At 43.9% G+C, this 129,956-nt stretch overlaps 2 protein-coding genes and 3 long non-coding RNA genes across 8 annotated transcripts; 2 read left to right on the plus strand and 3 right to left on the minus strand.

Annotated features, from left to right (window-relative positions):
* The first annotated feature begins 3,812 nt into the window (after nucleotides 1-3,812).
* Nucleotides 3,813-5,319, plus strand: LOC308472196. Its single transcript, XR_013983326.1, has 2 exons — nucleotides 3,813-3,951; nucleotides 4,213-5,319. It is a non-coding gene; the product is annotated as an uncharacterized lncRNA (long non-coding RNA).
* An 801-nt stretch (nucleotides 5,320-6,120) lies between these two features.
* CARD19 (caspase recruitment domain family member 19) lies at nucleotides 6,121-40,291 on the minus strand. Of its 4 annotated transcripts, none has more exons than XM_080996851.1 (6): nucleotides 39,999-40,291; nucleotides 24,516-24,658; nucleotides 20,391-20,544; nucleotides 11,578-11,637; nucleotides 9,436-9,507; nucleotides 7,107-7,485 (listed from the first exon to the last, which is right to left on the minus strand). In XM_080996851.1, the coding sequence occupies exons 1-6, from the start codon at nucleotides 40,012-40,014 to the stop codon at nucleotides 7,370-7,372; spliced, it is 561 nt and encodes a 186-aa protein (XP_080852977.1). In that variant the 5' UTR covers nucleotides 40,015-40,291; the 3' UTR covers nucleotides 7,107-7,369. The 4 variants fall into 4 exon arrangements, with proteins under 4 accessions (XP_080852979.1, XP_080852977.1, XP_080852978.1 ...); XM_080996852.1 differs by lacking the exon at nucleotides 39,999-40,291 and adding an exon at nucleotides 33,094-33,809; XM_080996854.1 differs by lacking the exons at nucleotides 24,516-24,658; nucleotides 39,999-40,291 and adding exons at nucleotides 21,493-21,609; nucleotides 23,421-24,068.
* An 8,894-nt stretch (nucleotides 40,292-49,185) lies between these two features.
* On the minus strand, nucleotides 49,186-104,191 carry SUSD3 (sushi domain containing 3). Its single transcript, XM_080996844.1, has 5 exons — nucleotides 101,377-104,191; nucleotides 76,340-76,528; nucleotides 68,470-68,617; nucleotides 64,654-64,815; nucleotides 49,186-49,583 (listed from the first exon to the last, which is right to left on the minus strand). The coding sequence occupies exons 1-5, from the start codon at nucleotides 101,462-101,464 to the stop codon at nucleotides 49,367-49,369; spliced, it is 804 nt and encodes a 267-aa protein (XP_080852970.1). The 5' UTR covers nucleotides 101,465-104,191; the 3' UTR covers nucleotides 49,186-49,366.
* LOC308472219 lies at nucleotides 51,845-53,482 on the minus strand. Its single transcript, XR_013983362.1, has 2 exons — nucleotides 53,374-53,482; nucleotides 51,845-53,068 (listed from the first exon to the last, which is right to left on the minus strand). It is a non-coding gene; the product is annotated as an uncharacterized lncRNA (long non-coding RNA).
* Nucleotides 104,192-109,219: 5,028 nt separating the features above from the next.
* Nucleotides 109,220-111,225, plus strand: LOC308470310. Its single transcript, XR_013982359.1, has 2 exons — nucleotides 109,220-109,623; nucleotides 110,576-111,225. It is a non-coding gene; the product is annotated as an uncharacterized lncRNA (long non-coding RNA).
* The last annotated feature ends 18,731 nt before the right edge of the window (nucleotides 111,226-129,956 follow it).

Here is a 129,956-nt window from a genome sequence, read left to right on the forward strand (position 1 = left end):
AGATGTGGTGAGATCCTGTCTTGAAAGAAACAGGAAGCCTCAGCTGGCATAAAAGGTAAAGGTAAAAGGACCCCTGACCATTAGGTCCCGTCGCAGATGACTCTGGGGCTACGACACTCATCTCGCTCTATAGGCCGAGGGAGCCAGCATACAGCTTCCGGGTCATGTGGCCAGCATGACTAAGCTGCTTCTGGCGAACCAGAGCAGCGCACGGAAACGCCGTTTACCTTCCCGCCGGAGCGGTACCTATTTATCTACTTGCACTTTGACGTGCTTTCGAACTGCTAGGTTGGCAGGAGCAGAGACCGAGCAAAGGGAGTTCACCCCGTTGCAGGGATTCGAACCGCTGACCTTCTGATCGGCAAGCCCTAGGCACTGTGGTTTTACACACAGCGCCAAACTCCCTAAAGGTATTACAGACCATGGAGAATACGCAAGAACCCATCTGTAAGGCTGATGTTTACCTAAGATGACTGGGTCTTCACCCATCCTTGTTCTCAATGAAATGTTGGGAGGGTGTCCAGTCCCCTCTGATGCTTGCTCCAATGCCTCTTACTCGCCTCCACTTCTTCCATTCAGCACATATGTGCTTCCAACCCCTGAGTTTGTTATCCTGCCACAATTCAACCACCTCCACCTTTGCCTGTCCCCCCCCCCCCCTTTTATTCCCTTCAAACTGACTAGGCTTTATTGTCATTCCAACAGTGGAGAATTATGGCTTGCATCCATTCTTTCAGATCTCTAGCTTAAACCCGACTCCCCAAACCCAAGCCCTAGTAAACTTTAAATAAATACATAAATAAAGTAGTCAGCCCTGCTATCCAGCCTGCTATCCAGCAATGCTAATAAATACAACATACTAAAAAGCAGATTCCAAAGAGAGATTATTTTCAAGATTGAATTGAGACATTTTTATTTTGCTTTTAACACAAATGTTCTTAAAGCCACACAACCATGTTCAGTCAACATTGCTTTTTTAAAAAAAGAAAGAAGCATTTTATAGTGCACATTACACAAACTTGGTTTTTGTTTTCTTTCGCTCATACTGGCCATACACTTAAGAATGTCATTATCAGAAATAAGTAAAAATTCCAAAGTGTCAAATGCTTTGATTATTATTATTATTTTGAAATTTGTGCACACAGAGACCAAAAAACCTGTATAAGTGCTATTTATATCTAAGGTTTCTTGTTTTTTAAAAAATAAACATAACCCTGGGATTCATTTTAAGAAATGGAATCTGAGCCCCAAATCAAGTCAAATACTGTAGGAGCTGCAGCAGATACCTGAGAGAATCCGAATCTGAGAGTGAAGATACTCATAACAGTGAGGCGTCCCTGAAAACTACATCACTGCATTCACTTAATTTATACTCAGTCCTCCTTAGGGTCCAGCTCAGGGGTGGATGGGGGAGAGGCTCTGCAAATTCCAAGCAGATGAGCCTGTGATGTCACACAATAATAGAATTTTAGTGTTAAAAGGGATCCTGAAGGTCATCTAGCCCAACCCGCTGCAATGCAGGAATCTCAACTAGATCATACGTGATCACCTTTGCCAAGAACACTCCCCAATCCCTATATTAAACATGAACAAATAATAGGTACCAGAAGGTTCACATGGTACTTTAATAATAAATAAAAAGTGAATAGCCTAGTTGGAGAAAATAAGAGGATCGAATATAAAGGCTGTGCCAGCATTTGATTTGCTGGCATGCACACCTATCATTTCGCTGCAAAGACATCCTTGCAGAGCAACTGGAGTACTTGCTGTGAATTCTGTTTTTATGTTATGGCTATCTTCACCACTAGCATATTTATTGATAGCAAAGACATGTTTACATCAGCGTAGTGCCCTTATTCAACCTGAATTGGTGCAAATCCAACTGCAGGCCTGCCATTTAAACATTATTCCCTTTGCGTGTTCATCGTGCCAAACCATCTATTCATATGAGCTTCTCCAAGTCAGCATATACAACCAATATGTGCTGAGAATGTGAGTTGTAACAGCCCTTTGGGGAAGTTCAGCCAGGGCTGGTCTGAAAACGCCTTAGGCCAACAATGAAGAGTGTATACATGAGTAACATTCAGTTGAGTAACATTTTCCACGCCCACTTCCAATGCACTTAAAGAGAAGCTTTAGAACAATGTGGCAAATAGGAGTGGAGAAATAAGCAGGTAAATAAATACTGCATGGTGAAGGGATGGTGTGAAGCTTCCTTAGATTTTTAAAACCCGCCACCTTAACACACCAATTTGGTTGTGTGAATTCATCTTCTAAAGCTCTTTACTGTCCTCTAAAGGATTTTGGTTAGAAGTTGTTCTTCTCCTTTGGAAGCAAGTCAGTCGGGAAAACAATAGCCCATCTCTAAAGCATTGTGAGGCACTTTGATTGTTACATTAATAATAACACACAACATTTTGAACAGAGCACCACTCGCGGTCAAATCACGACAGTAATCTAAAATTTAACCAGGGACAATGCGATAAACAAAATGAGTTGGTTTGGACCCTGCCTTCCTCCTGCTTGAATGCACATAAACACACGTCAGTGGCAGTGCTCCTCCAGCAGCAACATGCAAGACACGGAAATTGTGCCAAGAACACAGAGCTGGCAAGCATTGCTGAGCAGCTATTCTACGGAGTTTTGTCTCTGAAAGCAAAGGGTAGCTATATTCCAGGAGTACAAACTACAAACTGAGCAGAATAGAAACCTTGATGCTATAGGCAAGAAAGCCCTCCTAGGGTGGCCACTTGCTCAACGTTAAAAAAAAAAAAAAGCATCACCAAACAAGGCAGATTTGCATAAAACTGAAGAGGGTTGGGTTTTTCTTCCCTAGCAATGGATGGAATAAATTAAGAAAGCATTTGCCAAAATCAGTATTAGTCCGTAGTTATGACAAAACTACACAATCAGTACGTTTTAAGGTTGTCACTGACATCAGTGAGGCTCGATCTTGTCGTCTGGGCAACCCAGGAGCTCCATACCTCCTGCCCAGGCTTGCACCCAGGAGATGTCACTTCTAAGCTGCAATTGCAGTGGTTTGACTTCATGCACAGAGGCACACTCCACTGTCTCGAGACAGACAGATGCCAACAACAACAAGCTTTTATGGAGCACAGTTCACTGCATCAGATGCAAATGTTATCCTGAGTTACAGGAATATATAATTGGGGCTGGTGGGGGGAAGACTTGAGGAAATGAAATCCAGAAAGTATGGACCTTTCTGCTAGGTATCATTTCACCTAAAGATTGAACCATGCATTTTGGCATCTTACTTGCAAGTAGGCTACAGAAACAACATGTTAAGTGAACCTCTGTCTGTCACAATGCATAAAGGACCCAGGCATTTCTATGTACATATACAACATCAAAATACTTTATTCCCTGTCCCTGCAAGTAATGAGAAAGAGAGAGAGAAATCCAGAATTCTACCTGCTCTTTAACTCTTCTCGGTATTGCTCAGAGAGAGAAAATGCAATTTCTCTTTCTAGATGCTTCTAGCATAATGGCGTGAGTTGTTTACTTTGGAGCCGGTTGATATATTGGCCACATAGCCAGTGTGACACTTTAAAACTACTTTCAATCCTCGCTGGAGCCATAGCTTAACTTTCAAACCTGATTTATTTGTCTTTAACTTTGATACTAAAAGTAAACTTTGAAGCCGCTCGAGATTTCTAAAAATTCTGAGGTACACACTGCCCTGTCACAGCCTCCATTACAGCATGTTCTGAAACATAAGTAATACCCTTTTTCTAAATAAATCCCCTGACTTAACTCCTAAGGTTCCACTGGTGGAAGAGTCCTATAAGCAGCCGTCTGCTTACAGAATAATCCTATTAATTGAATGGGGTGTAGTTTTCACTGATCTTCCTTTTTAACTGCAGCTCTTTTGTCTCTCAAATCTTCTGGGTCTCTTGGGAGCGACATGAGAAACGGAACAGGGAAGTTACCGTATTTTTTGCTCTATAAGACTCACTTTTTCCCTCCTAAAAAGTAAGGGGAAATGTGTGTGCGTCTTATGGAACGAATGCAGGCTGCGCAGCTATCCCAGAAGCCAGAACAGCAAGAGGGATTACTGCTTTCACTGCGCAGCAATCCCTCTTGCTGTTCTGGCTTCTGAGATTCAGAATATTTTTTTTCTTGTTTTCCTCCTCCAAAAACTAGGTGCGTCTTGTGGTCTGGTGCGTCTTATAGAGCAAAAAATACGGTAAGTGAAAAATGCCATTCTGCCCCAGAAGCCTCCACAAGACCCCAGTTTCCCCGTGACTGCAAGAAGCTCTTTAGTTACCAGATGGTCAAAATCTTTATTTTCAAAAGGTTAAGTGGAAAATATCCTTTCCACACTAGGAATTAGATACTCCTATCTCAAAACTGTCGATTCTCTTTAAAATGACTAGCGGCTAAGCACTTGACTCCTACTGCTGTGTAGAATATAAGTGGCTGACACCTCGATTTAATAGACATTATTTTGTAACTAAGACTCATTTATTTAATTGGAAAATCCAGGTAGCAATCAGAAACACAGCTCAGTTGACAGGTCTAATGCTTACTTTATAACATGGGGAGTATAGGGAGATAATTTTTTAGAACTCTTCCATACAGATTGCCTAAATCCTAAGCAGTAATTGAACTGATGTTTCATTTTAAATTATATTTGCTAACATTAAATTCAAGTGCCTCTCTGTTGGCATATCTGAAATCTCTGTGTTCTTTTCAATCCACACAGGAAATCCTAGAACAGGCATAGGCAAACTCGGCCCTCCAGATGTTTTGGGACTACAACTCCCATCATTCCTAGCTAACAGGACCAGTGGTCAGGGATGATGGGAGTTGTTGTCCCAAAACATCTGGAGGGCCAAGTTGGCCTATGCCTTTCCTAGAACATAAATCTGATGAAAGGAACATGTCTAACTAGAATTCCCCAGCACAGACACAACGGTGCTTCTCTTAGCCAAGCTAAGAACAAGACTGAATTAACAATCTAGTGTTTCTATACTGGCCTCTCTTGCTGTGTATGCAAAAAGCTGTGTGTAGTTTATTGCAAAGTAATTCACATACAGGTTGTGGTGCTCCTTCTCCCTCTCGTGGTGATTCTAGGAAATGCCTATAGATGAAGCTGCTGCTGCTGGGTGTGGTCTCAGCTGTTTTTGCTCAGTCTCTTTAGGTGGCGGTGACACCTTAAATCTGATATATCTGTAAGGCAAACCCTGAAAAGAGGCTACAGCTATAGCCATAAAGTCAAGTGCCTGTTCAAGTTATACAACAGTGAAGATATCTCAAATGAAATAAAACAACACAAGTGAGGCTAAATTTCAAAAAGCAAACAAACCCATCCATCCATCATAACCTTGATGATGTCATTTTAACTTTAAGGTCTGCCGAACAATAGTGAAAATTGGTAAGTAAAAAGTTTTTTTGCACCTATGAATGGTGTTCTGATTTAATTTATACAAACAGAATGAAAAGCCTAATCCCACAGCACCAGAGCTTCCTATGGTCATTCTCCAACTTCCCACATTTTATGGCCTCAATAATTACATTAATGAGTCTCAGACTCATCAGCTTCCCTTGCATACCCATGAGGAAACCAGAAGCTTCCACTTTCATTCAAAACGATGGTTTATTGAAACAGGGAAACTTCAAAGTGTTGCTTATGAAATTAGGCTGTACTGTATGCTTAAACCATAGTAAAGATTAGCCAGTTTGTGTCAGAGGAAAAGGGTTGGGGGGGGGGGGAAGCACCCACATGCCTAAACATGTTCACATTGTGTCACAATCCGGCCCTTAGCAAAGGGGGGAAAAATGAGGTGTCTACAATTCTATTATTGTGGCACATTAAAGAAAAAAATGAATTTATTAAGGCACAAGGTATCATAGACTAGAATCCATTTCATCCAATCATGAAGTGGGTTCTAGTCCCAAAAAAGCTTAAGCCATAAATAAACCTGTTAACGTGCCACAATACCTCTTACTGCTTTTGTTTCAACAGACTAAGGTAACTACCCTTCTGGAAGTTGAACGAAAACAGTCCTTAGAAACCTACACAAAGAAGGTGGAACCTTGCAGGGAATCATTTAGGGAGGATGAGAGAATATTTGCATGTACGTATACACACACACGTTTCAGACCACAAGTTATGCTTTAATAATCTTTCTATTTCTGGCCAGCTCACTGGTTTTATATGAGTTTTCACAAACAATGAAATGGTGCTATAGAATAGGTACACATTCCAGAGCCACCAATTAATTTGGGTCCCACTCAGCTTCAAAAAAGCATGGGGGGTGGCTTTGGTTTAGGGTTGTGGTGGTTGTTGATGATGTTGTTTTGGTCTTACTAGTAACACTGTTATAGGTATCATGAGGTACAAAAACAAAAGCTCTTAAAATGCGCAATCCACCCTCCTCAAACCTTGAACATCTGCAGGTCAGGATTTTTGACCCTGCTAAATTTCTTCCCCCTCCCCTCCTACCTTAAACAGGGCACCTGGAATCTGGCCTAGGATAGGCAGTAAATATTGCACAGATGGACTAGCAAACAAAGAGACAGGCGTTTGTTTTTTGAATTCTTGCATACGAAGTACAGAAAGAACATGCAGTCTACCATTTAAAACGAAGAAGAAGAAGAAGAAGAAGAAGAAGAAGAAGACAACCTCTATATCTTAAAAAGGTTTGGGGTTAATTTGTTTCAAGTGTTGCTCTAAAGTTAGCATTTTTTTTTAAAGTTCCCTTGTCTGAAGCCACCTGAGTTTACTATTTGCACAGAGGATCTCCCACCATTGCTAATGGATTAACTGATACACCAAGCACGATGTCTTCTGAGGAAACTTTAACCAGCAGTAACAGAAAGTTTACACTGATATTCAGTGAAATCCTTGTTTGTTCTCTGTGAAATAGGGAAATGCAGAGGCCTTCTATGTGGATTTCATAGCTCTCTGGATAAAGACCGCCCGCCCCCCGCCAGCAGGTATTAGGGTTCAAACACTGAGCAAAAGCTCTCTGTCCATCTTGGAGAGGGAATCACTTTTTGGTAGGCCTCTAGACCAGAACAGAATACAAATACACAACATGGGAGGACTTTTAAGACTTTGCAATGACTTAGGGCACATGTTTAAAAGCTTGCATTAAAAATTATTATTTTTTTAAATTCAAGTGATAAATAGTTTAAGCTTGTACAAAAATAAAAACATCCACTCCCACAAGTAAAAGGCATATATAGCTGACCCTTTGAAAGCCCTTGGAAGCAGCAAATATACACTGCTGAAGCCACAGGTTAGTTATATCTTTGGTATAAGAAAATAGCATGTCTTTTGACAATGTAGCCCTTCCGCCGGCAGGAAAATTTCATGCTAGACTGGTGAGCCAGTTTATGCTTATTTGTTTCTTGGTGCGTCTTCCATGTACAACATACAAATATTCCTAACGTGTCTTCCTATGATGATTGGAGAAAACCCCAGTATCTTCTTGGCTCCTCCTAGGACTTTTGAATCTAGAATGAAACATGAACACGGGTAGGGGATGGAAATGAGAAAAAAGGTGAAGTGAGTCAGATTTGCAGCCATAATGGGTTTTGTTTCCACAAATGATATTTGACACACACACAAAAAAAACTTGCCGGAATTTTGGCCAAGGAGAATTGCTCTATTCTATGACTTGCAAATTATGTCACAGAAGAAATTGTGATTTGTAAAAAGAAGAGCTCTTCACCTAATTTTGAGTGACTGATTATTTTTGTCATGAATAAAATATTCATTCAAATCACTGCTTCTGCTGAAGTCTACAATTAGCTATAAATCAACTCTGCAGCTTTGACAACCAAATTGTAGGGATAATAAAAAGTTTTCCAAATGTTTTATATCAGCCTGATGATTTTGTACTATGGAATATCTTTCCCACTGGTCTTGCCTCGTTTTCCATATTACCAAACTCATACAGAAAGCTTCCCAAGACTAGCAATATAGGATTAAGGAATCACTGCAAAAAAAAAAAGTCAAAATAATAAGTGGGTCACAGGGTTAAACAAAAAAGAAACACTTCTGTTTACAAGGCCACACACGGTAGAGCAGAGGCAGAAAGAAATGGATTGGAAATTGCTGGTTGATCTCTGTGTAATCTGAAGTAGATCAACAAGGGTTTCTGTGACTCCCATCCACCCAACAATAGACAAAAACTAACACACACACTCACCTCCCAAGATTCGGTTGCTGAAAAATAATAAGGGGGGGGACCAGGACCGGGGCTTTTGCATGAAAGAACTTACTCAGCTACTAGAGGAGCTCAATTCTATCTAGCACTGATCACCAATGTAGTGATCCTTAGGATATGTCCACTTGGTTGAACCACTACTTAGCATCATTTCTGCTTCAGTTTATTAACTCTCATCCATTCCCTCACTGACTGGTCCAAGACCTGCACAGCCTCAACTTATTCAGCTGTTACAGAGGGGTAGAGCTGAGTGTCATCACCTGTGACACCCTCCCCCAAATAGCTTTCATGTAGGTGTTACATAGCATTAGGGACAAGATGGCACAGCAGCACAACTTTTGGGGGCATGGAAGACAATCACTGAATGTAACTATCTGAAAATAATCCGAGAGTTAGGATCAGAGCCAATGCAAATCAGCTTTTAAATACGTTTGTAAATCACCTTGAGATTCAGGTAAAAGGAAATCCACTAAATGTATGCATGCATGCATGTATGTATGTACAGTGAAAGATTAAATAAGAAGAACAGGGCCTCTCTCTCAATAATGATCAGTCATCAGGGAAAGCAAGGCCGATTCAGTCCCCATAACCAAATCTGAATCCAGACTGGAATGGATCAAGATAATTGGTTTCATTCCAGAATACTTGCAACAGTTGTGCCACAAACCTCTTGATCACTTCCCCAGCCCCGCAAAGGGTGGGGGTACTTGTTCTGGCAAACCTGTGTGAGTCCTAGATGGACTTTTTCAGAAATTGTCACCTCTTTCAAAATGTCCAGGGCCACAAAGATGTGTTGACCACATCCTGGATCCCTCCCAGCCATACCCCCTCAGCAAGCCAGGATGGGTAAGTGTCATCTGTTGGCTGTGTTGCTGTAGGCACCTTGTAGACACCATCAGGCTACATCAACTGAAACTGATCCCATGACACCACACTGGAGACTGCAGTGAATGACACATGTAGTGTCAAGGCATATGACAAGAGTCATATGTTCCTCACCCAGTTTATATTTCTGACTTCCAGGCAGCTTATGAAGAACTTGTCAGTCTTGCCAAAATGTGTAGCCATGATTTATATAGCTGGGGCCCCACACATCAGCCTTTTCTGGTGTGTTCTTTCATGATCCTGATGCAAGAACACTTCCAAAACATGTTTTATGCCAAGATAAACAGGCTAACAAGACAACTACTAAACCTTTCCTCTCAGAAAGAAAAAAACCCCAAGAGTATTTTACCTGAGTTACAGCAATACATATAGAAGGCTAATCCTGCAGCAATGCTGAAGCAGGCAAGGAAGAATGTAGGACCTAGAGAATTAAAAACCAACAGAGGAGGATTAAAATTATGTGTTCAAATTAATGTTCATCAGTTATCATTGTTGTTACTGTGACTACAGTGATTCAAATGTAACTGGCACAATTATGTTTGCTTTGGGCTTCATCTACTATAATATATAATCATCATTTCCTGCAGCAATTATTTTTTATTACAATTATTATTACCATTGTGAAGGCTTCTATTGCTTGTAGCCCACTTATTTTTCTTTTTAGAAAAATTAATCCTTATTAAAAACTTGCAGGGCAAGAGAAGAAATTTTAGGGTGGCATTTAATAGTGTCCTTGTATAAATGGAGAAGAATTCCACCTGAAAATTGGAATTTCCCCTTCCTCTTCTCCTGTGCATATCCCAAAAGTGCTCTGAAGGGTTGTGAGGAACCTCTGGAGAACAACTGGTGAGATGCAGTGAGAGGAGAGGAAGGAGAAATTCTGCCTGCTCATGCAACAATGGATATAACCCAGAAATTTTAATATCTTCTAGCCTTTAAAATTAAATCAGGCTTGTCATTAGCTACTTATGTGAATATAATAATTAAAACATTATTCAAGCAACCAAATGATTCCTACAGAAATACCACAGGACTTCTCTATGACAACCAGAGGATAACTCAGTCAGTAGAGCACGAGATGCTTAATCTCAGAGTAATGTGTTCGAGCCCCACATTGGGCAAAATATATCTGCATTGAAGGGGGATGGACTTGATGATCCTTGTGGTCCCTTCCAACTCTACCATCCTGTGTTTCTGTATTTAGTTGTTTCTCCCTTCTCCCCTCCTTAGCCTTCCTTCTACCCTTAACTATGTGAGTTTTGTGTGCATCTACTATAAGGCAGTTAAACGCCTGCTCTAGCAGTAGAACAAAAAGGGCTTCTTCTCTCTTCCTAGCCTAATAACCCCATATATGTTATTTGGGTCCAAATGAGCAGTCCCAGCGTTGCCCTCCACATGCTCAAAGGCACCCTTTGCACAGAAACTACGTGCGTGCACCTTTCATTTCCCAGGGTCCTGGGTCATGCATACCTGAGCCATCAGACATATGGGTGTGCACATGTAGGCTCTGTGAAAACAGCATCTCTGAATGTGTAGAGGTCAAGGCAGGGTCCATGGGTGCAGCGCTGATTGTACCCAAAATTTTACTTTTTAAAAAAGGAGGTTTTAGAACAGAAGAGCCAAGAGTGTGCAGGTGATCACTGCACTCTGTATTTCCACGATGCAACGTTAACTGCAACTGCATGCCTGGTCCCGCCCTGCCTTCTGGCTTTAAATGTGCACAATGAGGGACAAAGGGAGGGAGCAAGAGCATTAAGAGGGTGGAACAGCTCAGCTGAGTGGAGCAGGCATCTTAAATATTATTTCCACTGCACAGATCTGCAAACTCAGAAGCTCCACAAAACAAACCCAGCAGCCGTACCAAGAAAAATCATGGGCGTGGGTTAACATTAATACAGAGTCGCCACTTAAAGGTAGAAACTTACTGAAGCCTATGCAAATGTTTAAAAATGCCAACACAAATGTGACGTAAAAGGCTGTGCCCCACTGTAGTTAGTACTTTAGAGATCAGGGACACAGTTTTCCTGTGCATGCCCCAGTGAGATAAATGGGGTCAACCAGCTCTTGAACAACAACTATTAATTGCAGTGGTGTCTAGATTGTTTCCTAAACACATCCCTAGAAAACTTTGGATTTTATATTACATAAAATGGGAAGGGGTTATGAGTTTTTCTTGGATTTTGTCTTACGTATTTTGTATTTTTATGTTGTGAACTGCCCTGTGATCTTCGGATAAAGGACAGCAAGCCAATTTAATTAATAACAATAATCATCATCAGTTTGAACAACCCAGAAATTACTACTGGGGGAAAAAATCTTGATTATACATGTATATCTTTCATTTATTAAAGCCAAAGCACATGCCCAGAGCAAACACACTTAGAATTACTATCATGAAATTCAATTGCAACATATATTTATATATATTTTCCTTGTTAACCTTACTGTCCAATATTGATTTAGCCAACAATACTTTACACGCATTATTTACCCCTGTCATTTAGAATACATTTCTCCTTCTCAGGGTTTATCCCTGTGGAATCTGAGGTTTCTAGAAACAAAAGCAACACACCAAAGAGTTAGTGTAATATTCAGCGCAACACACGTCTGAAGCACGTCATGCACAGTGGGAGGAAAGCAAGGACCAGTTTTCAAAGTACCGCATTTACTCGAGCCTAATGCGCCATCAGATATAATGCGCACCTCAATTTTCAGAACCTTGAAACAAAACAAAGTATTTGCTGGCAAATGTCAATGTGCCATTGGATCTAATGTGCGCCTTAATTTTCGCAACGTATTTTGGCCAACAAAGATGAGCATTAGATTCGAGTAAATATGGTAATACAATAACGCAACATAAAATGGCTGCTAATTCCCCCATCCCAACTTTATGTGATGTTAGTGTTCAAATTATGACAAGAGTGGGGGTGACCTTAATGTAAAATTACCAGATTTTTTTCAATGAATCCGGGGACACTATTCTACTTTCTACTAAATAGATGGATTTTGTCAGGGGACTGATTTGTAAATCCGGGGACTGTCCCTGGGAAACGGGGACATCTGGTAACCTTACCTTAATGACACCCGCAACCCATGCTCTCCCCGATTCCCTCCAGTTTTAGCCAAATAATGCTGTTCTCGAAGAAGCAGCTAAGGAGTGGTTGTAAAAGGCGCCCATGGGTCCTGCCCCCCTCTAACTCACTTGAAACTGAGCAACCCATTCTACCCCGTGGGAGCCCACTGCACACAGGGTTGTCTACCAAGGGACTCCTGCGCAGCTGACATAGCACCCCTCTGTGTGGCAGAGGAACACTGAAGACAGAGGAGTATTCTAAGGGGACACTCCATACACATCAGGCTCAGGGTAGGCTTCACCACTGGGTTTGTGATCCAAAAGTGCATCTAGATCACAACCAATATACCCCCTGTGGTTGTGCATTCTCGGGAAAGCTCAATAATGTCGGCTACTATTGATCTTCTCATTGGGTAACCCGTGATGAATCACAGGGGTCTCCTAACACCACTGGCATAATTAGGGCCATTGACATATGAACAAATGGCAGTGGTAAAATACGTTGGCTTAAACATTTATATAGTTTGATCTGCAAGTGTAGGGCCAAAGGCAACCAGTTTATCATCTTTGTGCGTTTCATATATAAAGTTGGCAAACAAACAACATTTAAAAGTGGGGTGGTAGAGAACTTTCGTGATAGGCCAAGTATTAAACCACCTATCTATTTTCTTTCCATGCTAAATAAGTTTTAATTACAGGCAATGCCATTGTTTAAGCCAACAATTGTTGTCTTCCAAGTTAACTCAAATCTTTGTGCTCTTTACAGTCAATTGACACCTTGTGGTATTTTCCAAGGACTTTTTCTCCTTAGTTGCACCTGCAGATCAACCTTCATGTTGCTCTCAGTAGAAGCACTGGAGTGCTGTGCACCAGCCTGCCACGTGGATCCCACCCTGCCAATTTCTGAAAAACGCTTTCAAGCACACTTTTCAGCCAACATCAGGAACATCTGGTGAAGCAGGTTGCTTGGCACGACAAAGATTAATTTAGCTGCAATAACGCGAGCGCTGATTTTCATTCCACTTTCACCCAGCTCATGTGCAATGCAGACATCTCAAAAGCTTATGTGCACATCAAGTCTAGAAGATGCATAGCGGGATAAATGCCTGTGTTCAGAAGAATCTTGAGCAAACCTGTGTTTTTCGTTTTCTCTCAAACTGTTAAGCATTTTCCTGGCACCATTTAATCACACACTGGTTTGAATGTAGCTGGAACGTGCAATTTGTGCATCTCTCAAACATTTGTTTAAACACCAGTCACTTTCCCCATAAACTCTTCTTCCCTCCTACTTCTTTTTCCATGCATTTTACCAGACCCAAGTAGGCCAGGTAAGCATGAGTCTGGAACGCTAAAATACTAGGAAGGCTAAAATGCAGTTATGAGTGTGCATGCAGGAATAGTATTAGAGGGGAAATGGTGGGAAGGGATCCAGTGTTCCTCAAACTTGGGTCTCCAGTTCTTGTTGGACTACAACTCCCATCATCCCTGACCACTGGTCTTGCTAGCTAGGGCTGATGGGAGCTGTAGTCTAACAACAGCTGGAGACCCAAGTTTGAGGAACACTGGACTTTTGTCCCCTTCAAACCTGAAGGCATTTTGCAACTGGGATGAAGTCCTCTGGGGTATCATTACACACAGCTGCAGTGTAGCATATTGCTTGCTGGAAAGCATCATGCAAAAGGTTTATTTGACACAAGTGGAAAATGGCCTAGAACTCAAGTTTGGAATGAAGCTACTTCACCTTTAAATATAGCCAAAAGTATCTGTTGTGACTGATCTTTTCACTTTCTTACTTGAACATGCTGCCCCTCAGCTACAGATGGACTCAATTAATGTTTGCGTTCTCACAAAGGCTAAAGGTTGCCAGTACTACATGGTTTCTGAAAGTCAGAAAAGCAGAGTTCTGGAAAATATGCTGGCTTTTGAAGACAGTTAACTTCTGGCTAGTTCAGCAATGTGTAATTGGCACAAAGGCTATCGCTGAAGAAATATGTCCATTACCTGTCAACCATGGTCTTCAATTTGCAAACTGGGTTGCTAATGTATTGAGTCAAAGATTCAGATTAGCTGACACCATCTAGTCCGTGATATATTTCTAATATGGGCCCTTGGTGCTAAATACATTGTCAGCTCCTGAATTAATCTTTCCCATGACACAAAGAAATATATTAAGTGAACATAACTAGGTATTTTATAGCCACCGGGGCCAAAGCCAATGGCTGATTTCTTCCCATGATACTGCGGTTCAATTTCATGCACAGTGCAATCCTATGTATGTCCACATAGAAGGAAGTTTCACTCAGGTCTGTGAGACTTGGCGCTTATCCACATTTTCCTTTCATCCACACTTTCCAGGTGCTTTAAAGAAAAGCCCTTACTCCCAAGTAAATGTGCGTAGGTCTTCACCTTAACTGCCCAATCCTATGCAGGTTGACTTGGAACTAAGTTCCACTCAGCTCAATGAGGTTTGTTCCCAGGTAACTGTGGATACGATTGCAGACTTATAGCACCATCACAGTATGAGGTGCTTTATCAGAGGGGTGGCCAGCCTTTAACTCTCCAGATGTTGTTGGACTACAACTCCCATCATCCCTTTCCATTGGCCATGCTGGTTGGGAATGATGGGAGTTGGAGTCCAACAACATCTGGAGGGCTGCAGTGTAAACAGAGTTGCAAAAATGGGAAAAGCCAGTCTCCACAAGAAAGGCATCATAATTCTGGCATGACTTTCCAGAATTCCTTTGTTCTCCATGTCTGGTGTCAATGGCTAAGGAGCTGGGCTGGCACAGGGGGAGACCAGCTTCAACTTTCTATTCAGAGATGCCTCTTCTGTTAAATTCTTAGGCATAGACCTAAGACTTAAAATGAAGGGGACAAAGTATGTTTGGAAAATGAAGGTACTGTGCAGATATGCATATAAAAGGCAGCCAAGAGTGGCTACAGCTCCCTGTTAACGCCTACACCTAACATCACAAACCTGAATTTGCTGCCGCGTAATGTGTAGAATGGCCCTGGGCTCACTGGATAGCCTTGGGCAAGTCTCCCTCTCTCCCTCTCTCTCCCTCTCCCTTTCTCTCAATCTTGCCTGCCTTACTGTTGTTGTTGCTGATCTGAATTCCTTGGAGAAAGGACAGAATACAAATATGATTATTAAATCCAGCTCTGAACATATTCAGCATGTCTCAGTGCAGGAGAAAGAAAGAGCAGTCCCAGAATGTTGTTATTTTCTTGCCGTCTATACAAGTGTTATGTGCTCTTCTGGACAACAGAAAATTATTTCCATGTAACCCAGTACACAGGGACATAATATAGCAAGGATTGGTTCCTATCCACCCCCACTGCCTTTCTGGTAGAGCAACCTGGTACAGTGGTACCTCAGGTTACATACGCTTCAGGTTACATACGCTTCAGGTTACCTTAACCCAGAAATATTACCTCGGGTTAAGAACTTTGCTTCAGGATGAGAACAGAAATCATGCTCCGGCGGCGCAGCAGCAGGAGGAGGCCCCATTAGCTAAAGTGGTGATTCAGGTTAAGAACTAATTAAGGTTAAGAACAGACCTCCAGAACGAATTAAGTTCTTTTTTTAAAAAAATAATTTTTATTAACCGGCCAATCAAATCAAATTAAATCACATCACATAAATTCCGAATTACAAAGCCGAATTTTAAATTTTGTTGAGGGGACCCATATTTCAAGATCCGAAGGGGGATTCTGATCATCTTCTTGCTACTGCGTTAATGTCCAATTCAGTCCAAATCAGTCCAAACAGAGTTCATAATTCTATCCAGTCTTATCTTGCTGTTTCCACATCACATCTTGTTCATATATTTTCTCTTTTTTGTTTATGATCTCTTCTGATAGTCTCCTTAAGCCGATAAACACCAATAATAATCCTGTGTGAATTTTCCGTTCTTCCAATCCTCAAATCGAGATGGTTTCCATATAACATCGCCTTCATAGATAACATCGCTCTTTCCATCATTAATTACAGAACTGTCGATCTTAAGTCCCTCTGAGGAGTTTCATCCACAATATAAAAATAGCTCTATTTCTCTATTTCTCCTCTCAGACTTAAGTCCTCCAACAGAACTTCCCAATATGGCGACGGCATTTTGAACTGTGTCATTCCAAAGCCCTTATACATGCCACGCTCTTCTTAAAACATGCTTTGGTTCGAAAGTTTATCTCCACACAGCCAATATCCACAGCTGAAGTCCTTAAATCGACATTCCTGACTTGTGAGGGGGGGGGGATTCTTGTTTAATCACATAAAAGAAAGAAAGGAAAGTTTTTTTTCCCCTCCCCCATCAGCCCCTTTGCCATACTGAGTCTTGGCGTATCTTCTCCTATGCTTGTTCCTCCGACTCGTCTTGTTTTATCAGAGATCTCTTCTGTTAGCAGTCTTTGCTCCCCCTCCTTCCTCGAAATATGTGCATTCCTTCATCCAAATTGTTTCTTTTGAAGTTCTTGCAGCTAGTGGCGCGAATCAGAGATGGCGTCCAGGAGTGCCGAAATCCCACAGAAGGGCTTTGTGCCTAGTGCCCCCACCCCCACAAATTCGGGGGTGGTATAGGGCACAGCAGGCAAGGATTAAGTTCTTAACCCGAGGTACCACTGTACTACTAACCTTGATGCCATTTTAGCTAAAGAGGTATTCCAGGAACTAAGTCTATTTGATTCATGTTTTGTCTTAATCACCACAGGAGAGGGGAGTTGGTACAATGTAGTTTGTGGCTGCACAAGAGGAAAGGACACCAACTGGATGGTAGATACTAGCTTCATTCAGATCTAACACTAAACCATGGCTTAGCATTGTGAGAACAAATCTCCACAAACCTTGGGATCACATATTCCTCCCACTCCAATGGTACAGCTTGAGGAGATTAGAAGTTTCTACTTCCATTTTGGATTACCTAGTTTATGGTTCTATTTATGGACATGCTAAACTGTGGTGAATCTTAACTATGGTTAGATGAAAACTATGGTTTGAAGTTAGTTTGCTTCAACAAGCCATCACTACATTTCACCATAGTTTGGATGACAAAGCAAGCTGAAGTGAAAATTTCCGAATTTCTCCTTACAGCTATGGAGAGAATGAGAAAGGAGGGGGAGCACGCAAGGCAAAGGTTTATTCTTTTGATGCTAACCCATGGTTTAGTGCTGAGTCCAAATAAGACCATGATAGTGCTTCTTCACTTTGCCTGCACCATTTTGTGAATTTATTTATTTTTTAAAGGCATTCTTTAGAGCAGGTGTTGGGAAAGATGGAGGGCACAAGGGAAAGGGAACGACAGATTACGAGATGGTTGGATGGTGTTCTCGAAGCTACCAACATGAGTTTGACCGAACTGCAGGAGGCAGTGGAAGACAGGAGTGCCTGGCGTGCTCTGGTCCATGGGGTCACGAAGAGCCGGACACGACTAAACGACTAAACACAACAGAAAATCTGTGGGTCTCCAGATGCTGCCTGACTATCCCTCCCACCTTACCTGGTCACTGACTGTGGTGGTTGGGGCTAATAGAATACACTTGGGTGGGGGCTCAGTAAATCAAGACCTCCAGGTATAGGGCAGTATATAAATTGAATAAATAATGGTAATGATAATGATGACACCCCCTGCCCCTTTCTTTTATGCCTGCTGAAGGCCCTCTGCCCCATTTTGTATTATGATTAACTTGGCCCTGCCCTATTCCTTTTCCCAGAATGCCTCTGGGCCCCACATGGAAGAGGACAGGGCTGTTGTAGGCCTTGGCTTTGCTTTCCAGCAGGCTGGCAACCCCAACTACCCTAAAAAGGAGGGGAGGGTGCTTCCTGGTCACTGCATGGCAGCAGAGTGTCCTTGGAGGTTGGGTGTTCTTTCACAAATTGTCAGCATGCCTCCAGTACACATAGGAACGCCGCCACAGGGGTCTACAGGGGCTTCAGCTCTTTGCCCTCCACAGTAATCTGCATTGAAGCAAAGGTACCACAAAATGGGGACTTTTTAAAATGCAGCTGCAGGGACGGGAGCCTCTAACTGGATCAGGACCACAAGGGGAAACAAAGGGTTGCAGCCTTCCCACCCCTGCATGCTAGGATCCTAGCATGAGACAGAGACACAAAGAGGCAGAGACACAGAGGTTGTAGGCAGACAGTTAAGAACAGAACCCTGTCGGGTCCCATCAAAAGCCTGTCTAGTCCGGCCTGCTGTTCTCACAGTGGCCCACCAGGTTCTTCTGGGAAGCTGGCAAGCAGGTTCCACACTTCTCATTCATGATTCCCAGGAACTGGCATTCAGCGGTAGACTGCTTCTAACACTGGGGGTATAAGATAGGCAAACGTATCCTCCATGACTTTGCCTAATCTTCCTTTAGAGCCATTCAAATTAGTGGCTGTCACTACATCTTGTAAGAGTAAGTTAACTACGTGCTGCAACTTCCTTTCGTCTGTCTTGAATCTTTCAGCACTGGATGCCCCCAGTTCTAGGATTAGAAAAGAGAGAGAGAAACACCTCTCTATCCACTTTCTCCACAATGTGAATAATCTTGTAGACCTCGATTACAATATTTTTCGCTCTATAGGACGCACCCGACCATAGGATGCACCTTGTTTTAGAGGGGGAGAACAAGAAAAACAATTTCTCCCCCTCTCTGCGCAGCGCCCCTTCAGCGAAGCGGCAGGAAAAACGGAGCCCCTTCCATTTCTCCTCCCGCTTGGCTGAAGGGGTGCTGTGCAGCTCTCCTTCTCCCACATTGCCTTCGCCTTCAGTGAAGGCAACCCGAAGCCTCCGGAGCGCGGCAGGAGTTCCCGCTGCGCTCCGGAGGCTTTGGGTTCCTTTCGCTGAAGCCAGGAGAGCAGGACTCTCCTGGCTTCAGCGAAAGGAGAGGCGAAAGGAGCAGCCTTCCCGCAGCTCTCCGAGCTTGTGGGGCTGGTGGTGGGGGAAGCTCAGCTTTCCCCCACCGCCAGCCCCAAAGAGCAGGTCGGGGCTGGCGGGGGAAGCCTGGGTTCTCCCCCCCCCCCCAGCCCCAGGGACCACACATTCGCTCCATAAGACGCAGACATTTCCCCTTAGATTTTAAGAGGAAAAAAGTCTGTCTTATGGAGCAAAAAATACGGTATATGTGGCTCCCCCCGCCCCTCGCTCACTCACCTTTTCTCTAAACTTAACTAAATCTGTTATCTTTCCTCCTAGGGGAGTTGCTCCAGCCTCTTGGTCATTTTCTGCACCTTTTTTCCTCACTGTGGTTTTGTTTGAGGAGTTGATGTCCCCACAAAACAGTTTTGCAGGTTTCCAAATGCCCCCCCCCCCCCCCGAAGAATCATAGGGCAGTTTCAGCAATGCGGTATGCCTAGCATTAACAACACACATACACAACTGCAGAACACTCTGAAAATGCCAAAACTGTCTAGGCCAAAAAGGACTAAATAGATTCCAGGCCAGTCTAGATATAGCTGAGGTAAGTATGTCTCTAGCTGGCCTGTAACCGTTTATCTTATTTGTCTAGAGTTGAACAGAGCACTTTCCTTGCTTAACATTCTGTCAGTTTAGAAACAAGGGTGATGCAGGATTATGTATTTAAATGTAACTGGCTATTACTAATGACTCTCAAAGTTGAAGAACTGATTGTAACTGGCTACCAAACTGGGTAAAAACAGAAATCCCCCTGAAAGTTATTGGGAAATGATGTCATCCTCAGTTGATTATATGACTGGCTGATTATTTACGTAGCTACATTTGCCTTTAAAATAAATATTAACAGAAAACAAAAGCCTGGACCTTGGAGATATCCCTTGTGGAAGAAATGTTGGCCACTGCAGTTTTGAGCTGACTACATAGAAAAACAACCTGGACTCAAAATAATCTCACATTGATCCTGTGCAAAAGTGGGAGAAAGACCCTGGATAGAATAAAAACACTCCAAGCCAGGCCCTGGATCGCTTTTCCTGGGCAACAACACCACTTTAGTCCGGAGTCCAGCCTTTGCAGCTCATAAAGGGAACACAAAATATCAGAAAAGTTTGCAAAGCTGCCAGATTTATTCTTCATATATAAAACAAAGATTCAAAATTGCCAGATTGGTGTGCAAGTACAACTGCAGCAGCTATAAATAAGCATTTGTCTGCCACATATAATCTGGTCAATTTTTAAGTATTTCTAAGAAACAGCACACAGAAAGTTCCATTTAGTCCCTGAAGAGGCAGCATTGTAACAGGGCACCCAAAGAAATCTGCTAGCACTCCGACTTACTTAGAATTCTTCTGCTTGGCAAGTTGTCATACAGCTGTTCAGCATTGATCTGCAAAGCACGGTAAAATTCTTGACAGGGTTTGTCGCCTTCCTTCTGCAAGTGGGCTAGAAGGTTTGACAGCCGACTATGAAGAGAAGCTTTGGGATTTCGGAACTGCAGGGAGGGTGGGAACGCATTTATTAGCAAGGATGTAAAAACCAAACAAACACCAATGTTAAAGCAACCTCTGCCTCCCTTCGATGGTACGTGAAAGAATACAAATGTAGCTTTATATTTTTGTTTAAACATTCTTTATAGCAGAGCGTAAGATTCTATCACGAATGTTTATGGTGCTTCTACGTCACGAGAGTTAGCTATTCCAAAGGAGAATAAATAACAGACTTTCTCCATTGTACACAGTAGGACAAACAAGCAGCGGTGTCCATCTTTCTACTATTTGCAGAAGATCTAAAAGGCTATATGTTCAGCACTAAAGTGAAATCACATATAAATATTTTAGATATTCTTTTAATCTTATCGGTCTTTGTTGTATATGGCTTGTGCATATAAATAATATACAAATAAGCTTTAGAAGAGGATCAGAGGTCAGATGGACAGAGAAGGAACGGTGAAGACCATCTCCCCAGCCTGACCCTTCCGGAGAAGAAGACAGTTCAGAATTACAACAGGGGTTTGAGGGAGATCACAGCTCAGAGGAAGATGAGGGGGAAAGTTGGGAAATAATGGGAGAGGAGGCGGTGGCAGAGCCAGAGCAGCTGGCTGACACGTTATCACTAGAAAGCATTCCAGACCCACCATCTCCTAGAATTGGCAAGCCTTAAAAATAGGAGAGCAAAGGGCTCTTAGTGCTAACCGTAGAAGGGATGGCGCATAAGGAAGTGGGAGAGAAGGGGAGGGGAGATTTACGCCATTATTCTAAGAGGCTGCCTTTCTAAGCCTCTGTCTGTGAACATGGAATAAAAAGCAATTGGCAAGAACTTCCTTGTCTTATCCGTTAGAGGCAACCTCCCATGGGGGTTGGATCTTCTGACACTTGACATCAGACAAATTCATGAAGGGTAAGACTACCCATGGCTACTAAGCCTGAGGGGTATGCCTTACCTGTACTGCTGGACGCAATAATGCTTCTGAATACCAGTTGCTGGGAAACGCAGGAGGGGAGAACGTTGCTGTGTTCATGTCTTGCTTGTGGGCTTCCCACAGGCACTTGGTTCACCACTGTGAAAACAGGACACTGGACAAGACTGATCTAGCAGGGCTCTTATGTTCTTTTTTTATGTTCTTACCAATTCCAGTTCCTAGCATGTCAACAGCTGCCTATGAAGAGCCCTACTGGATTAAATCAAGGGCCGCATCTCATTTCCACAATGACTAGTCAGATAGTGCCAAGATTGGTATTCAGAAGTATTCTGCAACTGAGCACAGAGTCTGCATAAGGATGTTCCATGGATGTATACTGATCTATGGCACAGTTCAGCCATTTCCTTAATTCCAGTTTGTGTACAAGAACTTTTTGGTGATCTTGGTCAATGCCACATGCTACACCTTTCTGCCTCTTTAACAAAAATTCCCAGATATACAGAGATTGGCCTAACCGGCCACAAATTGGACCTGCTCAGAAATAAGAATCTAAGATCGCAGGGTCATCAGTCATAAGCATTCGCATTAGGCAGTGGGAAAAAGATTTATCTGTCTTTACAGCGGCACACTTTTTCTTAGGAATCCAATAGTTATTTCATTAGTGTGAAAATGAGTACTTGTCTGTGAATGCAAAAAGAGATAATTGAATCTGGTGAGACAGACAAAATTCTGTTCCTAACGGGATGTTTGGATTGCAAATAGAGGACTACACTGCCTCATGAATATGAATGAACACATGGAAATGTTTACCGTAATTTCAGAAGAAGAGTTCAAACGCTGTGGGTGTACGATCACAGCATTTTGAGACCTGGGGCTTGTTTACATAAACGTTTATGGTTTGTCTTGACAAAACAACTTTAGCTTAAGGTATTATAATAGGGATCTAGGAAGTGGGTGCCATTTTCCACCTTCTGCATAAAATTCCCTACCTATTTACGGATGTCACTGGGCTTCATCACTCCTTGGACTGCAGATTGCAGCTACTCGTTAACTCTCTCCTCAAACAAGAGACAAGCATTACAACACAGAGCCCTCTTGAGATCTTCCCTCATTCAGATTTTAATTCAAACCAAAGAAGAACTCACATTTCTCTCCTTAACCCCCACCCGACCCTCTGTTCCACTTCCACTCATGGGAGGAAGGAACCACAACAGCCTGTGAAGTGCCAAGAATGCAATAATTTTTTCTGGAGCAGTGGAGAAATGATATTTCCAAGTTCTTCTGGAACTTGGCTTAGCAGTCAAGTGCCAGCGAGCAGGGAGGAGAGGGAGATCTCCTCACCAACAGAGCTGGAGCCACAGCAGCTGCTGCTGCTGCCACCACCCCCATAAAGAAAGTGGAAGAAAGGAGGCTAGAAGGTAGCTGGCGCAGCAATTGGACCTTATTGCAACTGATGGGATCCAGTTTAGCGCAGATATGCTTAGAATTAGCCAAGCTATTTGCCAAATAGGAGGCGCTTGGAACCGTTCATCTTATTCTAAGAAAATCTGTGAAGAACCAGAGGAGAAAGGAGTTTGCTCATCCCTCTCTCCTCATTTGCCACTGCATTTTGCCAAGGAGCTGATCTCGGAAGGATTCTCTATTTTAAAAAACCTAAATTATTGCAGCTATTTTTATACCACTTAATCACTTAAGTGTCTAAGTGGTATTGTAAGACCTTGCTGCTGGAACTGGTTTTAAACAACCAGAATTAAACAGATGTGAGTTTTTCTCTGCTCAGGTATACGTACGTGTGTGTGTGTGTGTGTGTGTGTGTGTGTCTGTCTGTGTGTTTGTGTATGCATGCACATGAGAGGGAGTGCTATGCAATTATCTGCATAGGTGCACTCACTGGCCATCAGGGTTGGTGTTCCTATGCTATAAAAGGGTATAATCCTATACACACTTACTTGGGAGTAAGCCTTTAACTGGACTCCCCTTTGATTGGTTTCTACAGATGATAAAGAAGGGGTGCTTGCATTCAGAATTCTCTTCAATGGCTTTACTGATTAAGAAGAGCTGCCATTCCCCAACTTCCCTGGCAAGAGAGACTGAGTGTTAAATCACTCTGAGAGTTCATAGAATCATAGAGTCAGAAGGGATCCCGAGGGTCATCTAGTCCAACCCCCTGCAATGCAGGAATCTCAACACGCGATCCCCCATCCAATTTGAAACCATACTGAACTCTGTTTAGCTTCAAAAATGTGCTAGCAGTTGTAGTTCTGTGAAGGGAACGGTGGTCATCTAACAATTCTCAGAAACAAACTACAGTTCCCAAGATTCTTTGAGGGAAATTGTGGCCGTACGATACTGCTTTAAATGTATAGTACAGTCGTCTGGGAAGTGTTTTCTGTGTGATTATTCAAGCGTACACTTCACATGTGGAGTCTAAACTTGGCTCATTTTCTTATCTGCTTGAATTCATCAGGTCCACAGTTTTGGTGTGGTTTGTGTTAAGAGGAACATTGAAGAGCGGGGAAGGGCTGATATCATGTGCGGAGAGGATTTTAATGAAGCTCAATTGCTGTATACCTTAGCTGAACAAATACCGTATTTTTTGCTCTGTAAGACTCACTTTTTACCTCCTAAAAAGTAAGGGGAAATGTGTGTGCGTCTTATGGAGCGAATGCAGGCTGCACAGCTATCCCAGAAGCCAGAACAGCAAGAGGGATTGCTGCTTTCACTGCGGAGCGATCCCTTTTGCTGTTCTGGCTTCTGGGATTCAGAATATTTTTTTTCTTGTTTTCCTCCTCCAAAAACTAGGTGCGTCTTATGGTCTGGTGCGTCTTATAGAGCGAAAAATATGGTAGTTTTTCCTCCGGTTCCCATTGTCAGTCCTATTAGAGAAGGCCCCAGAGCTGCCTTTGGCTCTCCTGGGTGCCACCACCCCTAGTCTCAATGAGGTACCAGAAGTTTTGCATTTAAAAAACCAGCAATCCTAATCCCGGGTCAAATGAGCTACAGCAATAGCAAAGAATCACTGCAGGTGGGATTCCTTCAATTACCTTTTCTGCTTCTTTATTGGTAAGAATTTGAGGGTAAACTCTGTTCAGCTGAAGGATAATTTTGTCAACCAGCTGCTCGCTCAGCCTGCCGTTGCTCGTTAGGAATGCCATGTCCTGCCGTAAACGATCACAGTAAGTCGGATCTACAAAAGAGAAGCAACACATTTAAAAACAGGCCCCTGGTATCACAAAGCGCAACTGGATGGAAGCGCCATATAATTCACATCAGCTACCAAATGTTTCACACCAGGACATGACTTTGTGTGCACTGTCAAGCTTCAGGAACATCCTGGGAGCGCCATAAATGCTCTCAGGAACCATTAAGAGCAGCTGACATTCATGAAAGATGAATAATACAAATACTGAGCATTCATAGGGTGTATTTCACATACAATGCAATATTTACACGTTGCGGTGTACAAGATCTCAGATAAAACCAACAAGCCACGAGGTCTCATCAGTGGCAGCCCACCAAGACCGTGTGTGTGTGTGTGTGTGTGTGTGTGTGTGTGTGTGTAGCGAGGCATTTCCAAGTGGTTTAAATTTCAACATAGCAGCCCTCCCACTGCACTGCAAGCTACTCTCCCATCCTGCTTGTGGTCTTATGCGTTCCTTCACGCTCCTGAACTCTACGTGTGAACTCACCTCTTCCTTTTCTTTTCAGAGCCAACCAGGGTCAGCATCACAGTTGCAGTTTTGCAACCATGATCAGAAGTGAGTTTGCAGGGGGCTGAGCCAGGCATCCCCAAACCTGGCCCTCCAGATGTTTGGGGACTACAATTCCAATCACTCCCGACCACTGGTCCTGTTAGCTAGGGATGATGGGAGTTGTAGTCTCAAAACATCTGGAGGGCCAAGTTTGGGGGTGCCCGGGCTGAGCTAATGGTTAGAAAACAAAGCTGCATACAAGTCTTGTTACCTTTGAAAATGAAAAGATACAGAGGAACACAGAGAGGGAGAGGGAAGACACAGACAAGCTCAGCGGAGAAATAACAGAACAGAGTTGGGGAGCTCCTGATCTCCTATAGATGCTTAGGAGACTGGGCAATATCACATCTGAACAGGCCTCAGTAAAAAATGCATTTTTTAAAAGTTGGAATGCTCAATTTTTATATCTGCCTTCAAATCCTAGCCACTAAAAGGGAAACTGTGCAGTCTAACCTGACCTCAGAACAATTTCAATTGCTGTATTTTTATTGCTGCATAGCCAAGCATGGGATTTGTTTGCTAATCAGTGCTTCGAAATCCAGAGATTCTGCTATAAAAACAGCGGGATGGCCTTAAAAGAGGATGATTTTGCTGTTCAGCTTTAAGCCTTTCATTGCCTTCAGATTCTGTCCTCTCTTTTTAAATAATGTGATATTCCCCCAAAAATATTCATAAAAACCTCCCATGATTATTGTAATAAGCAAAGGCTTTTTGAGAGCCTGAGTCATTCCCATTAAAATGAAAAAAAGAAAAGCTTTCTACTGGCATTGCACAACTTTTGCAATTTCATAAGTATCAACTGGATTTCCAGCAGAGTGTTACCATTCATCCCATAAAATTAATGTTTCAAATGGCAAGCAAAGCATCTTTTTCCACATTGTCTCAATGCACCTCAATAAAATCCATGTGCTTCATTATACTGTTTGCTAAAATTCTTTTCCAGTTGAGATGTTATATAGTCTTCTTTTGTTTCAAGATGCGATGAGAAAGGAAGATTGAAGAGGGCAGAAGTCGAGTCAAGAGCTACGTTTTGAAAGATGTACTGAGAATACATGGATGGGGATAAGGAGAAACCGAAGACAAACACAGAGATGGTGACAACACAGCATATCAATGATTAGGGTTGTTTCACATAGGACAACATTTCCCACAACTATATTCTGTCCCCAGAGGTGAAATTAGCAGTGGCTTGCAAATTAGTCATCTCCTTCCTATGCTGTCCCCTCACCCCTCACCCATTTTGAAACCTAGGACTCAGCTACATTATTCAAAAAACAGTGTTTTGAATGCGTTATAAACAGAAGCTGTAGAGCACAAAACTTTTCTATGTGTTTTTACATAGTTTTTTTTTCTTTTCTTATCTTATAACAATTTATAGTCCCACCCCTAGACTGTACACTTCTGGAGGCAGGGAACAGCCTTTTTTCCTTCCGTATGTCAAAGTGTACAGCACCATTTCAGAAAACCAAGAACACCTGGTTCTCCCCGTCAGAAACTTCCTAACATGATGATTGAAATGTCTTTGAAAGAGGCTTCACATGACATGACACAATTGTCCTTCCATATGAACTCCTCACAGTATACGTCAAGAAAATTAGACATCAAATTCATATAATTTCCCTGCATTGGGCATCCAGTGAGGTTTTAAAAATGAAACTCCTGCCATATCACAAACTTCTTTTGACGCCACCCTAAGTTCCCTAAGACATTTGCTGCGCTGCTTAAGAAATCAAAGCCAAGGTACTCTTGTCTGGAGTTCTCTAGTTCCAAGGTTTACCTGTTAGAATGTCCCAGTGAACAAGGTAGAACTTGTGTCTAAGGCTACATACATACCACAAAGTTAAAACACATTTAATGCACATTCCCTCTTTCAAAGAATCCTGGGAACTGTAGTTTGTTAAGGGTGCTGGCTACACTGCCATTCTTGGGATTCTTTTTTTGGTGGGGGAAGCAGGGAGGAATGTGCTTTAAATATGTGGTGTGTGTGTAGTCTAAGTACTGTGAATGAACAGGAAGCAAGGCGAGCTCAGGGTGGCTTCCCTCCCTTGGCTCTCTCCAATGTCTTCTGCTACAAGTCCCATATGCAACAACATACAAGAGCATATTAGCAGCGAAGAGAGTTTACTTACATCAGTTAAGCCTCTCTCTTTTTAAAATATGTTTCAGTAAACTGGAATTCTGCCTACAACTGCAGCTCTTTAAATTATGCCTCCAAACAACTGTTATTATCTGCTTTGTGCTGACCCATACAAATCTTGTATTTTATGCAGCACACATAATTATGCAATGTAAGCTTCTCTGGGATTTTAGGCAAGGCTCCTTTTTATTTTCTTCAATCAACGGCAAATGCAAGGCAGCATTATGTAAAGGGCAAGTCCCCCTCTCCACTACGCTACCTTTCTATAAGTTCCGTCTGATCAAAATCCTTACATGCAATTAAAATGTGTTAACCTTAACCTTGAAGCATAACGATAAATGTATGGTAGGGGTAACTAGCCTTTTCAGGCCAGTGGACACATACAGAATCCTGAAAAAGTGCTGTGAGCACTTGCTCTGTCCACCATTACTGATCTTCCCACTGCAAACTTCCAAGGAACTCTACCTTCCAAAGTACAGAATTTGGATGTTTCGACTAAACACACCCCAGTCCCATCAAGTGTGCTCCTGGACCTTTCACGGTTCCTTCAGAAATAGCTCTGAGGGTGTCAATTACTGCCATTAAAATCAAGTTTTGTCACTGACTTTATCTGAAGACATCACAACACACAAGACAAATTGCAAACAATGGCTTGCCTAACACTTGGAAGATTTCTAATCAGTCTCTTATTATTTAGGAGAGCACAGAATGCAGAATCTCAAATTGTAAATAGGCCTCCCATTGTACTGTTTTTGTCTATTGTATGTGCCAACAGCTAAATAAAAATGTGTTGTTGTTAAAAATCATTGTAGATCAACTATTTCATTTTTCTTTCTTTGACAACTGCTCTATCACCATTAACAAAATGAGTTTTTGAAAATATCCAGCCCGTAATCTTTTAATCCGGCCCTAGCTTTATTCCCTCATGAAGCTGTAACCATAGAAGATCACAGACTCTGAAATCGCTAGATGCTGAAATGAATTCAGCCTTATCTTGGACTCCACCGTGGAAACAGATATGCAAGGTAGACTGGACGTATTTCAATGAAACTTGATTGACTGTTGTTGTTTTTTTAAGGCACTGGTATTTATTTATCAGAGAAAAAGAAAACAGCCTATAAAAATGATGTGGAAAGAAATCCAAGGCAGGAAGAAATCTCAGTGTTTCATTGCACTGGAGAGACGTATACAGTCCAGTACTTTCCATGCTTGAGGAATGTTTACAGAATTGCTAGCTACAGACCTGAGTTTTGTCCTGCAGCAGCCTTACCAATTGTCAATGTTCAATGCTTTGTTCACTTGTCTTATTCTCCCGTCTGCTGCAGGCTCCAGGGAGTAAAATGCCAGCAATGAGCCCAGGGAATGCCGAGGTCACTAGTGCTGTACAATGACCTGTCACACCATAAGTCACAGTAACTATGGCTTCCCAGGACTGAATGAACATGCACCCTCCCAGGGAAGAGCTTGCATCCACTTTGTTCCTAAACTCCACAAAGCCAAGGTCTGGCTTAGAGTGTTGCCTGAACACAGTACAGTGGTACCTCGGGTTAGGAATGTAATTCATTCTGGAGGTCCGTTCTTAACCTGAAACTGTTCTTAACCTGAAGCACCACTTTAGCTAATGGGGCCTCCTGCTGCCACCGTGCTGCCGGAGCACGATTTCTGTTTTCTTCCTGAAGCCAAGTTCTTAACCCGAGGTACTATTTCTGGGTTAGCAGAGTCTGTAACCTGAAGCGTATGTAACCCGAGGTACCACTGTATCATGGTTAAACTCATTACTCCTTAACCACAATCTGTAGCCAAGTTTTGTTCTTGGTTAAAGAGGACAGAGCACCAGAGGACATACCAAGTGAAACCTTGGCTTAGCTTCTATGGGTGCTAAGAGGACCCAGAGAAGAGCAAAGTTGGCACCAGGAGGTTCATGTTAAGCCATGGTTTGCCTTAGTGCTACATGCAAACATTGCCCGTGTTGTCATCACCTTGGAGCTCTTAAAGATACACACTCTGGTGGAATCTACATACATATAAAGAAAACGCTGTGGAAATGGCTTTCTTAAAAAATGCTTTGAAAAATACATTGAATTTGGCTTAGCTCACTGTCGCCATCTAGTGTCACATTTGTATATTGCACTTTACAACACATTTAAAATATTTTATTTGCAGTTTTGTATAGCTGAGTCCACTGTTTCCAAGGCTTGCACTCTCCACCCTTAATGCTTAGCACTTTCCTTGGTCAATTATGGCAAACTGGAGGTATACATTGCATGTATATTACCATGAACACATTTATGTTTGGCATGTGTAAACATGGCATAGTTATATTTGGCATGTGTTAACATTACACTAAATAACTGCAGTATTGCCACACACAATTTTTAAAAAAATATATGCAAAGAGCTCATTCAACATTTAATCCAAAGCCTATCCCAAAACAAACCACATCCCCACAGTTTACATCGTCAAAGCAATTCAGCAATACTGAAAACAATAATGCAACTATTTTAGTACACCAAACAACAAGCAATGCTAACAAAGCAAAATGCTCATCATTTTGGCCTTCAGGCAGATCATAAAATGAGAGAAGATTACTCTTCCCACAAAGCAGGCAATTATAGCACTAACAATGATTGCTGAATGACCAGGTCATTATGATAACTGCAGATGGTTTAAAGCTTTCTCCCCACTTCCATTCATTCTGTTCTTGGAAAGAATCAAACAAATCCATAGTTTGGTGCAGATTCTGCAAACAGACTGAGGATTTTATTGCTGCTGGCAGCCAAACATAAAGAGGAGATCATTTTATGAAAGTAAGATGTTACAAAGCCATTAAAAATCAGGAGGTTTTCCAGATATAGATTTGGAGAGCACTCTTTTTTTGTTTTTGTTTTGCCTCATTTATGTCCTGTCTGCATATTTTTTGGGTGTTCTCTCAGATATCCAGACACTGGAGGCAAGCAGTGGGGAATGGCTATCTCTATCTTGCCTGACTTAGGAACTGGTTTCCATTCAAGATGCTGGTATCAACTTTTAAAGCATCTTGTTTGGTTGGAGTGTTGCCTGCTTTTTTGGTCGTGTGTGTGTGTGTGTGTGTGTTGGTAGGGGGGATCTGAGCATCACCAGCTTTCCTTCTGTGAAACTTTTTCTGTGGTGTCCACAACAGTTTCTCAGGTTTCCAAATATGCCCCCAAATCCAAAAAGGTTGAAGACCCTGAAGGGTAAGTGTTCAGGGAGTAAACACCTGAGGGAATTCATAGAGGTGCAAACTAGCTTCCCAACTTTCATTGGCTCCTTGGCTTCCCAACTCAGGGGTTGGTGGGGTTGTGAGGGAGCTAAATAGCAGACATCTGTCCTTGAAGATACAGTTCAAATGCTCCACAATTGCTTCGCATCAGGGAACAGCCGGGAGATGCTGATAAGTTTCAGTCTCCAATGATCTAAGCTGGATTTGAAGTGATGCCTTCTAAGTGAAAGGTCAAACAACCAGCCATGTGAAACACGCAGGCATTAGCTCAAGAAAATAGTGTATCTGAAGGTCAGCATTTAGAAATAAAGACTATACAGGGTAGCAGAACCAGCAAACCATTTCTGTATAGGCCAAAAGCACTGCCTCTGATCACTGCAATCTTACGTCTGCTTAACTTTTGTCTCACCTTCACACAAGAGCTAAAATAAATGTTTCCATCTCAAGCATCCGCATGTTCAGATTCTTCTAGCATGAGCAACTTGAATATCACAGCTATTTTTGGAAAAGTAGTTTCTACAGGCTATTATACTAACCTGGCTCGCAGTAAAAGCTGCTGTTTAATATGTATATAACAGGTTACGTGTGTTACTGTCTCAAACCTTTTACTTACACAACCAAATTATCTTCTTGTGTTTATTTACAGGATCAATTCCGCCAAAGCTTCCTGTAGCTGTTTTGTGTGTATGTTTTTGTACATCTGCGCGACAAGTGACTAGCAAGTCAAATATTATTGTTGTTATTAATGGAAATTCTGATGCTTTAACCAGTGGCATCACTCTAGTTGCATGATGACCAATGGCTATGTAAGCAGCATTGCAAAAAGTAATGAATATGCAGCATCATTATGTGCAGAGCCTACTCCTGATTTAAATGCCGCCACCCCACCCCCCATTTACCGTATTTTTCTGTGTATGAGACTAGGTTTTTTCCCTTTAAAACAATGTCAAGAATACACGGAGTCCCCCAAAATAGGGGACGTCTTATACACAGGGGTGTCTTATAGCTGGAAAAATATTATAATATGTAAATAATTATATAATGCAATTATTCATTGGGCATCTTGAGACCAAGCAACATACTGCTCAACAGATGATACCTCAGTAGTAGGGTAGGGGAAAACCGGTGGCACTCTAAATGTCGAATGACTTTAAAAGAGAATTAGACAAATTCACGGAGGAGAAGACTATTAATGGCAACTAGTCATGATGGCTATACTCTGCAGCCACAGTTCAAGGCAGCAATGCTTCTGAACACCAGCTGGCAGAAGCCCCAGGAGGGGAGAGTGCTCTTGTATTCAAATGCATTTTGTTGGTTTCCCACAGTACAGTGGTACCTCGGGTTACATATGCTTCAGGTTACAGACGCTTCAGGTTACAGACTCTGCTAACCCAGAAATAGTACCTCGGGTTAAGAACTTTGCTTCAGGATGAGAACAGAAATCGTGCGGCGGTGGCGCAGTGGCAGTGGGAGCCCCCTTAGCTAAAGTGGTACCTCAGGTTAAGAACAGTTTCAGGTTAAGAATGGACCTCCAGAACGAATTAAATTCTTAACCGGAGGTACCACTGTACTCTGGTTGGCCACTGTGGGATGCTGGCCTAGATCACTAGATTCACTGATCCAGCAGGCTCTTATTAGGTTCTTATATTATTAAAGTTTTTAAATTAGTATTTACTTGCTTGCCCAGTGTACTACACAGAGGCTGCCTCTGTTAACGGGGCTGACTCAGGCGGAGAAGCTGACTCACTTGGCATCAATTACTTCCATCTTTTGAAACTTCAGCTCTGAAAAAGTGCCCTGCCTTGCCCATTGTGTTATGCTGTTAGCAAGAGAACTCGACGTTTTTAAAGCGGGTGACAATCAAGTAATTCTAAAAAACACAAAGCTTGTAAACAGCAGCCGCGAGCAAACCAATGTCTAAAAGCAACCGTAACTGTGCAGTCCCATTAAGATCGACGCGGCTGGTAACAGGGTGTAGGACTGCAGACTTAAGACAACAAACAGAAATGCGTGGTTAAACCACTTCCTTCCACGGGAGAGGCATCTCCCAACATACTGAAGGCTGTCTTTCAAAGGGAGGGTGCAAAATTGTGCAGGGCACGTACTTCCGTCCCCTTGCAAGGCAGTCGTGTGCTGATCTCCGCAGAGCTTACTTCTGAGTAAACAGGTCTAAGATCGGGCTGCTTAAACGCACCCTCGGAGAGAAACGCCTCGAGCGAGCATGCACTGCACGTCTGCAACCTCGCGCACGCTTCCTCGGAAATAAAACGCGAGCCAGCACCCACGGACAAGATGCACCATGGTAAGAGGAGACCTCGGCTCCGGTGCATGCAAAAGCGGGGCGAGTGTCTCCTCTAGCAGCGCCTGCGGCTTCCTTTGCACACACCCACCCGCCCTCCAAGGTGTCCTTGCCGCCCTGCTCTGTGCGCCCCCTGCAGCCGGGACTTGGCGGCGGCTCGCCGTCCTCTCCCTCCTCCGAGGGGCGTACGAACCTGGCATAATGGCGTCCAGCGGGAAGGAAGGCCGGCCCGGCGAGGTTGGGAAGGTTCCTCGAGCTGCCGCCGCCGCTGCCAGTCCCGCCCCTGCGAGCTCTGCTGGGCGCGTCTTGCGCCTTCCTCTCAGGCAGGCAAGCAAGCAGGCAGGAGGCCTTCCGGACGCGCCGCTCCGCTTGCAGGCCGGCCTCGGCCACGCGGCGCTCAGGCAAAGTTGCCAGAAGGGCCGCCGCAGGAGGAGCCGCCGCCCGGCAGACAAGGGGGGCAAGAAAGCGGCTTCTCTCTCACAGCTCCTCGACGGAAGAGTCGCCCGCTTTCCCTTCTCACTTGTCTGGGCAGGAGGAAAAAGAGCTGCCCCTCCATTCCCGTTCGCAGCGAGGAGCAAGGAGTTGCACACGCTGCTGCTATCCCAAGTGCTCTTGTTGGGGCCCGGGGCTTCCTTTCTCCCAAGCGCCACGTTTTCTTTGGGAGTTCATCATGGTGCGGAGCAAAAGGGCAAGCGGTGTGGTAAACGTAAAAAAAAAAACGAGCCTGCGCTGGATTCAGGCACACAGGGCGCCAAGCAGAGGGGGCGCAAAAATGAGATAATAATAATAATTTATTGTTTATACCCTGCCGATTTGGCTGGGTTTCCCCAGTCACTCTGGGCAGCTCCCAACAGAATATTAAAAACAAGATAAAAGATCAAACATTAAAAACTTCCCTAAACTGAGCTGCCTTCAGATGTCTCCTAAAAGTCAGCTATTTGTTTATCTGGCCCTCTGCCTGGTTCCCTGTAACTTGGCTTCTCGCAGTGAGGGAACCGACAGAAGGCCCTCGGAGCTGGACCTCGGTGTCCGGGTAGAACAATGGGGGTGGAGACGCTCCTTCAGGTGAGAAGATCCATACCTGAGAAAATCCCATTTGGGAACTCCAGATTTTGGCCTCACACAGGGACCATAATACGAAATATGACCAAAGTCTGTCCCTGTATGAGCTACCGAGAAAGCCGCCTATTACCCTGTTTTTGATAAACTACCAAGAAATGTGTACAGTAAGTCCCCAACGTAGGCACATTGTGCACATTCAGCTTTATGCACATGGCAAAACAAAATAAAAAATGAGCAGGCGTCCAGGGAAAAAAGACTTCAGCAATCCCACCCACTTTAGGCATGATCCCCAGAACGTAACCCCTTCCCATGGAAGTTGTGGGCTTACTGTATTGAGTTTTTGCTTGGGGGTGGATGCTGAAGTTAGGCCTGAGCCTAAGGGTGCTTCTGGGCTGTCCCTACTTTCAGGTGGGATTGTACTGGCAAATCTAAGTTGTGTGATCAAAGTTGATTTCGAGCTCTTGTGCATCGAACCCACTTCCTCGAAAGATCAAACTTTTTGCAGTAAGCAAAGTAAGGGAGAAATGCGCTGGAAAGTATGGGATAGTGCGTGCCTGCTTGCTTTTGGCACATCAATAAATGTTTCCTTAAAAATAAAAACATAAACATGTTAGAGAAGAATCTGATAACATGTTGTGGTCTCCCAGTCTGGATAAATCAAGTGCCTCCTTCCAGAAGCAGCATCCATCTACACTTCCTAGATCGGGGCTGGCAACCTAAGGCCCGTGGGCCGGATGCGGCCCAATCACCTTCTCAATCTGGCCCACGGACAGTCTGGGAATCAGCGTGTTTTTACATGAGTATTATGTGTCCTTTTATTTAAGATGCATCTCTGGGTTATTTGTGAGGCCTGCCTGGTGTTTTTTACATGAGTAGAATGTGTGCTTTTATTTAAAATGCATCTTTGGGTTATTTGTGGGGCATAGGAATTCGTTCATTATTATTTTTCAAAATATAGTCCGGCCCACTACATGGTCTGAGGGACAATGGACAGCCCACAGCTGAAAAAGGTTGCTGACCCCTGTCCTAGATAGCTGGACCCGAGCATAAAACCTCTTGTTACATTCAGTTTAGGTTACATTCTTTCAGGATATGTCCCGCGGTGACCCGGAAGTAATGGAATGGGTTACTTCTAGGTTTCGCCGCATGTGCAGATGCTCAAAATGACATCATGTGTAGAAACGGCGAATTGCGATCCACGCAGATGCGGGTTGCGTTCTGCTCATGTTGCAAATGGGGCTCCGGAATGGATCCCGTTCGCAACCAGAGGTACCACTGTAATGCTGTTAAAATGAATTGGGGGCAGAACTGCACATGCCATACCAGTCCCAACTGCCACAGCCACTACACAAAACCTATGCTCACATGCAAGCACAAGGGGGGGGGGCTCCAGAGGTGTTACACCCACCCAAAAACACTGAAACAAATCATCTTTGACTCCCAAGTGAAGTGGTTCAGAGCCCAATTCCCCCCAGTTTATCAGATTATCCCCATAATTGGGTAAACCTGAATTTACAGGGGGAAAGCATGAAGACTGGTGTTTGAAGGTAACATCATCTGGATTACTCAAACTAAATAGGAATGCAAACGCTGTAGGTCCCATTGAAAGCAGAAGTTATAAATGGCCAGTGTGTGGGGTTCAACCTCAAAGAATTTGCACCATCTGCTAGCAGTGACCTTTCTTATATAGGGGGACCTCATGTGTGGGCTATGTCCAAAGTTGCTCTAAGTGCACTTTCATAGAAGAAAACTGGAAATCATGTGACTGCGTTTCCCAATGGCGTATGAGGATTTATTTAAATGTCATGCCTATGGCAGGGATTATAATCTCTACATAGGCATCCACACACATATAGGCTGTCACAAAGTGAGCCACTTCAGTGCAATGGATGGAGTATTTGATTTGTCATTATAAGTCTCCTATGTACAGTGCTTTTTTTCTTAAAAAATGTTTAGGGGGTACTCATTTTCCTACTTATCTTGAAATACTGCTCCTCAATGAGGCCAAACTTAGATTCACAAAATGTTTAGGGGTATGCATACCCCCAGAAAAAAGCACTGCCTATATGTATTTACTTCCCAAGTGACATGCATGGAATTGCCCTGTAAAACATTTTCTGTATTTGTAATTATTTCTTTCTAATGGTATAATTATCAAAGCTCTAAAAGGTTAAATTTGTAACCAATTTGAAATGCTTAGATAGGAACAATATTGAACTGAAGGACAAAATTCTATCAGCGTTTCCATTTCCATTTCTTGTCCTGTGAATTGAAATATAATTCATGACTATAAATAAGAGCTGATGGCACATTTAATTTTCTTGTAGTTTGAACGGTGAACATAAATTTAGACACAGAAAATTAATTGCCACTTTTGGAAACAATTAATTGTACAATTTCAAACAACATAATTTATTTTTTCACATAAGTTCTCAAATTTAAAAAATTCTACATTTTTCTAATTTGCATATGCAGTTTATTATTATTACTAGAAACATGAGCTCATCCATTTGTGTGCAGCTAGGAGATAAAATGCACTTTGATATGTTTTGCAGTATAAAAAAGCACTTCCCTAGCTAGGATTTGATGCTGCGATCCCAGGTCCCCTTCTTGTAAGTAATCTTCATTACAAGTAAGCAGGGTGTAATTCCATCTGCACCACAGTGTCTCTTTAGATACCCACAAATAAAGTTTGCAAAAATGCAGATAAAAATAGAAACTTACAAATATAAGTTTGTAAAATAAATAAATCCGTATGGATTATGGCGTATATGCACAAGTGTTGTGTATGCATTATTTGGTTATTGCTAAACGGTATAGGCTGTGATCATAGTGTATATATGCAAGACTCCACTGTCCGCAAAAATATACATGTATGTATGATTGGGGCAGTGTGTTACATCCCATAGGCAACAGTGGCTAAATACAGATCTAAGATAGAAAAGCAGTAATCACACTGATCCAACACCCTAATTTCCCATCCTGGGCATTTGATTAGCACTGTCATTAACATTAAATATGTTCAACATTAAATATAAAACTAAATATTATTTTAACTACCGTATTTTTCGCACCATAGGACGCACCGGCCCATAGGACGCATCAAGTTTTTTGGGGGGAAAATAAAGGGAAAAAAATTATTTCCCCCCCAGGCGCTTGTGGGGCCGGCAGCGGGGAGAAGCGCTCTTCTCCCCGCAGTCCGCCTTCAGATCAGGTCCGGGGACAGCGGGAAGACGCGCTGCGTCTCCCAGCTGTCCCCGGAGCTTGGGGGCAGGCAGCGGGGAGAAGCGCTCTTCTCCCCGCCGCCCGCCTTGAGATCAGGTCCGGGGACAGCGGGGAGACGCGCTGCGGGATGGCGGCGTTCCGCCTCCCTCTGTCCCCCGACCTTGTGGGGCTGGCGCTGGGGCTCTCCTGAAGCCTGGAGAGCGAGAGGGGTCGGTGCGCACCGACCCCTCTCGCTCTCCAGGCTTCAGTGAAAGCCTGCATTCGCACCATAGGACGCACACACATTTCCCCTTCATTTTTGGAGGGGAAAAAGTGCGTCCTATAGTGCGAAAAATACGGTACATAAAATTGACCTGTTGCTGACCTGATTGACAACCTACAGCTCAGACCTCAGGATAATAAAATTAGCTGTTTCATAAGAAACTAGGCATCTAGATCTTCTCACCTGAGAGTAAGCCCAATGGAATTCAGTGGGACTTCCCTCTGAGCAAAGAATTGTTCTATAAGTCTGCTAGGGAGTGCAACATATTTGTCTCAGGGTTGGAAAGCGATTTGTGATAATGAGGGATGCATAAGTTGGTAAGGAATGATTAACATTTGCTCATCTTCATTCTTCAAAATGAGTCCTCTGCATAAACTAACCAAATGAACCACCCTGGTGTGAGTCCTTTCAGCTGAGAAATCCTCAGAGGTTGTAAGCTTCTGAGAACCCTAAACCATTAGGATGTGCAGCAAAAGCTATTGAAGGCCCAGCAGCCAATTTGGGGGTCAAACCACATACATGTCACCCAAGCCATTTGTATTTAAAAATCATCATATAACTAGAGCTATACATGCTTTGCACTCTAAGGGATCTTCATTGGGGCACAACAAATTTTTGGACATATAACTGAGATAACGGCATTAATAAAACGTTAAGGCAGTGATGGCCAAACTTGGCCCTCCATCTGTTTTGGGACTACAACTCCTGTCATCCCTAGCAGTGGTCAGGGATGATGGGAATTGTAGTCCCAAAACAGCTGGAGGGCTAAGTTTGGCCATCACTGCATTGGGGCAATATCGAACAAACATACCCCATCACTGCAAGGATTTCTGCTTGCACAGCTGGACTCATCATCTCCCTTTGTGTACACTCTGTGTTCTTCCCAAATCTGCTCCAGGAGGTTGGCGAAAACCCCTAGAACTTATTTAGGAGGCACATGGAGGGAGGAGAGGGGGAAAGTCCCATAGTGCAGGCATAATATTTGAACGGATGGGACAAACTTGTGCTACTTTGGATACAACTCTTGATATGTTAAAAACCGTACTGAGCAGGTAGTCAGACCTGTGTTTCTTTGCCAAGCCAAACAGCTTTCCAGCTTATGACTGCCAGGTGTATGTACCCAAGCATGGGCATAGCCAGGACTTTTGTTAGGGGCGGCTGGACTTTGGGGGTGGGGGCAGAATCAATGGGATTGGTCAGTTAATTAAGTATTTCTATTGTTTTAAATGATGGGGAGGCAGCTGCCCCCCTTGGCCATGCCCATGTCCCCAAATGTTTAGACATGTACTTCTCTTCTTTTACATCTCAATTGTTCTTGGCAGAGAACTCTGAATGTTCCTGAGCTGGCTTAGAGTTGTGATTTGAATATTGGGTTGCCATGCCCAAACACAACACGGACAATTACATCACACCGGCAGTGTTTTCATACTCATTCCCAGCATGATGCTTGAATTGTTGCACATTAAAATAATCGGTCCATTTTGTGCTAAGTTTATAACTAACCCTGGGTAAACATGGAAAATGCCTGAACTAATCGGAAGCTCTCCTCACTTTGGCATAACTGGCCATGGGAACAATGCCAGGCTTGTTTCAGATAGAATGAGTTGGGTGGAGTTCACAAAATGATATGGCAATCAGAGTTGCACTAGATATTAACCCAGGCAACAACCTTAGAAACAAATAACCCTCTGTTGTGCCTGCATTTCACAGACATTCTTAGATCAACATGGTAGGGCGTTGCCTTATGGCTTATGCAGTCCTCATGCTGAGCTCTCACTGTCTCTGATGCACCAGCGGGGATGAGGAGAAGCAGTGGGAAAGCATTGTTGGGAAGAGTGTGATTCATAGATTTTTGAGTTTTTGTCTATGGTGAAAATGCTTTTGCTGGGGGGTGGAAGCAGTACAGTGTGATGCTACTGCTAGTTCTGCAACCCAGATGTATTGTCAAAAGGTCTAGAAGCAAGGAATTACAAACACTCAAGGGACCCCATTTAGTTGCCAATGTTGACCATCATTATACTAGCAACCAAGGAGTTGTTGCAAACTAATCATGTCAGTCCATGTCCTGGTGAATTCTGGAAGAATGTGTGTCTATTTTTGATCCGCAAATAAAATCATCAGTGTGGAAACCTTTCCCTTCAAGCATAATGTTTCATTGCATGTCCTTGTGATGTGCTAAATATATACTAAAATATTATGTTGCCAGAAAACAAAAGCAGAAAGCTTTATACTGAAGAACAAGTCCCAAAATATTATTTTCAGTTGGAAAGGGTTAGCAGACCATATGACTACTATTTTCCTATCATCGCTGTACAGACAGATTCTTTGTTAAAGATAACGAACAGGAAGAATGACATATCCCAGCAATAAGAATGCAAAAGACATTCACACAAAAGGGACCAAGTCTGGGTGAATCAGACTTGCAGGCAGGCACTCCCTTTCCCACCCAAAGTCATTTACAGCTGCTCTTGTTTTCAAAGCAAGGCTTTTTAAAAATCCCACCTCTTTATGAACATAAGCTTTAGGAAAAAGAATTCACTATGACTTACATTTTCTGAAGAGCATTGTCCATGGGTTTGGCAGCTTTTCCTGCTATGGCTGAAAGAAATCCATTAAATCAGGCAAGTTGAAAATCTGTCCCCTTACTGAAGTTGCTGTCAGGAACGGAAGTTCAGTGACGACTTCGGGAGGGCGAAAAGCGAAAGTAAAATCTGAGAGCCACCTTACGGCTTTGGCCAGCAGAGGTCTTCATTCCGCCCTTGGAAAATAAATGGATGCCTACTCTAAACGGTTCACAACGGAAGAAAAGGGTCACTGTGACCTGATCACATTTGTCCTTTAATATCAAGCAGTGAGGCTTTTGCAGTTTTAAAAACACTTGAGTAAAGCTATTAACTATGTATGCTCACAATCGCTTCTGTTGAACTTCTCCAGCCTGTTCCAACACTTGCTTCTGCAAAAGCTGCCTTAAGTGCTTAAAATGGGATGTGCCAACAGGTGTACCGGCACACACTGTAACAAAACATTGCATACTTCCCACAGAAATTTTGTGTTCCTGGCAGAAACGTTTTAAAAAACGACTGTGAAACCTTTTTACAAATTTTCCATGGCATAGTTCCAGGCATCTAAATAGCAAGAGTACAATATTTAATATAACAGATTAATCAGTTTTAAAACTATTAATCAACCTAAAAGGTGCCCCAAATTAATAACTGCAGCAGTTTTTTTAAAAATTAAAAAACTATACATTTAATACTTTTAAAAAACGAAGGTGGCAAGCACCATATTATTGAGCTTGCTGCTTTTTTCTCTTATGTGGAAAGAAACATCTCTTCTCAGAATATCTCAGCCATGACTCATAGACACAGAATCTTAAAGTTGGAAGGTACACGACTCCTGCCCACAGGCTCAAACACCAACCTTCTGGTTAACAGCCAGGTGCCCTGATCCACTGCGCCACTGGGGAGGTCTTGAAAAAGTACACTTCTTGCTTCAGAAATCATGTTTACCCATATGCAAGTTCATATGGTGGGAAGACTCTGGCCCACAACCTAATTAGGTCTAGCATCAGACCCCTGATGTGATAGTACCCCTTTGTAGGTCTGGTAAAACCACAGTGTCCGATTAACCCATAAATGCATACAAACCAGAACTACCTTAGATAATAATGGGCCATCCAGGGTAAAAGATACCTGGGTAGCCTAATCGTACCCTGGAGGCCTTTGCCCTACAGAATCAAAGATTGTAGAGTTGGAATGTATCCCAAGGGTCCAACCCACTGCAACCCCCCCCCCCAAGAATCTGGCCAGAGAGCACTAGTGGTGTTGAAGGTGGGCCAGTGGAAGTCCTCATTCTTTCAGTGCCTTTATGGACTTATTTGGGCTCCTGTTGGAAGCGGCTTGGCTCTCACCCTGTTAGGACCAACAGAAAGCCAGTAACATCTTGTACAGATTGTGTAGTGGGAGCTCAGAAATGGGGACTTCCCTGGAAGGATGGCTTGTCCAGGACTGAATGCTCTTTTGTGCTGCCACTGCAAAAGTGAACCCACAGGAACTGCCTGCCAAAGTTCATCAGATGGTAAACACTGGAAGAGGTTAATTTAATGAACGGGTTCTCTTTATGAGTTGGCTCCACTGCTCTCATCTTTCTCATGCACTTCTTTCTGATGATAAGTAATTTTTACATGAGCAATAAAGCAAGTTCTGGGGGGGTGGTAGCTGTCACAAACAAAGCATATTCGCAGGCATCGCCAAATGATCTGAGTGCAGTTTATTTATATAGCTGTAACTCTGCAGTTAATAGTACCAGATTGTTTAAATAAATTACAGTGTTCTAATATCGTCACTTCTGTATACACACCTATTGCTTCACATTAGTCCTTATCTCTTGCTCCAGCCATTTCTTGCCTGCTCACAAGGCACACGACACATGCCCCAAACCTGTAGCCATATCGCCACTCCTGCCACCTTCATTCTGGGTTTTTTCATCCTACTTTTATGATAACTTTTATGGCAACTTGCATTGTTCTACTGCTATGGATTTCCATGTGAACCAGCTGGTCACTATTACTGCTATTGTTATAGGTTTTTGGGAGGATGGGATCCACCTAAACCCAATAAATTAATAAATGGTAAGATTTTGACCATTTGGGATATGATGGAAGAAATTCTAGCTGCAAAGGAATTCCTGGGCTAGCCTATACAAAGTGACCTGTCCAAGCTAGAACCATTAAGAAACAATACAGGCTATTGAGGGCCATTGGCAATTCAAGAGAACTGTCCTCCCCCCCCCCCCCCGCCCTGAAGTGTAAACAGAGACGGGGTTTGGAAGGTTGCCAGGGTAACTGGGCATGATGTCATAGGAAGAGTTTGGGGCCTTGGGCAGAAAACTTGGGATAGCTGAGAAAAGCCCAGAACCATTTTGGCAGGCTGGCTGAAGGCAAGTAGAGAGAGGGATGCCTTGGACTCCACTGCTGCACTGCTGTGGGGAACAAGCCCCTCTTGAGATGACCATGTAGTAAGTGTTGGAATTCTGCCTGGGTCAGAGGAATGTGCCACAGCGTAGGCACCGGCAGATATTCCTGTCGACCTCCCCGCGTCTCCACTCTGCTGATAAGCAGGCGAGGTCCGGCGATTCTTCTCAGATGTATGAGAGGAACACACCGTTCTTCCTCTCTCCCCTTTGGTGTCCCCAGGGAGGGGAAAGAAGCAGACAGAAAACTATTTACATCATTTATTTCTGCCTCTTACATCAGTACAGAGAATCATGTCTGCACTCAACAACAGCAAGAAGAAACTCCTCCCAAGTACATCCAGTACGGGTCATATGACACACACACACTGAGCTAACATCCGGTGCTCAGTACAGAATGGACTGCCCCTTTGTTCCCATGGCAACAGTCACAAACATCCTGTCTGGCTTTCCAGCCACAAGCAGCTGGCTGAGCTGCTAGAGCCTTTGCTTGCTGCAGCATTGGTGCTTTATGGTAACATACTCCCCCTAAAGTATCAATGTGTGCTGCGAGCAAAGCGTCATCCAGAGAAGAAAACAAACAGTTGTTATATTTATAACATTCCCCTGTTGTTTCAGTTCCACCCTTGGAACTACCCGCCACTGGTTTAACCAATGTACCTCTCTGGTTGTGTGACTTCGCATTACCTCGGTTAACAACTCTCTGTTGTGCCTTTGTCTCTGACTCAGACACAGCTTCAATCTGTCCTTGGTCGTTTACAACAGCAACATATGCAAGGTTAGCAAACTCCTTTGAATACCTCTTGGGTGGTACACCCTTCGTTGCTCTCTCAGACCTACGTAAATGTTGCTGCTCTTCTCTGCTTTCTGGTTCAGCCTCTGAACTCTCTGGAGAACCAGTACTAAGCTTAATCAATGGTTCATCCTCCTCTTCTGAGGGTCTAGTCATTATGTGAGATTTCCTCTCAATGACTGTGACAACTGAGCTGTCTGAGCTATCGCTGTCATCATCAGTACTACTGAACTCAATAAGATCAAACTCATCATCATCATTATCATCAGAATCCTCTGTGGGAAATGCGTGAACAATCAACCTCTCCTGTTCAGGAGCACTCTCTAGAAACTTTGTGAGAATCACCTGACCAGATTCAGACAAAATTACTCTGTAGAGACCTTTTTCATAACCTACGAAAATGCCTCTGGCATTCTTTACTCCACCTGGAGCTTCTGTTCTCACATGAGACCCGAAAACCTTAAAGTAGGCAACAGAAGGTTTTCTATTGAACAGCTTCTCAAAAGGAGAACATCCCAACTCTGTTGAGACTTTTCTCAACCACACATGAAGATAGGATGCTAGCGATTCGGCCCAATATTCATGTGGCAAATGTGAACTCAGCAATTGCGCATTCATCCCCTTTTGCAATTCTTTGTTCACTTTTACACAGACCCCCCTGTTCCACGCTTCTTGCGAGACTGCAACTTTGTGGTCTATCCCTTTTCCATCCAGGAACTTCTGAAACTTCTGTAACAGAAAAACTTGTTTGTCATCTGTGAAAAGACAATCAATGTTAGCATCATGCATACTTTTAACCTTGTCACAAAACTCCTGAAACTTTTCTAAAGTTTCTTGCGGTTTCTCCATCATATAAACCCAAGAATAATTAGTGAAACAATCCACACACACAAGGTAAAATCGTGCACCGCCTCTAGATGGTTCTAGAGGACCAATCACATCAGCATACACCCGCTGAAATGCTCTGTCGACCTTCTTGGTCTTGGTGCTCACACTGGTCACACCTGCAAGAGAGATTTCGTTAGAAACAGAAGAATTACATTTCATGTAATCACTTTGATCAAAAGTCAACAAATACAGTCCATCTTTCTCTTTGGCAGTAAGAAGCAGTTCTCCATCTTTGTAGATCTTGCAGCTTTTAGCATCATAGGACAGTTTCAGTCCTTTCTTTGCAATCTGCGACACGCTCAGCAGATTAAATCTCAGTTCTGGAACCAGGTAAACATCATTTATAGTCAAGTTCAGACTCTCAAGATACACAGTCCCAATTCCAGTCGCTTCCAGCTCTTGACCGTTGGCCTGTTTCACAGTGAAGCTTTGCTTCTTCAACGTTGAAAATAGTCCTCTGTGCGGGCACATGTGAACCGTTGCGCCCGTGTCAATTATGAACGAGTTCCCAACATCTGGCGTGGTTCCTTTCGCCATCATAGCCTTTGCAGGTTTCACCTGGCACTTGGTACGGCTTTTGCCTGACGCCTGAGGCTTCGTAGAGCTGCTCTTTGCTCCTCTTGACTGGCGCGGCTTCTTACAGTTTCGCTGTAGATGCCCAGTCTGTCCACAATTGTAGCATCGGACAGCACTCAATGCTACACCATGCTCCCCAGTAGCATCAGCAGTGGGGGAATTAGAACTCTGTTCTTCCCTCCCCCTATCCTTTTCTTCCAGTGCAGCAAGTCTGTCGTGTTCATTCAGGACCACAGCACAAACTCTCTCCGCGGTCAGCTGCGCGGCCGGTAGGGAACCAAGCTGACTGGCAACAACCTTGTAGGTGCGGCTAAGGCTGTTTATCATCATGAAGCAAAACACTTCCTCCTGAAGACGAAAATTGCGTTCCACCATCTGTTGACGCAGAAACTTCATTTCTGTCAGGTGCGCTTGAACATCTCCATCAGGCGCAAGTCTCAGATTGGTCAATTTCTCAAAATACAGCAACGCTGAAGAACCAGCATCTCTCTGATGCGTTGTACGCAGCGTGTCCCATACCTCTTTCGCATTTTCTAAATGCTGAACATGCACCAACTGATCATCTGAGACACACAGAATTATAGCAGTCCTGGCCCTTACATTCTGTGACTCCCAACCTCTGGTTGGTGCTGCAGGGATGGGGTTTTCAATTACATCAAAAAGCCTCTGATTCTGCAGCAGGGCCTTCATCTTTACAGACCAAGATGAATAATTGTCATTGGTTAAGGGAGGTGGGCAAGGCAAACCTCCCCCTTTCTTGGCATCCATCTTGAAGCCAAGCCTCCAGCTCACAATGTCAAACAAACTGTAAAATCCAACAGTTGTTTTTTCCTTTCTCACGCAGCAAACTGCAAATTGTTTACGCTCTTTGCACCTGGCAGCTAAACTCAGGCTGCTATTGAAAAGTCCCTTCCAAGAGCACGTAAACCTTGTAGCCAAAACATTCTCTGGTTTTGTTTCGCTTTCCCAGGCTTACACGCAGAGTCCAGCCCCTTTGCCAGCAACTTTCCAGGACCGTTACCTAGCAACAATGCATTTCAATGGGACATCTTATCTACCACAAAAATTTGTGGAATGCAGGCTTCAGCCTTCAAGCTGCAGGCCTCTTCTCCCGGAGCTTTTGTTTTCTTTGAAACGCAGCTCCGTGAACCAGGGAATTAATCTTCCTGCGTTCACACTTTTAGCCCGAAATGCAGCATACCTTGAACTTTGTTGCTCTGGAAAACACCTCTTCTTTCCACCAGCTGTCTGTGGAGCCTCTGGCTTCTTTCAGACGCTTCTCTTCCTCCTTGGAGCAGAGGAGGACAATCCACCAGCCTCTCATGCAGATGTCCGATGAATCGCAACCATCCGAAGGCTGCCACTGTTGGAATTCTGCCTGGGTCAGAGGAATGTGCCACAGCGTAGGCACCGGCAGATATTCCTGTCGACCTCCCCGCGTCTCCACTCTGCTGATAAGCAGGCGAGGTCCGGCGATTCTTCTCAGATGTATGAGAGGAACACACCGTTCTTCCTCTCTCCCCTTTGGTGTCCCCAGGGAGGGGAAAGAAGCAGACAGAAAACTATTTACATCATTTATTTCTGCCTCTTACATCAGTACAGAGAATCATGTCTGCACTCAACAACAGCAAGAAGAAACTCCTCCCAAGTACATCCAGTACGGGTCATATGACACACACACACTGAGCTAACATCCGGTGCTCAGTACAGAATGGACTGCCCCTTTGTTCCCATGGCAACAGTCACAAACATCCTGTCTGGCTTTCCAGCCACAAGCAGCTGGCTGAGCTGCTAGAGCCTTTGCTTGCTGCAGCATTGGTGCTTTATGGTAACAGTAAGATCTGGACTCCCCCCATCTAGATTCAGGTGTAAATATGTGAATAAATCATATTTTTAAAAGCTCCTATAGCCTCCTCTGCATCTTCAGTTCTCCAAAGGGGCACAGACACTGGTTGGGGGTCAAGACCTCTGGAATCCCGTGGACGAGTGGCCTGTTACACTATACCATAATTGGTGTGCATAGATTTGATCCTGCAGAGCTGGTTCTACACCACTCTCATCCCAGCACAGCCAGATTTAGGGCAGTGAGGGCAGTTCTTCTGCACAGGATATAATAAAATTAGTAGTAGTAGTAGTACCTACTCAAAGTTGGGGGTGGGGTGCACCCAATTTTTTCCTCGCTCAGGGCAACACATTACCAAAGTGCCCCCCCCAACTTCCCATCTTCAACCTTTAACTTTGAGGATGGAAGGTGGGAGTGAATTTGTAGGTATGAGGTTTATGTTCCATTTTACTCTCAACAACTGGACAGTCCTCCTCAGTTTTGTTTAATGCTACTTCTCAATGCCGTGTAGATATCTGTGCTTAATTTGAAAGCTCTTTCCCCTGAACCTTCCATTTTAACTGGGGGTGAAGCTACACTTGTGCTTGTGGGAGGAATGTGGTTGCGCTGGTAGTAGGGGTTTTCCGTAAACAGTTGGTGGGGAGGGAGAACCTCACTCTCTCCAGTCAGGACCCTGTTACCCCAAGTGTCATTGAGTGTGGGCTTCTCCTCCTCCTCCCAGTTGTTAATGGGGCCTAGTCTCTTCTTTTTCTATTAACTCCCATTGGGAAAGGGCACTCTCCCCATAAACTTGCAGGCAGAAGGGAGATGATGATGTACCTCAAAAACAGCTGGGGTGGGATTTTCTTCCCCATACAAGTTAAAGTAGAGATCACACTCTCCATTAACTTGCATTAACTGTCAGTGCACATAGGTTTTTTAAAGATGTCCTTTCAAGCACCACCTGATCCCCATGTGACTTAAGGCCCTCCTCCTTTTTAGTGCCCTTTGCATGCATTATAAGCAAGGCTGATGCCGTGTAGTATGTATGCTGTGCCCCATGAGCGGCGATTCATTCGTGCAAAACAGCAGCACAGCAATACCTCTGCCACCAATGAAAGGGGCTTCATGTGGACCATACCTTACCTTTTCTGTATTGGTTCAGCCAACAAATCATTTCCGTTTTGAATTTCCCATCTAGAAGTATAATATGTTATAAGCATCCCTGTAGCTTCCCCCTCTCTGTTCATCACTCTGTCTTCAAGTTCCTGTGGAAGAGCCATTCGATGAGCAAAAACCCATCACAAACACTTCCCCTCCCGTGGTTTCCAGCCTATAAGCAGAGCCTGAACACAGCAGCACTCTCCCCTTCTGCTGTTCCCAGAAACTGGTGTTCAGAAGTACAGTGCCTTCAGCAGTGAAGGGAGAACATATCCATCGGGGTTAGGAGCCACTGATAATCTCTTCCTTCACAAATTTGTCTAATCCTCTTTTAAAGCCCTCCAAGATGGTGGCCAGCAATGTCTCCAAAGCTTAGTGTGTGAATAAATACCTACTTTTGTCTGTACCGGTATTTGCATCCCTGAGCCCCCTAAATGAGTCCATTTGAACACAGATAACATAATGCCTGAATTATTTTGAGCATCTGATGAAAGCTTTTGTTCACCAAAGGCTTTCAAGGGTTTGAGTTTATGAATAAGCTTTCATTCTATCCAAAGTGATTGCAGCTTTTCGTTTGATGTTTTAGTTTGATTTTTGCCTTCAAACTGTTGTTTTGTTTTAATTGTATGCCAACTGCCTTGGTAAAGGTAAAGGTAAGGTAAAGGACCCCTGGACGGTTAAGCCCAGGCAAAGGCAATTATGGGGTGTGGCGCTCATCTCGCTTTCAGGCCGAGGAACCCAGTGTTTGTCCACAGACAGCTTTCCAGGTCATGTGGCCAGCATGACTAAACCGCTTCTGGCACAATGGGACACTGTGACGGAAACCAGAGCACACGGAAACACCGTTTACCTTCCCCCTGTAGCAATATTTATTTATCTACTTGCACTGGCATGCTTTTGAACTGCTAGGTTGGCAGGAGCTGGGACAGAGCAATGGGAGCTCACCCCGTTGCGGGGATTCGAAACGCCGACCTTCCGATCAGCAAGCCCAAGAGGCTCAGTGGTTTAGACCACAGTGCCACCCGTGTCCCCAGCTGCCTTGGACAGCCATATGTGGGAAAGGCAGGACAGAAATCTTTTAAGTAAATGGATGCCTTTAATATGGGCTAGCTGAGGTATGAGAAACTAAAAATAAAAGTTAGAAATGGAAGGTTTCCTCAGAATCTGAACAATGAAATCACATCTAAATTTGACATTTTTTTCTTAATTAAAAATCTTTATTATAATCCCCTCATATTTATTGTGAAAAAATACATTTCATGTATTATCTGATATGCTTATAAAAACAGAGGATAAAATAAATTCGCAGTCATGTGCATTTGTCCTTGTTGCTGTCAAAAACCTTCACAGGCAGCAAAAGTACAAACTGTTAAGAACAGGGATACAGAAACATATACCGGATATACGTGCTTCCTTGTTTTCATGATAGGATCACCTTCTTTTTGGGAAAGCAAATTGCAGAAATGGTTTGCTGTTAAATTCTGAGATGTACTGTTTAATTTAAAAACAAAAAAACCAGAATGCATTTTCAAATAACATTTGTCAGATCTGTTAAATCTGTTGATATTCTGACGTTTATTGTAACTGATACATGGGAACAATGCAGTGATTCATTTCTATACAGTGTTTTAAGGCACATTCAGCAGGTATCTCTATTCACATTTGGCTTTGGTCCAGCAAATCCTTCGTTGCGTTTATGAGACTGCTTATCCAGGTAAATGAGTATCCATTGTCCCCTGCGGGTCCTTTTCGTGCCCATAGACCTCGACAACATGTATCGTACTTATGGTATGTATGGCAACATTATGCCCCGGTCCCAGCTGTCTACCAAGTGCACTGCTGGGTTTGGCTGCTTTGCTATGTAAACTGTTTTCTCCAAAACAGCCGGTCTCTGTGATGCCTCCAGCCCATTCGTCATGGAAGCTGGAAAAGAAAAGAAACCTTTTACAAATTTAGAAAAAAACTATAGCCTTGATACAGTATTGTCATTGAATTTCTCCACACACACCCCCCCGCCACCACCGCAGTAAACAAGTTGTCAATAAATAGCACAGCAGATAAAAATCTAGAATACCTCGCCCAGGTCTGCCAACCAAGGCCTGTTGTCTGGTACCACAAGACAGGGAGTTGTCCCTTCCTTGGGAGGTTCAGTTATCTCCCTCACTGTTTAGACTAGCTTATCATATCTATACATAATTTTTATTAAGTTTTCTGTTTTACAATTTAAAATACTCATTTTACATCCTTTAGATGTCAATGACTTCCCTTCTTCTTTTTCCATGGTTCATTTTACATATCATAAATCCCTGAACGTTTTACAAAAACTATACCACTCAGTATTCCATTATTGCATCCATCAAAACTTGTTTATACTGTTGAACTTATCTTAATGCTGCCAGCGTTTTCAGCTGTATACAGTTATTTCCCATATATTCAATAAATGTTTTCCAATCTTCTTTAAACGTATGTTCTTCCTGCTCTCTTATTCTATATGTTAAGTCTGCAAGTTGTGCATATTCTGTCAACGTAAGTTGCCATTCTTTAGTTGGGACCTTGCTCGTTTTCCATTTGGGGGCTAACAAAACACAGGCCGTAGTAGTAGCATACATAAATAAATAACCTTTTTAAAATTAAAAATAGGGGGGGTTGCTTATCCATTCTGTCTACAGCAGATCTTACCAGCTTGCTTATTCATTTATTTATAACATTCCTAAATCTTGTATTTCCACCTTGTGGAGCTGTTCCTAGATTACTTCCAGGTCTGGGGACCTTTTTTCAGTCTGAAGCCTTATTCAGTTCTGGGCACCTGGTGGGGGGGGGACCACACCCCAGTGGTGGGAGGTGCCAGAGGCAAAAGTGAGTAGAGCAACTATATTTTACCTTTGTACAGGTAAAATTTTACATCTTTGCATGTTTCTACACATACCTCTGTATCCTCCATCCCAGCAAGCAAGAGATTTTCTCAGAGTTCAAGGACACATTCCAGCCAGGCAAAAACCATGCAAGGAAGGGCAAAGCAAGGTAGTGAGGAATGTGACCTGAGGAGAAGCCTGTAGGCTACATAGGGAGGTCTGGAGGACCATGTGTGGCCTATGGGCCTGAAATTTCCCACTCCTGTTCTAAATGGAGATTTTATAAGTTTCTGCACAGGTGGACAGTATACCTTTAAAAAAACACACACATGATTTTATGGCGGACAATTTGATGCCTTCATAAAAGCTCAATATATTTTTTAGCTAATACAGTCGTACCTTGGTTTTCAAACAAAATGGGTTCCAACAGTCTGTTCGACTTCCGAAACATTCAGAAACCAAGGCAATGCTTCCGATTGGCTGCAGGAGTGTCCTGCAGCCAATCGGAAATTGCGCCGGACATTCGGCTTCCGAGGCAAAGTTCGCAAACCAGAACACCTGCTTCCGGGTTTGCGGCGTTCAAGTTCCAAGTTGTTCGCGAACTAAGCTGTTCAAAAACCAAGGTACGACTGTACTAGACAAATACAAGTCTTTTTAATTATAATAATAGGTGTGTCATGTAGGCTACTGGAACCATATTAGAGATCCCTGAAGCTATTTCTCAGAAGAGACTTCCACTTTTTTCTCATATTAGCTTAGCACAGCCAAAGAGGAAATCAATATATTTCAACAGGAAGTACTGTAGAGGTGTGCAGATTGCTTAACAACTGCCTTTCAAGGGCAACACGTTGTAAAATACACGGTTCAAAAGCAAGTACTTTGAGAAGCCAAAGAAAAATCAAAGGATAAAGATTTTCCAATCAAACGTTGGAAACCGACATCCAACACAAAATGTTATTGACCTAATTTTTGACTTATAGGAATCAGCTTTGGAGGAGGGGGAAGGCTACAGCAGTTACAGGTAACATTTTCCTTTATCCCGTATGTTGTCAAAAGCACGTGCTTCCCCTATTGTGTCATATACAGAATTCAATTTTCTTGAGGTAATAATACAAGTGGTTGCAGGTCAAAAGCCAAAGTGATATAACGACAAGGGAGGAAAGGAGGCAGGAAGATAAAGATTACTTCAGGGAAAAGGTGTGGTTGCTTTCTGCATTTATATCTGATTGCTAGATATCAGGTGACACATAAAAACTACTTTTATTTTCACGGCCTCTGTGAGGAGGAGTGTTTTCAAAAAAGAAAAAACCCTTCCAGATAGAAGCATTTAAAAAAAAAAAAAGTTACGCTCTCTTTACACTACAGTTGCTTTCCAACTTCTCTAATTGATCCCAGAGTGATAGTGTTCTCTGAAGCTTTATGTCGGAGTGTTCAAGAGTCTTTTGGAGAGTGTCAAAGAAAACAAATGATATCTGGATAAACGATGCCCTTTGCATCTGGCTAGATAGTGTGCAAATGCCACCAAGGACTAGATATGAAAGCCTTGATAAATTCAAATTGACTCAAATAACATCGATCTGACTCAGTATGATTTGTCCACTGCAGGTATAGACGCTGGAAGTTGTGGGAGAGGAGGGAGATAGGAACGTGTTTTCACAAATTTTGACCCCACCACATACACACAAAATCTTGATTCCCTCAGCCATATCATTGGTTCCTTTTACTGTCAACTCTTTATAGCAATCACAACGTAGTGTACAATTATATTATATGCACTTGTATTCTGTTGAAATCAAGGCCACTTCTGCACATCTAACTCAGTGCCCGGTTCTGCTCAGTTTCTAAAGGAAATTGCCTGGCCAAATTCTTCACTTGCATCAGCATATAAAATCCTAGTAATAATTTCATCTGTTAGAAGAAGAAGAAGAAGAAGAAGAAGAAGAAGAAGAAGAAGAAGAGGAGTTTGGATTTGATATCCCGCCTTTCACTCCCTTTAAGGAGTGTCAAAGCGGCTAACATTCTCCTTTCCCTTCCTCCCCCACAACAAACACTCTGTGAGGTGAGCGGGGCTGAGAGACTTCAGAGAAGTGTGACTGGCCCAAGGTCACCCAGCAGCTGCATGTGGAGGAGCGGAGACCCGAACCCGGTTCCCCAGATTACGAGACTACCGCTCTTAACCACTACACCACACTGGCTCTCGAGGTTAACAAACTCCCCTGTCATCATGGGACATGATTCTGCTGAAGAGATAAGCAACTAGTTGTGCATTAATGTCTGGTGCCCAAGTTGCACATCCCCACTGGTAATAAAAAGGAAATGTCTCCACTGTGCTTGAAGGGGTATAAGGCTCATGGGATTAATGGCACTTGTAGAGGGAATGTGAACATGTGATAAGATTTGGGGGCAACATGAAATGGCAGGCTGGAAGGACTCATATGCCAGCTCTTTAAAGAGAGGTGCATGTATGGGATATTGTGAAATACTGCCACACCTGGTGACTTTCATAAAACATGGCATCCCTTTATCTTCCATCAGAAGGATGGTTTCTGTTATGTACTGAAGTTCTCACCCTGGGCCAGCAGGGGGATACTGTAGATAGTTATGCAAATGAAGGATCGAAAGTGACGTTCAGTGATTGGATAGTTTGTATGCAAATGAAGGGTCGAAAGTGACGTTCAGTGATTGGATAGTTTTAGAAAGTCGCTACAGTTACGTTGTTCTGGAGCTCTATATAAGCAGGCTGACTGAGCTCTTCAGTTCAGTTCTGTTCCAGCTTACAAATAAAGAGCTGCTTTGGAAGAATCGCTGTGTCGTCTGATATGTTCACCCACAACTTAACAGTTTCTGTGTTCATAGACCACCACAAGCTTGGATACTTGTATGAAAAGGAACTCTAGGATTTCTTTTAAAATGCCCATGGACACTAAGAGGGTGGAAGTGCTATATGTGATGTATTATTTGCACTCTTTGATCACTCTATCTGATTGATCATTGTTCATTCTTCTCAACACTTTGATAAGTCTATTTGGTTTTTAAGAATGGCTTTCTCCAATTCATTAGTGTTCTGATGAGAATCCACATGAACACCCATATCAGCAAATGCATGCAGAAGGTTGCATTCATAAGCAGATCTGTCTTGCTGGATCAGCGGGAGGCTGTCTTATTTTGTTGTTGTGTGCAGCTTTGATCTCAGTTTGCATCCCTCCATTCATTATACAACAGATAGAAAAAGACAAGTGATCACCAGTTGAGTTCAGAAGAATCAACTTAATTCCCCTTTGTGTTGTTCCTAATGATAATAATGCGAACAGGACTTGCAATAAAGACTTCAGCACTGTAAGACATAACAAGTATGCTCTTCTGTTTCCTGATTGACATTGGAAATTGCTTTGCACGGGAATTTCTTTTGAAAGGTGGTGAGTAGAAATTTTCGCTTGTGTTACAATGCACAACATTTTGGTGGGAATAATGCAGCTGTTGTGGAAACAATAATGGCTTGAATATGACAAAGCATACAGAGTACAATGTTTGCAACAAAATTTTATAACATAATTTCATGGTTATAATACAACTAAAATTTATCTTAATCAAAGGGTTTGGGAAGAGTATACCAAAAACCCTATTTATTTCGAGCTTTTATCCTGCATTTTTATCTTGTGAACCACCCTGAAATACTTGGGTGAAGGGTGGTATATAAATTTAATGAATAATAACATGATAATATTAATATCCAGAGTTCAAATCATCAAGATTTCACTAGGTGATGGCACAGCCAAAAGAAGTTCTCCAGCAACTCACAGGGGCAAATGCTCCTCCAGATTATGGAGTCCCAAGCCGTTTGGGGCTTTAACACAAGCACCTTGAATTTGGTTCACTACAAGTAGCCCGTGCAGATCTTTCAAGCACCGTGTTCTATGGTTTCATGCAGCTGTGCTGATCAGCAATCTCTCAGCTGCATTTCGCACTACCTGCAATTTCTGAGCCCTGTTCAAAAGCAATCTCACAAAGATCACATTGTCATAGTCAACCCTGGCACATGGATTACTGTACTAAGGTATTCCTGTCCCTGAACAGCCAGAACTAGTAAACCAGCCAAACTGGGATACAGATGCTCTGCACCACCACAGCCATGAGCCTCCAGCAGCAAGGTTCAAGGAAGAACCCCAGACTACGCACCTGATCCTTCAGGGGTATGCAATGCCATCCAGAAGAGGCTGATCATCCAAATTTCAGACCTGATCTACAACACCTCCATCTTGTCAGAAGCCAACTTCAGTTTATTGGCCCTCATCCAATTCATTGACACCCCAAACTCTGACTTAGCACTAGAGCAGCTTCTCCTGACTCTTACGGAAAAGGGAGCTGGAGTTGGATGTTATCAGCATACCAATGACACTTCATCCCCAGTCCCTTGATATGTCTTCTTAACTATCATAAATAACACGAGAGGCAAGCTGGATCCCTGCGAGACCCCACAGCACAATTGCCATGGGGCTGAGTAAAAGTTCCCAAACTTGGTCCTGGAGCTAGAGGCAGAACGACCAGAATCTCATATCTTTTGATTCCCAGCCCACAGAGCCGATCCAGGAAGATACTATGGTATTTAAGTCTGTTGCAAGATGAGGGGAATTAGCAGGGTCACACTCTCCACATCCTTCTCCCAATACAGACAGATCATCAGTCAGGATGACCAAAGCTGTTTCATACCAAAACCAAGTCTGAAGTTGGATTGAAAAGCATCCAGCTAATTGGCCTCCTTTAAGTATGCCTGGCACTGAACAGCCACCACCCTTTGGAGTTTGGGGCCCTCAAAGGGGATATGAAGCCTGGATGGCTCAACTGGTGAGAACATGAGTAACTGGGTGGAAGTTGTCACACACTTCTGGGTCCAGAGAGTGCTTCTTAAGGAATTTAACTGGGACTAAGCCCTGTTTTGTGGAAGAAAAGGAGAATATATTTTCTGAGTAGAAGCAATGAAGTTAGCGTCTGCAGCCATGTTCATGCCCGGCTGGCTGCCCTCTAACAAGAAAATGCTTTTGAACATATGAAGAAAGAAAGGATGCTGCAATGACCAGACTAGTATCTGCCCGAGTGGACCCTCTTTTGTCCATGATGGCGCAGATGTTGCTCCCATCATCTGCCAACTTACTGAGATCCAGCCCCAGCTGTGCTGCAGCAGACTTTGGATGTGCCTAAAAGCAAATGGGCAAGTACTTGGTGAAGGCAAAAGATGAAATCATCAGGTTAAAAAGAAACCCCCTTGCCTTCTAGGAACACCAAGTAGCATCAAGCCTTAAAGAGCACCAGAGGACAAAAACCTTCTGAACACAGCGGAAAAAAGAGAATTTTGATATTTGGCGATAAAATTTTTAAAATGCAGCTTAACTTTCTAAAGTTAACTTTCCAATCTTTTCACTTACAGTACACCATCTTGAAAAATACATTTGACCCTACTTCACAAAGATTGCAACCTTTACAAAAAAAATTAACTTGCTACCAATTTGACAGCCTACTCCCTCAATTTGCCCCCACAATGCTGCTAAGTACTGAGGTGTTGAAGCCTACTCATAGCACTTTAACTGTCATATATATAGATATATATATATATATAGTTTAAGCACATGTAAATTCTTGGTTAATTTATGAATTTTCTGCCAAAGGATACATCAATGGCCACCAACTTAGATGCCTTTAATAGCTGACTAAAACTTAGTGCAATCCTAAGAGCACAAGATCTGCCCAAAGGCCTGTCTAGGCCAGCATCCTGTTCTCACAGTCGCCAACCAAATGCCTATGGGAACAAGCAGGGCCTGAGCACAACAGGCCTCTCCCCACTTTGTGGTTCCCAGCAACTGCTATTCAAAGGCTAGGCCTACTCAGAAGTAACTCCCTCTTCATCAGATATAACCTGTACAGTCCTATATACATAGTTTGGGCCAGGTTCGACTAAATAGTTGTGTTAGTGGGAGACACTGCAATGAGTCCCACTAGTGTAATGGGACTTTCCACACGTCTCACTTCTGTCCCCCTGTTTCCTCCTCAGTACTGCTTGGGAAGGTCAGGAGGTCTGCCCAGAACACCCAACAGGAAGGAGGAGAGAGGAGATTGTTCCATCAAGCAAGCAGAAACACTTGGGCTGATGGAACCATCGCCTTAGTGTGACATTGAATTCCACACTTTATATTCCTACCATAAAAATAAAAAACGGGGAGATCACTTCCCTTACCTGACATTGCACTTCTTTTCCCTAAATTGTGGCTATGCTTAGCTGTGACAGCAAAACATTTTTTAGCTCTTTAAGGGGCTTGTGTCGCTGTCTGTGCTAAAAGCACTGTGTAGATACCCAGGTAGCATGTTCATACTCTCTGTCAGTGCAGGGGTTTCACTGACATTTGCCCACAGTTAACAGACAAGAGTGTTTATTTGAGGAGCAGTAAAACAAATTCAAAGTAAACTGAAGTGTGGGATGAATTAGTAAGAACTACTAATCTCTGAAACCTATTCCCGGTCAGTTAATACCTCTGCTTCCCACCCTCTCCCTCTCTTGCAACAGTCCTCTGACATAAATTCCAACCATCACTCCCAACTGTCATTCTATTCTCTCTTCCGTTTCCACCTCCCACTTACCCCTAATCTTCCATACTCCAAGTGATCTCCACCCTCTGACCCCAAATATGGTCGACTCATTTATTTTTTGCATAGCCTCTCGCAGGCAACAGCCCATTTCATTGTGTACATTTATTCCTTCCTTTCCAAATGCAGCCAAGATATTGCTGTTTTGTTTTTGTTTTCCCCCTGGATGCTTGCTTTGCTTGTTTTTGCTAAACGGGCCACTTGCTTGTTAAGAGATTTTCCCTTTTTTGTTCATAACACACGGCGCTAAAGCATTCTGAATCAACGCTTCAGAAAAGCCACAGCATCTCAGTCCTTCAGAGGCAACTTCTAAAAATACCCAGTAAATACTTCTGTAGGAGTGCACCAATTAGCAGCCCTACAAAAAAGAAAGAAAGAAAGATTTTTCATGGAAATACACGCCAGCTGCTCCTAATGGAGAAAACACAGCCTCTCACACCTAGAGTCAAATGCACAGCCTTTACAAGTCACCCAGCAATTAGTTCACTGAACCAGGCCTTTTTCCCCATTAGCATTTCAGCTAGATAAAATTGTGGCAAAGTGGGGAATGTTGAGCCTTTGAAAAGTGGGATGATGTGCAGTGTGTGCGTAGCATTCAAATCTTCTGAAAACAATCATGCCAGAAAATATATAAATATAACAATACTCAGCATCTATAGCTCTGAAGGCCAAACTAGATTAACATTCCTCGGCTTAGGAAGCTACTTTATGCCATCAGATGATTTACCCATCTAGTCCAGAATTATCCACTGTTGAGGGTCTTAAATTGTTTACACCATCATCTGCTTAGCTGGTCCTTGAAAACTGGAAATAGTAAGGACTGGACTTTGGGCTTCTTGTATGTGATGCATAGGCTCAGCCACGGAGCTATGGCCCTGCTCCTAAAATCTTTCTCTGAATATCTCTTTACACGCTTTGGTTAAAAGTAGGAATGGCTGGGGCTCTTGTCTTACCCACCTCCTCTCTTCAGCTAACAGAAGCTTTGGGACACAATTTCCACTGGAATATCCACTGGAGTGGGGGGAGAGATAAATTCTTCCTGCCATGCACCAGCTCTCAAATCCAAATCACACCTGTTCCATGGCTGCTTTGACCAAAGGGAAAGAAAACACGACATTGCCAGTCTCCCACATCACACTGAGTTTGGCCCTTAAAAAAATGCATGTCTCTTACTTGAACAGACTGGATATCAAATGCAAAACATTTTCTTTAGGTTCTTGTTTGCATTTGCCCCACATGCTCAACAGCCATTGCCTCAAGAGATAATGGAAAGAAGAGCCATTTCTGAACACTGGGCAAGGAAAAAGCTTTCGGTTTGTCAAGGGCAGATATGGGCCCTCTCTATCTGGCTCTTAGAACTCTTCCCACCCTGGTCCTTGAGTGTTTTTGCCTAGGTGGGATGCATCCTTGAGCTCTGATCATGCCTCCTGCTTCCCTGGATGGATGGAGGGGCATGTGAGGCTGTATAGGAACTAGCCTACTGTACAAAGGTAAAAATCACATTTGTTGCTCCACCCACTTTTGCCTTTAGCCCTGCCCACCCCTGGAAAGTGTCCCTTGAGGTGAAAAAGGTTCCACACTCTTGGTCAAGGGGAACTTGGCTAGAAAAGGGAATTGTCTGACTTTCAATGTAAGAAGTCCAGTTCAGTCTTTTCAGAACAGCACCGCCTGTAGGCCCAGGGAGGGATTTCCTGCAGTGAATGAATGTGCAGCCAACTCCATAACATGAGGCTTTTTCACACGACAGCCTTAGATTTCAGTGGCACAACCATGTGGTGAAAATCAGAACCGAGGGAGGGAGAACAGAGACCTTGAAAAACAATGTGTTACAATGACACTTCATTTGTTGTCTTCCAATTTCATTTGTTATATAATGCATTACAAGGCTGCTTCAGACTGCACTTACCCTGCAAATTCCTCTTTACTGCCTTGCTATTTGCAATAATTTATGTGTTCAGGATGAAGAAGAAGATTTGATTCTGTCTAATTCATTACAAAACAAATGTCCCTTAAGTGATGCACAAAGCTGTCACCCCATTTGTCAGCTTCAAGGCATGCCACATAATACACTGGACCCATGGCTGTTAAGTCATTTAGTGAATATAGATTTGCATTCAAGAACTTACTACATTGCCCAAAAGAGTTAGGCATTTTTGATTAATGGGCCATAGGCAGGCCCTACCATTAGGGAAAATGAGGTTCCAACTCAAGCAATGAAGTAAGGGCAACGTTTGCAGCAAAAGGCTCTTGTCCAGGCTCCTGTAGGCACCTCCAACTATTTCTGTCCACTAGAACCACCACCATCTCCCAGGGAATCACCTTAACAGAAGACCTTAACAGATTGGAGAACTGGGCCCAAACTCACAAAATGCATTTCAATAGGGACAAATGTAAGGCTCAGCATTTAGGCAGGAAGAATCAGCTGCACAGATATAAGATGGGGGACACTTGGCTTACCAGTAGTACATGTGAAAAGGATCTACGGCTCCTGGTGGACCACAAACTTAACATGAGTCAACAGTGTGATGCAGCAGCAACAGCACCAAGGGGGGGGGAGGTAATGCAATGCTCCAGGCACCTGGCATCTGGCCCCCAAAATATTGCACAGATGGAAATGTGGCCCATGGACTGAGGTCTTCCCACCCCTGGTTTAATGCAATATACAAACCAGGGCAAAGCGTGCAGAGCATGGACTCAACCTCAGACATGCCTTTCCGTAACACATGAATGGAGCCCAGGGGATGACAGAATGGAGCCAGGAAGTGTGGCCTTGCTCATCCCTTCATATCCCTGAAACTGAGTGAGGGCTATAGTAAAACAGTCTGTGCTCCACAGAGATTAGCACAGAACAGAAACAGAGCCGTAGCTGGGTGATCTTGTGCCCCTGGCAGAACTGTCCAGATTGCACCCCCTGGGGAATGTGGCACAGAAAAAAGTAGGGGGGGACAGGGCCCCCGCATATCATATAAATACCCCCTATTTAAAACCTTTTTTTAAGAGGCAATAATTGATATCTTTATTTATAGACATATTTATGGAAATATTTTTAGCAGATTTTGCGCCCCCTCCTTGCCTGGGCCCCTGGCGGGGGCCTTCCTCACCACCCCCTAGCTACGGCCCTGAATAGAGATTCCAATATTTTAGTGAAACAGACTGTTGCATGCCAAGTATCTGCTGCTTTGTGTTTAAATTGAAAACAACTGTCCTGCTTAGTAAACAAAATGGTACAAATTCCAGAAATGTAAATATGGACTGCATATTCATCTAATCTCAGCACTTCATTACATACAGGTGTCTAAAATTAAAAGCAAGCTCTTAATCCTTTTGACGAAGTGCCTTAGGATATAATCACTGTGTGATTAGCTTTTTAAGTCTATGTAAAACCCCTCAAAACTCAAAAATTGATTAAGTAGCCACTAGACCTTGTACCAAACGTACCATTTCCCGTGTTTTTTTACATCACACTAGTTTAAAGCTAGGTGCATCACACTAGTTTAAAGCTAGCAATAAACTATACAGTAATTAATTGAATTTGCTGTGGTCAATCCTGCACTCTTTTAAAAGCCAAGCTAATGCTTACACTAGAATCTGCTATCAAAAGTAATTTTAAAAAATACCTCACCACCATATGAAACGAGAAGTTTTAAATTATTTGTTTATTATTTTGTTTATGTTATTTATGCGCTGCCCAATGACAAAAGGTTCTCTGAGATTTTAAAGGGTCTACTCTGAGTATGATTTAGTTGGCCATCTCCAATATAATACAATAAAAAGACAAGAATGTAAAACGTGGCATTAGAACTTCAGGTAACATCAGGAGCAGAACAGAGAGCAAAGAATAAAAATCAACAAAGCTAAAACAGAGTTGAAAGTGACAAGATTAAAAAAAAAAAGCAATGGCACCCCGTTTACAAAGACCCTTTCACTTTTAGCCACCTGCCAGCTCAGTGGGCTGAGACATTTCAATAAAGGCCTCAGGTGAAGACCTCAGGTCTGGGCAAGGACATATGGGCTTGCAATACATAGCTCATCTGCGTTTTTGTATGTCAAATAGAAATGGGACACATCCACGCCCCAGTCACAGATTTGATCCTAAGGAGGGAGCTAAACACTGGAGAGTTGCCACTGCAGCCATTCACTCTGTTGAGGTCGTTTGCATCCATCTGCTTTAAGAGGCAATGGAGTGTGCCTCTGGGGATAAAGTCAAACCACTGCGTTAGCAGCACCAGGCTCCAAGCCTGGGCAAGTGTGTATGGAGGTCCTGAGCTGCCTAGATGACAAGGAACCGCTCTTGGCCTCACTGATGTGGTGCAAAAGAAAGCAGAGCACGTGGCACCAGCTGGGCTGCAGGAGGTGCCAGAATAATGCATACAAAGCGCCATCCAACCATCTCAGGGACTCCACTCTGGATTGGTGTAGGGCAGGCATAGGCAAACTCAGCCCTCTGGATGTTTTGGGACTACAACTCCCATCATCCCGGACCGCTGGTCCTGTTAGCTAGGGATGATGGGAGTTGTAGTCCCAAAACATCTGGAGGGCTGAGTTTGCCTATGCCTGATGTAGGGTTTACTCCTCAGCCTTTTTTTTCTCTCCCAATGAAATCACACAAGGCAGCAACGGTTTAGGATCAGAGTTTTCTTGACTGTTGGACCCACTATTGGTCTCATCCACTCAATCTGCCAGAGCCTGTCTTTGCACGCAGGGCAAGTCCCTAACTCACTGAGTGTTTGAGACCATCGGCAACCCTCACCTGCTTTAGCAGGCCAGTCAAAGCCATTCCCGGGGTGTGGCCGCTATCGCATGCTGGCAGCTTCTGGGAGCCACAAGTGAGAGCTGAGTGCAGGATAGGAACCAAAAGTGGACAAACTATCCCAGAAGGAGCCCGACCCGTCTCCCACCAGAGGTACTACTCCATCCCTAACACCCCATACACCCCACCATTCACACTAACCACATTTTTGAAAAGCAATTCCACCAGAAAAAATGGGGGCCTAATAGGAAAAACAATGTGCAGTTCCAGGGATGGCTGCTAGAAAATAGGAATGGCTGGTGCATGGTGGAACTTAGTAGTAGGATCCCTGCTTTGCAATCAGCAGGTCCCAGTTTTCATCCTTGGCATCTCTAGTTAAAAGGATCAGGCAGCATCTAATGGGAGAGACCTGTGCCTGAGACCCTGGAAACTGGCTGCCACTCACAGCAGGCGACAGATGGAGGAAAAAGTCTGACCTAGTACAAAGGAACTAAAGTGGTACTGCTGATGCCAAGATGACCCCCCAAGGAGATCCCCAACAGCTTAAGAACTGTTAAGAGAGCTCCCTGTGCTATGTAGACCAGAGTCTGCAGGCTAGGGGATTTCCTGTAAAATGTTGCAGTGCATGAACACATATGCTTCCCTTGAAGTACTTTCCTGTGCTGCAGCACAAGGCTGTGCTGAGCAAAGCAGTGCCCAGGATTGGCCTATGAGTCAGAATCAGGCATCCGTCAAAGCAGGAGCCGAATTGAATGTACCGTAATTTATTTGCATTATCTCTTCCGACCCTCTCAGCCTGAGTGTTATTGCAACATGCATCTGCCATTTAAACTGCTCGCTCTCTTTCAGCTACTAGCAGCAAAAAAAGCAGCAGTAATAAATTCAAAAACAAAAAGTGGAATATCCGACAATAAAAACAATTGCTATTATGGGGTAGCTTATAGAGCTCAGCTCCCTGCTGCTCTAAATAAATCTCCTTCCCAGAAAAATTGCAGACTGCGCCTACACTCTTTATTCAACCAAATAAAACCTCCACAACAAGTAAAACGACTCCTTTAAAAACCCTAAATTAGGAGTAGACACACTGCCTTCATGGGCAGCCTTCCAGGGGCTGCAAGCCAGAGGTAATGGGGCAGCCGGAGACAAGGAAGTGGGCAGGGCAAGGAAGGGGACTCTGGTTTTTGGACAGGGGCTGCATTTGAGTCACACAGGTCAGCAGTTTCTACATACAAATCTCTCCATCTGGGCAAGCAGCAGGGACACATTCCTGCCAAGCAAATTCACTTCAGGATGGTGTGGAGCAGAGCCTGTGAGGAATGTGGCCTAGGAAAAGTGCTAAAGACCAGTTAATAAGGCTTGGCAGGATGGAATTGGCCCAAGGGTCCCCACCAATGCCCTCAATGGAAATGAAGGCATTGCCCTACTGTTGTTATCACGCAGGGGCACTAAAGACTGGCCTGCCTCTTTAGCCAAGAATGGAAGAAGAGGCAAATGACATTAGTTTTTTAAAAATATATTGCTTTAAGTTGGGGTCATAGAATCATAGAGTTGGAAGAGTCCACGAGGGCAGGAATCTTTTGCCCAACGTGGAGCTCAAACTCATGACCCTGTCTCATGCTCTACCAACTGAGCTATCCTACATTCCCTCATAAGCAGTCTTCTGGTGGCTGGAAGCCAGAGGCAAAAAATGGTGAGAGCAACAGAGGTTTCCATACACCTCTCCGAGAGGCATTGCCAGAGTTCAAGGACACATTCCAGCCACGCAAAAGCATGAAAAATGGTTTGTGAAAGGGCATGGCCTGAGGAGAGTTCCACAGGCTGGGCAGAGATACCTAGAGGGTTGCATTTAGCCCAGGGGGCTGAGGTACCATGTCTCTCCTTTAATTATTCTGAAGAGACAACCAGTTGACTGGTTAGTGCTGCTGTAGGACAGATAAGTATGGAACAAGGAGATGACACAAATGAATGCAGTGGCCTCAGACAGATATCAACAAAAGTTTGCCACCACCCCCCAAAAGAATCTATCCAACTTTGCTCTATCAGATTTTGTATTCTGATTTAACCAGGTTTTGATTTCCTCCCAGGAAGGGAGAGAAGCATTGAGTGAAAGGGTGCAGATTCCATCAGCACATACACCTCAAATGGACTTTGCATCCCATGAATTGGGTGTGCCCATGGCCCAGGGAAAGCAGAACCTGATGTGTATGCAAGCATCAGATGACACTGGTTGTTACAAAAGGTAATAAGGCTGAACTTTCTGTTACTACATCCAAATCAGAGTCACTGACCAGTTCGAATTACATAGCCCCAGTGTATACACAATCAGGACTATAGCTTCATACTGTGTTCTATGTTGCATTATCCCAAATAAGACTGCATCACGTAGGTGATATATATTAAGTTAAACCAGTGAATCATGACATGTAGACAAAGACTGGAGGCACGATGCCAAGAATGATCAAAAGTTTTCATTTTGACCTTTTTTTTTTTTTTGTACGGAGAACAGAGGCATTTTAGCACTATCTGAATGGAGCCCATACAGTCAAACAATATATATGATAAAGGGCTTTGTATGAACACCAGAGAAGTCAGTCATTTGCCGCTGTCTAGTACAGGGGTCCACAGACCTCAAGAATTGGTTCAGACCCTGATTTGGCAAACAGCCCACCTCAGTCCAAGGTACTTTGTAGACTGTTCAATGTGTTAAAGAGTTTTGGTCTTGCAAAGCTGCATAACCCAGTACCCTGGGCTACCTTACCTGCAGAAGCCTCGGTTGTCATACGCCATATTACCACCATCATCAAATACTGGCTTATTCTTTATTTTGTTATTGTTGTTATTTCTGCCTTTAAAACCAAAGTAAGCTGCTTGCATGTTTTCCAGTTCTTCACTTCTGAGCTGATACCATAGTTGCATATCCCTGTAAAAATGGACACAGAGGAAAGGATAAACATGGGCGGCAGCAGTGTCGTTAGCCAGGCAGGTGATTGAGCTAAAAAGGTTTCAGTAGCACTGGCAAAGAGCAAAGCAAAGAAGAGTTTCAAAGGAAGGACCCCAAATATGAAGAGCACCCATGAAAAGAGACCACGTGACAGGCAGAAAATAAATAGGAAACAGTATTAAATCTGCAGGGGATACTTTCAATTTTTTATTTTTACTGCCATTCCTCTTTTTCTGCTACTGCTTTAGAAAGTATACACCCATCATGTAAACACGTATGGGACTGTGAATGAGTGACAGGGGGATGGGGAGCTTTTCATGCTCCTTGAGCTCATGGTAGCTTTTGACACCATCAGTCACACTATCAGGACTTCTGGAACAGCTGTGCAATTTGGATGTGGGTGGTTCTGTTGTGTGTATTTGCAATTGTAGCAAACAACTAATAAATCTGGAAAATAATAATGCATAGTATTAAATAATATCAGCATGGGTAAAGGTGCCATTTGGGAAGCAGGAAGTGTTTAAAATATGGTAAGAGCTTGTTGCTCTGTCCCAGCTCCTGCCAACCTAGCAGTTCGAAAGCATACCAGTGTGAGCAGATAAATAGGTGCCGCTGCAGCAGGAAGGTAAACGGCGTTTCCGTGTGCTCTGGTTTCCATCACGGTGTTCTGTTATGCCAGAAGTGGTTTAGTCATGCTGGCCACATGACCTGGAAAGCTGTCTGTGGACAAACACTGGCAACCCTCGGCCTGAAAGCGAGATGAGTGCCACAATTCCATAGTCGCCTTTGACTGGACTTAACCATCCAGGGGTCCTTTACCTTTCACCTTTTAAGAGATTGTGAACATGACAACTGCTGGGAGCAGAGCAAGTTGCCACATGCATTAACGAAGTGTCATTGCAGACAGACAGATGGGACAACTTTCACCAGAGTTCCAATAGCCACATTTAGATTACTTTTAGAAACTTTTACTGCGGTTTTCTGCAATAAACGCAGGAAAATTGGCATCACAAGACAAACTTCTGATTTTGAAGCAAAACAGTGTTTTGTTTTGTTTACCTTTGGCATACAGACTAAACCCACCCCCCAAAAGAAGATCTTCATGTGTGTGAGGAGGCTGCTTGTAGTGGATAAGAATGGGAAGGATCCAGCAGGGTACTAGGGATCCTTAGTATCTAATCCACTAAATGCTTGCATAAACAAGAATTTGGCATTTGGGAAAGTCCAATACAATTCTCAGGAGATGTAAGAACAAAAGACACGTGTCAAAAACCCTTCAATTATATAATATGGAAGCACTAGTATTTCAGAAATTAAAGTATAATTGCCATTATCTGCCTTCCTGAACAGCACTTATATAAACAAGCTGTGCTGCTGTCACTGGCTGTTTCCAGCTAAAAAAATAATTTAATTAGTTTCATGGCTTTCCTTCTTTTACATTAAAGCACTGACAACCCACCTGTTGCCCTCTCACCACAGGCCTATATTTGCAGGACATAATACTGATTAACTTCCTCCTCATACATAATAGTTAAATCTTTAACAAAAGGGACACATCTCTCACCCCTCCATGGTTCAGTCAGGTGATAGAATTAAAAGTCTGTTCTTTTTCTTGGTAATATTTGTGAGTTCTTTGCTTCTGCCCTATCTACATTATTTAAAAATCAAGGTGTGTTTGTGGCCTTTGTACGACCCTCACAAATAGCATTGGAGATTATAGGAAGCTGGGCTACACATAACATTTGCCGGCTGGAGATGCCACTGTGTTTCCCTCCCCAGCTACAAAAATTGTATACAGAAATTACACTCCATGCCTCTTGAAAAATCTCACACCTCTCCTTTCCCAGGCAATACCCCTAAACTTTGAGCCCCTCCTTGGGTATTTCTGCCTGGATAGAATGTGTTATTGAGCTCTGATAATGGCTTCTCCTTGGCTGGATCAAGGATAGAGAGGGGTTTGAGAATAATTTGGCATATATTGCTCCACCCACTCTTTCTTCTGGTCCTACCACTTGCATGTGGCCCCCAGAAGGTTGCTTAGAAGGGACTGTGGCCCTCAGGCTGTAAAAGGTTTTCTGTCCCTGCTCAAGAAGTTTCTCCTGAAATTATTCCTATTATAAATTAAATTTGTTACTGACTTCATCTTGCCCAGGGCAACTCATCTGTCCATTTTTTAAGCCAGTTCCTTGAGAAAAATTATGTGTGTGTGTGTTTAGGGTTGTCATATTTTTCCAGGACGCATCCTCTTTTTCATGGGTAGAGTCGTCATACCGATCCATAGTTAAAAGTAGAAGTCGGCAAATATATCCTCTTTTTTGCTCTTCAAAATATGGTAACCCTAGTAGAAACTACTGTATAAAGGGAAAGTATGTGGGTTAAACCACAGAGCCTAGGACTTGCCGATCAGAAGGTCGGCGGTTCAAATCCCCGCGACGGGGTGAGCTCCCGTTGCTCGGTCCCTGCTCCTGCCAACCTAGCAGTTCGAAAGCATGTCAAAGTGCAAGTAGATAAATAGGTACCGCTCTGGCGGGAAGGTAAACGGCGTTTCCGTGCGCTGCTCTGGTTCGCCAGAAGCGGCTTAGTCACGCTGGCCACATGACCCGGAAGCTGTACGCTAGCTCCCTCGGCCAGTAAAGCGAGATGAGCGCCGCAACCCTAGAGTCGATCACGACTGGACCTAATGGTCAGGGGCCACTTTACCTTTATACATTTGTTGGTCCAGCCACTTTTGTCCCTGGCCCTGCCCACCACCTGTGTGTGGCCTCCAGAAGGGAATGAGGCCCTCCGTCTGTAAAGGGACCCCTGGCCTAGTCTACAATTTGTTACTACAGGACTCAGCTGCTGCTGCTTACATCAGGGCTCAGAACCATTCTGGGGAAATGAAAATGGTGGTGGTTATTGCAGTAGTTTGCCACGCACTTCTCTTCACAGTGCCAGGCTGAGTACTGCCGCTCTCCAAATATATATTATATTAAAGGGAAGTCAGTGACCAGCCTCAGCTGCAGTGGGAGCCCAACATTTGCTTGCCTAAGCCCAGTCCTAATGTCAGGCCTGCTCTGTTCCACTGACCCTGCCTGTGATTGTTCAGCATGGTGTAAACATTGTTTCCAAGGCAGCAGCAGGAGAAGAATGGCTGCTGATATGGCAGGGAGTGATGCAAAGATTGGACAAGTCGTGGCTTCCTTGAGGTTTGCTGCCTCTCCCTAGACACAGCAAACACTGGGGTATCATCTCTAGAATTAAGCTGAGAAGCTGTCAAAATCAAACAATGCTTTAAACACTTATTTTGTTATCAGTTATTTCAGAGCCAAAAATGATGTGCAATGCTAGCACATAACTGGCTTTCGTCCCCTCAGCAAAGTACATCCCCAAATTTTCAGACACCGTAGCATGGGAAACCAAGGGAATCTTCCATTTTGCATGTCCATACTACACCAACAACAACATTGCAGAGGGTTGGATTAGATGGCCCTTGGGGTCCCTTCCAACTCTACAATTCTACAAGTACAGCAAAAATCTCAAAGAAAATCAGCAGTAGAACAATAACATGCTGTCTCTCGTATAGTTGAGCCTTCAAGTTACCTCTCTTAAACCTTTCCCCTGAAACGACTTTGCCTGTCAAACATGACATACCTTTGAGCTCTTCTTCTCTCACTTTTCTTAACACACTTGATAAGACAGCAGGTTAAAAAAGCCATCGACATCAGCAGAATAATGGCGCAGCTCACAATGGAGGCAATGACGGCAACTTTAAATCCAAAGGTTTCGTATTTGGATACAGCTGCAATACAGCAAACACAGTCAGAGATTGACATCCGCCCTGATATCTACCTCCTTTGTATTCCTGCTAATGAACCCCTCACTTTAGTATGTGCTGACAAGTGGAGTGTTTTGGCTTCAGTTCAACCTGGGAGCATCTCAAGGCAGACTATTTAAAAGCGTCCTATTTATAAGTGAGCAATGAAATACTCACAAGTAACTTGGCACAGTAACTAATCCTGCAGAGAAGAAGAAGAAGAACGGGAAAAGGAGGGAGAGGGAAGCACTCTGTCTATATGCACAGCTTGTGGCACAGGCCTGGTGCCAGGGACTGGCATTGTCAGGCACCCTGCCCAGAACCATGCCTCAATAAAGGTCCCGTCGCCAATTCCTGGAGTCTCCTGGTTGTGCTACTGCCCTTCTTCCTGCTGCTGAGTGTTCACCTTCCATCTCCAAGAAAGCAAAGAGCATGTACCTTGTCTTCTTCCTCTAGAAGGCAGTGCTGATTGGGCCCAGAGGGAACAGCCAACCAATCAGCAACAGCGGCAAGAAGAGGAAGTTAAAGTACTCAGCAAGGAGGGCACTGATAGAATATTTGCCAATATAGCCCATCAAATTCAGAACCGACACGGCCAGGGTTGGCCCAAGACATTTTGCTGCCTGAGGCAAAAGGCAAGATGTCTTTCCATGAACAGAAGTTGACTGAACTGGCAGCTGAATCTTACTTCGGCACTGGTGATGGGATAGCATCCCCCATATACCTGAAGCAGCTAGTCAGCGTAGGCAGTTCATGAGAAACATACATCTCTGCCTTCCGGCAGAGCAGAATGGACAGGTGGCTTGGGAGAAGCAGGCAGCTGCCGCTGCTGCCTAAAGCAGTTGCCTCATTTGGCCTAATGAGAGGGCCGGCCCTGGGCGCTGTTGTGGCACGCCAATCCAATTTGGAAGCAACAGAGCACACCGTCTCCACCAAGGAGGAGACAGGGGACTCCCCTGAGAAGGAGGCTAGTTCACCAACACAGGAGCCAGATATATGGAAAAACGTGACTCAAAGAAGTAGGAGGCCCAGGGTTCGCTCTGATTGTTTAGAAATACACAATCGCTTTGAGGTCCTCTCCCCTAGCATGGAAGACGAAGAGCAGACTCCATTTGAGGATCTCTCCCTCATTACAGTCTATCAGGTATATGAAGACGGGCAGCAAAGTCAGTCCTCAGGGAATGTGCAGGCGACCTTGGAACGGACAGATCACGGAAGAACCCCGACCAAACCTAAGAGGAGGCGTGTAGTGGTGATAGGGGATTCCCTACTGAGGGGAACAGAAGCAGTGATCTGTGGGCCTGACAAGATGTCTCGGGAAGTGTGCTGTCTCCCCGGGGCTAAGATCCAAGATGTAACTGAACGACTGCAAGGAATCATAAAACCCACTGACAAATACCGCTTCCTCTTGGTTCATGTGGGAACCAATGACACTGCAAGCAATAGCCTCCAGAAGATCAAAAGAGACTACGAGGCTCTGGGTAGGAAATTGAAGCAATTAAATGCACAAATTGTCATCTCATCTGTCCTCCCAGTTGAACAACGTGGCCCAGGGAGAGGGGGAAAAATAGTGGAAGTGAACAGCTGGCTTCGCAAATGGTGTAAACAGGAACGGTTTGGATTCTTAGATCACAGACTGCAGTTTCTTGAAGATGGACTTCTGGCAAGCGATGGGCTGCACCTCACAACGGTTGGGAGAAATGTTTTTGCCAAAAATCTCAGAAACCTCATCAGGAGGGCTTTAAACTGACTAATGTGGGGGAGGGAGACAGTGCTCCTGAAGGTAGAAGTCTATCAATTGATGAAGATGATCACCCAAATGTCATAGACCAAATGGAGCAAACAGCACGCAGACCTAGTGGTGGGAGGAAAAAATCCTTAAATAAGAGACACGGGGGAATGATTAATGGACTTCAATGTCTGTACACTAATGCGCAAAGCATGGGAAATAAACAAGATGAGCTTGAGCTCTTGGTACAGCAAACTAAATATGACATAATAGGCATCACTGAAACCTGGTGGGATAAGTCCCACGATTGGAATGTAATAATGGGGGGATACAATCTATTTCAGAGAAACAGACCAGACAAGAAAGGAGGAGGAGTGGCGTTATATGTCAGGGAGGTGTATACCTGTGAAGAGATCCAAGATTTAGAACCTCAAAGCCAAAGTGAGAACATTTGGGTCAAAATTAAGGGAGAGAAGAATAACAGTGACCTCATTGTGGGAGTTTACTATAGATCCCCAAGCCAAACGGAGGACATAGATGATGCCTTCCTGGAACAGATGGCCAAGCATGCAAAAGGAAGGGAGATAGTAGTAATGGGGGACTTCAATTACCCGGATATTTGTTGGATGTCAAACTCAGCCAAGAGCATCAGGTCAAACAGATTCCTCACTGGCCTTGCAGACAACTTCATTGTCCAGAAAGTGGGAGAAGCAACAAGAGGAACAGCCATTTTAGATCTGGTCCTAACCAATGTTGATGACCTGGTTAGTGGGGTAGAAGTGGAAGGATCATTAGGCACGAGTGATCATGCTCTTCTGAAGTTTACTATACAGCGGAAAGGAGCAGCCAAGCATACTAGGACTCAATTTCTTGACTTTAAGAAAGCCGACTTCATAAAACTTAGGGAAGTGCTGGGTGAGATCCCATGGACAGTAATACTAAAAGGAAAGGGAGTTCATGATGGCTGGGAGTTTGTTAAGATACTAAAAGCACAACGTCAGGCAATACCAATGAGATGGAAACATGGAAGGTGCCTAAAGAAGCCAGGGTGGCTATCTAAAGAACTTTTAACTGAGTTAAGATTAAAAAAGGATGTGTACAAAAAATGGAAAAGGGGGGTAACCACCAAAGAGGAATTCAAACAAATAGCCAGCACGTGTAGACACAAAGTCAGAAAAGCTAAAGCACAGAATGAACTCAGGCTTGCTAGAGAGGTTAAAAGCAACAAAAAAGGCTTTTATGGGTATGTTCGTAGCAAAGGGAAGAACAAAGAAACAGTGGGGTCACTCAGAGGAGAAGATGGTGAAATGCAAACAGGGGACACAGAAAGGGCTGAACTCCTCAATGCCTTCTTTGCCTCAGTCTTCTCCGATAAAGAAAACAATGCCCGACCTGAAGAATTTGGAGCAAATGATTCAGCAGAGGAAACACAGCCCAGAATAACTAAGGAGATAGTACAAGAATACTTGGCTAGTTTAGATGTATTCAAGTCTCCAGGGCCAGATGAACTGCATCCAAGAGTATTAAAAGAACTGGCAGATGTGATCTCAGAACCACTGGCAGTCATCTTTGAGAATTCCTGGAGAACAGGCAAAGTCCCGGCAGACTGGAGGAGCGCAAATGTTGTCCCTATTTTCAAAAAGGGGAAAAGAGAGGACCCAAATAATTACTGCCCAGTCAGTCTGACATCAATACCAGGGAAGATTCTGGAGCAGATCATTAAGCAAACAGTCTGTGAGCACCTAGAAAGGAATGCTGTGATCACCAATAGTCAGCATGGATTTCTGAAAAATAAGTCATGTCAGACTAACCTGATCTCGTTTTTTGACAGAATTACAAGCCTGGTACATGAAGGGGACGCAGTGGATGTAGCCTACCTTGATTTCAGCAAGGCATTTGACAAGGTGCCCCATGATATTCTTGTAAAGAAGCTGGTAAAATGCGGTCTTGACTATGCTACCACTCAGTGGATTTGTAACTGGCTGACTGACCGAACCCAAAGGGTGCTCATCAATGGTTCCTCTTCATCCTGGAGAAGAGTGACTAGTGGGGTGCCACAGGGTTCTGTCTTGGGCCCGGTCTTATTCAACATCTTTATCAACGACTTGGATGATGGACTCAAGGGCATCCTGATCAAATTTGCAGATGACACCAAACTGGGAGGGGTGGCTAACACCCCAGAGGACAGGATCACACTTCAAAATGACCTTGACAGATTAGAGAACTGGGCCAAAACAAACAAGATGAATTTGAACAGGGAGAAATGTAAAGTATTGCACTTGGGCAAAAAAAATGAGAGGCACAAATACAAGATGGGTGACACCTGGCTTGAGAGCAGTACATGTGAAAAGGATCTAGGAGTCTTGGTTGACCACAAACTTGACATGAGCCAACAGTGTGACGCGGCAGCTAAAAAAGCCAATGCAATTCTGGGCTGCATCAATAGGAGTATAGCATCTAGATCAAGGGAAGTAATAGTGCCACTGTATTCTGCTCTGGTCAGACCTCACCTGGAGTACTGTGTCCAGTTCTGGGCACCACAGTTCAAGAAGGACACTGACAAACTGGAACGTGTCCAGAGGAGGGCAACCAAAATGGTCAAAGGCCTGGAAACGATGCCTTATGAGGAACGGCTAAGGGAGCTGGGCATGTTTAGCCTGGAGAAGAGGAGGAGGAGGTTAAGGGGTGATATGATAGCCATGTTCAAATATATAAAAGGAGGTCACATAGAGGAGGGAGAAAGGTTGTTTTCTGCTGCTCCAGAGAAGCGGACACGGAGCAATGGATCCAAACTACAAGAAAGAAGATTCCACCTAAACATTAGGAAGAACTTCCTGACAGTAAGAGCTGTTCGACAGTGGAATTTGCTGCCAAGGAGTGTGGTGGAGTCTCCTTCTTTGGAGGTCTTTAAGCAGAGGCTTGACAACCATATGTCAGGAGTGCTCTGATGGTGTTTCCTGCTTGGCAGGGGGTTGGACTCGATGGCCCTTGTGGTCTCTTCCAACTCTATGATTCTATGATTCTATGATTCTAATCCAAACACAGCCTACCGCTTAGGTCTTTGCAGCCTGTTCAGTGCTAGATTGTTTCTTTATTCTTTCAGTCCTATGGAGGGTGGTCGTGGGGACACTAGGATGTTTATGAAGCCCTTGGTCGGACACCACATAAGTGGGTCACATGCTGTACAATCTTGAATCAATACAATGCATGCATTTGAATTTTTAAAGGAATGATATTAACAAATCCTAGAGCTACAAAAAAAAAAATGGGTGGGGGGAATGATGGGAGGCAAACCTTTAAAGAAGTTAATGGTTAGGACAGCTCTTTAATTTAATTGTATACTTCGCCTGGCAGCTGATATTTAACGGGTTATGTTTATGGATAACAGTGTCAGGGTTCATCTTCCCAGCAAGCAAAGCTATAATGCTGCCCAGGGTCACACTTTTCAAGTCTAAGGAGGTGCAAGAGATTGTCTGTCATCAATGCAATATTGGTAGACATACTTTTGATGCTTCAGCACACCAAAGAATAGGGATCAGGAAGGATCAAGGGGCAAACAATAAGAAAAGTGATACTCCTAATATTAGAAAGGAACATGTGTGGTATTTAACAGGGCTAGCTGTGAGCACAGACAGGTAAGCAGCAGTCATTGTCTGCGGTGCCATCCCGCTGGCAGTTTCACATATTACATTAAGGTAGAATAATTCCTAGGGCTGTTTCTTTCTGTTAGCTTGGATCTAGGTAGATATCAGGCACATGTGAATAATCTTTGGTTCTGCTATATCACCTGCTGCATCCACTAAAGTCAGCACACAAAACTAGGCACCCTTGATGGCTTGTACAAGGGTCAGTGGCGTCAAAACGGGGGGCGGGGGGCGGTGCGCCCCGGGTGCCACGTCTGGGGGGGGTGACAAGAAGGCACCCCACGGGGGCTCACGGCAGTGCGAGCAGCCATCGTGCTGCCGCAGCCACATGTGGAGGATCCCGGCTTCAGCAGCAAACTGCTATGTACAATGCATGTGAGGCGTCGCTACGTACGGTGCATGCACATGCACATACAACGTCGCACATGCGCCCTACGTAGTGACGCCCCGCCCCGGGTGTCACAACACCTTCATTCGCCGCTGACTAGGGTGGCCCAGTGTCCTCTCTCTGAAGGGCTATCAGATGAGAATCTTCTGTTTGATGGGCTGTCCACTCCAGCTGTGGTTTGAAGTTCAAGAACCATAAGAAAGGAGATCCAGGGCCATGAACATATTGGCCATCAATAGTGATATCAGACTAGGCAGCCCACAATCTACAGGTGCACCAGAGTGCAAGGAAAAGGAGGAACAGAACTGAGTATAATGCGCATATTGATTTATTTGAATAACTGGATGTCAAGACTTAAACATGGGGCTCAGATATTAAGAAAATATCTTATTAAGACACCTTCCAAAGACGGCTTTTATACTCTTTAGAGCAGCTGTTGCTGCCAGTGTCTTGCTGTGATTGGAAACACAATTAACCAGGAATGCACCACTGTGGTTCAGCTTTGCAAGCAAATTTCAGATGAGTGGGCAAGCCACGCAGTCCCTTGTCATTTTAAAATTAGATGTGGATGCACTTCCGGTCTATTTAGGATTGATAGCAACTTGCTGAAATCCTATGGCTTGGCTGCAGCCTCTTTTCCCCCAGTTGGACCATTACCACTGATGTAATAAATAAGAAAAAGCACAGAGTGAAAAGGGGCTAATATTGTTGCCATTTAAGGTCCATTGTCAATGTGACAGCCTCTTCTTTCTGCTATCTACCAGCAGTAGCCTAATTGCGCTTTACAGAACTATCCATATTTTTAGGAGATGAATCATTTTTTCCCCCAAAAGCCTAGCATTAAATTAAAGAGAGCGAGCGAGAGCTATTCACAGACAAGTTATATAAAAAATCAGCCTGATTGGTCAGACCTGCAGTTTTCTGAGAAAGGGTACAGAACACGTCTCACAGTTGCAAAAATGAAACAAGTACAAGGGTAAGCATTTATATCCCTCATAAAGCTCTCCTCTAGCCTTTCTTTGATAGTAGCTGGTGGTATCAGAATGTGACTCAAGTATTCTTGCATATGGTAGTACCATATTTTTCCATCTATAAGACGCCCCCTATTTTGGGGGCCTCAAAATTTAGAAAATAGGGGAGAACTGAGCTTTTGGGGAGGATTATTTGGGGGGGGGGGTTGAAAATGGCTCACCTGCCAGAATGCAGCACACAACCGCTCGCGTCACTTACAATTGCTGCTTATGATCTCGGGCTCGCACTTCGTTCTGACGGGTGTGTGATTTTCGGCATCTGCCCCCCCCCCCAACAATCAAGTGGCCAATCACCGCTTAAAAACTTGGGCTCACACTTCGTTCCGGCAGGTGAGCGATTTTCGGCATTGGCCGCTTGATTGTTTGGGGGGGGGGAATCCCGAAAATCGCTCAACCACCAGAACGTAGCAGACAACCGCTCGCTTCGCAGCTGCCTGATCGCCGCCATTAGCCCTTCTGATTGTCGCTGCGGCAGCCAATAGACAGCTGCCTTTGTTGCAACAAGTGGAGCGTGATTGGTGGCCGCTGGCAGCAATTGGGGAGCTGATAGGTGGTTTCTGTGACGCGAGCAGCAATTGTAAGCGACATGAGCGGTTGTGTGCTGTGTTCTGGAGGGTGAGTGATTTTCGGCATCCCCCCTCCCCCCAACAATCAAGCGGCCAATCGCTTACAATCTCAGGCTTGCGCCAAAAAATCATTCGCACATCCCCCCTCAGCACTACCCGTGTATAAGATGAGCCTAAATTTTTAACCTCATTTTTGGGTCAAAAAAGCTCATCTTATACACAGAAAAATACAGTAACAATCATTCACTGTCTCCCTACACATCCATCATCAGCTTTGCCAGTGTTATGGATCAAGTCGGAAAAGATAAGGTAAAAGAATTGTCCAAATCAGTTGGGGGAAAATACTTACGTTTACAAGAAGGAATGTCTGCTGTCCACTGTGTGCTGTTTCCTTTCCAAATGCATGTGACAACGCCTTGTCCAATCAGCTGGTGTTCTGCAGAACACTGGAATGTTATTACTGTGCCAACGGTGGTACCATTGCCATGGATTATCTGTGATGTGCCAAGGTGAGGTGGGAATATTCGGCTGCATTGTCCTATTAAAAGGAGAGAGTAAATAGCTGCTATGCTTTTATCAGCGTGTTCCTTCACCAGACCTGAAACATCTTTGGCATTAGCCCATTCCCGTATTACCATCAGATTAAAATGGCCATTGATATATGGTGCAGAACAGTGAAGACACATATGTACACTATAATCCCAAAATTCCTGCGTTCAGATTAACTCAATAGCACGCACACATGTACATATAAACACAAACACTGGGTGAGGCTAGCCTCTCAGCCTCAGTTTCCCATTTGCAATAGGGGGATAATGTGCTGCCCTAGATTACAGAGCTGGCAATAAAGATTACTCAGATGATGCATAGAACTGCTTTACATGCTTGAAATGTGCTCTATAAATGCTAAGTAGTAGCATTAGAATATCAGAGATGAGGGAGAAGATTTACTAGCTCTCGATCTCAGCTACGAAAAGCAAACAAGCTAACTGGATTGTAAGTGCATAGCTGTCAGACTCTGACAATCTCAAAAAGATAAATGGTGGTCCCTCTCTTCTTCAGCAAGAAGCCTGGTCCCTATCTCATGCTGAAAACAAAGCCAGGTACATTAAGTCAAGGATTTCCATATCTAAATTAAAGCTTTATTCTTAGAAGCATGTTCAGACACAAAGCAATTTATAAACACTTCACATTGTTGTATGTATGTTAAGGCTAAAAAGTATACTGACATGCTTTTCATTGACTAATTAAATAAACAACCAAACAATACAGGCGCTAAAAGCATCTAGTCTTAAACATACCACTACAGTATGTTTAAGGCAGCAATCCTATGCACGGTTTCCTGGGAATAATGTGCATACAGGGATATGTTTTTGAGAAAATGTGCATAGGATTATGCTGTAATTCAGTTTAATTGAATGCAGTGCTTGGTATAAATACTAAATTGTAAAACCACGGCATTTATTTCAAAGGTTTTAGCAGTATTGCGGCATTTTCTTCTATTCTGGGATTCACTTGAATAGCAATCTCTTTCATTCTGTACATATTAGGCCCGTTTTTATGAAGACTATGGTGCTCAAGTCTCCAGCTGCAACAGCAGCACCTTCATCACCAGCAAAATAAAAATGAAAGACTGGTACAGGAAAACCATTAGGAGTGTTAGACAATTACATCCAACTCATTTCCCAGTTTAAAATAAGTCGTGATCTTCTCGTTCCGTTTAATTAGAGGACACTTATCAGTAAAATTGATCACAGCAGTGCAGCGCATTCAAAATGAAGATACCATTAGAAGCGTTCTGCTCCCATGAACAGTTTTACACCAACACTGCCAGCCAGCCCCAAAAGAGCAGTCACTCCAACAATCCACCCCTTACTCTATGTCCTTGGCGTCACTAGTAAGTACACTGTTGGCAGCAGTCACGGCCATTACTTCAGCTGGAGAAACCCAGAATGGAATTTATCACTACATCAAACCTCCCTGTACAGCTGTTTACTATACTACTGAAAGAAGAAGAAGAAAAGGCAGTTATAGAGGGTGGCTACAACAAATGGGATCAACCAGTTTATGAAAGGAAAGCTTATGAATTTTGATGGAACTTGATCCTATGTTCAATATAAGCCACATTATATAATATATATTGGGGGGGACACAAGTGTACACATAATGTGAGGTCCCACAAGAGTTGTAGGGTTGTGTCTGTATAGGTTTCTTCAAGATGAAGAAGTCCGCAGCCTAAGGAGGAGTCTCCAATCACAGGTGGGGTGGTGTCAGTGAGGACAGTGGTGACAAGAGATATGATCTCTGGTGAAAGAAGCAAGATCAGCCGTCACATAGCAATCCAAAAACTGAAAAAGGGGAGCAAAGTGTGAGTCTAAGACAGGCTGGAAAGGAAGAGGAATTAAGAGTATTCTTCTAGGTCAGATCCTCAGAAGCTGTTCAGACTGAAGAACTGAGAAACATCATGGATGTCAATAATAAGACCTGCTGGCTCCAAACCAACAAAAGCTTCATAAATCGGCCACATACATTCCCTTTCATTAGCCTACATCTGACAGGAGTGGGGTGGGGGGCACTCGAGGTGGCTGGTTCTGAAGAAAACCTCACTCTCTGCACTCATTTTCTGGTTGTAATGCACAACCAGGCTGAGTAGGACAAAGTAATATGTGGACTGGTCCTAACAAAGAAAGCTTTATTGATTTGAGGAATGGGAAGTAAACAAAGGGGAAAGAGGGAAATCAGATGGGTGGACAAAAAGAAATTAAAAGATTCCAACTGTTCTTCCTAGGGCTGAATGCTGTGCAGAAAATCTTGACTAGTACTGATTTAGATAAGTGTAGACACACACTCATCACAACATATTAAAATGATTTGTCAAATGGTAAATTAATGTCCGGAAAATGATGTCCATGAGGTGGCATGATTCATTTTTTATCTGTTGTCATTTACCTGCAGTCGTATTTGTAGAGTAATTAAAAAGTATTGAGCTTGTAGGCTTTTCTTCCTGAGCCATGTATTTTCAAACATTAGCTTCTCCTGATCCCTTCAAAGAGTGCTTAGGACTAGTCAGTCGATGGCCCATTAAGCTACGTGTCCTTTGCCTGACAGGCCCTTCCTGCCCTAATAGTATTATGCCATTACTACTTGTATGTGTGGATTAGATTAAAAGGGGAGCCAATTTGTCACAAAGGGTGTGTTTTTGAAGATTTAATACCTGTGTTCAAAAGAGCATCTCAACATTTAAACGTCTATCTGAAAGCTGTTCCAGTGACTTAGCTCTCTGATCTAGAGAGACAGCTAAGAATCTTCCTTGATCAGACTCAGTGTTTCTTCCCTGGAACTGAGTTGGATTCAAACACGCCAAAGAAGGCGCTCCTGTGTCCTACTTTACAGAGGGCAATGCTCTCTTTGAGGGACTTCTCTCTGAAGACTTGTCTAGTCCAGGTCCAACTGAAAGATAAAGGACCCTAAGATGAGAGAGTAGGGAAGGACCTTGAAGTCGCCCATCAATATCTCCATCTTCTTTGCCATGGTGAAATGTATTGTATTTCTACATTGCTTTTTTTCTTAAAAAGTGTTTAGGGGTACTCTCATTTTGACTCAAGAAAATACAATTTTGTACTTCAAATCGGGGGAAATAAATATAGTAAATTACACAGCTGACAGCTCACAGTAACTTCCACATTAGCATGAGGTTGTGTGCACTAACATCCTCCTGATTCCTCTGCTTGTGTCTGAGACTCAGGAAACACCAGGCAAGGAAATGAAGCTGCCATCAGAGGTGGAAACTACGAAACTGACCAATCACCATGCTAGATTCCATCTCCTACTTCACACATGAAACGCTCGCTTCCATCTGAGACTCAGGAAACACCGTGACAGGAAATGAGGCCGCCATCAGGGGTAGCAACGGAACTGATGATTCACCGTGCTAGAGAAGAAACTAAATTTTTAAAGTTTTTTCTCCCATTAGATTCACAAAATGTTTGGGGGTACGCGTACCCCTGTGTCTCCCGAGAAAAAAAGTGCTGGATACATATAAATTAGCAAATTTAATGCAATCCAGTGCCTCGTTTGCCCTCTTCTTTACTGGTACAGTTCCTCTACCTTGTGGTTATCCTGAATCCAACTATCCCTGTTTGTCAGGCATTGTCCCTATTTATTAGTCCCTGGTAAAACACTGTCTCAGCTTTTTCCTTTTTCGCTGTCTTTATCTTCTGCACTTCACAAGAGCTGTCATTTTTCAGGTTTCGGTTTTCTCCCCAGGGTCATCTCTAGAAGTTATATATCCGAGTTGGTGAATGAAGACATTTTGGCTTCAGCTCACATGTAGGCCAATGGGCATGATTGAATACCAAGGCACCATGCAGTGCACAGCCAGACTTACACAAGCACACACACACACACACACACAGAGCAGCTGTCTTGAATACTGATCACATATGGTAGAAAATGTGTTTTTCCAAGTATCTCTTTAACACCTTCCTGGGTTTTCTCTGGTGGAACACAGAGAGCTGCAAAGAGAATGAAGACTGAATAGAGAAAGTGGAGGAAAGCCAGGAAGGAGAGAAGGTAGCCTGGGCAGTGATCCTTGTGAAGTGGGGTGTCACAAGGATGTCCCCATTTTCACCTGTGACATATTGGAAGGTGTATACCAAATGCTACGTCAGCATATCTTTTGCATTAGAATCTCACGTTATGCTCAAATTTATTTTTCACTGAAATGCTACCAGGCGCAAATCTGAACAGGAGCACATGATGGGAAGAAAGGATTAACTATTCCCAACACCATTTGCTCTTCCAAATGAACAGGCAGCTGCCATGGCTTGTATTTCAAGAAAGGAAATACTAGGAAGCAAATCCTTGGGTCCTGTCATAACATGTGGGGGGTGTTTTGAACCTCTGGCTGCTTTAGTTGGGTAATGAGAAAATCATCTGACAAAACGTTTGCTAAGCAGAGTCATTGGACAGAATCAGTTTTCCATAAAGGCTCACATTTTATGGTTGCTCATTAGTCTTAAATGATTACATATTCTTGGTCATAGTCTGAAAAACCAGGAAACTTTGCTTTGTCTGTTAACACAAGCCAAGCCTAAGCTTATTCTAGTTTGAAGGTTGAATTGACACTTAGGGTGTGCTTAAACTTGCTTTGTGATCCCCCCTACACACACACACACACACACACACACACACACACACACACAAACATTCATTTGCATCCAAAAAGGCCACTTTAGAATATAAGGGGCCAGATACAATTAGCCTGCAATAAGGGGCAAGCTGAAATGCTTGCACTGATGAAACAGTCTCATTAGCGCTATGCTGAATTCCACCCTACAGTTTTATACAACAAACTTTCAAGATACCAGAGTAAACATCCTTAATATTGCAAGCCTATGGATGTATATTCAGAAGTAAGCACCATTGGTTTCAAAAGTTTTGAGCTTGAGACCAGGTTACTTTAACAATCCCCTTCTCTCACTTAAATCTCCCCTGGATCTCCCCACCTTTAAACATAAATGTGACCTTTGCCAGGGTCATTACAGTTGTGGCACCACATCTCCCTGAGACTTGCCTGGCACAGACTTTGATTTTTTTTTTGCTTTCAGATAAATACCTTTTTAAAAGTTTGAATCCAACTCACTGTTCTTGTTTTAATCTCCGCTGCTAAAGATTTTGTAATGTTTTATATTATAATGTTGTACTTACGTTTCAGATTTTATTAGCTGCTCTAAAACTTCATTTTTAAAAAACCTAGAAAAAGGTTTATTTTAATCTGAAAAGTGTCATGTACATTTTTCAAATCAATAGCTTAATAAATAGATTATAAATTATATATGTGAATTTTATATACACAAAGAAGGAAAAGTTAAGAATGAGCAGAATTTTAGGGGGAATGCCATATATATTCCAGATACTGAAAAATGAACAAATGTAATCTACCAGGACTTAAATGAGCTGAAAACATAATCTCATCCTCTGCAATGCCTATATGATTTGCATAGTTGGAGCACTTCTTAGAAACACTTACCATATGGTTTCGCTGCTGGTAAGCTGTGGATTTAGCTTTCTTGATGAGAAAACAAAAGACGGGAGAGCAATTTCACAATACCTACCTATAAAACATTTGTATGGTACCAACAAAAAAAGGGACAGAAAAAGACAAATGGAAAATTCCTTTAAAAGATGGGCAATTAATGGAAGAATAACACTAATTAAAATCCTAATTACCGTATTTTTCACCCAATAGGGCGCACCGGCCCATAAGGCGCACCTAGTTTTTTGGGGGGGAAATAAAGAAAAAAAATTATTTCCCCCCCAAGGCGCGAGGCTGGGGCAGGGGAAACCCGAGCTTCCCCCGACCCTAGCCCCCAGAACAGGCTGCTCTCCGCAAGCCCTCCTGCGGCTTGCGCAGAGCTACCCGAAGCCCCGGCCCGACTACTGAGCGCGCCAGGGCTTCAGGATAAGAGGCAGCGCTGCGCAAGCCGGGGGAGCCCGGCGGGAACTCCCGCGGGCTCCCAAGGCTTGCGGATAGCTTCCTGAAGCCTGGAGAGCGAGAGGGGTTGGTGCGCACCCTGGTTGAGATCAGACAGGCCCGCTCCCTGTCAAACTTCAGGTGCTTCATCAAGTCCTTTCCATTTCAGCAGGCATTTTAAGGAAGATAATAATAATAATAATAATAATAATAATAATAATAATAATTTATTATTTTTGCCCCGCCCATCTGGCTGGGTTTCCCCAGCCACTCTGAGCAGCTTCCAACAAAGATTAAAAATACATTAAAATGTCACACATTAAAAACTTCCCTAAACAGGGTTGCCTTTTTTATTTTATTAATACAGTACTTTTAAATTGGTTTTATCCACCGTATGCTTTATGTAACCCTTCTGAACACCGCTTAGAAACCCTTGTGCCCCTGTGGCATAAAAACAGCTGAAATAAACAGACAATATATTACGCCACCATTGAGCCGCACAAATTGCACGGTCTTCATGGATAAAGGTGATAGGGGCGACCTTATTTGCTTGTGCAACCTCAAATAATTAGCTGACTCCTAGGATTCGCCACAGCTAGAAGGGTACATGCCCAGCTAGCATAGCCCCTTACGGGAGATGTTATTCACCAGGCACTCCTAATTTCACTGGGTTCTACTGCTGTTGGCATAAACACAATTTCACGCAATAGCACAGTTTCATATTGTTCTTCAACCATAGCAAATACATTGTATCTATGCAGATAATCCTCAAATCACATCGAGCATTATGAGGAAATGTTATCCAGCTGAACCAGCAGGTGTTAGGTAGGCTGTACATCTGAGCAAATAATTAAAAAGTTATCCTCTCAAGACAATTTACTACAACAGGGAAATCTCAATTTCACATCCACAACACAGAGGCTGTGTACACACTAACCATTTTGTAGCACAAAAATGTATTTATTTGTTTTTTTCTCAACCCTGACGCATTCACACTTGTCCTCAACATGCTGTTTTCAATGTGGATGGATTCTAGATACTGCCTTCCACAAGGGTGGGTATGGTTTCTTGACCGGCATTTGAAAATCCTCCCCATGCCTTTCCCACCCTGCGCATGGGGAATGAAGAAAGAGTGGCAACTGCAGACTTGGGAGATGCCCATTCACAACATCATTGGATAGGAGTGGACACTCATACACACATCCCTATTGCCAGTACTGCCTACATCTGTTTTCAATGCAATGGATGCATTGTGGGGTAATGCAGAGTCAATCAGAATGAAAACAGTTTCTCAAGAAGTGCTTTTGGGGGCCAAAAAGTATGCAGTAGATCTCTAGATTACATGAGTGGACTAGGTAGAACAAAGGAGTGCCCAGTTTCCATTGACTCTAGAATAAAATGTAATAGGTGTAAACAGCCAAAATCTTTGGGGCCTGTAGGTTACTTAGGCTAAGTCAGGCATAGGCAAACTTGGCCCTCCAGGTGTTTGGGGACTACAACTCCCATCATCTCTAGCTAACAGGACCAGTGGTCAGAGATTATAGGAATTGTAGTCTCAAAACATCTGGATGGCTGAGTTTGCCTATGCCTGGTCTTAGTCCACAACTGATGCAGAAAATCCAGAGTTAGAGGAATCCCATCAGATGGCTGACCCAACTTTTGCTTGAAGACTTCCAGCAAATCTGAACCCACTACTACTCTAGGAGGTAATTGATGTCATTTTGAAAGAGCCTGCCCCTTCAAAAACAAAAATGGGTCTGGAAAACCTCAAGCCCAGGGGCTGCATGTGGCCCTCCAGGCCTCTCTGTGTGGCCCTCTGAACTACCCTCAGACTACATCCCTCACCATTCCTGCTTTGCTCCATCCTTGAGTGCTTCTGCCTGTCTAGAATGTGTCCTTGAACTCCGTTAATGCGTCTTGCTTGACTGGAAGAAAGGGTGGTGAGGGCTGTGTGAGTAAATTAGCATTTGTTGCTCCAACCACTTTGGCTTCTGGCCCTGCCCATGTGACCCCAGAAGATTGCCTAGAAGGTCCTGTGGCCTTCAGGCTGAAAAGAAAGTCCTACCGTCTCTGCTCTAGAAGTTTCTCCCAATGTTCAGGTGAAATCTGTGCTTCTGTATTGTTAGCCCATTATGAGCTAAGACTCTCCTAAAGAAATTTTCAGTATTTCAACTGAAAGAGAGACTAGTGTATCTTCCCTTGTCAGAGTATGTGGAATCTTAACAGGGAGATTCTTTCCTGTGTCTTTTATGTTACTTTCTGAGGAGTGGGTTTGTTCCTTCCAGCTGCTAAGTTTTATTATGTACATCGAAGCCAGATGTTCAATAAGATGTTGTTCTCTGTCATGGAGCAGCATGGAAACTGAATCTTCCTTTGCTGAATTCAACCGTTTGAAGAAGAAAAAAACAGCCAAATTAGTCTATTTAAAGATGAAAACCTCCAAATGCATCAAAACATCCATCAACAGCATAGAAGAACTGACTTATAATAAAACACCTCAGATAATTATAAAGATGGTCTAATTAAAGGAAATCCAAAAGGTGTTATAGAGTTACATCTTGACTGTTATTTTCTAGTTAAAAATAGGCTGCAACGGGTATTGTCGGAACAATTATGCTTCTGTGCAATGCCATCTGCAAATCTGAATTACTCACAGAAGAGATGTAAAGTGCCCATTCTTTCATTCATTTCTTTTGCAATTAACATATATCACTAGTTGCTAACTCTTGAGTTTTCTTCCTTTGCCACTGGGGACAATTTAATCACGTTATATACTTTCAATCATTCCACTGTAAAGTAAATAGAGAGTAGAAAGATGAAGTATTTACCGAATCACTTAATTTCTGTGCTTTTAAACAGAAAGTCTAAAAAGGATTGAACTGAAAACAAGCTCTGAAACAGAAGAACACGACTGCTTGTTCATCATCCTAAGAACCAGTACATGGACTTGAAGCAGAAGTTTTTCCCCCATCCCAAATATCAGCACAGTCTAATAGCCCAATGAGGTTGACTAAATACTGTGTGCAATCATCATGTACAGGGGCATTGAGATGATGGTGGAAGACCACAACCTAACCGCAACCCATTGATTGTGCACAGAGCATCCATGGGTTGTACTGAATGTCACAAGAGTGGACCTTCCTCTTCCTCCTCTTGGGTTCCCCAAGCCTCCAGAGCAGATTAGGAGTTGTGTGTGTGGTTCATAGGGGACAGAAAGAAGCAGATGTTGCATTCAGTGGGCAGTAGATCAAGGGGCTGTAGCAACTAACCGATGATGGAAGGTTATAATTGTGAGCCTTAAGCTCCTGCAGAATAAGGCACCAATCGGAGTAGACAATAGTGGGTTGGGTGGACAAAGAAAACAATCTGACTTCATATAAGGCAATTTCGTATGGTCAAGTGTCAAACAGGAGCCCCACCCCTTGGGACTGTTTTTTTCCGAGGGATCACTGCAAAAGGCAATGAAATCGTTAATGGGCCAGTGTGATCCTTGATTGGTTAGTATTGTCTATATTGCCTGTAATCTATATTAGAAGTGCTTCCCCTACTTCATTTGCCCTCAAAGACATCAGGATATAGCCAAATCTGATGGGATTACTAGCACGAAGACATCACCATCCAGTGTCCAGTTTATTTAGGGCTGCCATACATCCAGAATTTTCCAGACATAGCCATCAAAAATGGCATCTAGTCAGAATTATCTAAAAGCGGCAAAAATGTCCATATCTGAAGTGTTGATTTTTTTTCGCAATTTCCCCCCCAAATAGAAGAGTTTGGATTTGATATCCCGCTTTATCACTCTCCTTAAGGAGTCTCAAAGCGGCTGACAATCTCCTTTTCCCTTCCTCCCCCACAACAAACACTCTGTGAGGTGAGTGAGGCTGAGAGACTTCAGAGAAGTGTGACTAGCCCAAGGTCACCCAGCAGCTGCATGTGGAGGAGCGGGGACGCGAACCCGGTTCACCAGATTATGAGTCCCCCACTCTTAACCACTGGTTACACTGGCTCTCAAAAACAGGCAAAATACTTCTCACTTTTTTTGTTTTTGAGATTTTGCAGAAAAAGCTCAATAACTTTGGCCAAAAACAGATTTTCACTTTTTGAAATATGGCAAGCCCAGTTTATTGGATAATGCCACTCAAGAAGAAATAAAACTGATTATTTTAAAAATATATATAAAGTGGCACTGAAGCACCACAAGAGAATGGAAACATAAATTGCTACTAGCAGCCATGAAGAAATGCAGGATTAAAGATTAAACACAGGGATAGGGCCAGACACCCCAAATTTCTGCTTCTGAGGCAAAAAGCAAACCAGAAGAACATTTGGCTCAGCCCTAATCATTATTCTCTACCTGTACTCATGAATAGCCTCTCATTTGTTAAATGTGTGCAGCCAACCATGCTACTTCTGGAGACAGTGCCAAATGGTACCTATTAACTACAACCCATATTTTCGAATGGAAGCAGCAATGAAGAGAAAAGTTAACTTTCCCATGCCCTTAGTGAAGCCGACATGTTATCTGGGGATAATGTTTAAATAATGTTCAACATTTCCAATAACCGTAAAAGAGTTCTATTAAAAGTGTCACAGCACTCAATACAAAAAAGAGAAAAAAAATCCAGTCTATGCATTTGTGAGGCATGTATAACTTTCTCATAAAAATTCTAATCTTAAACTCCATCTAAATATCTTGCTGATGTTATGAATCAAGCCTCAACAGAGAAACAAGGCTTTTCACAGCGAATCTATCATTAGTTTTGGTTCTATGTGCGCAGAATGCAAAAGTGGCAGAAATCCTTCACATTACTAAATATGTTTGCACGCATGTGCAACTCATGTATGTGTAATTAATTCATTATTAATTAATAAGTTTGTTACTTAATTCCACAGGAAGCCATTAGCAAACAACAAACCTCAGCAAAATCCAGCTACAATTAAACACTTTGAATTCCCATTGATTTCAATGAAAGAGTTAAGCGCACACTTAAATCTCTCTCACTGAAATAAATTGAAAACTAGAGTGTTTAACTTCAATTTTCAAACTGTATCATATTGAACATGCAATAAATAAATATTACACAGACCCACATCTTGCCAGCTCACCAAAAACAAAGCACACTTACAAATGAAAAAATTAAGGGCACACACTTATCTCCTTTTGAAAGATATTTCATGTTAGATCCTCTTTCCAACCTGTACAATATTCCATATACAATGAACAGACAAACATTACAAAAGCAAACAGATCAATCTCCAACTTGCCAGCTCACAAAAACCACAGTATTGGGAAGAAAGATGTCAAGAGACTGAACAAGAATGTTGAGCGTCCTACACTCATTTCACAGGAAAACATATTTGATGTGTGTGTGTGTGTGTGTGTGTGTGTACACACCCACACCCCAGAGGTACTGACTTGGTCCCCAGACTCTGGGTGCCCAGCAACACACGTGCACAACATGACATCACGGTGACATGACATCACATCTGCCTCTACCGTGGGGCTTATGTTGGGGGCCACTGTGGTCGCGGATGTGCTTCTACGGTGGCAGGGGGCAGCAGAGCATGGGTGCCCACAGTCCCATGGAGATGGCGTTCCGCCACCCCACACCCTCCCACCACTGCAGTGACCAGGCTAAGGCCTCCACTTAGGCCACAAGCACACCCTGGGCACACGTCCGTGGCCACAGTAGGCCCCAACAGAAGCCCCGAGGCGAAGGCCCCGGCCCAGTCACCACCGTGGAGCCAGAGGTAAAGCAGCAGGTAGTGGCGATGGGTGGAGGCCAGGCACCCACAGTGAAGATTTTGTGGGTGCCCCAGGGCCTCCTGGAGTTCTCTCTCTCTCTCTCTCTCTCTCTCTCTCACACACACACACACACACACACACACACTGCATGCCTACCATTCTTTTAAGGCACATCATTCCATCATGCACATACAAAAAATTACGGGAACTGCAGTTCATTAAGGGTGCTGGGAATTGTGGCTCTGTGCTGGAGAAACTACAGTTCCCAGGATTCAGAGGGGGTGTGTGCTTTAAATAAATGCATAGTGTACACAGCCCCAGGGGTGCTATAAGGTACCTAAAGGGAACAATGCATATCATAGGAGCCAAAGAACCTGCCTTATACTGAGTAGCACTATTGGTCCATTAAGCTCAGGGAATCCTGACTAGCAGCAGTGCACCTGATTCTGGACCGGGAATCTTTTTCAAAACTACCTGGCAGTGCCGATGACTGAAGCCAGAACCTTTTCTAGGCAAAGCACATGCTCTACCACTGAGCTGCATTATAAAAATGGCAAGGCAGCTAGTATGTCAACTTCCTTCTTCTATGCCACCTCTCAGTCCAGGCATGAGGATCTCTGATACTCACCTAGGTCACATCTCCAGTATTCAGAACAAAGGGTAACCATAGCAGATTTTCACCATGAAAAGGAAGGAAACTTCTCAGTAGTAAAGGAAGCTGCAACCATGGGGTTTGGGATCCAGACTTGCTGGAGACAGGGTGGCATCAATATGCCTTAAATTAGTCATCGTTTCATTGGGTGTTCTCTTAGCATGACCAAGTCTAGAGCTGCCCCATTGTCCAAGGTTGGTTTAGAGGACAGAGGCAAGCAGCTCAGGATGGCTGAGGGTCCGAGGAAGGCTGGCAGACCCCAAACTAGAGGATACTGAAATCCAGGAAGGGACAAGAAGTATTAAATGGGGGTTGAATTGGCAGAAAGGGCCCAAGACAGCATCTCAGCAGTAGCTTTAGGGAATTTCCTGCCTTTTGTTGCAGCACACACACTTTGTATAACCAGCATTAGCAGACAAAACAATCCTTCACCTCCCCCTCAGAACTGTCAAAACAGGGAGGTATGGACATTTGTATGGAAAAGGCTGCCCATTTCCCAGTCCTTCTTTGAGCAGCCATTACTTTCATAAATTATCCGGCATTTCAAACCAGAGCATGGTTTATGTTCAGGTAGCTCACTGAACATGCTCAGCCAGTTTGGTCCAGAGGAGATTATATATTTTTAAACATTACATTTACTAGCTTCTTGGCATGTTATCAAAAAAAAGCTGTCGTAGTCATCAATTTGTGCTGTCCTGCAAGAGGCATATTTTGTTGTCACGGTGCTGTGCTTAAACTAAATCTCAGCCACAGAAAAAGGTGTGCTGGGGAGAAAAAGAAAATATAAAGACAAGCAACAGACTATTGATACCAAGTGGATGTTCTGTCTCTATGAAACACAAATATCAACAGATGCATTTATTCCACCCTCCATACCAGTTAGAGCCAGCTGTTAATCAGAATCTAGAAACTTACAGCAGGGATGAGGTCCTTGTGCCCCTCCAAATACTTGCTGCACTACAGCTTCCATCACCCCTAACCATTGGTCATGCTGGCTGGGGCTGATATGAGCTGGAAGGTCAAAGGTTCACCATCCACATGATTTAATATTTGGAGGGTCACAGATAACCCACACCTGGTTTAATGTATGCACTACTGGGGCGGGTGACAAAAGGAAGAACAGAAAATATTATCTGAACACACACAGTGTGAAAACTTCTAATAGTTTGCATTTGTTTTGCTTTAACCTGTAGACCTTGGGGTTGCAAAAGATGTACGACATGAAAACAACAGAAGATCCCAGTTTTAAGAGCCAAGCTTCTTTCTTTCTGGAACAGAACTAGTAAATCTTACAAGCCCACTTACTAAGAAAAGAGTTCCACAGGGCTTCCTTTTATTTCAACTTTTTACAACATGGAAGCTATTATATTCGAATGCTGTTCAGCACCCCAAATAACGCCCATGGTGCATCTACAGAATCTCACAATGGCAACATGACCATGCTGAAGCAAGAGTGACATGACATCCGTCAGACTGGATCGTGCCAGACGAGGGAAACGTTCTCTGTGGGAGGAAGGTGAAGATGTAAGCCAGTTTTTCGTTTCTGAATTTTCAAGCTGACCCAGCTCAAGGCTAAGCGAGGCTCATTCTTTTCGCACCATTTTGACCTCCATTACAGAACCACTAGAACAGAAATGTACTTTACTGAACCCAGAGGAGGCAGCCACATGAATTCCTGCACTAAAACCATTAAAATAGTGGAAGCACAGGAGTGGATCAGTTCATTTTATGACAGAAACCAAAAAGCTTCACCAGGACAGGTAACAAGAGCTGTACTTTTCATTGCAAAGAATTAGTAAACCTATGGTCTGTTCTTCTGAATGATCTGCAGTAGCCATTACTGGGTATCGTGACCAATTAGTCAGCCATTCCATCTTTTAATATGAACAAGAGCACTTGTACATATTTATTTACTATGCCATTTATACCCTACAGTTCCTCCAAGTTGTTCAGAATGGTGTACATTATTCTTCCTTGCCTTCTATTTATTCTCACAACAACCTTTTGAGGTGGGATAGGCTGGGAGGTGGTGATTGATCTATTAGTACCACAGCACTAGCACTATTCATACAATGGCTCTTCTTACTACTAATATGTAGGGGGGGTTCTTTTTGCACTATGCATACAGACCCTTCGGTGTTTAAAGTTTGCTCATGTAAGAATCATGTAGGCAGTCAGTTGTATTGACCAGAGAGGTGGACATCCGGCTGGACTCCCGCCCACACATCTACATGAAATGCTTGTACATGCAATAATTGTGCAAATCATATACACTTGAGCTTGTACAATTAAGCAGATATCATTTCAGCTCCCATCAGCCCTGCCCTATGCCTATAAGATGGGATCATAATTATACCATCATCCAAAATAATACAGACAATGCACGTTCAGGTGATCCTACCCTGTTGAAAATCGCACACCAACCTTGGCAGATAAATGTCGTGGCAAACATGCAAACACTGTTGTTTGGCAAGGCAGGAATATGCATAAGATAACCGGGAAGCCTTTGCACATCGTACAAATGATTAAACTGCCGTGCCCAAGCTTTTGCTCCCCTGACCCTGGGGGACGAGGGGAAGATGACAGGGATCAAGCACAAGTTAAGCTTGTTTATCACTGTAATGAAAAGAATGGCAAAGCAAAACGCTGCAAATTAGTTCTAACAGACTTCCTCGGTTAATGTAGCAAAGCAGAGATGGCCCTCACCTTTTCAATCAATATCAGCACATCTGCCTAGAAAACAAGAGAGGCAAACCCAAATTGTGTTTGATTACTTGCTTAGTACCAATTCTAACCTCATGTTAAAAGATAGCTAATCTAATTCTTAAAAACAAACAAACTAAGAGATGGAGAGAATATGACTTTTGAGCACTAGCGAGCATTGGGGTGCCATCACTCAGCTGACTCTGGTTGGACACATCACAGCTGCTTAACAGGAGATAAAGAGAGAAGGGAGGTGGATGTGGTGCAAACACACCGGCAGGAGTCTGGACTGACTCTGCAGGCACATTCACACTGTGCCAGACTCACCACCACCTCCCTCTTTACCTCCTAGTAAGCAGCAGCAAAATGACCAGCCAGAGGTCAGGTGTGTAGTGCTGCCTCACCACCCCATCCACAGCTGCTTTCTAGGTGCTTCTCACAGTCGAAATTCAGACGACTATCACAGGGTTTATTATATATTATGATTTCAGCCACACACTCCTTGTTTGGGCCTTGCTCATATGTCCAACTCTGATGGTGCTTCACATGTGTATGTGTTTGTGCAGCATGTGATTTCCATCAGCAAAGTGGTCGTCATCAGCCAAGCACCACAACTAGAACTTTCCAAAAGCTTCACAGCATCTGAAGCATGAGGATTTTCACACAACTCTGTCAAGCCAGCCCTTCAAAGCACCCCACTTTTTCAGTTCTCAAATGATGATAAAGTAGAAAGACAAGTTTTTCATACATTGTCTAAAGAAAATATTGAAGAGTAAGGCTAAGGCAGGGTGTGTGTGTGGGTGTGTGTGTGGGTGTGGGTGTGGGTGTGGGTGTGTAATGGAACTTGTGACAGAATGTTGTGGTGTGGACTACTTCTATTCTGCCATACCTCCTTCCACGATACTCCATTCCATTCCCTCACTCCTCCATTTTCGGCCTCCCACCAACATCACCCAGCATTCTGTGGCTGCTAACCATGTATTCAGTCCTTATTGAGATGTCTTTATTTATTTAATTGGTTTTAGTTCACAAACTGTATATACCACTTCATTGTAATGAAACGTCCAAGTGGTTTTTCCAAAAGGAATAAAATACAGTGGTACCTTGGATTAAGAACTTAATTCGTTCTGGAGGTCCGTTCTTAACCTGAAACTGTTCTTAACCTGAGGTAGCACTTTAGTTAATGGTGCCTGCCGTGCCACCACCACACGATTTCTGTTCTCATCCTGAAGCAAAGTTCTTAACCCAAGGTACTATTTCTGCGTTAGCGGAGTCTGTAACCTGAAGCATCTGCAACCTGAAGCATCTGTAACCCGAGGTACCACTGTAAAATGATTCTAATAATATAAAATTATCAGTAAAAACAACTATTTAAAACATTAAAAAATAATCAAAATCAACAATAAGCTAAAACCAGGTTAAAACGCATTAAAATGTTCAGTATGTCTGGATTGGCTTGCCTAAACAAAAATGTTTTTAGCAGGCATTGAAAAGAGTACAGTGAAAGAGCGTGCTTGGTGTCAATAGGCAGGGAGTTCCAAAGTGCATGTGTTGCCACATTAAAAGACCAATTTCTTACAAATGTGGAACAAGTGTGATGTGATGCTTGCAACAGTGCCTGTTTTAAGGCTTTAAGAGGTTCCCCCCCCCTTCCCATATCCAAGCCGGCTGATACTGCCCTCTTGTGCATGCACACATTGCACAGTGCCATTTTCATTACAGAAGGATCCACACCTGGAGCACCAAAGTCATGTTAAGTATATGTCATATTAATTCTTTCCACACAGTCAACTATCCTTTATGGCAGATTCTAGCTGAAGCAAGGATATGCAGCCCGCCTGGTGTGCTCGCATTTTATATTGCAGGTAATATATTACTTATATCCCGGCTTTGATCTCTTCGCTCGGAACGGGGAGGACGGACATTGCTAGAAGCACAGTTCCCTTGACCTTTTCATGGCTGAGCAGCAGGCAGCTTTTTAAAGTGCAGATTTGCGGACCATTGCTTCTGGAAACACTGACGTCCGAAAAGGGATTCACAAGGTTGCTCGGGTCTGAGAAAGGTAGGCAAGCGCCTTGCAAGGTGAAGTCTTCGCTCACCCCCACCTGCCCACACTTTATCTCTAAGCATTTCCCACAAGGTAACATCACTGAAACAAATCATTTACAAGCAGCTGGGCAACACAGAGAGACACCCTGTCCTTTATCCTTTACCTATTAATTCTGAATTGCTGACAAAGCCCTCTTCCTGTGAAGAGGAGGCCCAGTTTCAATGAGAATCATTCCCATCACCTGATGAACTTTACTCAATATACTCTATGGATACAATGAGCATAGAATGGACTTGCCTGGTTTTTTGTTTGGGGGCAGAGATGCTATCTGCCATATTGGTAGGAAGGCATCCTTGCCTGTGACCCTGAGTCTGCCCATTGATCTGTCCAGCTCAGGACTGTCAACACTGACCGGCAACAGCTCTCCAAGGTTTCAGAGAGGAAGTCTCTCCCAGCCCTAACTGGAGACGCCAGGGATTGGACCTGGGAGCTTCTGCACACAGCATAGATGCTGTGCCACTGAGCTATGGCTAGTTCTGTGGAACCAACCACCACATCAGCCTATGCCCCGAGGGAGAGCCAGTTTGGCTGTGTTCAAAAGATATCACAAACCCCTTTGTTCCCTTCACCTGTCTTCATACAAACACCGCTGCAGAGCTTTGGAAATCGCTGCCACTAGATGCAATGGTGGCCACCATCTCAGCCGGCTTTAAAATGGGATTAAACAGATTTATGGAGAACAACACTATCAATACAGCTGCTAGTCTTCATGGCCATAAGGGTCAGAGGTAGCATACCTCTGAATGCCAGTCACCAGAGGAGCCATAGTATGAGAGGGATATTGCTCTCATGCCCAGTTTGTGGACTTCCCAAGAGGCCTCTGGGAAACTGAATGCTGAACTAGAAAGGCCTTTGGCCTGACCCCAGAAGGCCTCTTGTTAGGCTCCAAAATGCAGAACTCCTGAGTCCATTAGTATGCTGGCTAAAATGGGAGTGCCTGGGAATTATTAATAGTTTTCCAGCCAGATTAATTACCCTGCTTCTACCTCAGGCCTCTGGTCTGCCTAATAAAAAAGCAATCAATGGCTATTGTAGAACCTGGAATTAAAGACTGATTGAGACTTACATTCTCTTAATTCACTCCAGGGTCTGTGTCTGAGGGGAATAAAGTCAGGACTCAAGCAGCTCCTCTATAAGGGAACATTATATTGTTTTACTCAGTGTTTTTCTTCTAGAATAAAAGGTGCCGGTACTCACAAGTTGTTACAGTACGTGCCATGCTTTTAACTAGTGCCTTTTCTTCTAGAAAAAAAAAGGTGTTGGTACTGTGTACCAACCAGAAAAAAAGCACTGGTTTTACTTCTGGAGACTGGCAATTTGAATGTCTTTGCCTGCTGCTATGAGTTCTCTAGTTAAATGACTGGTGATTTCTGGGAGTGATCGTAAAACCATGGAGCTGGAATGACCTCAAAGGCCACCTCATCCAATCCCCTGTTAATGCAAAAATACAGAAGCAATTTTTTTGTGCTTTTAGCTTTTGGTCAGTCATTGTTTTGCAGTGAAATTGGGTCCCTTGGCAGTAATGGCAACGATAAGGTAAATGACCTTTGCTGTAAGCTGAGAAATGACAGGACTATGACAATTATGCCTATACGTAAAGTGGGGACTCTAAACCTTTTGCGCAACTCAGCCCCAGGAGGGGACATTTAATGCAGCCTAAGACAGTGCAAATGGGCGCACTTGCCCCTCACTAAATTCCTGTCCAATCTGCTTTGTCTATGAATAAAAAATTGTTTTACATGTGTAAAATTTCTGTTATACCGTATTTTTCGCCCTATAGGACGCACCGTCCCATAAGGCACACCTAGTTTTTTGGGGGGGGGGAAATAAAGGGGGGAAAATTATTTTTCCCCCAGGCGCAGGGCTGGGGCAGGGGAAGCCCGAATTTCCCCGACCCCAGCCCCCAAACAGGCAGCTCTCTGCAAGCCGTGGGAGCCCAGCGCTGGCTCCCGCTGCTTGCGGAGAGGTCCGCGAAGCCTGGACGCGCTGAGCTCAGCGCGCGCAGGCTTCAGCATGCAGGCACCTCTCCGCAAGCAGCGGGAGCGCTCCCGCTGCTTGCGGAGAGGTGCCTGCATGCTGAAGGAGAGGTCCGCTGCTGGCGGAGAGGTCCGCGAAGCCTGCATTCGCCCCATAGGACGCACACACATTTCCCCTTCATTTTTGGAGGGGAAAAAGTGCGTCCTATAGGGCGAAAAATACGGTAAATGCTTTTCAGGTAAATGAAGTTATTTATCAGTAGTAAGCATTTCACACAGAGAAGCTCCCATGCAGTCACTTCAGGGATACATATGCGTGGTCTGCCCTCTCATACACAAAAACATTTTTATGGTTCTGCAGGTCTTTCCAAATAATAAGTCCACTCCAGGATAATCTGTCTGTTCACCCAGCCCCTGACGAAAGAGAAGCTGAATTTCTAAGTGTGCTCTCAATCCTGACATGATTTCTTCCATCGTTTTATGACAAAAAGATTTGAGCATCTATCTTGACTAGATGCCATAACTGTATTTGGCAAGGGAAATCAGAGGGCCCAGCCCACTCCCTGTATGCAGTTTCTTTCAAACTCCTCATGACAATTCATTGCTATTGGTTTTACAATCCAATTCACATGGACTGAGCTACCACTGTGGATTGCCTTAAGGCAACATGGTGCTTCCCCAACGTTGTTGGACTGCAGCTCTCATCATCTCTGACCTTTGGCAAAGCTGGCTGGGACTGAAAGGAGTTGTAGTCTAACAAAATTTGGAGGAAACCACACTGACTACCCATGTCAATATGCAGGGGACAGAGTCTTGAACTTGACAAAGGGGTGTTAATAGCCCGGGGTATTCTGGCAATGGGTCTCCATTGGAGATAATTGTTAGAAGACTGCTTCTTGATGCAAGACCACTTAGGAATGTTCTGAATAGGGAAAGCTGATCAGAAGAGGGAGCAGGCGGGCATAGTTTTCTCCCTAGGTAACTTTGATGCAATATAGGTCTCCATAGGTGTGTACATCTATGAATTGATTTTTGGAGACACACAGAGAGAAAGACAAAGAGATTAAGAATCATAGAACCATATAACTGTAGAGTTGGGACCCCAAGTGTCATCTAGTCCCACCCCCTGCAATTCTACACGCGGTTACCCATCCAATTCAAAACCATACTGGCCCCTGCTTAGCTTTGCAAATGTGCTAGCAATTTTATTGCTACACTATTAGAGACTGTCTATAAAGAGCATTCTGGAATGCTGAATGCCTTTCATTTTTATTACTTGATTTATTGCCTTCCATTTAAAAAGGGCTGAAGACAACTTACAGCAATGCAAGAAAGTAAAATATGAACATTACAAACAGTAGGGCCCGAGGGCCGCAATCCCTTCTGGGCAAGCTTCTGAGGGCCACATACCAATGGTGAGCAGGGCCAGACACAGACAAAAATACCTAGTGTGTGAAGATATGCCAGAAGCCTAGAGAGAGGGTGTATGATCTGGGTAGAGTCCTAAGGGTCAAGCCTGGGGGACCTCATTTCACACACACCCTGGCCTGATGTTTACCATCCACTAGAATGTAATAAAAAGCTCTGATGTGAGGCAATGAAGTTGGCTGTTTTTGGAGTTCAACCTGTATACTGGTAAATAAACCCAAACACTACAATATGCCATAACCCTATTCTCTAGGACACCAATGCTTGGTAAAAGCAGCACATCTGAACTTCTCATCCCTTGAAGAAGTTGTATGAGCGTAACATTATGGACTGTCGTCACAGCCCTGCAGTAGGCTACTTAACTACAACCAGCAACAATTCCTTCTAGAAAAGCATGATGCATTGCACAAACCACCCCCTGATACACAGACACACATCATCTATGACCACCAGTGTAAGCTGTTTCAAAGGGCTGACAAGCAGAAGGGCAGCCATTTTCTTAGCGGAATGTTGAGGCAGCTGACAGGAAGCCGCAACATATTTAAGGGGTGTGTGACATTTGTTGGGAAAGGGAAGCGTGCCCACCACTGTGCATTTCTGTTTGAATAGTTTCGTAAGTGAGGGTAGAACAGCAACATAAGTGAGAGATGCCACTTTTCATACAGATCACTCTGTTGCTTCAACTGCCAGCATCCCAGCACCTTTGACTGATAAGCTGTATGGGTTCAGTGAGGCAGCCAACCTGGAACAGGCCGTTCTTCTTAGTGTACGGCTCCCTTGGTGGTCCATTACTGTACCATAAATAGTAAAGTAAAGCCCACAGAATCAGGCTTTATGTGAGCAAAGTAGATTACATTTCTAATAGCCTTGCAACAAAACATACAAGTGAAAAGAAGGACGTGAAAGACAGGTGCACTCAGTGCTGCTGCTCCGGGAGCAGGAGATTTAGACGGGCAACTTCTGCCGCTGGCACAAACGTTTGGGCTGTAAATGGGGAACAGAAGACTTCCCCGTTCTTCATATTTATCTGGGCTGCAAAAATAAGTGGAAGATAGCCAGCCATGCCCCCCTTCACAGAACTCAATTCCACTGCTTCTCCAACATGGTTTCCCATCTCCTCCTGACTGTCAGTCAGCATTCAGTGACAGCACTCAGTCTTCACCGGACTGCTTTTGGGGTTCCCCACCTCACTTTGGGGTTTTGCCCCAAAATAGTTTTATAGTTCTGTAAACATGGGGGCTTTCCTGACCTTGCTGACACCTCCAATTTGTATGTGGCCGTATTGGCTTCAGAACATCAGAAAAAGGTGAAAGGTGCATTAAGGAAAGCATCATTTGCAGAAGGTTTGTTTGGTTTTATCTGAAAATATTGAGATGGCTTCTGCTTAAAGAAAAGGACTAGCACATCCTGTACCCGTTCATTTTGATGTTCAGTGAATGCTTAGCATTGCACTCAAAATTCCAGATAGCAATAAAAGCAGGGAAACTGCTTTATTTTATCATCCTCATCATGAACTGCCCAGCAGGCCATTCCTCCCAGTTCCAGATTTTGGAAAGTGCAATGAATCCTCTGTTTTAGCTCAAGGGGATAGGAAATAAAGTTTACTGCTGCCGTGAATGGATGACTTCTCAAGAGAGCTGCACCACAGCGTCAGTTTCATTTTCTCCTAAGTATAAAGGAACTCATTATTGACTTTCAATACGTACTATTGTCCTATTCTCCGTATCACGGTGTGTCTGCAAGCACATTCCACTAATGACCACTGAAAGTGTCCTTGCCGAGAAATCCTCGCTCTGCGTGAGGCCAGCTTATTGCATGACCTCAGCTGACATCACTTCCCTCTTTACGGTAAGAATTGTAAAGGAAGCAGAAATGAGTGGTGCACCAGCAAGAGGGAAGTGAAGGGTACGATTTTAGTCTCTTTCAAAGGATGTGCATTCTGCTCTGCTCAAACTGAGCTGAAATCAGCAAGTCAAAATAGGTTTCCCTTTATTGCCTCCTCTACTAAAAGACAATGGGCAGCATTTGTTCTAGACACTAACAAGCTGAGCAGCAAAGTTAAATCAGGGCCAACTACATGTCACTTGGAAGCATGCCAGTTTTGTTTTCTTTTTTTAAAAAAATAGTAGACACAAGAGGGAATTTTCATCCAGGAAGAGCAACAATGGGAGCTTTTCTAAGGCTAACAGCAATGGGGCAGGGAAAGCTAGTTTCATTGGGACTGTGGCTGGGAACTGAAAAGTTAATCCTTACCTACCTGCACCTGATAGCCTCAATGGAAATCAATGGGGGGGGGGCATGTTCACTGTTACATTTTTAAAAGGAAACCCCTGACATGCTTCAAAGTAATGCATTTACTGGGTAGTTTGCCCCTTGGTGATTTCTTAGTTCTGAATACAGTAACTGTCGTATCCGGCCAAAGATACACATGTGCCTAGATTTCCCCTATAAAAAGCAATGAATCCCCCCCCCCATCTCTCCTGGTACATTTAGCATTGAGTATATCACTTTAGGATGCCATCATGATGAGCATATATTTTTAGGATATCCTGAAGGGTGCCCAAATCAAAAGTAAGTTGCTTCCTCTGAAGACGAGGAAGAGAAAAATCCTCTGTAGGTATACTAAAGCCAAAATAGACATCACATGAAAACTCTATTATTAGATTGCCCATCGTCTTTCTTTTTTTTTACATTAAAGCAGCTGTGGGGGCTTCACATTTGACTGGAGCAGTGTCAGTGTTGATGATTTTACACACACACACACTAACCATTTTCTCATTCTAAATCACACTCAACAACCTGCTTTTAACTCTAGAAGAGGGATAAATCTGCAATTTCTTTCCTCCAGTGGGCTAACAGCAGCTTGGTTATCTTTTCTTTCAGAGACAGAAAAGGTTAGATCAGGAAAATAGTGCAAGGAGAAAGCTTCCACTTTAAAGCAAGAACTGTTATGGATTTCTCACATAATGTGTATTTTTGGCCCTGAAGTCAGCTTCATTAAATCTGAATTTAAATTCAGAAGCTAGTTCCTCTTCCAGGTAGCCGGATTGGGCAAACTACAGCGCAGGCAGATATATTATCCTGTATCTTGCTTTACTACGCCTAAGTCACTCCTCTGATCTGATATGGGTTACCCAAAAATACAGCCTGAAGTGCATGTCAGATTTGGGGGCCTCTTCATAGGTTCCAAACACCCCCACCAAAAGCTCAATCCAACATTTATTTCACTGCAGGGAAATGTTTCCTATACAGGAGAAGAGTCGTGCAGGATACATACAGCAGAGGATACCTTGAATGCCTCTGAAATCTGCATCCTGATCTCTCTGTGAATCTGGAGGCGGTATTGCAGACAACTCACTGTCTCTAAACTTCTCCCTAAGCCTATAAAATAAGAAGGTGGCCTGTCTCATGAGGATGGGGTAAATGAGATAGAAACAAAAGGAGCTACCTTATACAGAGTAGTACCTTTGAGAACAGTAGCAGCTCTCCAGAATTATTTCCCAGGGTTGCCTAGAGAAGCTTGGGATTGAACCTGGGACCAAACACAAAGCAATTTGCTCCTCAGAAATGTTACAGAGTTTGGTTAGGCCCGTTTGAGGATGAAAGACCTCCGCAGGGCTTCAGGAGTGAGCCTCTGAAGGATCTTCCTGACCACTAGCAAACTTTGCATTGACTCAGCCCGCTGGTCAGTGCAACCCAGGACTGTGTATTCTGACAGGCAGCAGTTCCCCAAGGGCTCAAGAAAAGATCTTTCCTACCAGCCACCTCTGAACTTTTAAGTGGCGCTGATGGCAGAAGATGAACTCGGGAGCCTGTTCCATTCATGGCTTGCGCCTGAGCGGTGGCTCCTCCGCATCACGGAACAGAAGCAGGGCTCAGCCCCGGAACCTGTTTCGGCGCCAAGGTTGGAGTTTAACAAGCAACGCTCCAAACCAGAGTGCCTCGAGGCACCTGCAGAGTGCCCATCCTTCAGCATCGTGCAGTCATAAGGACGACAGGTCCTCGGAAGAGCAGCCCTTCCAAAGGAAACCCGGGGCTTCTCTTTTCAGGGGGCTCATCATGCCTACAGGGAAAGTGTGCGGGCGGGGGTTGTCTCTCTCGGGGTACCTGCCCAAACCCGGATGCCACACCTGGCTGGGCTTTCCCACCCATACAATCCAAGACCTCTTCCCTTGCCCCCCCCCCCCCAATTTTGTGTCGTTGCGCCCATCTCAAGCGCCAGGCAGCGCAGCGCAGACCCCCCCTCCCTGCCCCCTTCCAGGCGACCCTCCGCTGCCAAGACGGCTCTTTCCTTACCCGTGTAGTTATTCTGGGCATGGTTGCCGTCCTCGCGGATCACCACCGTCCTTGAAACGTCGAGGATCGAGGCAGTCGCCGTTTGCATCTCTCCGTCTCTGGACCCTTCGCACGACCCTCGGGGCGCCCAACCTAGAAGGTGTGCGTGCGTGCGTGTGGCGGGGGGAGGTAGGAGGTAGTACTGCCCAACGGTGAGTGCGGCAGCTTCAAAGCGGAGGTCCTCCAGCCCGCCGGCCTCTGGCTCTTCCTCCGGCAGCCGAGGGATCCAGGCATGCAGGGGATTCCGAGGAAGGGCTGGCGGCGTCGCGCCCCGCTCTTGCCGGCAGAGGATTCCGCGAGGGGGCCGTGGCAGAGGGACCCGATCCGTTCCCCGCGACTTCTCGCCGCCCAACTGCCGCCTCGCACTTCTCCAACGGCGTCTGGCTCGCAGCGAGCGAAGGACGGTGCTGAGCACCTGAAGACCCCGCCCTCCTCCTCCTCCTCCGCCGCCGCTCCCCTCCTCTGGCCCGCTTTCCCCAACCTCCTTAGCCGAGATCAGCAGCGCGGAGCTGCAGATGGCAAGATCGGCTGGGCTCCTTCCACTTCAGCCACATGCTCAGGGGCTGCGCGGGCAGCCGCGACGCCTCCCTCGCTCAGAGAGCTGCCAGCAGGCCTGGCTGGAGGAGGAGGGTCGCTGCCCCGTCTGGTTCCACTACTAAGGCTGCCCGGGGGAAACGCATACGGGTCGGGAGGTGAGACAAACACGCAAGTGCCTGCTGGGCTGGATGGATCATGGGCGCTCCGTGGGAAGGTTGCCGGGCTGATCCGGCGCAAAACGCAGACCTGCCCGATCTTCACACGTGGCTGAAGTTTCTTACTCGCGTGTAAGAATATCATGTGTGAAGACATCAGGAGAAGGCTTCCATCAGGCACGTGTCTCTGTGCCTGGGTGTTTACAAAAGCACAGATTTGTACTTTGGGCTTATACTTTGCACTTCCTTTTGGAGACTTGGCTTTAAATTTTAATTTTTTACCCATATATTAAAAACGCCCTAACGTTAATGAGTGAAGGGTGCTGAGATCCTTAGATGTGCACCTACTCGCACTTTAGAAAATGCCTCTGTGCAAATTACCCCCCAATTTGTGGAAAGGAAGAAAAAGAAAGAGTCAAGGGCAAAGAAAATGAATGAGGGGAAAGTCAAGAACCAAGGAGGATAAAAATGGTGTGCAATAAAGAGGAAGCATCGGGAATCTCACATATTTCTCTCAACCTTACCCAAGAGAGAACTCTTAATGAATTTGTCATTATTAATTCAGAGCCTTGGAAATGATAACCTAATCCCCGCCTGGTAGCTTTTGCCACCAGCTGACTGGCTGGCTGGCTGCAGGAAATTAATCTGATCTGGGCTGGGCTAAGTCAGGGCAAGGCCATCTGTTTATATTCCTGTGGCCTGATGATCTGCAGCCAGCAGGGTGCAATTTTCAAGGTAAAAGCCACCTTTCGTGAGAAGGAGGCCTTATCAGATCAGCAAGAAGGAAGTGGTGGGAAAGAATGCAGGTTTAAGCAAAAGCACCAAATGTAGCCACAGGCACGAATGCAGGCGAGGCGTTGTCTTTGGGAATCCCAGATCTGCTGTGGCCCTGTGAACCGAAAGCAAGGTGGAATTCTTGGGTTATTAAGTGAGGGGCTCAGACGATTTGACAATTTGGCTAGAAGAAGGGGAGCCTGGTTACTGAAAGAGCAATCTGCTTTTTGTTATTGTTGTGATGGTTAGATTGTGGTAGACTGCATACAGAGATAGCGAGCAGTCACAGAGAGAAGACCCCCAAATTGTTGCATGGGTGCGTAGCCTATAGTGTAGATGGTACAGTCTCCATCATGTTGGTTAGTGTGGCATTGAAATAGAGGGAATGGTGGTCTGTAGAAAATCAGCTACTTAGGAATTTCAATCTTAAAATCAGCACCATGGATTGCTTCTGAAGCAGTTACACATTTCTGTTGACAGATGCCATGCATGCTTGTGGGCACAAAAGCATGCAGATGTCTTAAGGCCAGAATAATACAGATTGTCCTGAACAACCACAACAGGTTAATAATAATAATAATAATTTATTATACCCCGTCCATCTGACTGGGTTACCTCAGCCACACCGAGCGGCTTCCAGCAAAATATAAAGAAACAAAACATCAAACAAAGCTAGATTTAATCTGAGCTCAATTTGCCTTCCATTGTGCTCCTGTGACATCACCAAATGCTCAATTATAAAAAATGAATGTGTATGATTTGTGTTGATGGTTTTCAGTCACTTAATTTCCTACTAAGATTCTGTGTGGTACAAATTCCTTCTTTCCCTGGAGACCCTGAGGAGGCTGAAGTCCTGACAATTCAGATCCAAACCCTGAGACCAAACTGACCTACTCCTTATACTCATGGCCTCTTTCCAAGCCTTCATTATACAAAAATTCGCAGAAGATAAACACAGATTCAGCTAGCAGTGCTAAGCTGCCAGTTTTGAGGGTAAGCACCAATTTGAAGTTTTACTGCAGTTCCCAAAGCTCATAGGAAGTAGAGTCCTTAGTCCATCTATCTCAACACTGCTGACACTGACTGACACAGCAGCTTTCTGGGGTCTTTCTCAGCCTTACCTGGTGATGTCAGGGATTAAACCTGGGACCTTTCCCATGTGCTCCAGCAGCAAGCAATAGTGCTTCCATACCTGAAAGAAGAAAGGATTGTAGTCTTATTAGGATGCTGTTGTTTAAAAGCACTGCTAGCCACTGGTACCACCTGAAGCACGAGGCAATGAGAAATTTAAAAAGACTAATCCTTCCCCACCACAAATGAACAATATTCTTACAGGTAGAAGTAGTTTTTGTATGTTTATTATGGTTGGTGTTTCATAAAAGCGCTTTAAGAAAATTCAGCGAAGGAGTACTGTCATTATTAATTCTGTTGCCCCCTCCCACTTTTCCTTTGAGGAGCTCAGGACAGCATATGGGCTGGGCCTGGGCCCAATTGACCCTTGTGTCACACCTGTCAGGTAGGTTAGGCCAAGAATTGGTGACTAGAGCAAAAAAAAAAAATATTTTTTAAAAAATTGTCCAGTAGCACACAAAGCTCATACCCAGAACTTCTTAGTTGGTCTCTAAGGTGCTACTGGACAATTTAAAAAAAAGTTTTGACTGCATCAGACCAACACTGCTACCTTCCTGACTAGAGCCAAGTCACTCACAGGACAGAGATGGGGAACCTCATGTTCTGGGGCTGGCTATGGCCCTCCACATCTCTTTCCCAGGCCCTCCTCATGCCACATATCCTCCATTTCTCTCCTGGATGGAGAATAGAGAGGGGTGCATCCTGTACAAAAGCACCATTCACATTTACTTCTCTGACCACTGGTGCTTCTGATACCACCAACCATGACATGAGACACCCCCAGAAGATGGCCAGAAAGCAATGTGGCCCTCACCCCCCAACACTGCTGTAGGAGATTTGAATGCTCCCATCCAGCTGTAGGAAGTTTATGCATTGCTTTCCCAAGGAAATAAACGTTGTTTGAAGGGGCTTAGCGTTGGCTGGGATATGCCCAATACCGCTACCACCCTTATTAGACATGGCCTGAAGGCTGCAGCCCAAACAGTTGTAAATTGCCATACTACCTGCACATTGACATCTATTTGCCTCATCACCACAATGCGTTTGTCAGCTTTCTCAGCCTTAGGTCATCAGCCCTGTGTTTAGTGCAAATTGATCCCAGAGAGCCTGTCATATTGAGGCAAGGCTGTGACACACAGCAGCAACCTTGGATGTTTGGGCAGGAGAAACCAAGCCACACGCTCCACAGGTCCAAAGCCAAAGGGAGACAGAACTAGTTGTGAGCTGGAACGATCAAGAAGGCTAAGCTGCCTTTTGCTCTTCCATCACAGCTACAGAAAAAGGCCTTTAATCTCTTGTAATTGGAGTATATAATCCCGTTGAACATTTTTTTTAAAAAATGAGCAGACACTAATAAACTACCAAAAACTGTTCATGGGAGCAGGTGAACAGTGTTCGTTGCTCCTGAAGGAGCTAGTCAGGAGGGGCTGCCAATACATTTTAAGAACAAGACAGTCCGTAACACTCATCCCCGCTCCCAAATTCTGTCTCATGTGGGAGCCGCCCACCTGGTTCTTTGCCAAAGCCAAGTAACTAGGTTTGTGACGGTCCTACAATGTTGGCAGGACCAGATAGGACAGAATTTGAGAGTGCTATTTTTGATTTCCTGTTCTTTCCTCACTTCAGCTTGTCTCTCAGGGTGGGTGGGTGTACTATACATTTAAAGCACATTTGCTAGCCTGGTAGTCACTTGAAAACTTGCAGCACTGGCTTGTACTCCTCATTGCAGCCACTCAGAAGACTGACAGTTTCTCCAGACAGCTTCTTTACTGAGAGTTCATCCAGATTTGATTGCAAAAACACCCTACATTTAAAGCACATCCGCCCCTGCTGAAAGAATCCTGGGAACTATAGTTTGCCCCTCACAGAACTACCATTCCCATAATTACAGTACAGTTCCCAGGACTCTTTGGGAGGAAACTGTGCTTCAAACATTTGATGCGTATGCGGCCATAGTTTGGTCTGCCAACTTATCCTGAATTCCTGCTACATGAAATGTTGACTTGCAACAATATCTTTCTGCAAAAATATGCTGTGTTGTCATTTTTCCTACCAAAGAATAGTGACATTTTAAATACTGAGCATTGCTGAAGGACCAGTGTCATCTTAGAAGCGGCTGTCAGCGATATAAAAGAGGCTGTCTTTCCTTTCTTATTCTTTCTCCATGGAACAATGTGAGGCTAGCCAGCTGATCAAAGGCGCCTTCTTTCACATGTAAATCCAAAGGGATGGGAGATTGGCAGTGCTGCTTCTTACACAGTGATTTCCAAACTGGGTTCTCCAGACTTTATACAGTTATGGGTTACAATGAAATGTAACTCATTGTGTTATACAAATCTTTGGCACAGCTGCATTTGGAATACAGTGGTACCTCAGGTTAAGTACTTAATTCGTTCCGGAGGTCCGTACTTAACCTGAAACTGTTCTTAACCTGGAGCACCACTTTAGCTAATGGGGCCTCCTGCTGCCGCTGTGCCGCCGGAGCACGATTTCTGTTCTTATCCTGAAGCAAAGTTCTTAACCTGAAGCACTATTTCTGGGTTAGCGGAGTCTGTAACCTGAAGTGTATGTAACCTGAAGCGTATGTAACCTGAGGTACCACTGTACTGTGTGCGATTCTGGTCACCTCACCTGAAAAAAAAGATATTGCAGAGTTGGAAAATGTTCATAATAATAATAATAATAATAATAATAATAATAATTTATTTATTTATTTATTTGAACCCCACCCTCCCTGGCCGGAGCCAGGCTCAGAGCGACTAACATATAAATAATACAATATGCATAAAAACAAGCAAGCAATTGATTAAAATGCATCCCAAAATTAATTCAAATAAATTAAAGTTAAAACTGAACAACAGTCGGACATTGTCGTAGTAACATCACAGGAAACAACGTGGAAGTTCAAATCCACCATGATAAGGAACAGATGGAACTCCTATCTTCAATGGATAGAAACTACTGGAACAAAAGACATTTGGTGGAAACTAAAGATGCTATGCGTGTGGCTGAGGATAATTGTTTGAACCCTTCCAATAGATATTGCAGGGGGGGAAGGGAGGGGAAGGAAAAATTGTACGGGAAAATTAAAAATTGGAAGGAGATAATATAATGTATGTAAAAATCCTGAAATAAAATTTTTTTAAAGTTTTTAAAAAAGTTAAAACTGAACAAATGGCAACCCTCAGGTTAAAATTGAAAGCGGTTAATACAACCAGAATTATCAAGGAGATGGAGCAAGCAAAGACCCTGTGAAGAAAGGTTGCCACATTTGGACTTGATAGTTTATAGAAAAGACAAGTAAGAGGTGACATGAAATAAGCTTAGAAAATTATGCCTTGCATCTAGAAAGTGGACAGAGAATAGTTCTTCCTCTCTGAAAACACTAGAACTCATAGACATCCAATGAAGCTGAATGATTCAGGACAGATAGAAACAGGAATCTATTCATGCAGTACATAAACAATGGAACTCACTGCCGCAGAAGGTTGTGATGGCTAACAATCTGGATGACTTTAAAAGTAGATTAGGCAAATTCATGGAGGATAAGTCTATCAATGGCTACTGGTCATGGTGGAGGCAATGCTTCTGAAAACCACAGGAGGGGAGAGTGTGCTTGTGTCCAGTCCTACTTGGAGGCTTCCCACAGGTATTTGGTTGGCCACTGTGAGAACAGGTCCAGATGGGCTATTGGCCTAATCCAGAGGGGTCACCTTGTGTCCTTATGTGACCCTGAACTGACATAAAATCCATACAAATGTTTAAAATCTGTAAAAGACTTTGACAAACATACCCAGCAACCAACAAATCCCCATTTAGGCACAGTGCTTGCTGGGTGATTGTGGGGGGGAACAAGCAGTCACCATTACATAGCCTGACCCATCTCACTGGTATACTGTTACGAGGATGATAGCTGCCAGCCTAGACTCCTTGGAGGAAGAGCAGAATGGAAATGTACCGTATTTTTCGCTCCATAAGACGCACCAGACCATAAGACGCACCTAGTTTTTGGAGGAGGAAAACAAGAAAAAAAATATTCTGAATCCCAGAAGCCAGAACAGCAAGAGGGAGTGCTGCTCAGTGAAAGCAGCAATCCCTCTTGCTGTTCTGGCTTCTGGGATAGCTGCACAGCCTGCATTCGCTCCATAAGACGCACACACATCTCCCCTTACTTTTTATGAGGGAAAAAGTGAGTCTTATAGAGCAAAAAAATACGGTAATTTTAAAAAAGGTATATGAACATGCCTTTTTCTGCAAATCAATGACATTATATGTTCCAAAACAAGCAATGCAGACTGCTTTATACTGTTTACTTTATTCATTTTGGCCCCTTGTCAATGATAAATGGGGAAAATTCTGCTATATAGCATCCGTCCTTGCTCCCATCCGACCTCCCTAGAAGCATCCCTTTTGCATTCCGTTTTTGCCTCTGTCATCACTTCTTAAATGGTAAAATATTCATCCAAGGCTTTTCTCACTTCCTCTAGATTTTCATTTTGGGATTAGCACCTTGACTGGCGTTTCAGAGGCCTACGGCACATTAAGGGGAGGGTGGAATAATGTGTGTGTGTGCGCGCACACACACACACACCTTCACCATTTGGAATTGCGCAGCGCACACTTTTATTTTTGAATGAGAAAGAGGAAGCAGGAAGTGTGGAGGTGAAAAGAAATGGAACATCAACCTAGGGTCTTGCGGAGCCATTGCTGATCAGAGAATACAATATTGGGCTAGATCATCTACAGAGTATGGACTAAAATTCCCATTCACGTTAGCCAATGGTCAGGGATGATAGGAACTATAGTCCACTTTCTGAGATCACCATGGTGGCTACCCCTTGGTCTTGATGGACCAGTAGCCTGATTTGGGGGAGAAAACTACTGGAGTTGTTTGTATGTTGTTCATTTATCAGCACCAGAGTACCTGTCTAGGATGCTGAAATCCCAGTTTCAGTATCTCCAGCAAAATGGGCAGCAAGGATGGAAAACACCAGTACCTGAGATTCTAGGAAGCCACTAGTCTTCAAAGAAGTTGATCCTGGGGTCATTTATTAGTTGAATTTATATTTTGCCCTTCCTCTTAAAGGAGCCCAGAGCGGAAAAAATGTCCGTTTTTTAAAGTGTTCCAAAACATCTAAAACATTCTAAAACAGTTAGAATCATAAAATCAGAGAGTTGGAAGGGATCCCGAGGGTCATCTTGTCCGATCGCTTGCAATGTGAAAAACACTGAGAAACAATTACAGCTAAAACATTATTTCAGCCAGTGTTGTGAGATTGAGAGGTTTGAACAGGGGAGGGTTAGCAGAGTTAGAATGACTGCAAAACACTCCTAGTAATTAGTTGGCGAAGGGGAGGGTGACGCTGAGGTTGATGAAGCCAGTAGAATACAGCTTCATCTGATCAGCCACTCGTTGAAAAAGCAAATGGAGGACTGTGCTTGCTTGAGCTCTGCAAGGAACTGAAGCAGCCCATTGGGGTGGGATGGAACCACTACACTTGCTTACTGGTTGGTCAGGTGGAGTCAGGTGACAGGGAGGGTAGCATGATGCAAACACACCCGTGGAGCTAACCTGGCGCTCCTGCCAGTGCAACTGCATGTTTCTGTCAAGGTGAGTGTCAGGAGCAGGTCAGCAATAATTCACACGGTGTCAATGAAGTTAACTCTCTTTTTTCAAAGAAATAGGAACAGCTCAGGAGGCCAGGCCTTGTGAGCACGGCAACATTTCCCAGTAGGTCTTGCCCCAGTGAGGCAGCTGCAAGGACTGAAGGTCCCTGCCTTCTCACAGCTACCTAGGTCTCCTCCTTCCCCAGTGCCTTCCCAAACAATCAGAGACTCTGATGCCGTCTGTCTTTGCCTCGCCCTCTTCATACCTCTACTGGTCCTGGGAGACCAGGAGGGATGGGAGCTGGGCGCAGTAGGAGTGGGAGACCCCCTGGCTTCTTCAGCAGCCTGCCTCATCTCTGCCTCTTTCCGCCCCCCCCCCCCCAGCCTCCACTTCTGCCTCTGATTCTGGACTGCTCTCTGCCACAGCCTCTTCCTGCTCACTAACCATCTTCAGCTTCCGACACCACCTCCTCCCAGTCTGCTCCCTCTTCTCCCTCTGACCACTCATCGTCGTCCCACCACCAATCCCCTGGGGGATCGCCTTGGCCCTCTCCCTCTTCGTGAGCAACAGAAACCCACTCAACAAGTTACTTCTAACAAGGAGCACAGAGGTTTTTCAACATCTGTTATTCCTGTTGGGTTATTTATGTATTTCTTTATTATTATTGTTAAATTGGTTTAAGCTGTTCTTAATATTGTGTTTTCATATTAATGATTTTTTTAAAAAATGTAACCTGCCCTGGAACCTTTGGATAAAGGGTGAGTAATTAAGAATAATAATTTATATTCTGTGATTTAATACCATAATAAGGAACAACTTGGAATTTTATACATTTTAGTGCAGTTTCTCCCTTTCTGTTGCAAAGAAAGATTTATGCACTTTTACTAGGTTAAAAATTGACCTGCAAAGGTCAGTCTTCTTCCCCCATGTTTAATTTCTTCTGCTTTTTTTCTAGGATGGAGAGCACATTTCTAAAAAAAGCATGTGAATCTTGTCGCCAAACTAGATTTCTTACCTCTTGCATGCAAATTATTCTCTTCTGGTAATACAGAAATGGATTTAATTGGTATGCTATGTCTAAAGAAGACAAGCGCTCACAACTCTGACCCTTTGCTGCGTCAGCCCATGAATAAGCCAGGGTTCTCTAGGGCCCTCTATCAATGTGGATCCATCACTCAAAAGGTTGTGTCAAGGATGCTCAGCGGTCAGAGTCATTGCATAGATATTGCACATGGCACAGAGACAGCATGAGGAGCTGCTAGGAGGATACAGGAGAAGTGTATGAGATGGGCAAAGAGAGAGAGAGAAATCTGCTTTGAGATAATAATAAGAACTGTAATCACCCCAATCCTTATAATGAAAAGTCTTACTGATTTTTAGGAGGGCTGAGCAACTGGCACCGTGTTGTCTATTTGAAAAGAAGCTTTGACAACAGTTGTGCTAACTCGCTCTCCAGAAACATTTGTCCTTTTTAACCTTCACTTGAAAGAAATGTTTTGTCCTGTGAGATAAGTAGCTCCATTTCATCCAAGCCTAAAAATACCACGTTGTTTACTTAACATCGGTTTATTCTGCAAAAAGTAAAACATAAATCAATACCTGAAATTGTTATCTGCAATTTATTTGTACATTATGTTCTCTAGACTTGAGAGGTACTGCTGAGTAAGTATATGAGGAGGCTGACCGTTTCCCTGGAGATCTAATGCAGGAGGAGTGGACTTCGGCTGTCTGTTAAAGTGCTAAGTTGTGTCTAAACCTAGGCCAACCTCTACATTTTTAAAGAAATGCAAATACTTTAAAATGACAACAAGCCCCCAGCAAAAGGACGTGTCATTTTAGGAGCTGAAACTTAATTTTTGCACATTTCTTCGGTGAGGGGTCTTTAAAATATGTTTTGGGGTGTGAGGAATTCAAATCTGCTGTTATTTTTTTGTGTGACTGGACAACATTTAGCTTGGTAAGTCTACGTGTGATGAAGAAGCACATAAACTGCTTTCAGAAAACCAAAAAAATTTAATTTTACCTTCTGAAAATGTCAGGCAATGCCAAATAAATATATAATATAACTGCAAGTACTTGGCAATCATTTTAATGATTTCTATGCAATTATGAACCCATATAAATTAAATTATATTAATTTAACCGAAATTAATTTAATGTAAATCTAAATCTAAATTAAATTACATTAAATTATATTAATTTAACCAAATTTAACCAGAATTCTTTGCGGGAAGCCCTGACTGTTTAAAGTAATCTCATAGTGCTTTAACTATGTGGTGTGAATGTGGCTCAATTCATACCATGAGGGAATGTCTGAAAGGTACAAAGGCCCGATATCTACCAATTTATAAAAAGGAAGATATGAAATAAGTCTCTCTCGCTACAGGAAAGCGAATATCCAGCCAATATTTTTGCTTCTCTTCTTCTTGCCCTACAGCTGTGATGACATTATTTTGCCAGTTCTAAAGGAAGCAGGGTTGCAATTAAAATCCCATCCAGAACTGTAGGAGGCTTATACAGCAGACTCTGAATCTGAAACCTGTCCTTTAGTTGATCTCTTAAGGCAGCAGAGCTACTCCTTAGAATATGGAGCAGTCATTAAACTGTACCACTGGCGGGAGCTTCTGAGATCATTTGAGTTTGATTAAGCCGCTGAAAAAAAGCTCTAGGCAGAAACAGCCAAAGGGTCTGAATCAAAGCTTATCTGAGGCAAACTCTACAACTCTGACAAATCTCACCGGATTTAGTTGGACTAGCTGTGTGATTAGCGAGGCGTGCAAGTCTAGAGCTTAATCTTGAACCTCTGAAGAAGATTGACTTTTAAAAAAATAGATCACAATACAAAAAGGATCAATATATCTCACAGTTAGTGGGTCAGGAAGCCATGGGTGTTAACAGGAGCTTAACAGAGTTGGGGGAAGAAACTCTTGCATATCAATAAAAATTAGTACAAGCACAAGCTGCTCACTTTAAAGTTCATAGAGAAAATATTATTATATACTTGATGACCCCTTTACACATGGACTGACCTCATTAATAAGAATTGTATTTCAGATAGCTATCCCATTTGTATTGTGCTCTATAGAAAAATGCTAATCTTCTTCTTCACTTCAGGATCAAACTCTAGACTTTGGATGTCTCACTCATTGCACAGCTAGGCTGACTTAATCCAGTGATATTTGAGGTGTTGCTACAGACAAATTAAAAGCTTACCGATATATATATATATATATATATATATATATATATATATACATACACAAAACCAATGTGTGAACTAACCCCAAGGGAAGCTTTATCTAGGATGGTTGGGTGGGCTGGCTTTGGGCTTCTTGGATCCACCTTGGGGTTGTTGTTGTTGTTGTTTACTAGAACCCCAGATCCATCAAGCAGAGCCAGGTGCATAAGTCATGGAACACTAAGTGAGTGTTCCACCCACACAAGGATTTCAGCTCATTTCTTCCTCTCCTCCCTGCTTAAATGTGTTCTAGGGATTCCCCAACTCCCAGGAACATCCTTGTGCTGATGGGATGCATTAGTTCAGGGGTCAGCAAACTTTTTCAGCAGGGGGCCGGTCCACTGTCCCTCAGACCTTGTGGGGGGCCAGACTATATTCTGGGGGGGGGAAATTGAACAAATTCCTATGCCCCACAAATAACCCAGAGATGCATTTTAAATAAAAGGACACATTCTACTCATGTAAAAACACGCTGATTCCCGGACTGTCTGCGGGCTGGATTTAGAAGGCGATTGGCCCAGATCCGGCCCCCAGGCCTTAGTTTGCCTACACATGCATTAGTTAACATTGACAATACAGTGAGAATTGTATCAAAGGGTGTCTCTGAGCACATTCTAAGCACAGGAATTGGTTTTCTGTAGCAGAACTGAACTGAACTCACAGCCCTCCTTTTGCAAAAAGTCTGCTCCTCAACAAACCACACCCGGCCTAAGCCACCCACAACCTCTCTAACCACCAAGGAAATAAAACAAGCGAATAGTAAGAGAACCCATACAAGTAATGCTGACACAAAACCCCACACATACACTAAATAGAAGAATGGAAGCATAACCACCCAACTCCACCCCACTTACCTTTCCCCCTCCCCCTCTTTCCCCCTCTTCCTAACCTAACACTGCATGTAACACTAATGTCTCACAACAAATGAAACTAATCTGTAGAAAACACACACACACGTCTGCTCCTGATTACCTTTCTTCATTTCAGCAATTGTTATTCTTAAATAGCTGAGAGTCAGAAATTTTTGCAGAGGAACCAGAAATATACCAGTAGATTCATATCCAGCTCCTGCCAATCCCTAGTTTATCTGAGTTGTGCCCAGGTAGGTTCTACTTGGCATAGAGCCACTGAAATGAATGGATCTAAATAGTGTCCTAGTGATGTATGGAAGTGAGAGCTGGACCATAAAGAAGGCTGATCACCGAAGAATTGATGCTTTTGAATTATGGTGCTGGAGGAGACTCTTGAGAGTCCCATGGACTGCAAGAAGATCAAACCTCTCCATTCTTAAGGAAATCAGCCCTGAGTGCTCACTGGAAGGACAGATTGTGAAGCTGAGGCTCCAATACTTGGGCCACCTCATGAGAAGAGAAGACTCCCTGGAAAAGACCCTGATGTTGGGTAAGATGGAGGGCACAAGGAGAAGGGGACAACAGAGGACGAGATGGTTGGATAGTGTTCTGGAAGCTACCAGCATGAGTTTGACCAAACTGCAGGAGGCAGTGGAAGACAGGAGGGCCTGACGTGCTCTGGTCCATGGGGTCACGAAGAGTCGGACACGACTAAACGACTAAACAACAACAACATCATGCTTTCCAAAACTTGTCCTGATGGTGGGTGAGGCAGGGAGAGGGTGGTTTTTTTTAATATATTAAATCATTCCAAACAGTAATATAAGTACCTCTGAAAGTTTACTTTATGAAATATTTCAACCGTTCTTGTTTACCTCAGAGACGGAAAAGATCTAGTCCATTGATTCTAACAATGTAAACAATTTTGTGATGAGTAAATCATTCTTACCACAAGGGGTCCAAGTGCTGCCTGGAAGCTGAGGCAAGACCGCAACTCCAGGTGTCCCAAGGCTCACTTAGATCACTTCCAGCACAATGCAGTTGGAGTCTTTTGTGCAAGTAGCATCCACAGGCAGAAGGCAGCACTAGACTCTGCATTTCCATTGAGAATAGCCATGTTTGCATTTGGATTCAGTGCCTGAAGAACATCAAGCTTTAAACATTCCCTCAGCAACCTGATAAAAAAAAAAGAACACAGAATATCAATCAGTATTTGTTTCTTCCTGTGTTTAACAGTATTTGTTCTGCATCTGGGACCTGAAGGGAGCTGAAATTAACTGAAAAGGCACGGCAAGGCTAGATTTCAGTGTCTACGTCTTATGTACTAACTTGGCTTCTCTTTCTCAATTTACGTATATGATAGTTGAGGGTTTCTCTAATCTTAGCATTGGAAGTCTTGTGGGAATTGTATGTGTGTTTGGTCTCCTTTGTTTTATTTTAAAATGTATGCATTTAGCCTTTGGGGTAAAGAATGAAAAGATTAAAGCACATCTCTGCTGCATCCTAAAGACTCCAAAGTCAGACGATCAAATAAATAAATAAGCGCAAACATGAGATTCCCGCTTTTTAAATTAATTGTTTATAAGCCAGTCATTGTATCCTGCAGTTAAGCAATCCACTGAATTAAGCAAAAGAATATAACAGCACAAGATGAACATCATATTGCAACAGAAGCCATCTTCCACCATTAACAGAACTGATGCATTTCCTCATAAATTGTCCGGTCAATATAAAACATTTTACAAGTTATTAGAAACTAAGGACACCAACTATTTCAAAATAAGTCATTTAAGAGGCTTGAATAAACAAACAAAAAGTCTTCTTCTGGCACAACCATGATAGTTGTTCTACCTCCACGTTCAGAGGCAGCAATGCTCCTGGAATACCAGTTGCTGGCGATCTTAGGTGGGCAGAGTGCTGTTGGGCTCAGGCCCTGCTTATGGGTTTCCCACATGCATATGGGTGACCACATTGAGAACAGGATGCTGGACTAGATTAACTTGGTCCAGCAGGCTCTCCTTATGTTCTTATGCACCCAAAATATCACATATGTTGTCAAGTGAACCTCTTGGGGAACATTCTTCCATAACTTAGGGTTGTCACTATTGAAAAGGTCCTCTGAAAAGGCACTGGGGGTTGCCTGCTTCACTTAATTTGGTGGAGGCACTCCGAGCAGAGCCTCTGAAGAAGGCTACATGATCCTACATCCCATCTAACAAAGATCCTCGCAGCACATCAAAGAAATGGGCAGAATCCAGTTGGTCCTTTTTGGTGCTGTTGCTGCAGTGGAAGCATGCACTAATGGAGGGGGAAGAGAGTCAGCACCCCTTGAAAATCTATTCTGAAGGGCTGGGGAACCCTCAAACGCAGGACACTCTGACTGGTTGTTGTTGTTTTAGCCGTGACCTCTCCTCCTTCCTGCTAGGGAAGTGTTACAGGTGTCAAGGACTCTGGGAAATGTAATTTTATCAGAGCTCCTTTAATGTGACATCAGGTGCTGTAGGGAAATTATGTGTCCCAGAGTCCCAGAATCTAGCATACTGCTAGACCAACATTCCAGGCACTAGGGATGGTGATAAGGAAGAAGAGGAAGGGCTAAGGGACTTCTTTCCCTCCCCACCACTGAAGCAACAGCAGTGAGAGCAGGCGAGAGTAAAGCCTATTCCCACACTCCATGGCTTCTCTGTGGCTTGGATTGCAACCTGAGCTGTGGAAGAGTTATGGGGGAATGGTCCCTGTAGGAACTTAAGTGCCATTTTGAGTTAACCAAATTTGCATCCCAACGCTGGTAATTCTGAAGGTTCATCTCCATCCACTGCAAAAGGGACACGCCTTCCTTTCCACATCTCCTGTTGCCCTCCTTGTTGCCGTTCCAGCACAGCTGGATCATGTTGCCTCCTTTCCCCCCTTTCTTCCATTACCAGTAAAACCTTCAGCCAACCCTCTCCAATAACACTCAAGGAAATATTTCAGATAATGCATAGTAAATGCAAACTGGGACCCACCAAAACTTCTGTCTGCTGGAAACTCAATTACCTCTAAAGCTCCGAGAACACAACTTCAAGAGCTTCCTTAGGAAATCCAATATCCTCTGTATTCTAGTATTATCAGCAAGTTAGCAGATTCTACCACTAAACAGATCAAGAGGATTTGTTTCTCACAGAGAATGCCCCACTGGGAGCTGGGGGGGGAGGGGGGATGATGGGGAAGCAGGAAATCATCATGACCTTGAGGGCGGGCAGCTTCCTTAATCAATTGGCAGCATTCTGCTGAGCATCAGTGTTTTGAAGCTTGCAGCATGAGAGAGATCCTATACCTGTTGGGGAAGAGGAGGTGGGGCTGGCAGCAACGAAGTCACACAGAGGAGAAGTTTCTTGGATCAAGAGACCTGACAAATTAACTTTCAAATGTTCCAGAAAATGTAAGAGGAATAAAGAACTTAGAATGGAAGCGGCGCTGAGGAAAGTGGGTCACATAATTAGTCAAAACATAGCTTTCTATTCTGCACAGATTATAAGATACTTTTTTTACTTCTGGTTTTTGAACATCCCCAGCCATTATCCTCCTGGCCCATTTTGATCTTAAGAAAAGTGGTGGGGGCGGGGGGCGGTAGGGATCATTGTATAACACGGTGCCATTTAGAGCAGGGTTGGAAAACCTGTGACTCTTTCAATGTCAGACATCTGCCCCAGCCACTAGGACCAAGGTGAATGGGGATGGGAGTTGTGCTCCAGTGTCCTGGACTGGTTGGACGCAGACGAATGGTGGGAGGAAACTGCTGGGGAACCCGCAAGGGAGAAAGGCTCAGAACCTAGGGAGTAGTGATGGGACAATGTTGAGTGGGAAGAGGCAGAAGAGGGAGAAGACTGGGAGGAGAAAATGTGGCAAACTGAAGAGGTAACAGGGCTTAGTGAGCTGGGAGAGTCTGTGGCAGATAGCAGTCCAGAATCAGAGGCAGAAGCTGAAGCAGGGGGTGAGGGAAGACAAGAGGCAGAGATGAATCTGACTGGTGAAGAGTCACAGGTGTCTCCCCCCTCCTGCTGTGATAAGCTCTCCTCCTCTCCCTGTCTCCCAGAACCAGAAGAGACGTGGAAAGAATGGAGGAGAGGTTGGCTTAACGCAGGCACAGTCTCTGATTGCTTGGGAAAAACCCTGGGGAGAAGGGGACCTTCCATTTCAGCAACTGATCCATGGAACTGCTGTGCTCATTTAGGCCTGATACTCTGTGCAGATCGTGTTCTTGCTAATAAAGAGTTAACTCCAACTTGAATGGTGCTATTTACTGCCAGCTTGCTTCTGTCATCCAGCAACAGCTGGAAGACTGCTGGTTCCCCATCCCTGATTTAGGGAGTCAGAAACAAGTCCCCTGTAGATGTTGTTGGGCAACAACTTCCATTAGCCCCATCCAGCATGGCCATTAGTTAGGGAGGATGGGAGTTGTAGTTCAACACATTGGCTAACCCTGGTCTGCCTCTGAAGTGCAACAGCTTTCAAAGCTTTCATGCCTTGGCCATTTGCACTGCTAAGCCTTTCTGGAAGAGAGTTAATTTAGAGACAACTGAGGACTTTTTCACAGGACTGGCTTCAAACTAGAGGCCAATATACTATATTTTCCACTTCCCTGAGGTTTCTCCTTTTTAAAGACCCAGGAGTTGTGGTTGTTTTTCAGTTGCACATAACAACCATAAATTGCTGAAGAAGAGGCACCATCTCCTTGAAAGTTCAAATTTGTGTCAGCAAAACCAAGCACAGTGATAATCACCTTCCAAAAGTCCCTTTCAGACAAGTTATTCCCCCCTACGAGACCCATCAGCGCAATTTAATACACAAAGAAAGTAATTAGTGAGATGTTTATGCTAACTTCTATTCCCCCTGCAAACCAAGTCCTGACTTCTGAGTGCTCCGTAACCACACTGTGTCGTTTGGCAGCACACCAAAGAATGCTGACAGCCATCCCATAATTGTGTTAGCAACTTTTTATTTCTTCGGATCCGTTCATTTTATGATACCTTGATGCCCTGCAAATTCATAAGCTTCTTTGCTAATGACAGCAGCTGAAGTAAGAAATACATTCCCTGCTCTGGTAGCGAATAGACACATCAGCAACTTCTGAAAGTGCAGCCTATACCTTTGCTAGTGGCTGGAATAGGTCAAGTGGATCTCATTTATTTCTAGTTTATTACTCTAAATAAAACACAGTTGCACTTCACTAAAACTACTCCATGCAGGCAGTCTTCAGGAACAGTTATTTATTACAACCTAGCCCATGCCTATGCCTATAGTGAAGAGAGGAGGAAGAGAGGAGGGTTGCCATTTAAATATTTGGCCAGAACTGCAAGCCTATTCTGAGTGTGTACTCTTTTGGGCAGAGGTGGGGACGCATGCCAATGGTGGACTTGCCAAGCAATGAATTAATGTTAATTTTACCTTTGCACAAATGGCCATTTTCTACTCAAACTCACACACCACTCCCTACCCCCAAACAAGCAAGCAAAAGGCATTATCAGAGTTCCAGCTAGGCAAAAACACACAAAGAGGGGGTGAAGGTGTGGCCCGGGTAGGGATATGGCTGGGGTAGGACCCCAAAGGTCATATGGAGAGGCTATTAAGCACTTGATCTCTTGCCCAGAGTCCCTCTCAGTCAGAGGGAAAAGCAACCATCCTAGCCTAGGTCTGCTAGCAGAACAGAGTGTGAAGAGAATGCACTTTGATCATGACCAAGTGATTAGGATCAAGTTGTTTTCTGCGCCTTAAAGTAAATGAGGGGTATTGCTGCTTTTATATTGTTATGAGTTTTGGTGCCAGTTTGTGGGTACAAGGCACCCATAATTCCTAGATTTAGTAAGTGTCAGAATTTAATTGATGCTTGAAAAGTTAAACTGGAAGCTAGACTCTTAATAGCTGGACTCAGCTTCCTGTGTCAGGAGATTGCTAGAGAAATAGGCCATTAACAGAGAACAAAGACAAGATAGGCCATCAGCAAAGCAAAGACTCTCTGCAAGCCGGCAGATGGGTGGAGCCACACCTTGACCTCTAAGACTGTAAGGCAGAAAACAATGCCAGGGTTTTTGTTAGGAAGAAGTTTTAGGATTTCAGATGGCTGTGGCATGATCAAGGGGGAAAGGGGTCTGTCTGTTAAATGCAACAAGCTAGAGGGGAGGGGTTCAGAGCACAATATGAATTGCTTGTTTTGAATTGGAGGCTGCAGCAATGGGAGAGACAGGACCCTCTTGGAGTGTGAACCCCCCATCGTAGGCTCAGGTTGTATATATGTGTAAATAAACCCAGTGCTATTTTTCTAGGAAAAGAGGTGCCATAACTCACCATGAACACCTCCCTTGTTCTCTTATAATGGCACTGGTGCCCACCTGAGAAGTGCTGGAACTGAGTTCCGGTGAAAAAAAGTCCTGATCAAACCATATAATAAGGGCACCATGGTATCCTCTGTGCCTCTTTTCCAAAGGAAACACCTGGAATCTCCTCACCACTCAGATATGGTGGTGGAACTGGTTTTGCTGCCTTAAATCCACCAATCCTCTTCCCTGCTAACTCTTCCTCTTCCCTGCTAACTCACAAGGGTAGTAATGGTACTTTGGACTGTTAAAATAGAATTTTGACTTACCTGAATTCAGAATTTGCACAAAGCTGTCTTGTAGCACAATCCACTCAGGATGCCCACTCAGAAGTAAGTCCCAGGAAAGTGTGGTTAGGACTGCAGCACAAAGCAGCAACTGCAGACAGGTAAAGGTACCCCTGCCCGTACGGGCCAGTCGTGTCCGACTCTAGGGTTGTGCGCCCATCACACTTAAGAGGCCGGGGGCCAGCGCTGTCCGGAGACACTTCCGGGTCACGTGGCCAGCGTAACGAAGCTGCTCTGGCGAGCCAGCAACAGCGCAGCACACGGAAACGCCGTTTACCTTCCCGCTATAAAGCGGTCTCTATTTATCTACTTGCACTTAGGGGTGCTTTCGAACTGCTAGGTGGGCAGGAGCTGGGACCGAAAGACGGCAGCTCAACCCGCCACGGGGATTCGAACCGCCGACCATACAATCGGCAAGTCCTAGGCACTGAGGTTTTATCCACAGCGCCACCCGCGTCCAACTGCAGATAGCAAACCTAAAAAAACAAAACAAATTGAGGACAGCTACAGATGGAGTTGAAATGTGCCTTTCATTTCTGAGTTCCTGAGGTAATCAAAGAAACTTTTATGATGTTAACTTGCCTCTTGGGAGGAAATGTCCTTTCCTGTTGTTTGTTCATAAATGAGCTATCTGAAAGAAATCTTTTCTTTTGAGTACAAATGAAGTGTAGCCATATCAATTTACCTAACTCGAACAAGTCATGTTATGTAACTTTGTCAGTACAGTACAGAACCTTTCAGCTCCTTTGGAAGTGGCAATGAATGCCAGTGATAGGATCACAGGTAGCTGAAGCTGGCCTGGTCACAGACAAGAGTTGCAAGGGTGGATGGGAAACCTATCCTCAGGCTCAGGCAACATGACCAATGGTCAGGGATGATGGGAGTTAGAGTCCAGAAACATTTGGAGGTTCCCCATCCTTGGTCAATGAGAGATCCATAGAGAAAGGAACCTTAATTACCCACATAGCTTATTTCTGTATACGCATTACTTACTAGTCTCTATTAGCTCTTAAAAGACTGTTTTGCCAGGAGTGGCTAGCCACATAGGTCCCCTGCAAGGTTTTTTGTGACTCCCAAAGATTCCCCCCAAAATGTGTCACTAAAAAAATCCAACTTTTAAAAACAACTGCTCTGATCCCATGGTGCGAAAATGTTTCCGTTGGGTCAGAATGCACTCCCAAATTTATTTATTTAAAAAGAAAATGCTTTAAAAATGTTTTTAATTCTTTAAAAAAAATTATTTTTTTTACTTACTACACCTATAGGACTCTTGCTGCAATGCCCAAAGGTTTTTCAGACCTCCCCCTGCCAGGTGTCCTTTAAATAAAAAAAACAAAAATAGACCACACTCACATTTATACTCCAACCACATTCACTTTGGCATTTGGCCCTCAGGTGGTTGATTGTGGGTTCATGTGGCTGTTCTTGTATGAGGCCAAGACTACTAAATCTAAAGGTGGGTGAAGCTTCTGGTTCCTTGTTCCTCTAAACCCCAGCACTTTGTTCTTCTAACACACATTCCACTCACACCGTGAGCCTCTTTCCTCTCCCATATCCTGTTCCCTATTCCATATATTCTTATCCATTCCATTGCCAACACCGAGCGCAAAACATTGTTCCAAGTCAAATGCCAAGTACAATATTCAACAAAGTTTTACTTACACTGTACAATAAGCCTATCAAAATTGATAGCCCTGACTTAGTTATGTTCATCTATTTTAATGGGTCTACACTGGTTAAAAAGGGATTAGGTGGGAGAGACACAGTCAGTCGGGGTCAGGTGAGCTGAGCAAACGAAAATCATGTCCTACTGGACTTCACAGTGGCCTGCATGGTTGCTTTCCCCTTCACACACACTTCAGCTCAGAGTCAGTAAAAATCTACTACCTGTCTTGTTATAGCTAGGAGGTAGATGAGCAACAGATCATTAAGACCAAAGTTGACTGATAGTATATCAAATTTTCAAAGCAAACAGAGCTTCTTGTAATTTATTATTGATAGCTTAGCCCCATTATTTCTCCTAAAATACGAGAAAACAGTCATTATCTTTTATCTGCTTTATTAAACAGCCAATGTAAATATTAAAGATGTATGTGCTTGATGGTGGTTTCCCAAAAGCGTGAATGCTAATGGCCTTTCGATCAACATTTCAAGCAACGGGGGAGGGGGAATAAAAGCTGCCATGCTACATTGAAAACAAACAGATGTTTATTTCAAAAATCTGATAGAACCAATTTCGTGCCCTGTAAGAGGCTACAGTTAAACAAACAAAAGAATGTGCAAAAATGTCAAAATTGGCAACCTGCGGTGTAATCCCATGCATGTTTACTCGGAAGGAAACAGTGACCGATTTGTGGTGCACAGACCTCTTTTTGGGACAGGACTATTGGTTCACCTAAATAAACATGATAACGTCAGAAAAGACATCAGAGCCGAGAATGAGTTAGTTAATAATATGATAGGACTAGCACTGGCACATAGCATCCATTGCTGGCCAAAAAGAAATATATGTCTATGAAGACAAACAGCCTCCTTTCTTTTATTTTCTCTTTCCTTTTTCTCTTAGCATAATTATGCTGTTAATGAGGGTGAACTGTTACAGCAAATGTGTCAAAAACTTTTTTTAAAGCAATTTTTCATCCCAATCATTCCCATCCTTTGAAAGAAAAACAAAACCCTAGCCTGGCCCATTTGTTTTACAGATAAGAGACTCACAGTGTGTCCAATGGAACTCACTCACGCAAACTTTGAAAGAAGTAATAAAGAATCAAACAACATAGCTGTCCAGGGAAGCTGGCTGCTGAGCTTTGCTACCATGTAGGTTTAGCCTTCAATGAAACAGCTCTGAGCATGCTCAGAATGGATATATTGGCTACTTGGTCTACCAGAAAAGTAGACCTGCTAATGTGGCTGGATTGCCACCATGACAACAGGAGGGAGGGGTAAACTGCACCTGTTTCAGTAGTGCCACATACATTTTGTTTTGCCAGTGCCAATTCTTGTAATATGCAAAACAGCTTTAAGACAAGGACTATAATAAAGATAAAAGAGGAGCCATAGATGCAATGATCACTAGCTGAATTAGGGTACTTCCAGCTTGGCAGCTCCTAGTGCCATCCAGTTATTCCTCTTCCACTGAAAATCACAAGCAGGATTGCTCTCAACTTCCCATGCTCCAGGAGGCATATAGCATTTTGTATAGCATTTTGTTGGGTCTCCAACTGTTTTTGGACTACAATTCCCATCATCCTTGACCCCTACTAGCTAGGGATAGTGGAAGTTGTAGTCCAACAGCAGCTGGAGACCCAAGTTTGGGAAACCCTGTTCTAGAGTATTCTGAGATAGGACCATGGCCAGGTCTGACCATACCAAGAATGGGATCACTCCTAGCCATAACCAACATATAACAACAAGGCCAGATCTGTAGCTCATTCCAGGGTGCAGGAGTATCTCCAATGTGTGAAGCCCTCTTTTAGAGTGCTGCCCCATATAGAACAGGCTGACACCCTGTTCCTAAATCAGTAGGCCTCCCAACCACAAGTGCCTCTGTCTTTTGTGGTTTTAATTTCAGTTTGTTTACCCTCATCCAGCCCATCACAGATTTCAAACACCAGTTCAGAACCTGCATGAAACCTGCTCCTTGTTTCAATGCAGCTGGCTAAACCCTTTTCTGGACTGAGTTCAATGTGTTATTGCTCAGTTCTACAAGGTAATTATGGTGTCCAACAGCAGGAAAGCTCCACTATCCATAAACAGTGCATCATTACTATATAGTGGTGAATCATCATTTTTATTCCCCAAATAATTTCTATTGATTTCAAGTTAGGGACAGGAAGCCGTTTGAGAGAGGACTACAGGATTGTCCCCACCACTCTGCCTTCTGTCAGAGGCCACAAGCCAATTCCTATTATAGGCCACCACAGACATCAGTGGTATCTGGATTCGCTCCAAATCTAGCAGATATATTATGATGTCCCAGCAGTCATTTCTTCCTCTTCTCTATAAATGATGGTCTCAAGATAACATCACACTGTACAGAATATGAAACATTAAGGGACTTGCTTCCAAATTACAGCAATAAAATGTAATTGGCAGATAAAGTAGGCATGAGAATAATACAAATGTGTTGAAGGGTTGGAGTGAAGATGATGGAATATTGCCAGAGGAAAGCAGGGCTTTATTGGAAAGACCTTCTTCAGACATCTTGGTGAGAGGCTGGTGCTAATTATCTGAATGAAATCTGAATGTGTTTGGGGTGTTGTTCTAGCTGCCCCACAGCAGATAGAAGCTGTGGGGAAACTTGAGGAGCTTGGAGACTAGGAGGCCTGGGGGGGGGGGGAGTTTAATACTTCCTTCTGATGTGATCTAGACAAAAATCGTCTTCTGACAGCTGCTATTTGCACGACAAGGGAGCCATGGAGGCTTCCCTTGAAATGCAAAGAGCAGCTTCAGAGAGATTTTTGCTGAAGACTAAGCACCAAGGAGGGATGCGGGTGGCACTGTGGTCTAAACCACTGAGCCTTGGGCTTGCCAATCAAAAGGTTGGCAGTTCGAATCCCCATGACAGGGTGAGCTCCCGTTGCTCGGTCCCTGCTCCTGCCAACCTAGCAGTTTGAAAGCACGTCAAAGTGCAAGTAGATACATAGGTACCGCTCTGGCGGGAAGGTAAACGGCGTTTCCATGCGTTGCTCTGGTTCGCCAGAAGCGGCTTAGTCATGCTGCCTCATGACCCAGAAGCTGTACGCCGGTTCCCTCAGCCAGTAAAGCGAGATGAGTGCCGCAACCCCAGAGTCGTCCACGACTGGACCAAACGGTCAGGGGTCCCTTTACCTTAAGCACCAAGGAAGGAGTTCAAGGCAGCTCTAAGGAGACTGTTCTGTCAGTGCAGAGGCATTTCAGCTTGCCAGACAGAACAGTATCTTCCACCACCCAATATCTGTGGGATACCAGCCTCATATAACCAACATGCTTACATCTACCGGTAATTAATGCACGAAGGGGCTAATACCATAGAGTAAACTGTCCTGCCAGGCTTAACTATGTCCACTTCCCAGCCCCAATTCTCTTTTTATCATTATGCTCTTCTTCCCATTTCAGCTGCAAAGGATTTGCTTCATTACATTTTCTGTTCTTTGCCATTCCGCTCTAAAGCAAGATTATACTCACTGCTCTTCTTAAGATGAAAATAATCAGAGCCATCCGCTTTAGACTGATCTCCTGCCTGCCATCCCTTGATTCTTCCAAATCAAATGGGACTCCCCCACCCCAAATCCTTTTCCTATTTATGGCAGGATTGACTGATTAAAGGTCTCCTAAGGTCTCAAAATACCCACCACCATCACAGGACTATTGGAATAAAATGTAGAACTATGGTTATATCTTGGATAACAGATCAGTGTTTCCCATTCCCATTTTGAATGTGTTATTCATTAGTCGGCTCCATCCCATTTCCACATTAATCTGTGATTATGGATTGTTTCCAACTAAGTTCTCCTCATAACAGATCCTCTGAAATCAATGAACCTAAGTTAGTCATGGCTATAAACTTCAATGAATCAACTCCTAACAGGCATTGGATAGCACCTGTCACGGCCCATCCCAGATAAGGAAGGCACATGACTTTCTATTTGCAAGAGAAACACTTACAGCAGATTCCACGGTCCTCCAGATACACACGCTTCTGACCTATACTGTAGATAGCTTTTCACAAGTCTTGCCCTTATGGAGAAGTTGCAGCAACAGTGTAGCTCCTCCCCTCCTTCAGCTTATATATCCTCCTCTGACAGGTTGTGTGCCCACAACCTGAGACTTCTCCTGCACAGAAGTCGTTGCTGCTCTTCCATTTTTCAAGCCCCTCTTGGTTCTAGGAGACAGTGGAGCAGGGGAAAGTGTGGAATCTCCTATCTCTCCCTCTCCTGAACCATCCCTTCTTCATCTGCAACATCCTATCTACCTTCCTGCACCTCAGACAGCCCTGACTCTCCTTCCTCCCCTGACTTCTGCCTTGGGGGTGTCTTGACACCCCCAAAATCACTGGTCCCCTCTCTTGGGTCACTATCCTGGTCCCTTGTCTCTGCCACACACTCTTAGGAGCCCTGCCAGTCCCTTAAAAAAGCCACATTAAAATTCAGATTTAAATACTATTTTATCTGTTGACATTCATCTGTCTCAGGGGACAATGGAGGAGTGTACCTTTGGGGGTGAAGTCAAACCACTGGAGAGTTGCAGCACCTGCTGTAGGTGTAGAGACTGATACAGGAGAGAGATGTTTTGTTGCAGCTGGGGCAGATGAAGGCTCCCAGTTGCGCTGCTGCAGATGCACCATGGCATTTCTTCTCTCTGTGATCCTCCCAGTCGTCATTCTTCCTCTGGTCATTGCTGTGGATATACAGTACAACCTGACTGTGTCTCCAGGCACTGCAAGGGAGCCCCGAGTGGTAGGGTTGACGTTGCCAGCCTTCATGTCTTATTTGCAAACATCTTTGTAGTGCTGAATTTGTCTGCCAACGGTCCTGATCCCTGAAGCCTGCTCCCCATAGAGCACATCGTTGGGGATCCTGCCAGCTTCTGTTCTGTGGTCATGGCCAAGCCAGCACAGACATCTCTGGGAATGTGGGCTTGGGAGAGCACATTTGTTCTTGTCCTGCCATGTGATGCCCAAAATCTTCTTGACACAGCACATATGGAAACCATTGAGGCATTGTTCCTGGTGGTTGTAAGTTGCCCATGACTCAGTTCCATAAAGCAGCATGCTCAACACGCAAGTCTGGCAGACCTTCATCTTGGTATTGGACGTTAGCATCACATTCTCCCATACCCTTTTGGAGAGGTGAACCATTGCTATAGCTGCCTTTCCAATATGCTTGTCCGGCTCAGTGGAGAAGCTGCTACTGGTTAGGGTGAAACACAGGTAGACAAAATTGTCTACCACCTCAAGCATGCAGTCACCAATGCTGATACGTGGAGTGCTGGAGATATTCTAACCCAGGCTGATAACAAGGCTGAACTCCCTGCAGGCTTGGACAATTTATTATTCATTATTTATAAATAATATTTTTCTTGTATTATATTGTGTTTCATGTATTTATCTGGGAGATGCAAATTATATCAGCTTACTTAAATATGTGGACCAAGCAAATTCCTCCTCTGTCCCTAGTTCTAACCCTGTGTTGCTAAAAGCTTTCACCTCAAAGATGCAGCCACAGTATGGAATAGGATCTGAGTAAGGGATGTGAAGAGCATGTAAAATATTTTTAGAAAGCAATTTATATTTCATAGCAGCAGAGGTTCACATAGGTCTCCAGGTGAGAAGGGAAAAGATCAGAGACAATTAGCTCAACATAAGGCTCAGAACCTTTTCAAGTTCCTTTAAATCTCAGATGAAGCTGAACGCTTCCCCCTCTTTTCCTTTTATAGATGGCTGAGTACGTTCAGCAGGGGTCTGATTTATACTGGACATTAGGGCAGTCTGCTGAGGAGTTTGATAATCTTTCAAAAGCGCTTTACCTTACCAGCTTTGCTGGCGTGTGCAGATATTTTGCCTTGTAAGAAGCAGATACTTTTGGCATGGCTTGAATGCCACAATGGTTCAAGTTGATTCCCATGGACAAATTAACTAGTGGATATCAATAATAAGATCAAAATGCCATCCAATCTGCAGCTGTTTCTCAAAGCGGTCAAAAAGGTCTATACATGGGAAGAGCATATTAGTAGATAATGCAGAAACCCGACTTTTCCTTACTTATCCTTACTTCTGAGATCTGCCTGGCAGTAACCATGTTTTCATTTCAACAACAGGTTATTTTCTCTAGCATCTAGTAATAAGCAGCAACGTGAGAAGGCATCAACTTCAATTCTGAAGTTCAATCCACTGTAATCAGTGCTGCTTCTATTCTACTGCACTTCAGCTTCCACCAAAAATAACAACTGTCCACTGTGGCTTAATTTTATTTATTTATTTATACCCCACATTTATTTATACCCCACATTTTACCCTGACAAGACTCAAGGCGGCTTACAGATAAAAATAAGAACCACTAAAAACACTGGGGGTGGGGGGACACACACACAATCAATTTAAAACATTTAAGATATCGACAGAACTAAAACTATATACAGTACATATATAATATCTATTAAAACTATACAAGCAATTACAATAAAAACAGCATGCCAGCAGCCCTTTCATTAAAAGCAGTCAGTTCCCATAAGCCTGTTGGCACAAGAAAGTATTCACCTGCAAATGGAAGGACAACAAGGAGGGAGCCAGTCTAGCTTCTCTAGGGAGGGAGTTTGAAATCCACTCTCGACTCTGAGTATATTTCACTGGGGACGAAGGTGGGATCCCGCTGAGCTGACAGCCACACACAGCACCGCCACCTGCTGCACCGCTGCCTCACATCGTGTATCCAGGCTTCAGCTCCGAGACCCAAGGAACTCAGAATGGCAACCGACAGCAGCTTCTTGCCGTTCAACCCAGCATCCAGAGACTGGGAAGCGTACGCCTCCCGTTTCACCTTCCTCCTAGAAGCCAAAGGAGTCACCGACGAAGAAGACGCCAAGAAGAGGGCGGAGATGAGACGTTTGAAATCACCCGGGCTCTCCTTGTGCCTGAAGACGTCGCTACTGTTCCATACAAAACAATAATGGAACGGCTGAAGGGGCACTTTTCGCCGCAGCCCTCAGTGGTGGCTCATCGAAATGCCTTCTACGCAAAGCGGCAAGCCCCTGGGGTTTGTGACCTCTCTCCGCCAAGCCGTCCGGTTCTGCAACTTCTCAGAGTTGGAGAACATGCTTCATGACCGCCTCGTCGGTGGCCTGAAGGATGAGAAGCTGCAATGACGCCTCTACGCTAAGAAGGACCTAACGTTCCAGGTTGCTCTGGAGGAGGCCCTGGCAACAGAAGCTGCCGAGAGGTCGACGCAAGAGGCACGGCCAAGCTTGCCGTCCCAACCGAGGGTCCACCACGAAGACCTCACCGACAACTCAGGATCTGACAGGGAGGAGGTGCACCGAGTACAGCAGCGCACTTAAGCTGCCTCGACGAGAAGGAGAGAACTGTGCAAGCTGTGGGGAGAGTCACGAGAGGAGGACCTGCCGTTTCCGCAATGCAGAGTGCAGGCAGTGCAGAAAATCGGGACACCAAAGTCTGAGAGCCACCAAAGAAGGTCCTCTCCTGTATCCCCACCAAGCAGTCTGTGAGTGTGGCAGCACTGAGACAAGGGCCTCCCCGAAGATCTCAAAACCTGGACATATTCATATGAGGGAAAGCGGTCTTTCAGATAGCTTGGACCTAAACTGTGTAAGGCTTTATAGGTCATAACCAGCACTTTGAATTGTGCCCAGAAACAGACCAGCAGCGGCAGGAGGAGGAAAAATAGCAGATCATGGAGCTGAACACAGCATGGCACAGCTTCAGTGGCTACTGGTTCCTCTTCCTTCTCCTCCTCCTGTAGCATAAGGGAAAGATGGGGGAAGGAGCGGAAGAGAGGAGGAGCCACTGGCCATTGAAGCTGCGCTGTGCCGTGCCGCATTCGGCCCCGTCCCCTGGCTCCTCCTGATGTCCTGACATCGCACAACGTCATGCACACATCATTACCCCCCCCCC

The sequence above is a fragment of the Podarcis pityusensis genome (assembly GCF_964106645.2).
Source record: "Podarcis pityusensis genome assembly, chromosome: 2".
In the NCBI taxonomy this organism is placed as follows: domain Eukaryota; kingdom Metazoa; phylum Chordata; class Lepidosauria; order Squamata; family Lacertidae; genus Podarcis; species Podarcis pityusensis.

Excerpts from the sequence above, each read along its gene's own strand:
- SUSD3 (XM_080996844.1), bottom strand. The coding sequence starts at position 101,464 with ATGCAAACGGCGACTGCCTCGATCCTCGACGTTTCAAGGACGGTGGTG. Across the intron at positions 76,529-101,376 it reads TGCCCAGAATAACTACACGG|GACAATGCAGCCGAATATTC; the intron begins GTAAGGAAAGAG and ends TCCTTTTAATAG. Across the intron at positions 68,618-76,339 it reads AGACATTCCTTCTTGTAAAC|CTGTATCCAAATACGAAACC; the intron begins GTAAGTATTTTC and ends GCTGTATTGCAG.
- CARD19 (XM_080996851.1), bottom strand. Across the intron at positions 20,545-24,515 it reads CCAATAAAGAAGCAGAAAAG|TTCCGAAATCCCAAAGCTTC; the intron begins GTAATTGAAGGA and ends CCCTCCCTGCAG. Across the intron at positions 7,486-9,435 it reads TATGTATTGCTGTAACTCAG|ATTCAAAAGTCCTAGGAGGA; the intron begins GTAAAATACTCT and ends GTTTCATTCTAG.